Consider the following 144,179-nt stretch of genomic DNA (forward strand, 5'->3'; position numbering starts at 1 on the left):
GTTTGACGATGGGTGTCGTGAGTGCAAAGAAGGCTAACCCACTTACCACATAGACGTGGCAATGATCATGGAGCTAGAAAGATGGAACAGACGCCACTCGCAAGAACTGAACACAAACAAAATCGAGCCTAATTGCTGCACAATGCATAGCTTTTGAGATCTAGCATGAAACATATCCAAACATTTAAATTTTTCCAGGCTACGACCATTGTGACGCAGGTGCTTTCTTCGCGTTTTTACCATGCCCTCGCCCTTTTCTCCATCAGTCATGATTTTCTTTTCGCAATAGTTTATTCACATATAGAATTACTTTGTGGCACAAGTAGCAATTTTTAGCACTTTGCCCTCCTGAGATATTACGCTCCAAAAATGGCATCAAAATCTAAACTTTAACTTTCGGAGCCCCATAACTCTACGGTGTCAGTAGTATCGTAGCTGTGCATATTTCTACAGACTCTTTACATGAAATGGTATTCAGCACAAAACCTATAAAACCCCCACTATATGTCATTCCAAAATACAGCCCGTTTAAAAGTATAATTTTTTCTAGTTTTATGGTGATTTCATGTATTGGTTTGCAACCCTGCATATTTATTTAGACGCAAAAGTTTATATTCTTCGTATCCTTCAGTCTCTTCTCTAAACATACCTTTTTGTTTGCCGTTCGTCTGATTCGTACATCCGCAGGAACTGGAGTTTTCGTAAACGCTTGCAAATACCAAAATTGGCACTCCACCGACAACAAAGATGGCCGCCATTCAGGAACACTTGTACATACGACAATGTGAATGATGTTGACCTTTTCATACACAAGGTTCATCACACTTAGGGAGCCAGTAAAAATTTAGGGGCAGCCCCCCTAGACCCACCTTGGATACGGGCCTGGAAGAGCAGAGACGGGTTTTAGAACAGTTTAGCTAAATAAGAGAGGATGAAGTTGAAAGTGAGGAAAGCTGAACCACAACAACCATTGTTTCCTATGTCAGATCATGAAGGTGATGCGGATTTCATGTGTAGTGATGTGGATGAACCTACAAATATATTCGTTTTTAAAATGTGTTTACATTGAAATGTTCCGTATGTTTTCGTTTAGTATAATCTACTTTTGTACACGTAGTTTCAAGTAAGAGTAAAAACAGTTTTTGGAAAACAATATTACAGATTACAAAGATAATCAATTTCTATAGTACGGGCAATCCCTGTCACTGCGTGTGCTTACGTTTTAAAAGTTTTATATTATTATTATTTTATTTATTTATTTATTTTGCAATTTCAATATATTTGCAAAAGATTCTTTTGGCACTCGCACAAAAAGAATTATGAAACTTTCTTGGTGTGTTTAAGAGATACTTAGGTTATACTGTAGTAAAAATTTCTAAATAAAATACCTTTAAAGTAGAAATCTATGGGCAGTTATTTTGAGTGAGGGAATCCCCGTACCGCGTGTGGTTACGGCAAAAAAAAAAAAAAAAAAACGAAAGAAAAAAGAAAAAGAAAGAAAAAAGAAAAGAAAATAGGCGCGTCTGCTTGAGTGTTACAACTGAAAACAGTTGAAAAATGAAATGAATTCTTTGAGTTTTATGTCCCACGGTTATGCCTGTTAGGCTAAAGGAGACGGTGATGATAAGTAATGAATAAAATGGTGGAATGAAGAAAGTGGAAGGAAACGGGAGATCCCCGAGGAAACCTACGCCCACGGTGTTTGCCCACCACAAAGTTCACTTGGCGGGGACTGGGATCGAACCCGGGACCCCAAGCACGAGAGGTGAACGCTCTACCACTGAGCCACCACTCTTCCCGTAAAACTCATGTTAAACGATTCCAAGTTGTACGGAGACTGAGAACCATCATGTACTGCATCAACGAATGTCTGAATTATTTTAATTTCAGAACGCAATTTAGCAAATAATCTTTTGTTTGTTTTCTGAATACAACACAAAAATTTGTTTCCATGATAATTATTTTATTTATTATTTAATATAAGTTCTACAAGTAGTCAAACCTTCGGGGAATAAATTGTAGATAATCACATTGACTTGTTGTAGCCACGAGAAACCAAAATATTCACATGGGAAAAATATAGTCTTCTGAATGGGGAGCACTTTTTGATAATTTTCTTTCTCTGGCAGATTTTTTTAACAAAAATGAAATAAAATAAAAATAAAAATATGTTTAAAACAAGTCTTAAAAATTACACGTGTTTTAATCAAAATATTTAAAACGTATACAAAATTTGTTTTAAATAATATCAATTGTTTAAAACACGTTTTAATCATTTGTTTTAAACATTTCGTTTTAAACAAAACAATGATTTCCACATTCAAAAATTTGAACAAATTCATTATTCAAATGTCTGACACATCCTAATTAATATTTTTTTTTCAAACAAATAAAGTCATAAAATTGTTTCGACAAATTGTAACTTGCTTTGTTTCTATTGAGACGTGAAATTACAACGGAATCTGGAATTTAATCACATTAGCTCCTCCTCATCTAGAAACGAACCCATGTTACCAAAAGCAAAGTCAAAAACCCAAATAATTTAACCACAATATGGCTTAATAACGAAGAATTATTCTTTATATGACATACACTTTTAAATTATGTAGGTTATCTTGTAGGAGATGGGTGTTTTATCTAAGTAAATGATGCAGTGTTGCAGATAGTGCTGGTAAATGTTTTTTTTTTGGGGGGGGGGGGGACGAGACAAATCGTCGTATGTTTTTGGTACCTAGCTAACCCCTTTACGTATGAATTTTAATACTGTCCATCAACTCTGGTTTTTTTCACCCTCCATTTATTTCCTGCTATACCATACCTTCTAGTAGGTTACTGATGATACAATTCCTTCTCAGTCAATATCCCAACCAGATTCTCTTTCTCTTCTTAATTATATTTAAAATTGTTAATTTTCTTCCTTATTTTTTTAACAATTTCTCATTTGTTTTCCATACGACCTAACTAATCCTCTCCCTTTTTCTCTACATGAACATTTCCTAAACCTCCTTTGGCATTATATTTGTGTATTGCCAATGTTTCAGCCCCATGGAGTACGGTACTCTACACACAATATTTTAAGTCTTTTTCAAGGATCCATTAAATATACTTTTCCTCCTCGAAAGTTTTACTTTCGTCATTACTTTTCTTATTCTATTTCCCTTCCGCACTTCACGTTCTTACTAATAATATTACCCAGCCTGTTTTCCTTGTTTTCCTTCCTTCCTTCCTTTTTCTTCCTTCCTACTGCTTCGTTAAAGCAGAATGAAATACTCAAATTTGCTCCGATCTTGGAGCAGTTAAGTGTCAGTTTGGTTCAGTTTACCTCAAGAAGGTAATCAGTTCCTGTAAATGTTGTTGGCTAAAGAGAGAATGTGACATGCTATTAGGTAAATATTTTTAATAAGAAACTGACCATTCACGTGAGATTAGGGGCAAAACTTCCAACTTCATCTCGCGTTCTCTTTTATTATGAAATAAGTGGACATCGTAGGTGGTAACCTTGAAACAAAAATTCAAAGTTTAATACAAGTCTGTCAGAACGATTTTCACAGAAGCAAACTCATCTAATGAAAATATCCGAATGAATTAGGTGAAAGTGTTACTGAACTAAGCGGTCAGTTTGTGAAGTGAAGCAACTACCTCTACCTGTTAGAAAAAGTAAAGGCCAAGATGTTGTGTAGCCTACATACGTTTTTTTTTCTTGTCAGTATTCTAAACTGATTCGAACGCATCATCACAGCGAACAATCGCAGCATAATAAAATGGTCCAATGTAATGAATAAGACAGGTTCACAGAGAACGGGGTGAATCCTACGTCACATTCTCTCTGCCACTAGCGGCTGATCCATGAAGTCAAGTGTAGTCGGCCACTGGATATATAGTCTGCTGGTTCATCCGTAATCACTCATTCACTTACGCTCTTAGTCTCACGGAGTATCAGTGGATCGGCCGCTTCTATCCCCATCGCGGTGAGTACCTTAGCAACGTTTATTTAACTTCTCATGCATTCGGCGTTCCTTCTCTCGGCTTAATTTTATTCTTGGCTTTCAGATGTTCTTGATAGATGGTGTTGTTTTAAAGATGATAATTAGATAATAGTGCTGGGTGGCCTAATTAACTACTGATTACTAACGTATCTGTCTTTGAGCAAGCTTTTATTTCCAATGGAAGTACGTTGGAAATAAATGGTATACCTAGGTAGTTCGAATCCCAAGTTCAGTTGTATATCTTTACATAGAGGAAGCTATGAAGATACGCTAAAGTGAAAACTGATCACTAGCGTGGCAGAATTTCATTAAGGGGTGAGGTTCAAGCTGTCACGTACATATTGTTTCAAGCTTTTTTTTACATGCATATCTTACGGTAAATGCTTATTTTTTTTTAAAAAAAAATAATAATATACGGGTATTTTTGAAGAGGATGTTAAAACCCAGACACCCCCTTTACGTACGTCACTGGAACCAATTACATAATGTATAGCTTCAGTGCTTTAAAGTGGAACTCAACTGCAGTCTCGAGTTCGATTCAGGTCCTAAACTCTGGTATATAAAAAGTGCAATTGGAGCTAATGTAATCACTACATATTACTTAACTAACAAAAAGGAAAAAAAAATGATTCGTTGTAGTAGCCCTTTATGAGCTGTAATACATTTTTTTCTTTTAAGTTTAAAACAGTATTTCATATCCCATATGATCTTCAGTAAGCAAGTTTCACTTCGTTGCACATGGTCCTTAATTCGATTTACGGTCTACTTTTTCAGCATTAAAGCTATATGGCTGGAGCTAAGGTCATAGGTATAGTCTCATCAAGAGAGTAAATGAGCGCCCTCGTGGCTAAGCGGTTAGCGTACGTGCCTTTGGCGTGGGAGACTCGGGTTCGATTCCCGGCGGGAGCTCATGTGGTTCGGATTCCACGTTAATCTGTAGGTCTACGTCTCATATAGTCTCGCTGCTGAACGAGACGCTAAACTAAAATCAACTCAACTCAAGAGAGTAAATTTACCGTTTAACGCTTCGAAATTCTTAGTCATGGTGTTTCACTGGTAAAGCGCTCACCTCTGGTGCGAAGGGTTCCTGGTTCAACTCTAGATCGAGTTTGCAGTAGACAACATCGTGTCCCTAGCTTTTTCTCAGGATTCTCCCTTTTCTTCCACATTCTCATTCCGCCAATTATTCCACAATTCTGCATTTTGATTAATCATGCGTCTCGTTAAGCCTGAAGGGCATAGTGGAGAGGCGTAAAATTAGAAATTTCATTTCATCTCGAAATTCTACGAAAGTCCTACTACACAGAGCACAATTTTAAACACCTATAAGGGCTTTTTGCTTCTCTCCAATTAAACATGTGTATATTTACAGCTTAACGTGGGATCCGATCCATACATGTTCCCCAAGGGGAACGATCGTGACCATCTCAGGTAAAGGAAGAGGTCATTAACCATTTATTCTCGGCCAAGTTCGTTAATGTAATCAATCCGTTATCATCTTAACGAGTAACGGCGACTTACACTTAAACCGTTAGTATAAACGAGAGGATTTTTTAAATTCTCTTTTCTTTTTTTCTTTGCAATAGTTATTAGAGCAATTATTTTTACCGAGTTTATTAACGGTGACAATCCGTTAATACCGAATAAGGAGTAACGGTGACTTACGCCCGTGTGTTACTCCACAGGATAATCGTTGAACAAAAGCACTTTTCAAAATTAGGCCGATTTTTTTCAAAAGATAGCTAGAGTTCGGCTAATATCATGGCCGAGCTTGTTAATGAAGTCAAACCCTTAATATCTTCGGGATTAACGGTGACTTTAATGGTAGACATGCATATCCCATTTCTACTATTGTAACAAAGGTAGTGAAAGTTATAGATATCGCCGACAGATGGCATGAAGCTTTCTCCAACAGTTGACATCTATTGGGCGAAACTGAAACTTGTAGCGATTGATGCTTTTTACTGTTTACTACGATGTATTTATTTATTAAAATCGTGTAAGTGCAAATTATAATATTAGTACTTTCGTTCGTTACTCCAAACTATAACTTTTGAGCTAAAGTAAATTTGGAATTTTGCTTTTTACAATAGATAGCTACAGCTGCATTTTCTAGACTGAGTTCGTTATTGAAGTCCAGCCGTTAACATCTTCACCGGCAATGGTGACTTAAACTATGTCTGTCCATATCCCGTTTTGTACTATTGAAACAGAAGTATACAATTGTAGAATGCTAGAGTTATATGCCGAACAGAAACATGGCAGCAAACATTCTCAAGCGGTTGACGTCTACCGGATGAAATTGAAACTTCTAAGCGTTATCCCCTTTACTATCTTTAACAGAATTTATTACTATTATGCCTATTATTATTATTATTATTATTATTATTATTATTATTATTATTATTATTATTATTATTATTATTATTATTATATTACAGCCGAGATAGTGAAGACGGTAAAGCAAAAGCAACTACCCGTAAATTGGGAGGTTCAGATTCAATCCCGGTTGGAGCCGGAAAGTTTTTCGCGTTATACGTTCCTTCCCTTGTGGAGCCGCGGTTTCTCAGTGGTAGAGCGCTCACCTCTGGTATGTGTTGTCCCTGGTTCGATCCCAGCTGGCGCCAAGTGCACTTTCTGGTGGAAAAACACGATGTGTCTGGTTTTTCTTTCCGGGGTTCTCCCGTTTCTTCGCACTTTTCTTCATTTCACCATTTCATTCATTTCTTATCATCACCGTCTCTTTTAGTCTACACGGCATATCTGTGGGACGTAAAACTCAGTTTTCATTTTCCTCCTTCCATTGTGGCTCAGTGGTAAATTCATCGTCTTTCATATGAGGCAGTGTATGAAATAAGCGGAGAACGGTGCTGCCTATATCATTGGCATGGATGCTGAGGTCATGAAAGTTTGGTGTCTTTACCTGCATATCATCCATTGAATTTTTATGGTATGTTCCGAAGGGGATAAACTTCACTTTTTCTTCTTCCTCGTATTGTTATTATCATTGAGTGATTCCTTTATTGATTTGGAAAAATGAAATGAAATCTTTCATAGGGATGGGCACGAGTCGAGCTAAAATTCAACTCGACTCGAAACTCAAAGCGAATTCGAGTCAAGTCAAATGTAATTTTCTCGAGTCGAGTTCCGAGCCGAGTCCCTGTTTTGAGGTCGAATTTCGAGTCGAGTCGAGTTTGAAAAATGGCTCGCTCGTTTTTACTCGTTTTGAAAAAATTGTCTGATTAGACTGTAAAGCGAAAGCTATGAGAATTGTAAGCAGTAATGTACTATATTTTTAGTGTTGCTCACGAGGTGAGACACTGCACGCATCTCGCCTCGTCTCGACCAAATACAAACCACCTATCTTTTATGTTTATACACGGTGTTATAATAATAATAATAATAATAATAATAATAATAATAATAATAATAATAATAATAATAATAATAATAATAATAATAATAATAATAATAATATAGTATCATTGATAATAATTATATTGTCTATGTAGAACACTTGAAGAAAGTACTTGAAACTACACACAGCATTTGGCTCCATTTGGCTCGTTTTGGCTCGAGTCAAATTCTAGTCAAGTTGCAGGAAATTTTTGGAGTCGAGTTCTCGAGTCGAGCTCAAAGATGTCTGTTTCGAGTCGAGTCGAGCTTCAATGAAAACTCGCTCTAACTCGCTCGTGCCCGTTCCTAATCTTTGAGTTTAACGTCCCACGATTACGTTCTTTAGGCTAAGGGAGACGATATCAAAGCAACTGAATAATGATGGAAGGATTGGTGGAATGACAATATGGGAGGAAACTTAACTACCTCGAGAAAATTCACGAACACGATGTTATCCACCACAAACTTACTTAGTCAGGGATCGAACCAGGGACCTCATACACAAGAGGTAAGTATTCTACCACTGAGCTACCGAAGATTACTGATTTGGAGTTTAGTTTCCATTTCAGCACAGAAGGTATTTGTGACGCGAACCTATAGTTCAAAAATGGAAAAAATGAAAATGAAATCTTTGAGTTTTACGTCCCACGATTATACCGGTTAGGCTAAAGGAGACAGTGATTATGAGAGATGAGTGAAATGAAGAAAGTGGGAGGAAACGGGAGAACCCCGAGAAAACCCACGAGCACGGTGTTTGTCCACCCCAAAGTTCACTTGGCGGGGGCTGGGATCGAACCCGGGACCCCAAGCACCAGAGGTGAACGCTCTACCACTGAGCCACCGCGCCCCCCAGTTCAAAAATGGGATCCAAACCACATGGCATCCCAACGGAAATCAAAACTGGGTCTATCACGCCGAAGGCTATTACGCTAGTTATATAGTTACGAGGAAGTTATCATTATTATTGGGCTGTCTGGATCATGTTATCACCTTCAGTGCAGACTCGCAGAATCTCAGGTTTGAATAGGGTTGCCAAACTGGCCGGTTTTTCACCGACCTGGCTGGAAATATTGCTGTTATTTTGATTAAAGCCGGTGACCGGTACAAACTTCTTACCAGCAGCTTTATGACCGTTTTTTTTTTTTTCTTTTCAAATTTGTATCTAGTTCGAAGCAATTTCACCTAGTTCAAAATATACATTTAAAAACTAACTTTCATTCTGTAAATCCAAAAATGTCACCTTTCTCCATCTATCAACGGTTAATATATTTTGTTCATCTGTTTAGATAATTTTAAAGAGATGACAGGAATTGTCTGAGGGAAAATTTGACATTTACTTGTAAGGAAATTTTATAAATTTATTGAGAGTGAAAAAGGACTTCTCAAAGCAATTTAGAATAAATTTCATTTTCCGAATCCAAAATTGTCACGTAAAGATTAATATAATTTTGTTCACCTCTTTCCATATATATATTTTTTAAAAAGTAGCAGTTACTGGTAAATAATAAAATCATCAATGCCGATTTCAGTTTCTCATTTATAGCACAATGTATCTATTAAGCTTATTAGTGAATGTACTGAGGATATGAAGGTGCTAACGATGTACAGGTCCTAATGCACTTTTGTTTCCTACAGTACATTTCCTTCCCATTGATGAGTACGAACAGAGACACTTCACACTTCAGAGACACGAACAGAGACACTTCAGAGACCTATATCATAGGGAATTTTGAGGGGGGTGCCGTTTTTTTTTTTTTTTAATTTTCCAGAGTTAGCAACCCTAGGTTTGACTTTCGGTAAAAAGTGCTTCAAATTTGAACGCACCGCACTATGTCCATTCGAAGTTTATGTTAAGCTGTATGTTCACGTCTCATACAGCATCGGTGCTCAGAAGGACGGTCAACTTCAATCCTACCAAAATCACTATCATGGAGAACAGGCTTGTTAGACCAATTCCAGAAAATGATGTTTCGATGTTTCGGATTTGATTCCAGGTACTGGTCACGTAAATCATTTTACAGCATGACGTGGATGCCCATAGTTTAGTAGTTAGCATTGTCGGGTTTGTTCTGAGAAAGACGGATTAGATTCCTCAGCGCGAACACATGTAATTCGGATGCATTTATTAAAACTTAGGTCCATGTCTCGTGTAATCTCGGTATTGAAAAAAGGAACGTTAAAATTCAAACAAATGTTTAGCAAAATTAAATTTTCGTTAGTCTCTTTTTCTTTTTCCTTTATTCTTTAGGGGATAGGAAATAATAATAATAATAATAATAATAATAATAATAATAATAATAATAATAATAATAATAATAATAATAATAATAATAATAATAATAATAATAATAATAATAATAATAATAATAATAATAATAATAATAATAATAATAATAATAAGCCGCTTAAAATGGTGTTTTGAAAGAAAGCACGTCGTATAGACTGTCTCTATTAGTTTTGACAGAGCCATATATTAAAAACGTTCAAATTCGCTTATTTACTACTTCACTCACTACTTGATTCCGTCAGTACCAAATCTTGGAAACTATTGTATGTACAACCTTGAAATTTTCTATAAATATTGTCCTTTCAACCTAGTTCGTAGATAAAACGGACTTCTGTGGAATGCGACCCCTATAAGGAAAAGATGAATTAAAAGCGTTTTTTTTTTTCTGTTCACCAAATCTCTAAAACTACTAGGTACACAATATTCATTGGATCAAACGATACAATATAATTCATTTTAAAAAATCTTGCTCGCCATATATCTGGAGAACTACATACAGTGTAGCCAAACTCAAACTATAATTTAACTCAGTATCATCTGCTTATTCCGTATAAAATACGAAAACTCGATTGAGCGACCATTCAAAAATTTTGTAGTCCCTGATCGAAGATTCAATATATTTCATTGAATCAAAAACTTTTTTTGTACGCCTTACAGTGTTGCCACAGTCCTAGCTCTCGAGTAGGCTGAAAAATGATACCAAATTGAAACAAAAAGGACTGAATTTATTATGTTATACCAGTGTAATATATGGCTCTATAACACGAAACTAAAAGAAGTAAAGTTCTAGAACAATCCTCCTCCTTCCAAGAGTCCAAATCAAAAAAGGGATCTTTTTAAAAATTACTTTTTTAAAAAACATCCAAATAGGAGGATCCCAAATAAGCGTGGAAGTAGATGAAACTTTTCTCGTACGTAGGAAGTATAACAGAGGCCGCAAATTAAAAGGGAAAACAGTTATCTTCTTTAATATGTATTGTAAGGAAACTAAACGCGCCTATATTTCAAAGTGACTAATAAACCAAAACGGTATTTATGGCCATATATGAAAGATCCGGCATAGTTCGAATTACGAGATTTCCACACAAATCCGTAGTGTTATGTTGTATAACGTTACAGAATGAAAGTTCAACAGCATTGTTTTAGGAGTCCAACACACAGTATGAATAACGTGAAATGTAGGAAAAGTCTTACTGACACTTTTGAAAATGTGACAAGTATTTGTTAAATGGTGCTGAATTGGGTATAATTGTACAAAGAGTGGCAATACTGGCGCCTGGTAGTTGGAGAATTATATACAATGCAGCCAAACCCAAAGTATCACTTAAGAGGCCTCATCCCGGCGAAATTAAAATACCGCTAATTTTACAGTAATTATGTGATATCTTCAAATAGATAAAAGATAATCGAAATGTGAAACAAGAGCACCCTAGACAATTTTATTTTGCGTGAGGTAACGTTATCGCAAGTCTCCTAGTGGTTTTCCGTTTTCAGCCGTTTAGAAACGCGAAAACAAATGTCGATTTTCAAACTCGTTCGAAACTGAAAGCAGATAAGTGAGTCGTGATAACGGTATCTCATGTAAAATGATATTGTCTAGGGCGCTCTTTTTCCACATTTTGATTATCTTTTATCTATTTGAAGATATCACATAATTACTGTAAAATTAGCGGTATTTTAATTTCGCCGTGATGAAGCCTCTTAACTTAGTATGATGTGCTTATTCCGTAGAAAATACGAAAACTCGATTTAGGGCCGTTCAAAAATTTTGTGGCCGCTGATCCAAAAACTAATTCTTGGCCAAGATCGCAATCTTTTGATCCATTTTTGAATCATTCCTATAATTCTTATTTTATTCTTTTTTTTTTTTTTTAATTTTCAAAACATCCTAGGCCATACACAAGACGGAATTTTAAGAGAAGTGACCCCCCCAAATGAAAAAAGCTTGATTTCTTCGTTCTGGAGATCTCCAAACTTCTTAGGCATAGATCCATGAAATGTTGTCTAAATATGCTCCACATAGATATCTATGCTGCCAATAACATGGAGTTGTAACATGCTGAGCGTTTACATAACTCCAGTGAGATCGAATGTACATCAACAAGGATTCTGAAACAAGGAAAATAATGTTTATAATTTCACCAATGATGGCATGATTCATCCATTATTTTCAACGTTTATATTAGATTATATGATTAATCCAATATTTTTAAAGTATTCATCAGATGATGACATGATAAATCCATTAGTATCAACATATATATTAGATAATGACACTATAATCCATTATTTTCAACATATCTGTTAGATTATGACATGATAATACTTTCCTTAAATGTTCGTGCACTGGTAATAATCTATATTTATGATTATGTATGCTCAAGGGTAAGAGTTAATAATGATTGGGAATGAATTGCAGTAAAAACGCTCAGTTTTTAATATTAATCTTAACTATTTTCTTTTGTTGATAATAATAAAACAAATGATATTGTGTATAAAATAATATGATATGATACAGCTATAAATCCAATACAAGTATCAGATGATGACATGATAATCCGTTATTTTCAAGATATCTATTAGATGACAATTCAATATTTTTAACGTACCCATTAGGTGATGACATAAGTAATGCATTATTGTCAACGTATCTATTAGATGATGAAATTATTAATCCACTATTTTCAACGTATCTTATTAGCTAATGACATAATAATCCATTATTTTAACTTACTTATCAGACGATGATCTGATTAATCCATTATTTTCAAGATGTCTATAAGTAATGACCTAAATAATCCATTAGTTTCAAGGTAGACCTATCTATTAGATGATAAAATTAATGCATTATTTTCAACGTACCTTAGGTGATGACATAATTCATTCATTTTTTTCAATATACCTGAGATGATGACATTTTTAATCCATTATTTACAACGTATATAATAAACAAGATGACACAATTAGTTTATTATTTTAATATATCTATCAGATGATAACAGAATTCGTCCGTTATTTTTAACATATCTATGAGATGATGACATAACTAGTCCATTATCGTCCTTCATTTGATCTTTCTTTAAACAGAAAAAGAAAAATTATTACAAGGACAGTATATGTCATGCGAAATGTACATAACCCAACAAAAGTCGCACGGAGGTAAAGCTTCACTTATTTAATATGCATTTGAAATATATTTGCATGAACACTCTTGATTTCCGAGTTGTGGTCCATTCAATTTCAGGTTTGAATTTAGAGTAGGGCTGCATATCGTACGCGATCTACACAGCTAATCCGATCTCGTTCAAAGATAACCTGAAAATGTTTTTCGATTTAGTGTGCATCGAAATATTTTGCTGTGATATCTTTGGTTCCTAAGTTATAGATTATAAGTTCGAGTTCGGATTTAGTAAACTTAAAAATAAAATAAAATAAAATAAAATAAAAAAAACTGGTATTAAGAACAAAAATCAAGAGCAAATGCAAGAAACAAATCTATTAAACTTTAACTAAGTGCAGTAGCCTATATACTTATAATAAAACTTGGCTAAAATTAATGAAAAAAACTACTTTTTTAATGGACAAACTCAGTGTCATATTAGTGTTACATACAGGTGTTTCAAAATAACACCGACAATGTTTGGGAGGTGATTCCTGACACCAAGGTAAGACAAGAAGTATAGACCAACCTGGGTGCACAAATGCTTCCTTTCGGACTTATAGGCTGCCGAAAACATGAAAAAATAAACTTTAAAGGTCCGTAGCTTCAAAACTATGGGACTTACCACAGTCGGATCAAGACTTCACTTAGGAACTAATATGTGTTCTATCTAAAAATCAATGTTTCAGAATCCTAAGGTACTCACGCAATAATTTTTATAGAGGGGGTTTGGGTACGTGCATATAATTTGAAGTACTCACTAACTATCTCAAAAAAAATATTGCGGAAGTACCGCAGGATTCTGAAATATAGATATTTGGATAGGGCACATACTAGTTCCTATGTGAAGTCTTGACCCGACTACGGTAGGTCCCATAGTATTGGAGCTATGGATCTTTAAAGTTCATTTTTTTTTTCACGTTTCCGGCAGCCTATAACTTCGAAAGGGAGCATTTGTGCACGCAGGTTAGTCTATGCCGGTACTTTTCGTCTCATCTTGGTGTCAGGAATCACCCACCAAACGTTGTCGGTGTTGCTTTCAAACACCCTGTATATTTTACTTCGAATTCGTTCTATTTCTTTGCAAACAGTGTCATTAATCTTTAGGACAAAAGACGTTGCACGTAGCTATATGAAGACACTCGCACCCCTTCTGAGCTCGAGATATAGTTTCGATTTCCAGTAAGTGCACACGTAGCTCGGATCCCATGTTAAACCATAGCTTCATGTATTCTACATTCTGAGAAAACAATTATACTACAAACCAATCATTCTTTTAATTTTTATTTAGTTTTTATGAAAGTATTAGCTTAATCAAGTAAATGCATTAAAGATCTTAAAGATAGCAAGAAAGCAAGACTGGAACAAATCATTCTACAAATTTGATCTGGATAACCATTGGAGGCGATGTTTGCTCCTTTTACACAAAGCACTACTATTATGTAAATTTCGAGTAGATTTAATTTTATAGTTTCTAACACCATATATTTGCAGAGCCATGACGAATCTCGTTCTCTGGTACTTGACTACTGTGATTTTGTGGGGCCAAAGGCGAGCTTTTGTTCATAGAGGTACAAGCAATGCCTATACTGAACATGTACTCTATTTGAGAAGCTAATAAATTCAAAATCATTGAACATCGGTAATCGTTTATTTCTGGAAAGTACACTGAATGATGTTTTAAACTAATGTGTTTTGAACAAAACATCAACAAAATTGAGTTTCCATTATTGATACAAGGCACCAACCTGATGTGAAGCGTATCTTGCGCTGCTATTACCTGACCAGGATAGCAATGCAGTTTTGGGAGGATGGCGCTGCTGTTGTGTTTACATCAGTTTCTTGGCAAGCGCTGTGAGACAAAGGAACACTCTGCAGTGTTTCCAACGGATTTTAAAAGTTGCAGTTTAGATGTTATACATAGCCTAATCTCTTTCCGCTTAAAAAAGAACGCCGTAAGTTATGTGATTGTAGTGAACCATTCCTGCAATAATGCAGATGTATTGTGAATAGTAATAAATGAATGGAAACTACCAATTTAAGAACAACACGCACAATTGACAATTCATTGAGCTTTTACCGTGTATTAAAAAAATTGTATAAAAATTGACTACGTTTTATTCGATGTCATTATAAAACAGGAGCAACCTGTAAAACGCTGCTCTCGTTAGTTTGTTCGCAAGTTAACATGGAGTTATATTTTTTGTTGTTGATGTTTTTTGCTTGTTACTTAAGATGTTCTGCAAATAACTTCAATAACTTTTGAAACTACTTGTCTTAACTTGAGCCAAGGGCGGATACAGGCTGAATGTTTGGGGGGTGGTCGTTCGAAGTCAAATCAAGGTAAGAGTGTATTGCAAATAAAAGTAAAACAACTTTAGAAAAGGAGAAGTAGCTATTGTCTGCAATTCCTAGAACAGAAATGGCCACCTGCGATTTCGAAGGTGGACATTTTTTTGAGCAAGAACGCCAATGTAAGTAAATTCTTGCAATTTATTATTTGACTTCTGCAACGTAAAACAAGAAAAAAAAGTAAGGCCTACCTATTTTAGGTTTTATTTATAATACAAAGGTGAAAATTCTTAGATTTTATTTTTAAAATAGAAAAGTATCCTATTGTGGGGGGCAATCGCCCCGATCGACCGCCCTGGGTCTGCCCCTGACTTGAGCATATGCGTGAAGTGGTTTATTACGAACAGGAAAAAAAAAAAAAAAGAACTGTGATAGATTGATTACAAGTAATCCTGCTAGAAACACTGCTGCTTGCAATTTAGTTCCAAAACTGGCCGCCCGCACTCGTTCGCTGGTCAGGTAATACCAGTGTTTCGCCATTCAACAACAACAACAACAAAAAGTATTTTTTCGACCACACCATCTATAGGACTCACTGAGAAAGGTTGGTACACCACTGTTGGACAACACGCTCCCTAGATCTCTTCACACGCCCCTCCCGAAGCTATACCTTCTTCAAATTGATATCTTTGATGCTCCAGGTTGTCAAACTTCCGTAGCAACACCATGGCGTAATCGGAAAAATGTCGTGCATTCTTCGTTGAGGCAAGAATAGCGGGTAGCAACGCATTTCATATCACCTTCGTGCCTTGTATTAATAATGGAGGGTATCACTTTAGTGATGTTCTGTTCAAAGCACGTTAATTTAATATATTTTCCAAAAACTTAAAAAAAAAATCAATTATCGCATGTTCTTCGATTTTGAATTTATTAGTTTCCCAAATAGGGGTGATCTTTCTACTTCATTCTTTATAATAGCTATATTAATCATTGATCGATTGTTTGCCCTCTTCGAAGTACCCCGTATGGGTTGAAAATTATCCGTATTCTCATTTCCAGAACTTGCATATATATGAACCATTAACCTACTTCACACATTTACATGCATTTTAAAACTAAGAAATAGTATTCTTTAACTAAATATGAAAGAAAATGTATCATTTACAGGGGTAAAAGTGTGGGGGAACGCGGGGTGACGCCGCCTCCACCTCGCAAAAATATGTAAGGCGTCCGCTACCTACCGTCTCCCCAAATTTTCAGATTCACTTTTACCCCTGATCATTTAGGCCTATATATAGTAGAGATGCAAGGGCTCGGAAAAAAACCGGCTTTTTTGGAAAAAAACTCGGTTTTTTCTGCTTTGCTTTTTTGCTTGGGAAATTTTGGGCTTTTTTCAAAATACTGCTTTAAATTGATAAAACAGACTTTGTATCGCTTCTCTATAACACAAAAAATCATTTAATTAGTGGTTGATGCTGATAATAATATAAAACATCGAAAATAAACTATGAATTTCGAAAAAATATTTCAAACAATTTTTCTTCAACATATTTACATTGTGAATTCCACAGGATTAACCAATGTATATAATAAGAATTTTTTAACCTCCTATATACAAAAGTAAGCAGAGATGGCAAGAACCGTGGTTGTTTTTGAAAATGCCAAAAACCCGTTTTTTGGGGGATGTTTAAACCAGGCTTTTTTGGTTTAAACCAGGCTTTTTTGACTTAGATTTTTTGCTTTATGTTTTTATATTACATATTCACAGAAATAAGTTTGTTTCGCCATGATGTTATTATGCAACAACGGGGTTATGCTGGAAGAACTCCCATAAGCTTAAAGAAGTGCGGTCAGTAAATTTCTTAAGTTGAGAATCTCCCGCCCTAGACATTGGGAAAATCCCGTCATTACTTGAAATGTAAGACAATAACGGGAAAATCATGTTATTGCTTTGCATGTAAAATTTAAAGGTCAACGTACCATAATCAGTACGCTAAAACTGAGGTATTAAATTACAAATTTAGTACCGGTACGTAGATATCATTGAAAGTCCAATCCAAGCTAATGTTGGAAGCTACGTAGGCAATCGATAAATTTTGCCAATTTCTATCAATATATTTAAGCAATATTGGCTTCTTTATAAAACAACACGCATTTAGGCATGCAGAAATATACAATTTGGTTTGTTTCGTATATTTAGGTTTAACATCCTTACGAAATACCGAGGTTATCAAGGAGACTTTCGCTTAAACTGACATCCGAACCGCTACTTGGGTTACGCATGAAAGAAGGTTTGTGGTTCGACCGAGAATTGAACATGGGACACCTTGATTAAAAGGTAAAAGGGAAATAAAACTATTGCAGGTGGTTTGATATCTGGAAACGTCACCATGAAGTTCACACGATTCGCATTTTTCATTCTTTTTATTTTTGTGGTTTAAACCAGTTATTAAAAAAAAAGTTGGTGTAAACCAGCCAACCCTAAAAGTAAACACTTCTTTTTAAAGAATACACAAATAACTAGCAAAATAGTATGTAGTATTTTTACTTCAAAATATTCCATACCCTCTTTTTGAAACAAAATAAAATTAAAATAAAACATAAGAGAAATACTTAGATTTATATGATACACTTAAAGGCTGCACATCTAGAGCTTTTGGTTCTGTATATTCTTGAAATTCTACAGTTAAGTTTTATAGAACCACCATCACAGTTTACCCAATCCTCAAGTTTTCTGAATTTTTAACAAGAGGGATTCAACATATCATTACGGAACTCCCCCCCCCCTTCCCCAAAAAAAGACTACGGAATATATTTAAGTTAAGCTAAATATAACTGCACAACAAACATGACTGAGTGATTAGCTTTTGCGCTTCTATCGGGAAGTCCGGGATTCAACCAGCATTCGACCATTCTGACAAAGCTTTTCTTCATTCCATCTGTGAATGTAGAAATAGTGCGTGTACTGTGAGTTGGGCGACTTCCTTTTTTATTGTTTTTTAATCGTTATTATTACTAATTACCAGCAGTGACGGTTTTGCGAAGGTTAGGGGGGCGGTCTTTCGGACTGAAGCCCGTTCCCCAAAGTTACGGAATGTCTGCAACAAACGAAATATCTATTATTTATGCCTTTACTCATAAACTTTAAGCTGCCGTCAAATAAAAATTACGAATGTTTAAAAGAACTAAACATTAGTAAGAAACCCTTCCCAAAATACTTTTCTAAATCCGCCACTGATTCTCAGTATAAAATGATTTTTAAAGTTGTATCCGGAAGATTATTGCTAAACATATAAACGAAACGAAATATTAGTTATGCCTGTACTCATAAACTTCAAGCACTTCCCAAATAAAATTAGGACTTTTTAGGAAACGAAACAATCAGAAAAAACCCTCCTAAAGTACTTTTCTAAATCCGCTACTGATTATTTGTATAAATTGGTATTCAAGGTTGTGTAGGGAAAATTATTGCTAAATCACTTCACAGCTACAGTATAACAGAAATGTGGAAGTACGGTTTGACGGATGTATTGAAAAACGTATGCTTTGACGGATAAATAGAAAAACGGGCAAGTTTAACTTTTGCGCTAGAAGCTAGAGTACTAAAAGCTCTTAGAAATGAAACACGGATGACAAACTAGAGAAGAAAAAGATATCGATAACTCAAAAGTTAAAATAAAGTTAAATAGCCTCTAAAATTACCCTCAAGTACTATATTCTTCATGTTAACTTTAATTCGTAAAACATGTGCTCCATCCATCTTGATGGTGAATTTCAGAGCGAAATATCACATTCAGGTCATGGAATTCTTATCTAACTATAGAATATACTATGAGAAAGCTATTTAGATAGAAAAATCATGAAGTTGAAAAAAGCCAAAATTTCCAAAATTCTCGTTTTTTTCCCAAAAAAGCCGGCTTTTTATGTGAAAAAAACCATCGATTCAAAAAAGCCGGCTTTTTTGCATCTCTAATATATAGTGTACGATTATAGTATATGTCAATTTGATTATGCAGCACTGCTTAGATATAAGTAAAGAAGACAGTTTCTCCAAGTATGCTGCCCTACCTGCTGGTTCAGTAGAAGAAGGCGGACACGATTCTCTCCGAGAGACCCCTGAAATATGAACGCATTACGGTGGTTCAGATTCAACTTTAAACTGTAGGTCCGCGCCTCATATAGCCTCCCTGGTGAAAGGGGCGTTAAAATCCAATCCAATATCCTTCAGTTTAACATCCCACGATTATGTCCTAGGCTAAGGGAAGTAAATGATGACAGAAGAATCAGTGAAATGAGAGTGTGGGAGGAAACGGGAGTACCCCGACAAAAAAACAGCACATAAAATCTAAATTAAGAACTAACCAAGTCACATATGCTATATCTTGTAGTTACGTAAATAGCCTCTGGAAGTAGAGAAGAATGTATATGACGTTTGAACGTTTACTCTTGCCTCTGTGTGTCTGGTTTAGAAACCTTGAGGGAATACCTTTGAATGTTTCAAGCTTGTAGCTTTATCTTTCATGCTTCAGCGAAGGGCAGAATGATTTTCGCCCTATTTACTAAGAAATGTAGGTAGAGTAGATAAGAAGTATTAGCCTTCTTTTTGCTCTCGGTTTTTCAGTTGTTAAATTCAGAAGATTCATGTACAGAAGTACAAGGTCGTAATCAGAAAGAAAAAAATCTGAAGTCGTTATTGTTTGCACCAAAAATGATACTCATTTTGGATTCAACTTCGTTTTCTATACCAAAGGTGTATTTCTCCTGTGCCACGCCTTGGTATCACTGGTTGAGATCGTACTAGAATGGATCAGATTTCACTATAAACTGTAATTTTCGTTTTATATAGTCTTGCTGTTGATGAAGGATGCAAGTACAAATGAATGAATCACCCAAAGAATTTCTGGTGTTCGCCTAGAGTGAAAAGGATACGAAAGTCGAGAAGAGAAGTACCTTTAAAAAAAATCGAGACGAGACGGGAAATCTCGTTTCAAAAATGAGATGAGATGAGAAATTTCTCGAGTCTTGTAGGTAACAATAATTCACCGAAGTCTTAGATCTCGAACAATATTTTAGTATTAAGAGTCTATTTTTGTAATTTATTAAAAATTTACGATTTTGCTGTTGCTTGTTTATTCATAAGTAAAAGGAGATAATAAACTGCAACTTACCACAATCATAGATAATGTTATTCCACAACAGAAAGCGTGAACCTGAAGAATTTTCAGTGTTGCCATCCATAGATATTACAGTGTTGCCAGAATAACAATACCCCTAAAATCTAAGTTAAGGCAGCGACTAGAAGAACGAACTCAACTGCATTTGATTACGTATCATATTGTTTTGGTTTGCTGTGAACTACTTTTTAAATAGCATTATTATTTAATTTTAATAACTGTATGTTATAACTATTTTGTTTATTACAAACCAAATTACAACTATTATTTAAAAAGTAGTTCACAGCAAACCAAAACAACATGATACATAACCAAATGCAGTTGAGTTCGTTCTTCTAGTCGCTGCTTTAACTTAGATTTTAGAGGAATTGTTATTCTGGTAAATGGTAAATTTTGTATTATTTTTAGTAAGGCAGGCTCTTAAGTCAAGGTGGCTCGGTCCTAGAGCGCTTATCTCTAGTGCGTAGGGTTCCTAGTTCGATTCCCGGCCAAAAAAGTTTGTGGTTGACAACATTGTGTCCGTTAATTTTTGCGGTGTACTCCCGTTTCCTCCCACCTTCTCATTCCACAATTTTTTCTATCATCATTCACTTGCGTTAATCATCGTCTCCCTTAGCTGAAAGGACATAATCATGAGATGTTAAACTAAAAAGAGAAGAGAAAGACTCTTTTAGTGTTACATGGTTCATTTTAGGCTATAAAAATTATAAAGTGATAAAGTGATTATTTAAGAATATTTATCAACGTTTACAGATATGCATATCATTACGTAATACACTCCAATTATAAAAATGGTTTAAATGTTTGACCTCTCATGTCGCGGAACGATTCTCATAACTTCTAGATGAAGCTAAGAAGAAATTAGAGCACACAGAGAAAAATCCGTTCTCCAGACAGCGGTATATTGTACAGATATACGGTATCCTCTTGCTTACTATAGAAATCAGTACGGAGTATACGTTATCCGTATGCTACATAGGCATTGCCCTTAGATGTTACATCATGCCGTTGCAGGATGTCTGACATCTAACAGTTTTCCGTATATCACATGCATATACTTATGTTATCTTCGTCAGCTATATGTTATATACGTCCATTTGTATGTGAGATTCTGACCGCCTACATTGTTTCATACGGAAAGTACGTATATATGGAACACTTATACAGAAAGTATTATAAAACATGCGTTTTCAGTTATACGTCTGCTGTACGTTAAGTCCAAACACTACAGGAATTACACATGTAACCTATCTTTTTAAGTACGCCACCTACATTTTTCTTCTAAGTGCATAAATTTTGTACATACATTTACAAAATGAGGCAAGAACTTTTTCGAGAATCGAGACGAGACGAGATGACAAGAGAAAATCGTCTCGTAGGCAACGCCGTTTAAAATCGAACGTTTTACATTTCTAATGTTCAAAGGATAAACGGATTCTTTCCACTGGCGTCTTTCAAACTTCAACAGCTCCTAAGCTTCTACTTCCTGTTTGTTCTAAATAATCTTTTTCAGAGCAATACTTTGACAATAAATGTATTACTAAGGTCTTCAACTATCATAGGATTTAATTTATAGCAAGAAATACGTAAATATTAAGTACGATTATTTTACCTGGGGCACGTGCCGTGGTCTTATAATTCAGCTTTCTCGAAACATAGATAAGAAGGTGGGGAACGGCCTTAGTGTGAGGACTACTTTTGCATGGTGGTGGTGGGCACTCACCAGCTGCACTAGATTTAAACCTAAGTTGTTATTTGCAGCTAGGGTTATTAGGTTTATATCCCAAATCATTTAGCAACGCTGTCGTTATTTGTATAATTGTACCAGAACTACGAAACATGCTTCGTTATCATTGCGATGTCTTTCCGACATCACAGGTCCTTCTCACGCACATTTTTCTTAGTATTACCGAGTAGTGAAACTGTCAGGAAAATAGTTTAACTATCGGACGAACCACACCTAAAAACATCGTGGTTATGCATACATAAATGGGCCCAGTGTAGAAGCATTTGCCAGCAAAAGAGCTCCGTTCGTGGTTTTCCAGCGAAAGTGTGCCTGATATACTTTGTGGAATTCATAGACGGACAGGCCAGGAAAACCTAATATCTGAACGTGACATGGCCCAGAGATTAAATCTGGCGTAATTCACTATCAACCACAATCTCCGCAGGTTCACAACCTCCTATAGCACCACGTTGTTGAATATAAGCCAAATTGTATGGCAAGAACTTGGTGGAATTTAGAACAGAAGACAGTTCTCGGATTCCATTATTTCTATGTACATCTACTCTACGCGTAATGGTAACGTTTGGGACACTACATACCGTAACACTTCTTGCAAGGCATGCATCGAGTTTTGCCGTCAAAGCCGAGAAAGTTTCTCTCAAGGAACCATGATTTTCAGTGGATAGATTACAATCGGAAGTTGCACGTACGTAAGGTGAACAAAAAAGTCAAGGTGATTGCATCCCACACCTAGGAATCCGTCATGATTCCATTCTATGCCTCGATTTTATTGCGGCAACAAGAACTAGTTGCGGATCCACATGGAAAAAACCTCTTACCACATCTCCAGATCATCACTCTGGTTTTATCATGATAGGAGCAGAAAAGGCGAGTCTGTGTTATTGCCTTCCATTATATTCCTATGAAAATTTCTGATCCCAACCCAATGGATTCTTGTATGTTCAGACTGTAAAAAATGGTGTCTACAACGTACCAGTACTAGCTTGGGGAAATCACGCAGGAAGGAATGTTATCGAATTCCTTAGGTTTACAATTAGGAATTAGATTTCTGGACTTTCGGCATTTCTGACTATGTTTGCCCGTCACGTGTGAGGAATGACGTCTCTCGGCGATCACATTATTCGAGGAAAGGGAAGGAAGAATAAAAAGGATTGGAACAGGAAGGAAGGAACCTAGGACCTGTATGTTAGGTACCATTCCGGAATTTTCCTGGTATAAATGAGGAAAACTCAGGAAAACCTCATTCAGGATGGCTGCTATGGAAAAAATTCACACTTTTTCAATCGAGTCTATCACCGGGAATCGACCACTCGCAGCAAAGATGAAAGCGTTAGCGACTAAGCTACAATAGGCCACTGCTATGCAATATCTATCCTGCAATGCAGTTTGTTCTAATGAAAATTTCGATGTCGGGCAATAGTCCATAATGCTGGGATCCGATAGAACTCAAGAGGAGTGGCGACACAGTTTTTCATACAGTAAGTACAGTCTGAATTTCAGTAGGATATAAACCGAACAACCTTCTAAAATAGGTCCCATTCCTCATAGCTTCGGTGTTGTATAAAGCCTGAAAACTCTATCTATCTCTCTCTCTCTCTCTCTCTCTCTCTCTCTCTCTCTCTCTCTCTCTCTCTCTCTCTCTCTCACACACACACACACACACAAACACACACATACACACAAACTATTATTTTAAAACATGAACACGTAAACCTGTGTAGATTTTGTGAAATTCAACATAACACTTTCTTTATAGGCTAATACTTCAATAATTGTACAATCAATCTTTTTATAAATTTCAATATTGCTTTCCTTTTTCTTTGATAAAATCCAAAGTCTTTTATCAAATCCTTGCCAAGACAAATTGGAGCTTCGTTCCACGATTATCAATCTTTGCTTCACTGCACGTGTTCAGCTGTTCACATGGTAGCTCAATCTTTCTATCGAAGCTAGAGTTACTAGGAATAGCAGTATTTTATATTTGAAGTATTTCGCGCTTCAATAAATACAACATCCAATTTTCAACCGAACAAAGTTTAAAAATCGAATTTATACTTACTCATTAAGAGGCCTAATCAAATCGAAATTAAAATACCGCTAATTTTACAGTAATTATGTGATATCTTGAAATAGATAAAAGATAATCGAAATGTGGAACAAGAGCGCCCTAGACAATATTATTTTGCATGAGGTATCGTTATCACGACTCACCTAGTAGCTTCCTGTTTGCAGCCATTTAGAAACGCAAAAATAAAATGGCGATTTTCTAAATGGCTGGAAATCGAAAGCAGATTGTAAATATCGAACCATGGTGTGTACTTATGACTGTCGAGATATCGATATCCTTCTATCGTTAAAATATTTCATGTTGGGAGCAGTGAAATCACAGCTAATGATGCTATTCTTTATTTCTACCAGTAGAATGGTTCACAACTTCAGTTCAATTCAGTACACTCCACAAAATTTCTTCCGGAGGGGGAGAGATTTCAATGCGCACTACTAAAATATTGCTCTTATAGAGCACGACCGGAAATTTGCTCCGAGGGAAAATTTCGTAGCTTCAGGGGGAAAATTTCGCCTGGGTCACCTACTGAAATCATGGCTCAACGAACTGCTAACAAGTTGATTTCACAAATTTTCCGTTTCTTATGTTTTTGAATGAAGTGTTAAATGCTTGTTTTTTGAAAATGCACTCTGAGCGGGCAAGACAATCATTCATTCCGCGCTTGTTTGTTCATTCGGATGGTCGTTCGGCGCCCTCTTGCTATCAGCGTCCGCGGCAACAACTCCAGTAGCTACGATTCTGGAGAAAACTAAATACATGGAAGTTCCCTCGAATCGTAATACTGCAAACTATGGATGGTCATAATATCAAATAATTCTTTCAATAAAGTAAATATTTTCAAATATCTAGGATCAATAATAACATATCAAAATTATATGCACAAACAAATTAAATGTCGACTAATAGCAGGGAATTCGTACTATTAGTCAGTTCAAAATCATTTGTCGAATTCTGTCGAGGAATTTGAAGCTTAAAATACATAAAACGATAATTATGCCTGTTGTTCTCTATAGTTTCGAAACATGGTCGCTTACTCTGAGGAAAGAACGTAGACTAAAGCATTTGAGAACAAGATCCTGAGACGGACCCAAGAAGAACGGGAATGGGGAATGGCGGAAACTTCATAACGAGGAACTACATAATTTATACCGTTTAACAAAGATTGTGAGGGTCATTAAGTGTAGGAGGCTATGGCGGGCAGTTCATGTAGCCAGGATGGAAGAAAGTAGGAACACTTTCAAAGTCTTAAGTGGACTCCAATCAGAAATCGACCATTAGGAAGACCTAGGTGCAGATGGGAGGACAATATTAAGATGGATCTCGCAGAAATGAGAAAAGAAAGTAGAAACTGGATCCAGTTGGTTAAGGACAGAAGTCAATGAATAGATTTTGTGAACACATTGAACCTCAGTGTTTTATTGGCCACAGTTAATTAGTTTGTATATTTTCCCTATTATAATTTATATTATTACTAGTAAAAGATCAAATAGTCATGTCACAATGTCATGAACAATCAATAGAGTATCTCGTTGGTCAAAAAAGTTGGGAACCATTGCCCTGACGCATAGAATTTGAGGCAAGAGAACCGAAAGAAATACCGAAATACAGTGAAACGTGTCAATAACAGCCACCGATCTCTCATAAGTATTTGTCCATAATTAAAGAGATGTCTGTTACAGATTGTGTTGTACAGCGAACAAGAAATTTTTCGTATTGCCCCGATTCTCATTTTAAAGACGAGATGAGGATTCAATTTTTTAAATTCAAGACAAAACTGGACCAGAAACATCACAATTCTCGTCCAATTTATGACAAGAATCGACATTAAATGAAAAATTTCCCGAGTCCCACTGGACAACACTAGCTCACCCAATCCTTAGTTCTCAAACACTCTTTCCATATATATGATTCATATATAAAAATATGGATTGACAAAGTGATTTAAATGCAATAAAAAAGCACGTTTAAAGATACACAAGTCATGACACGATACACTCAAACTATAAATGTGGTTTAAATGTAGATCTTATAATTTAATACACCATACGATACTCATTTTTCCTTATATAATTTAACATTTCTGATTACATAATGCATTCTGAATATTTAATTTTCTTTTGTAATTAGATTAGATCAGAAACAGTCCAAGTCTGAAAATAAATGTTTTAGGAATAATCTATTTATAGAATACAACACTATTTAGTTACTAAGCTGTTTATGTGATACTCAGTTACCTTTTAGTAAGGAAATTATTTCCATATTAAATAATAAGCCAGCCAACTTTCTGCATGAATTAATTTTAAATAGAACACTTTACATCTAATATCTATTTCATTAATTGTTTATCATTATTTCTGTTTTATCATTATATCTACTATAAAAAGTCAATATCCTTGCATTTTATATAATTATATTCTGACAATCTGCCTTATTAAAATTAGTTACTAGTAGCTTTGTGCAATGAATGACTTTTATTTTCGTCTGAATGTAAACGTTAATTTAGGAATCTTCAACATCAATTACTATATATCATTTCAATTTCCTATTACTAACTACAAAATTTTACTAAAATTACTTACCCCATGCCGTAAGCGTCGGTGGACCACCGATGGGCAACTATCGACCTCTCACCAAAAATTAGAAGTCCCGTAGGGACGATCCGCGGTGGCCCCACTTACGTTTTGAAAATTATAACACCAGCGGCAGAAACGTGACGAAACACCATTCACCTACAAAATTATTAACCCCCAAAACAGGACTAGCTCGGGAGAGTAGTGCTCCCGGAAGTATGAACGAAATACAGGGTTCTGATTGGTTGGCGTTATCCATGTCTTGACACGTAGGATTCATATAACAGAAATCAAACGCTTGCTGCTGTCGGCTCTCATGGCCGAACGTGCTAACGCTACGTCCTAAGGGAAATAGCTTTTGGCGTGGGTTCAAACCGGGTCCAAGGAAAGCCTTTTCTTACTTTTTTTTAAATTTTCATAACACTTTTTCATTAAAATAAGATGAAAATAATACTCAAAAAAGTAATTTACTTACTTTTGTGCAGATAAGTAGTAGTAGTAGTAGTAGTAGTAGTAGTAGTAGTAGTAGTAGTAGTAGTAGTAAGAGTAGGAGGAGTAGGAGGAGTATTAGTAGTAGTAGTAGTAGTAAGAGAAGGAGGAGTAAGAACGGGTTGGAAGCCCCGCAGGGCTCGTTTTGTTCCACCTAGACCCCCATTATATAAATTTTGTGACCAACTTAAAACAACTGGCTAGGATAGCGCATAAAACAGCTGGCTAGAGTAACGCGCGAAAGAACAAACGTACGTCCGGGAGCATTACTCTCTCGAGCGGGTCGTCTTAAAACATGTTAAATCGTTTATATGCGTGATTTGTTTACATTGAGTCTAAAAACACTATTAGAAAAAAGAAAAAAATACCCCGGGGTGACCGGGAACCATCAACCTTATGATTACTAGGCGCGTGTTCTTTCGTCTGTTTTTTAAAATCACTTTTATTTACATTATTTACATTATAACAATTACAATTGACAGTCATAATTACATTCTTAGTAAAGAACATGTAAAATAAAATAAAAACTTGACAATTATAAAGATTGACCATAGAAGAGATAATTCACATAATTAGCAAATAGTATTTTCTTTCTTGCTGGGGGCAATTTACCATATCCTAAATACAACTTCGACACGGAGCCGATGCGGAAAAACTTGGCTTATAGAGAGATAAATCGTTGAGATTTATAAGAGACTTTTTAAGCATGTATATTCGACGATAACTGTTTAGGATCAGATAAAATGCGTTCGCCATATAATTTTATAACAAAATGATGCACATCTATTTACTTTATTTCATAATTCTCCCATATTCACATTCTAATGATTGGCGACAGTTGCCATCTGAATTCATACAAACACACTCATCTCAAGATTTTTTCCCATCATAATGTAGAAACAGAGGTTACCCTTGACTCCCGGAGCTCACTTTAGGAACAATTCATCACGAAAACATAATATAATAACCTCATGTATATGACTAGCTATAGTTCGTGTTGGACTTTTCGCGATTCTCCGCGACGAATCGAAGGAGCGCGAACCAAAATGAAGTCCTCGCTGCTACGCGGAGGTAACTTCAACACCTCGACTCTAGATATCTGTTTCGACTCGACGAAACCCTGCCGCTAGTGGCGTACTACGGCACCCTACTACTAGATGTTGGCGACGTTTACGGCATGAGATACAGAAATCAATCATATAAATTTAATGAACGAGACGAGAAAAAAGCTTTTAAGAATCGCAACAAAACGAGACTTCTAAAAAATTTACAGGACGAAATTCTTGTGTCGTTTCGCCAGCAGCACTAATTATAAAGGTGTCCATTAAAGTGATTTACTATACTTATGGGTATAATAATATGAGCATTTCAAGTTAAAATATCAGTCAGTGAATAGGATCACAAGAAATTTAATGATAAGCAATTTTATCAATAATTTACCATTGCAATGTTTCTGATCGTTAACAAGGAGATGCTCAACGTAATTATCGGCAAACCAGAAGAAGAAGAAGAAGAAGAAGAAGAAATACTGTTCTGCCAGCATCCACCTTTACAGCAATTCATTAATGTGCACGTAGCAAGTAATTTTACTCGTTACTAACTTTAAAATTTGCAATCACGATTTCCATACTTTAGAACAGTGGTTCTCAAACGATATGTCGCGACACACTCGTTGAGTTGAGTTGAGTTCGAGTGTAACGTCCCGTTCAGCAGCGAGGCTATATGAGACGTGGACCTACTGATTAACGTGGAATCCGAACTACATGAGCTCCGGCCGGGGATCGAACCCGGGTCTCCCACGCGACACACTCGTCTGTCACGCAGTTACCTAAGATGTGTCGCGACATTTTAAAATTTAAAAATCATGAAGAATCCAGTAGTAATTAGTTAAAATTGAGACAGATTGTACCTGTTAATATCTTCAGCGGAAGCAATGCTCAGTGTTATATAGAGTCATTATACAAATTAATAGGTTTTACTATTATAATAGATTTCACTATTATTATTATTATTATTATTATTATTATTATTATTATTATTATTATTATTATTTATAATAAACGCATAAAACAAGTATAGTGAACGTTCAGAACATTGCGACAAAGTGTGTCATCAGTCAAAAAAGGTTGAGAACCACTGCTTTAGAACATGCACATATTTACATCATATCCGCGCGTAAAGAATATCTGATTCTCACTTCCCGCACTAAAAAAGAGAGATTTAGACAACATTTGGAGAGAAATAAAGCCATTGTATTTGGTACAAATTCTGCAAGATAAGTTGCCTAGGAGATGTCTGGTTGGGGACTAATATGCTTTCCGCGTGGGAGGTAATTGCTTTGTTGATGACCTCTGCGTGAGATGAATCATAATACTGTTTTTTTCTGATCTCTGGTCTCAAGATCCACCAGACACACGCACAAATAATAACAATAATAATATGTTGTATTGTCTTTATGAACAAAAGGCACTAACCGTATATATATTTTTTTCTTTACTAAATCTCATTATCATTACTGAGCAAGTAATACCATAAATTACCACCCACTCTTATTGCTTTTGTGTTTAAGGTACCTAATGACCTTTCGTTAGCATGAAAAGTATTATTTCTACTCCTGCTAGAAATTAGATGACAGCTACTTGGAAGGAACAGTTTTTGGTTATTGGCTACTTGTCTTGGTCAAATGTACGCTGGGTCCACTCACAACCAGATTTCAAGGTTAGACGAAATTCAGACAAATGGCAGCTTACCTTTATAACAGCTAGACATGGAAGAAATAATGCGAATAGTATATAGATGAACAATAAGGAAGATTATACACACATATACAATATGTTTCTTATCTATCTATCTATCTATCTATCTATCTATCTATCTATATATATATATATATATATATATATATATATATATATATATATATATATATATATGTCATATATCTATCTATATATCTGTAAAAAATCTGTTATTTAAGGATGTATTGTTTTACACATACAATACTTAGATCTAAATAAATAGTGTATTTAACGAAAATTATTATTATTATTATTATTATTATTATTATTATTAGAAAGGAACGGGTTTGAGCACCATAAAAGTTTCGTTTTTTCTCGATTTTCTCGGAAACTAAGCATAAATATTTACTATCAAGTACAGCAGCGCAAATCTGGCTTCAACATTGGGGGGTCGGGTAAGAACGTCTTTTTTTTTTTTTTTTTTTTTTTAAAGCGATGTTCTAAATAGTTATGAAGTCGAGAAACAATGCTGTAGAAGTTCAGGAGAGCAGAATTGTCTTCAACATTGGGAGGCGGGCAGATTTCAAACTTATTCTAGGAGAACATAAATTTAATCTTTGTGGCAATCGGACACAAATCATCATATTTCTCCCCCAAAACACATTTCAAATCGGATTATTGGGGGCAGACAGCCCCACCCAGTTCCAAGATTAGAAAGGATATGTCCCCCTCGTCTCCACCCGGGATATGCACCAGTGATCAAGTATGCCATTTTGTCCTGCTTGATATCATATGTTGTTGTCATGTTTGTATCATAAAGAGAATCGAATAACGAGCGCAACTTTTGAAATGTCTGATATTTTTGTTCTAGTAAGTTGGAAGCACTGAATTTACATGATTTTCATCTGCTGTCTTTGTAGTCACGGAGAGTCGAATATAGTATGATCGTCATTTGAGTTTGCGAACAGTCTCTGCAAAACAATTACATTTGTAATAAGCTTTCACTGTCGCAATACGCTCTTTTTTCATGAAGCGCTCCATTCCTACCCGTACAAAAAACTGATGACGATTATGCTATTCAGCACTCCTGATCACGGTCGCCTCTTCCATATGTGAAACAGGGGCGGATCCAGGACGGACTTCGGGGAGCGCGGGGTTGTAGTACTGCTACTTAGAGCTACTTTTAAGAGCTCCAAACTATGGGATGGGTTTTATTTATATATAAAATAAAAGAATTCCTCGTCTGGGGGGCAATCGCCCCGATCGCCACCTCTTGAATCCGCCCATGATGTGAAAACGTGTATTTGCACGGGGCAGCAAAATCTGTCATAACTATATTATATAAAATAAATAAATAAATATTTCTTGTTGGAAACAGACTTCATGATGATGGTAGTTAAAGTTACTAAGGTGACCTTCTATTTAAATAGTACATTCACAAATCATGTTTAGGTCGCATTAGTTTAAGGTCATATGCATAGTGCTAAATCAGATGGTCAAATGAACATGAATTGCTTGATTGTTGTCAAATACAAGAACTCAATTCTCGAACAATAGGGAACACTTGTTTAATTTAGTTAGTTATCACAATTTTGATATGAAAAGTAGTCTTGTCTTTGCCACAAACAAGTTCCATACCATTGAAGGTGGAAACTTTTTTTTTTTTAATGTTTAGTGTAACAAATGTAGAAGGAAGATAAATAAACAAAGATAAAAGAAATTTCATATTAAAGAAAACATAAGATTTCATGTAAGATAAAAGAAAAGATTTCAGTGTAGTTTACCTGAAATTGAAAAGTGATATATTGATTTTGAAGCGCGATATTGAATTCCATAAAAAAGGACTACCATTTTTCCTCTGCAGGTGTGTTTGCTTTATATTTCAGTAACATAATAGATTATTACTTAAAGAAAAGAAACAGACACAACGAGATTGTAGTGTTTAGGCCTTTCCGAGTGCGAGTGTTCTTTCCCTCCTCTGTTATTCGTAGCATAATTAAAATCGTGGCTTTTAAGATTTGTTCTTGCTGGGGAAAGGAGGACAAATAATGTCATTGCGCGGGGCGCCAAATTACCCTAAGGTTGGCCCTGTCCGTGAATGCTAACCATAAAGACAACAAAAAAAGGTAATGTAACCAGCGGCGTGCCGTCAAGGGGACTAGGGGACTAGGCTAGTCCCCTGGAATTTTAATTAAAGTATTTGTGATAAATATATACCAAAGAAAACGAAAACATTTCTCTATTTTTGTAAAATAACACTATTTTAATTGTTCTGACACAACTATAGTCAGCGCCCGTGTGCTGGGTGCGATAGCGAAGTGGAGATCGGAAACGCTCGGGTTTTAATCGGCTTTTTTCGGGGAAGGGAACAGGGTCCAGCCAGCTAGTCCTCATATTATGTTGTCTAAGCTCTAAGCACGGGCGTTCTGTAGTAAGCGAATTTAATGCTCGTTTGCTTTTTACAGTTAATAGTTTGAACGCTATTAAATTTACAGTATTAATCTTGACACTTTAAGAAATCTAGTGAAGTGTGAACTTTTTAGATTATCAATATATTTTGAAAATGACTCAAAGAATAAAGTATGGAAGGGGACTCGTTTGAGAAACCGAGTGCCTTGCAGCAAAGCGATGGCGCAAGCAGTGATATTGCTTCAATTGGTATGGGAGACAGTAAGGGTGAGGATCGGCTGTTTCAGTCTTGTATTCTGGACCATTGGATTCCTTAATTTTCAAGAAATGCAACAAATAATAACCAGTGGTAGAACAACTCCAAGCATTTCCATTTAGACAAAAATGAAAGATTATATACATAATATCAATACGGATTATTTTGCTTCTTCAAAATAGCTAACTGCATGTAAGACAAGAAACAAACTGTATTGCTGGCCTTGTATTCTGTTCCACATAGAAAAGGACGTGTGGAATAATGATGACTTTTGTGACATGAACAATTTTCACAAACCCAAGTTCCGCCAAGAAAAATGTTATTCACACATGTCCACAATAACTAAATTGAAAACTTTCAGGAAACTAGAATTGATTTTTAATTGAGCAAGTAATGCAGAAGTTGATTCAAACCGAGAACTAATGAACCGATTGATTTATTCCTCTTGTTTTATGGCTAAATAAGAGCTATAACAAAAAGGAAGATTCTGTCAATTAGGGAAATTATATTGAAGTAATTCAGTTACTTTCTAAGTACGACACTAAATGGACTTGCAGGGGCGCCTGAAGAAAATTTTCTAGGGAGGGGCCCATTTTCATGGTTGCTATGTTGCATCTGGTATTTGTGGTATTTAATATACGTGGTTTGCTATATTGCGTATACATTTTCGTGAGCCAGAGGAAGGTCCGGGCCCCACCCTGCCCTCTCGTTCGGGCGCCCATGTTGACTTGTCATCTTCACAGCATGGGAGTGTTTAAAGGATCGTCAAACAGAATTCAGAATTATATTATTAAATGTGTTGGGAGTAATTCTGGGATTTTGAAGACTTATAGAAAAGTAGAATTGGATGTCAACGGGAACCTTCTAATAAAAGACGTAAAGTAGATGACTGAACAGATTCAGAAATTAAATATGTGCGTATCTCCAATGACATTATTGATACTGTGATTTCAAGATCTCAGTGAGTTACAATTTCTTGAGTTGGTAGATTTAAAGAATTTTCAGTGCTTGAAATCTCGATTTCCTGATTGCTTGTTTTTGACCCTTCAATCAATTTACGGGAGTTTTTATTTTTAATTTTAACAATTTGCGGAATAGGTTTACAGACTCTTAGATTTTTAAAATAAAACTGTGACTGAAATTATCCAATTCTTGAAAGAAAGAGGCTTGGTAGAAGAAGCGTTTACAGAAACATATAAATTGTGTTATTTGGTGTCAACAATACTACTCAGGACCTCCACTCTACAGCACACATTCTCTTCGAACCTAGTCCCCTGTGAGAAAAGTCACGGCACGCCACTGAATGTAACGTTCAGTGCTGCCAACTTACTCTAACAGAAATGTCGGGCATTTCAAAAGTCGCATTCTTTATGGGACACCCTTTATTATAGTTAAGCAAACATTAAAGCTAATCATAATTGTGGGCTACATCCCGTTAAGAGCCTGCCTTACTAAAAATAAACCAAAATTGACAATTTTTCTTTTGCTTGTTTATTCATAAGTGAAAGGAAATAATGAAGTGCAACTTACCACAATGATAGATAATGTTATTCTACAACAGAAAATATGAACATGAAGAATTTTCACTGTTGCCATCTATAGAAATTACAGTGTTGCCAGAATAAGGCAACGGTTTAACTTAGATTTTAAGTAAATGCATTTCATTATTGTGGTAAGTTGCATTTCATTATCTATTTTCACTTATGAATAAACAAGCAAAAGAAAAATGATAAATTTTGTATTATTTTTAGAAAGACAGGATCTTAACAAACTGTAACTGCAATATTACTAGTCTGACACCACAAACCTAGATGAGGGTAGACTTCAGAACCAGTTTCATATTAATAGACGGCGTGATTATATTACAGCATCAATTTTTGCAGTCATAGAAAAAAAAGTTTTTCTCAAAAACTACGCATGAGGATTTATAACCCACATAGTTTTAATATCTATCGATTGGTATATACGAGGTGTGTTCATACACTGTAGAACCTTATTTTATTTCCCGAATAAATCAATGAAGCGCGGGATACTTTGTTCAGTATAGATGTAGAGGGGACACTCTTGCACAGTCGTGAATTTTTTTCCCGCCCGCCCGCAGAAAGCGTCAGTCCGCTGGCAGCCGACGAACGAGTGAAGATGTGTAGTGAGCGGTCTTTGAATTTCATTTTGTAAAATGGCAGAAACACTTGAGCAACAACGATATTGCATCAAATTTTACCAAAAGCTTAGCGATACTCAAGTGAACACGATTCAATCGGATCGGAACGTTCAATTTTGAAAGAGAATTTGCACGTGAAGAGAGTGTCCGCGAACTTTGTTTCAGGCTTTCATCGCCAAAACACAAAATTTCTGGGTGTTGTCACGCTCCCTACTCACCCGACATGGCTCCGTGTGACTTTTGGTTATTTCCCAAGCTGAAAATGCCACTAAGAGAGACCCAATTTCAGTCAAGAGAAGACATCATGCGGAATGAGACGGCACAGTAACTTATCATTCCTAAACCTGCGTTCCAGAAGCGTTTCTAACAATGGTAGGAGCGCTCGGAGAAGTGTGTGCATTACAAGGAGACTACTTTGAAAGAAATTAGTGTTTCGAATTTCAAAATCAATAAATATAGTTTTGCCAACCAACGGTTCAATACTTTTTGAACACACCTCGTATATATATATATATATATATATATATATATATATATATATATATATATATGTGTGTGTGTGTGTGTGTGTGTGTGTGTGTGTGTGTGTGCGTGTGTGTGTGTGTGTTAAAGTTAAACACCAAACCATTGTAAAAGAATATTAGTTAACGCTATTATAATAAACACATTTTTATTGCTCTGCTGTTGGTATTACAGTCCAGTACATATACAGATACATAATTCTTGCGTAATATTAACCAGTAATTTAATCAAAGATTTGTCTGGTTATCTAAGAGGTCAGCTAACGTAACACTAGAAGGTCAATCACGACTCTTTGATTATTGAAAGAAAAAAATCCATTAGTTTAATTCATTTATGTGTTTTCTTCATTTGTTGATAATATTTTATATTAGTGTATTAAACTTTAATGTTTATTTTCAACTATTACATAATATCAGGGAATTAATTGTAAATGGAAAACTTTCGTCGAAATTAATCGTGCACAGCACACTCTATAAACTGTAGAGCATTTTTTTTTAACGTTCCACAATGGTGAAGGTTAAGAGACACGCTGATGGTAAGATGAATGATAATTATGGAATGAATAAAGTAGGAGGAAACGGGAGAGCTTAGAGAAAACCCACGCAGGTGGTGTTTGTTCACCGCAAAGACCACTTGACGCGAGCTGAAATCGAACAAGGGACCCGACATTCTCTACCACTGAGCCAGTCCGGCCCTACAGGTATAGTTGTTCATAATCATAACTCTCGTTGAAACCAACTAAACCAAATTTGTGGTTATGGTATGAACACAAATACTGTATAATCTGCACGTACGATTTTCTTCTTTAAAAGAATGCAGGCAAGTACGAAAAAGAAACAAACGCTATTGTATACAAAACTTTGGTATCATACAACCAGTGGCGGCGAAACCGGCTTCGGGTGTAATCCCCAATATACAGTCTCTGAGTGTGCTGACGTCACCAAGCTCATAGGTCGTGGCCACCTTATTGTTTACATCGCACATATGTTATGCATTTTTCTTGTGTGTTTGGTATTTTGATTTTTTTCAACAATTATTTTCGACTATTCTACTTCTAAAAAAAAGGACAATTTTTACAATATTCAAATTGCCGGTTTTATATCCATCAAACATTATTCTTCTCATGTGGAGAATGAGTACTTGTACCGGGTGATGCACGAAAAACCGCCCGGCACGCCACGAGCATATACAAAAATACATATAAAGCGTAAAGGTTTGGTTACTTACTTGCTTTATTTACTGAAGTGATCTCGTGATCTTTTGTCTTTTCCAGTAAATGCTGAAAATGACTGCCTTGTGTTTCAATACATTTTTGTGTGCGCACTAACACGTTATTATACGTTTTCCGCAACTCCCGTTTTGAGTGTTTACATGTAATGTTACATGAAACCAGGCTTCATCACTCATAAAATACAGTATGGGGTCCAACATTCCATTATGAACCTCTTCAAGTAATTCACACATTTTTGCTTATCTCCCTCATTCAGTTCTTCGACACATGTCAGTTTCATTCGTAGATCTTTTAAGACACGTTGACAAGACCTACACGAAATAGGCTATTCACTTGTTGCGATAATTTCCGTGTCGACTTCTTTGGACTCGGAATCATTCGTGCTTGAATATCTGCAATCACAGTAGGTGTACGAACAGACGGAGCTCGGTTCTTTTTTTGGTTCCACACTGCATTTGTAGTACGCCACTTCTTCACCAAATACTGTATACTGCTCTTTGCCGGTACGGGAACGCCAGGAAACTTGCTTGCTAATGTGTTCTGCGTTTCCTCGAATGAACGGGTAGACACGTACGCCTCCCTATTGCGATTCTTTCTTGTAGTCAAACTCCATTTAGGGTACCAGGAAGTCTTTTGGGGGCGGGATTTACCCTCCGTGGGTACATTCCTCATGTAGGTGATAAGTATAGTATCCCCCTAGAGCTTTAGATCCCCTATAGCTTTAGAAATCAAGAAGACTAGATTTAAAAAAATAATAAATGTTCAACCTTTAAACGCCCAAGGAGGCAATTGCTGCGTCTCTCCCTAATTAAGCTAAGAAGAGAATTTGGTATCAATGTGTTGCTGAAGAATGAAGCTTTCCGCCAATATGCACTTTATGTATGTGAAAGGAACTATGGCGGAGAGGGGGTTCGTGTTTTTTTTTTTTCATCAGCTTTTTTGAGGGTCATTTTCCCCTTGGAGTAAAGTCATAAAAATTGGTATGTGAAGCAATGAAGCAGTCCACTATATATTAATACCCTGCAAAAATTAACTAACTAACTAACTCTATTGCCTATGGAACCCGGAGGTTCAATGCCGCGTTCACAAAAGCTCTCCACTGACTTCTATCTTTAGCTAACTGCATCCAGTTTCTATTTTGTATTCCAATCTCTGCGAGATCCATCTTAATATTGTCCTCCCATCTGCGCCTAGGTCTTGTTAATGGTCGTTTTCCGATTGAGCTTCCAGTCAAGACTTTGAAAGCGTTTCTACTTTCTTCCATTCTAGCTACATGACCCGCCCACCTAAGCCTCCCACACTTGACGACCCTAACAATCTTGGCTAAACCATATACCGGTAACTTATGAAGTTCCTCGTTATGAAGTTTCCGCCATTCTCCATTCCAGTTCGTCTTGGGTCCGAATATTCGTCTCAGGATCTTGTTCTCAAATACTTTCAGTCTATATTCTTCCCTCAGAGTAAGCAGGGGTGCCCACAAGGGGGGCTATGACGCAAACTGCGTCATTGAAATATTTGGGGGGGGGTAAAAATCTATATAAATATGTTTGGCGGGGGGGTAAAATTAATCGAAAAGATTTTTTTTAATGGAAGAATACCTATGGATAGACAATTGCGGGGGGTGCGTCATGGACATAAGGGGGGGTGGGCACCACTGGAGTAAGTGACCATGTTTCGCAACCATACAGAACAACAGGCATGATTATCGTTTTGTATATTTTAAGCTTCGAATTCCTCGATAGAATTCGCGACGACAAGAGATTTTGAACCGAATAATAACAAGAATTCCCTGCTTTTAGTCTACATTTAATTTCTTCGTGAATATGATTTTCCTCGGTTAATATTGATCCTAGATATTTGAAAGTATCCACTTTATCAAAAGTATTTAAAAAATTTAACGCATCCATAATTTGCTGTATTACGGTCCCGACGCACTTCCATGTATTTAGTTTTCTCTGCATTTACTTCTAAACCCATGTCCCTGCAAGCGTTTAATTAGATCTCTGCATTTCTTTCTATTGTTCTCCTATCATCCCCTATTAAATTTACATTATCAGCATATGCCATAACCTGGTTAATATCGTTCAACTCTAGGCCCTGGTTGCTATCTTTGATTTTCCTTATAGCGTATTCCAGAACAAAGTTAAATAATAATGGCGACAACGCATCTCCTTGTTTCAGGCCATTTTCGACGTGAAAGCTCGTGGACAAAAATTTTCCTACCCGGACTTTACTTTGGGATTCATTTAAACATATCTTAATTAATATAATTAGCTTTCTCGGTATTCCAAGTTCTGTAAGAACGTTGTATAATGTATCTCTCCTAACCGAGTCGTACGCCTTTCTAAAATCAATAAATAGTTGATGTACCGGGGTATTCCCACTTTTTTTTCGAGTATTTGGCGAATTGTAAATACTTGGTCAATAGTTGATCGATTTCGTCTAAATCCGAACTGATAATCTCCAATAATTTCATTTGCGTATGCAAAAATACCCTGCAAAAATACTTGTCTTAATATGAAGGGAGTAGAGGAGGGACCAAGTTGGCCAGCTTTTTAGTCTAATTTTTTTACGTAAGTTACTTTTATTTTCTGGACGGTTCCATATAAGACAAGATATATTTTCACTGAATTGGTCTAGAAACATAATTCTTGTTTCTGTATTTTCTACGGACAATAATAATAATTTTAAAAAAATGGTGTGTGTATAACGTGGTACTGTGGGAGAAGGGGGGCATATCAAATTCAATGAATGTCGAAAATGATACACAGGGCGTTTTTATTGGAAGTTTGTTCTGAATTTTTATCTCGCTTTGCATTGCTTTGAATAGCTACCATTTTTTCTATTATTATCACAAGTGTATTTCTTACACATTAGTTTCATTTTGTCAGCGTAGAGTGGCTGTGAGAATTGCCCGGCCAGGACCCACAAAACTCTATTTTTTCATATTTTTTAAAAGGATTTTTCGTTTCTTCTTCTTCTACGAATAGGGCTGGAATTGCACAAGTGTTACATCGTTGGAATTGGTGTTGATAAGGATCCGCACGATATAAGATTTGAGATTGTCACGTCTCGAAAATGTGCTGTGAAAGTGATGTTTCGACTCTCATCATCACCGTCTCCTTTAGCCTAACCGGCATAACCGTGGGACGTAACACTCAAAGATTTCAAAGATTTTCGAAAAATGTATATTTCTCTATTGGAAGAGCTGTGTCTGGACTCGAATTTTGTCAGGAAAATTCTGTCTCGACTCGTCTCGTGCGCATCCCTAGTGTTCGGTAACCTTACCAACGAGGTATCAGTCATCACCTTGTGATTAGTAAGGAGGGGGGGGGTCGCCAGGGCCTCTAACGTGAGAGTCTACGATTTCGTTAATAGGGATGAGCACGAGACAAGATTTGAGACTGTCTCGTCTCGAAACTGTGCTGTGAAAGTGATGTCTCGACTCGAAAAATGTATATTTATCTATTGAAAGAGCTGTGTCTCGACTCGAGTTTTGTCAGGAAAAATTCTGCCTCGACTCGTCTCGTGCGCATCCCTATTCGTTCAAATCCCTGCCCGGTATATAACGGCTAAAATAGTATCCACGTTTCTTTGGAATCTTCTTTGTTTAAACGTTCTACTACGAATTATAAATCAGCGAGGCCTTGTTGACATGACATAATTTGACCGAAGTATCAGTAATTGCTTTATATTAGATAAGCAAAGAATATATTTATAGTTAATCTCATTCTAATTAATTATTTTTGCTTCTTAATGTGATAAATAGTTGATGTTTACAATATGCGAAATGGCGTGAGGAACACTTTACTTTGAAGGAAACAGATAAAAAGAAATAAGACACTTCCAAGTAAGCAATTTTTGTATAATACTACTGTGTTAGTATAATTTTGCACTCGTGCCAAATTCTTACGTAATAGTATTTTATGTTTTTTTTTTTTTTTAATTTTGTTTTAAGTTCTGCATTATAAGCGATATATAATGCATTTTCCTTGGATGTCAATGAATGCTTTTTACAGTTTATCAAGGTTTTTGTTGAAGTTCAAAGGTCATATTATTTTCTCTCTTTTTTCCCTTTCTTTTCAATGAATGATAAACGATTACGAATACTATTTTCATTCTAATTCTATGTTCTTATTTCACTTGAATCAGTCAAATTGATTAGTGGGTTGACGATGCTTATCAGGGGCTCCGTACCCCCCAATAAAAACTTCTATCTATATTTTCAGAAAAAAAAAACAGTTGAGAATGCTCCTACAGCATTGCCAGAACGACCTTAAAAAGAATGGAGAGATGGACCGGAAAGGATAACAGTGATTGTTCCAACATGTAAAATTAAATCTTTTTTCCCGCACCTTCTGTTCTCGCAAAAATTCGAAAAATATCATTTGTCTATAACTTATGGTCCTGGAGATATGACTCCTTAAATCTCCCGAAATTCGAACTTTTTTGGCCAATATCTGAGAAACGATGGCCAGTTAGCCAGTGGCCACCGGTTACTGTTTGGTACCAAAACGTTCACTATCCTCTTAGGTATTGGTCAACACCAATATCATCTCTCTATAACTTACGGTTCCCGAGATATGGCTCCTTAAATCGACCATTTTTGGTCAATATATCGGGAATGGTAATAGTGACGCGAAAAATTCCACCACTTTCTCAGGTAGTTTTTGATGCTCTATCGAATGGAGAGCTCAAAATTGAAAAAAAAAATCCGCAAATAACAGACAAACAGACAGAGAGAATTCAATAACGAACTTTCTTAAGTTCGTTGATTATATTAGATTGATTGTTTTTGTAAAAGTACAGATGAAGTGAATAGTTCATTTTCAAAACGCCTCTTGTCCGTTTTTGATTCAAAATTCAGATAGTTAATAAACTGAGATTTATTTATTAACTTTCGTTCTTATTTGCTTTCAAAATTTTAAAAGGATTTCTAGTTTAAACTTCACCTGAATTGTGAATTTTAAAAAATGGACAAGAGACGTTTTGAAAATGAACACTTCAAGTGTAAGATCATATTTTCATGTTACATCAATCATTTCCCTGTTAAATAAATGTTGTTTTATTGGGAAAGGGTACAAAGGTATCTTGAGTCACGGATTTTCAACGAACTTAAAAAAATTTCGATACTGAATGCTTCATCTCTGTCTCTCTCTCTCTCTCTCTCTCTCTCTCTCTCTCTTGTGTGTGTGTGTGTGTGTGTGTGTATCTGTGTGTGTGTATCTGCTATTTGCGAATTCTTTAATTTTGAGCTCTCCATTCGACAGAGCATCAAAAAATATTTAAGGGTCTTCACTACAGCGAAATTAAACTACCGCTAATTTTAGAGTTTTTTCTGTAATATTTTCAAAACAAATACAAATATTCGAAAGGCAGAAATGTAGTGAACTAGACAATACGATTTTGCATGTGATACCGTTATCACAACTCATCTATCTGCTTTTGATTTTCAACTGTAGATAGATTTAGCATTTTTTTTGCGGGTTCTGTAAATAGCGGCATACAGAAAGCAGATAGGTGAATTGTGGTAAAGGTATCACATGCAAAATCGTACTGTCTAGTTCACTACAAATGTTTCTGCTTTTCGAACATTTTTATTTGTTTTAAAGATATTACAGAAAAACTCTAAAATTAGCGGTAGTTTAATTTCGCTGTAGTGAAGACCCTTAAGAAAGTGATTGAACTTTGCGCGTCACTCTTACCGCTTCCGAGATATTAGCCAAAAAAGAATTCTGATTTTGGGAGATTTTAGGATCCATACCTCGGGAACCGTAAGTCATTGATCAATATCTAAGAGGATGGTGAACATTTTGGTACTAAATAGTAATCGATGGCTACAGTGTAACTGGCCATTGGTTTAGCCAATGACCAGCGATTATTATTGGTACCAGAATGTTTATTATCCTCTTAAATATTGATCAACACTAAAATTATCTGTCTATGACTTACCGTTCCTAAGATAGGCCAAAGAAGTTCCGACTTCGGGAGATTTAAGGAACCATATCTCGGGAACCGTAAGTCATAAAGAGATGATATTTTGCGAATTTTTCAATTTTGAGCCCTCCATTTCGAGCACTTTTATGATTAATTTTATATTCTTTCAACAGTCGTTTTACATGTTGATTATAAAATTCACCTCATAAATATGTTTGTGATTATTTTTTATTTTTAATTTTTGTTATTGCTTTTACAATTTCAGGACTTTTCTTTGTTTTTAACGGAACACAATATGCATATCGTGAAAAAATATCAATACAATGTAATAGCCTATATATTTCTAATCATTACTATACTTTGCAATTTTTTGGATATCTGCTAAATATATTTGTAATGTTTGTTGTCTCGATAAAACAACATATCGTAGAACGTTTTAAAATAACTTTTAAACAAAACATGTGGGGGGAAAATTAGTACTCAAGGAAATAAATGGATACATATATTACAAACAATGTTTAATAAGTATAATAATAAAGTGCTTTGAACAATTGAACTGAGAAAGAACGTATGTGGCGTACATAAAAACGTAGGTTACATGTGTAAATCCTGCAGTTTTTGGACTTAACGTACAGCAAACGTGTAACTGAAAAATATATTTTATGCGTATTTTCCGTATAAGTGTTCCGAATAAATGGATTTTACGTACGAACGAAAGAACTGTATATAGTTGGTCAGGATCTCACATACAAATACACGTATGTAACATATAGTTGACGTACGTAATATACGGAAAATTGTTAGATGTCAGACATCCTGTAATGGCATGATGTAACATTTAAGGGCAGTGCATATGTACCGTATGGATAACATATGATTCGTACTGATTTCTGTAGTAAACATAAGGATTCTGTATATATATTTGTATAATATACTGCTGTCCGAATGATGGATTTTTCTCAGTGTGGTATAAAGCCTGTAGAAATTAGTAAAATTATATATATATATATTTTCAAGTTCGTTCTGGCAACGCTCTTGGACCATTCTCAACTTTTTTTTTTCTTTCTTGGGGTGAGGTTCAGACCCACTGGACCTCACGTGGGTGCACTCCTGTACAGAACGAAATTTAAACCTATACTTGGAACGCTGAACCCATATCAAGAAATCATTTCTTCCTATCCGTTATTATTTTTCGTGTTACATTTGTCGACAGATAGGCGAACCCACGCTTAGGCATATGGAAATGTAAAAGTCGAAAGCCAGGGAAAAATAAAGGTTACTGTTTACTGTTTCGAACTTAGAACCACACAAGCGTTCTGCTGTTAAATTGTTTCCGACAAGTTCAAATTATTGAAAGAGTTAGATTTGCTCAGCTTTGTATTTCTGGAAAAAAAAAGTTTTCTTCTTACGAACAAACAACTATCTTAAAAATAAAGCAATTGATAATGGGAATTTTCCAACTTTTTCACGGTTCAAGTGCCCTGTCTGTAAGATAAAAGGTAATAACCGAAAACAAACATGAACTATGACCAGATGTCTAACATAAAGAAAAATAATCGTGTTTAACGGATAAAATTGTTAAAATATAAAAGTTATACAGTGCGAACAATTATACCTATACAGAGTACAATAATCGTGTCAATTTCAAACACTAAAGGACTCTTATCAGTGGCGTATTTAGAGGGTGGCTATCGGGCTCAACCCCCTCCCCGAAACAAAATTGTTATATGCACAACTTCATTAAAACTTGTCTACAACCCCCCAAAAAACACAAGTCTTTATTCACGTGTTATGCATAGCCCTCCCCGAAGCCAAATTCTAAATACGCCACTGACTCTTATATACAGGCTGATCCGTTTGCATCCAGAAAGTCGAACTTGTTCCTTAGCTAATATATTCCACTCCATCATCATCGGAGGGTCCGCGGTGGCTAAGTGGTAGAGGGTTCACCTCCGGTGCTTGGGGTCCCCGGTTCGATCCCAATTCGCGTCGTGTGGACTTTCTGGTGGACAAACATCGTGCTCGTGGGTTTCCTCGGGGTTCTCTCGTTTTTAGCCACTTTCTTCATTCCACCATTTCATTCATTTCTCATCATCACCGTCTCCTTTAGACTAACCGGCATAACCGTGAGACGTAAAACTTAAAGATTTCATTTCATTTTTCATTTTTTCCACCATTGTCGAGGAGGACACGGTGGCCCAGTAATACAGTGCTTACCTCTAATGTATGGGATTACTGGTTCAATCCTTGACCAAGAAAGTTTGTAGTGGATAACTCGTGTTTCTTGGTTTTGTCTGGGTTCTTTCGCTTCCTTCCACATCCTCATTCCACCGATTCTTCCATCATCACTCAATTTTCTTAATCATCTGTCTCCCTTACACTAAAGGGCATAATCGTGGGATGTTCAACTTAAAGATTTATTTCCATTTTTACGGCTATCGATCGTATTTAGTGTAATGGCAACTGATATGAACCACTGCACGACATCGCGGTTTCCGCTCTAGCAAACTTGATTGCTACTATGTCAAGTGTATATTTTCTCACTTCTGCTTGCTGATTTTCTAGAGGCCATTGAATAGGTATATGCAAATTCGACTTGATGAAAGGTGCCAAAAAATAGCCCGATCTATTTATATAGACCTAAATAAAGATAAAAGTGACTATGTTTGTGACTTTATACCTCTTAAACCACTCGACCGATGTCGATCAAATTTTCAACATAGATGAGGTTCAGGGCTGGGATGGTTTCTATCATTTCACTTTGACGGTGCAACTTAGGGGAAGGAGAGTTGGAGATATTTAGAAATTATCGAAAATGACTGATATTAGTATCTCATCCATAATTTTCAGGGTCACTGAGATGAACAGTGGGACGCTTCCGACGTCGTTTAAATCTAAATTAAGCCCACAATAGTAATATATTATTTTCATTTATGTAGATTAAGTATATTTTCTGATTTATCATTATATTTTCTTCGTTTGTATTGATTTGACTCAACACAATCCTAAAGATGCAAAAGTCAATTATAATTTCTATGTGTATTGTCTCAAAATAAAACGCTGGTTATTCATCTTCACCAATTTAATGCCCCAGGCAAGAAACACCGTTGTTGGGCAAATACTAAGTATATTAACAGTATAATAAATCAATAGAAAAAGGAAGTATTAAAAATATGTAGTGGTAAAATATACGATAAGAGGTGTTACCACTCCCCACGCCGTAACAAATTTCTAACTGAAGAAACGCAGGTTTTGTATTCCATTGAACAAACTCCATTACGGAATGGGGCCACTGATCATTCTTATCCGTCATAATTGCGATATTTCTGTTTCTAGCGGAGAAAATAACTACTACAACATTGCGTGCTGTCATCTTGTTCTACAAAAAGTTGATGAATCTTGCAACTAATGATATACATTAAAGTACCGATTATTATCCGCGGAGTTGGACGGCGCAGCAATAGCAGATTTTGAACTACATTGGACAATATCTTTTCAACTTCATTTTTACAATTGCGAACTCTCAGTTATTCTGACCATTAGTATACTTTTGGATAAATGGTGGCAAATTGTTGGTTTACAAACAATCACTTTAAATGTTGGGCCAACGTATTTTTCAATATTATTTTTGTTATTACCAATTACCAATCATACCACTTACTAGCCTGCTGGATAAATGATGGCAAATTGTTGGTTGGCCAAAGTTAACGTTAAACTACGTTGTGCCAATGTATTTTTCAACTTCATTTTTGCAATACCTATTCCCAACAATGGTTACCAAATGGTTGAGGATTGCATGGGATGCAGCACTTAAAGATTTGATTTTATTTCTAAGCAGCCTACATCATTAACCCTAGAAATTCCAAGGGGGGGGTGTCCTCGCTTACTCACAAGGTAGTTTTTCTTAAATTCCAACAAAATTTTATCAGCCAGATGCTCTTTTTTTAACTTATTTGTTAGTTACGGCTATTTAGACAATTTGACATAGTGATATAAAAAATGAGTTTATAAAAGCTTAGAAGAGAGGGTAATGGGTCTAAGGAGCCCTCCCATGGGACTACCTTGGACCATTTCATTTAAAGATCATTACAAATTTAATGTGAGTATTTGACTCTTGCCTGGCCAGAATTTCAAATCTAATTTTATCTTCCATGTCCCCTAATTAAATAAACTATGTATCTTTCTACACTACCCAACCAGACAATAGTTTTGTATTATTGTCGGCCGATGTGTGTGTGTTTTTATCACTTCCTTGTCATCTCGACATAAACAAAGATCACTGGTATTTTCCTGCAGAGGAAACGAAATAAATCTTGTTTGTTTCGTGTACGAGAGTACATGAATGCTTATCTGAGATGGCATGGATCAATGAAAAATTGACGCATGACTCACTGACCGTAACCCACGATCCACCGTAACCACCATACACCACGACCCACTCTGAACCACTACACATCATACCCCACTCTGATCCACTACTCACCAAAACCTATTGTCATCAACTTTGGCCCACGATCCACGTCCTCCTCTTCACTAACTAAAAAGTTTACACTTGTAATACCATAAAAGAAGGTTGTGAAATTATCACTAATTGGAGTTTGAATTGCTACGGTCAATCGCTTAAACAGCACTCTGTTACAATAACGGTGAATCTGACCTTCACGATATAAAATTGCAAAGTGTTTGTCATGGGTCATATAACAACGAATTTCAATTTAATTATCACATATAATTATTTCGTTGTTGTATTAGATACTTTTCAGTGGAAAATAGGATGAAATTTGAAAATCTCAAACCAAAATAAAGTAAGCCAACGTAAAGAGGAAAAAACAGTGTAAAATTCGACTGTGTCTCAAAAGCCAAGTAGTACAGTAAGTCCTATTGGTATTATAACAGTTACAAATATCAATATCCAAAAGTGCCTGAAGTTCTTTTTTCACTTAGATATACTCATGTTAGGTAAGTAAATAGAAACAAATGAAAATGGAAGAAAACCGAGGTTTCGAAAGCTAAACGTAGACAAATTCACCAATGTTCTGAAGATGCTGTCTACAATACACTGAGGTGAGTGGATCAGGGTGGATCACGGTAAGCAATGGGTGGCAATGGGTCACATCCTGTTGACCTACGACCCACTGACCCACTCACAAGTCTCGACTCGCGACCAGGTTGGGCATATTTCAATTGAATTAACAATTAACAATTAATCTGTAAATTTAATTGTTAATTGCAATTAACAATTGAAGTAAGTAATGATTAATTGTTAATTGCAGTTGGCCATTAATAAAGGAGAATCAATTGCAATTAATCAATCCATTGAAAGCAATTGCAGTGGAAAGTAATTGCAATTGAATTCAGTCATTCAATTGTAATTGAAATTAATTGGCAATTAATTCAATTGCAATTAATTTCTACAGCAATTACTTTCAATTGATTGATCAATTGCAATTGATTTTCACTGATTAATTTTCAACACTGTAGTTCAGGGAGGGCGTGGGGCAATGAAAACTTTAGCCACGACCAACTGACCCACCACCCATCGTGACCCACGACTCACCGTGGCCCACTCTGACCCACCACCCACCATGAACCACCCTCACCCACTGTGATCCACAGGACCCACCGAAACCCATTGTCATCAACTCTGACCCATGATTCACACCCTTTTCTCTACTGACTAAAGAGTTTAAACTTGTAATAAAACAAGGCTATGAAATTATTACTCATTGGAGTTTGAATTTCTACGATCAATCGCTCAAGCACCGCTCTATTATAATAACGGTGGATCTGATCGTTCTAATATAAATAAAATAGAGTTTGTGTGTCTGTTTGTCTATCTGTGTGCGGCCTGTGGACCAGACGAGTGGACCGAAAATTTTCAAAATTTGGTCACAGGTAGCTTGTTCTAGGCCCCAGATCAAGACGAAGAGTTTTGTTTTCAAATTTCAAACTAGGGGGGGTCTCAGGAGAACGTTTACCGGGACCTGCCTGGGGACCAGACAAGTTGGCCGAGAGTTGCCAAATTTTCGTCACGGATACCTTAGTCCAGCTCCCAGACCAAGGCGAAGCGTTTTTAACAAAATTCGAACCAGGGGATCTCAGGGGGGCGTTTACCGGGACATGTAAAAGTAGTAGAAAATGACCGGTATTAGTGTCGATTTCATAGTTTTCGCGGTCGCTGAGATCAATGGTGAAACTCCGATCGCGTTAACTTCCAAATTTACCCTATTCGGCTGCGATAAGGGGGAAAACTGGGGGGAGGGATACCGAAACGTAAAAGTAATCCAAAATGACAGATATTTGTGTCAAATCCATAGGTTTCGCGGTCGCTGAGATCAATGGTGATACTTTCATTAGAGACGATTTTCAAATTCAGCCACCATTGTATGCGGAGCGGAAGTCACCGGGGATGGAGAATTGCGAATTGTGTAAAAATAATGGAAAATGACCGATATTAGTGTCAAATCCATAGTTTTCGCTGTAGCTGAGATGAATGGTGATACTTCCACAGACGTTGACTTCCAAATACAGCCCTCATCAGCTGCGGGCCTGAGACGTTGTTTTTTTTTTTTTTTTTTTTTTCAAAATTCGAACCAGAGAATCATAAGGGCTTCTACCGGGATATGTAAAACTAGTAGAAAATGGCAGATGTTAGTGTCACGTTCATAGTTTTGGCGGTATCGGCTGGGGGCCAGAGGCGATTTTTTCACAATTCGAATGAAGGGGGTCTCAGAGGGCGTTTACCGGGACATGTAAAAGTAGTAAAAAAATGACCAATATTTGTGTCGAATTCATATTTATCGGGGTTGCTCAGTGACACTCCCAATAGTGTTTACGTTCAAATTCAGCCCCCATCAGCCTTCCCAATGAAAACACATGTACGTTGTCGGATATATATTCACACAAAATATATCCAATTTTAGAAATGTTTCTTAATTGTTCTTTCGTTGTTCAGTTTGTTTACATTGATATTTTATCTGATCCGTGCGAAGAACGGGCATAACAGCCAGTACGAAATGCTAAAGTGTGTTTCTCATGGACAAAATTACATTGAATTCAATCATATAGATATAATTATTATAATAATCATCGATAATTATTTTCTTGTTGAATTATAGATACTTTTCAGTGGAAAAAAGAATAAAATTTGAAAGTCCCAAATCAAGGTAAAGTAGACCAATGTAAATGAAAAAAAAAGGATAAAATTTTCCATATAATTAAGCGTACCGTACAAACTTAAAATTTCCATGTAATTAAGCATACTGCACAAGTTTTATGTCTCTTTTTTTCACAACTTGATTTCCTTGTGCTCTGAACGCTAAACACAAGCTTCAGCAATTATTATAATAGAAAGCAGTGGATATATAATGCGAAGCACTGTATTTTTTGTTTCTCAGTGTTTCTCAGCTTATATGGATTGTTTTCGATTATTTTTCACAAATCAACCCACTACCAATTTTGCATACGTTTTCTGTTTATTTTTAGCTCCATAAATTGATGTCGAGTTTCGTGTCGAGCCGAGTTTGACAAATAGCTCCCTCGTTCAGATCGTTTTAACTCGTTTTGAAATCATGGTGTGATTATAATGGAAAGAGAAAGCCATGAAAAATGTAAGCAGTAATGCGGAATACTTTTAGTGATGCTCACAACAGGGTTGCATTTTGTCCCGTACTTTTAGTGTATCTCGTCTCGTCTCGATAGTGAATCGAGTATAGATTTTTATATAACGAGACAGCGTCAAATGCCGTGAGCACCGGTGTCATTAACTTGTTCCGCCACCAACGAATTTCGAGGTGGTTTCTTTTGCATAGTTTTGTGCCATTTTGTACGCCTATTCTTACTTTTTGTGCGTCACCTCAAGTGGGTCAAAACGAGCCTACAAATATGGCGGAACAAGTTAATGCTGTTCCGCCACCAACGAAATACGAGGTCGTTTCATTCACATCGTTTTGTGCGTGTTTAGTGCTGTTTTGCGTGCCTTTTTCCACGTTTTGTGTGTCATCGGAGGTGGATCAAAATGGGCCACCATGGTGGAACAATAATGACCCATGTTCCGCTACCAATGAATTTCGAGCTGCATTCTTTCGCATCGTTTTGTGCGCCTATTCCCACGTTTTGTGAGTCACCGGAAATTAGTCAAAATGGGCCCACAAATATTTCGGAACAAGTTAATGCTGCTCCGCCACCAACGAATTTCGAGGTCGTTCCCTTCAAATCGCCTAGTGTCTGTTTTGTGCGGTTTTGTGCGCCTATTTCTACGTTTTGTGCGTCACCGGAAGTGGGTGAAAATGATCTTCCAATATGGGACGAAAATGACCAAGAGTTCTGCCACTATCGAATTTCGAGGTCGTTAATTTCACATCCTTTCATACTTATTTGTGCTGTTTTGTGCGCCTATTTCGACGTTTTATGAGTCACTGGAAGAGGGTAAAAATGGGTCTCCAAGCTGGGACGAAAATGACCCACTTTCGCGCCAGTATCGACTTTCGAGGTCATTTCTTTTGCAACGTTTAGTGCCATTTTTGTGTCGTTGTGTGCACATATTTCCACGTTTTGTGCGTCATCGGGAATGGGTCAATGTTATCCTACAAATATGGCGGAACAAGTTAATGCTGTTCAGTCAGGAACAATTTCGAGGTCGTCAAGGTTTCCTTCACATCGTCTTGTGCGTGTTTTCTGCCGTTTTGTAAGCCTATTTCCACGTTTTGTGAATAAATGGTAGTGGGTCAAAATGGGCATTCAATGTGGGAAGAAAAATAATCCACTGTCCCACCAGTATCGAATTTCGAGGTCGCTTCTTTCGCATTGTTTAGTGCATGTTTTGTACTGTTTCTGCGCATTTTTCACTTTTTCAAAAAGTGAAAACGACAGAAACGACCTCGAAATTCGATAATGGCGGAACAGTGAGCCATTTAACTCCCACTTTAAAGGCCCCTTTAACTCACCTTAGGTGATGCACAAGACAAAATGAAATGAAATGAAATTTTTGAGTTTTACGTCCCACGATTATGCCGGTTAGGCTAAAGGAGACGGTGATGATGAGAGATGAATGAAATGGTGGAATGAAGAAAGTGAGAGGAAACGGGAGAATTTCGAGAAAACCCACGCACACGGTGTTTATCCACCACAAAGTTCACTTGGCGGGAGCAGGGTTTGAACCCGATACCCCAAGCACCAGAGGTGAACGCTCTACCACTGAGCCACCGCGGCCCCGATGCACAAGACGAGAAATAGGTGCAGAAAACTTTTTTTAAAAGGCACTAAACGATGCGAAAGAAACGACCTAAAAATTCGATAGTGTCGGAACAGTGGGTCATTTTCGTCACACCTTGGAGGCCCATTTTGACACACTTCTGGTGACGCACAAAACGTCGAAATAGGCGCACAAAAGGATACGCGATGTGAAATTAACGAACTCGAAATTTGATAGTGGCGGAACTCTTGGTCATTTTCGTCCCATCTTGGAATTCCATTTTGACCCACTTCCGGTGACGCACAAAACGTGGAAGTAGACGCACAAAACTTCATAAAATGATGTGAAGTAAACAAACTCGAAATTCGTTGGTGGCGGAACCAATAACTTGTTCCGCTATATTTGTAGGCCCATTTTGACCCACTTCCGGTGACGCACAAAATGTGGGAATAGGCCCACAAAGCGACACAAAACATGCACAAAAGATGCAAAAGAAAGCACCTCGAAATTTGTTGGTGGTAGAACAAGTTAATCACGCCGTGAGCACCAATATAAGTTTATACTGTAGTTCTTACCATTAAGGCTGAGAATTTCACGGTTCAATTTTTTAACCAAAGCAGAAGCCCAACCGGCTCGGCTCGTAGTGATGTCAACATGCTCGGCTCGATTCAACTGGCTTGGTTGGGATGACCCATCGGCTGGGTTCAATTGAGCAGATGGCTTGAGCCGGCTCGGTAGGGACGAGTCATCGATTCGGCTCGATTGGAGCCAATGGCTCGAAGCAGCTCCGTTGAAACGAGTCCATCGGCTGGGTTCGAGTCAGCTCAACTGAGCCGATGGTTGGGGTAAGCAATCAGCTCGGTTCGATTCGGCTCGGGTGAGCCATCGGCTCGAACTGGCTCGGTTGGGAGAGCTGTTGGCTCGGCTCACTTCTCGGTTTGGATTGATAACTGAATGAGCTGTGAGCGAGCCGCTTGAGTCGTTGACAACCATAAACCCAGGTCGAGCAGTGTTGAACATGTTTGCCTGTAGTCCTATAACTTTTAACAATTTTTGGTTCTAGCCCGAATACTTGCTCCTCCTAAACTCAAATCTAGAACCTCGTAACCGATACCATTGCCTCCTGAAGATTTCTTGACGACCGAGATCGACAGTCAACTAATATTTAGTATTCAGATACAAACCGCCAATATTCCATGTTTATACACGGTGTTATAATAATAATTCGCTATAGTAGTAATAGTAGTATCATTGATAATTATATTGTTTATGTAGGATCCTTGAAAAGAGTAGTACTTGGAACTACACAAAGGATTTAGCTGGAATTGGCTCATATTGGCTCGACTCGACTCGAAACTCGATCGGAATTCGAGTCGAGTTGGAGAAAATTGTTCGAGCTGAGTTCTCGAGTCGAGCTCAAAGATGTCTGCTTCGAGTCGAGTTGAGTTTTAAAGAAAACTCGCTAGAACTCACTCGTGCCCATCCCTATTGTATGCATGACGGACATATAGAGTTCTTTCGAGGGTATAAAACCATAAACATAATATATTTTTAAAAATACTGAGTTTCACGACTTTCTTCCCAGGGGGCGAAGGGATGGTAGTTATCCAGCATTTCTTATAAGTACCTTATTAGAAATATGTAAGACAGTAACAAGTGGGCAACACAATATACACACATCTTCTTATCTTCAGTTTTAATTGCTGATTTCAATTGCAATTAACAATTACAATTAACAATTACAAGTTTCAATTGTCAATTACAATTAACAATTAAATGTTTCAATTGCACTCTTTCCGATTGACAATTAACAATTAAAAGTTTCAATTGCCTGGTGACCAATTAACAATTAACAATTGACGAAAATTTAATTGCAAATTTTATGATTGAATTCAATTGCAATTGAAATTAATTGTCAATTACAAATTGAAATCAATTGCAATTAATTTTCAGAGCAATTACTTTCAGTTGATTGATCACAATTTCAATTGATTTTGCCCAACACTGCTCGCGACCCACTCACTCACTCCATCTCTGGACCACACTACCCAACAGGCAATAGTTTTGTAGTATTGGCTAATTGGCAGCCGTTGTGTCTGTTTTTATACACTTTCTTGTCATTTCGACATAAACAAAGATTACTCGTAGCTTCCTGTAGAGGAAACAAAACGAATCTTATTTGTTTCATGTACAAGAGTACATGGATGCGTATAAGATAACAAAATTTAAAATAGCTCCTTTATCTTTAATTATATAGAGAAATTACTAAGAAGCCGTTTGAAGTCAGCCCTGGGATGACCTGTTACCTAAAATAACTTGGAATCCCTAGGGTTAAGCTGATCCAATAACGAAATGAAATGCAAACAAACGCAGATGTAAGAGATAATTTTTATCGTTATTAAGGTAAAAAGGCAGATAGAAAGAGAGAGACGGAGAAAAGACAGTAAATACACTTGGTAACACAAACATGGACCAATGCTTGTTTACATTCGATAGTCAAATTATGACCAAATGCGATAAGTTCTCATAGGTTGGTACCTCTGTTTCGCTAGGCGCGCGTGTACCACATGCCCTTCCGAGTAGCTAGTAAGTTCGTTGTCTGTGATTTTCGTTTCTTTCTAGTATTGTTATAGTGTCCGATGAAAGCACTACTCAGGACAGAAAAGGGAGCCTTAGAATTGCAGAATGCAAGGTGAGAGATATTTCTTTGCACGAGTGCGTTTGATAGTAATAATTAATTATATTTTTGAGCTCCTATTGAAAGGGACAAAACTCGATGTGATTTCTAAGATTCTGAAGTATTTTGGACTTTGTTTGTGTCTTTGAGAGTCATTATCACTATTATCACCGATTTCTGTGTTTACACTGACTGTGCTGTGTTGTAGTGAAGTGATCACGTTTTCTTCAGAAGACACTTTTTGAGATATGCTAACAGACGAAACGTGAAGACACGGCTGACAGTTCTTCATTTTTTAATCATATTTAAAAGTTAAAGGTTATCCACCCGCTTACATAACTACAACATAAATGAGAGTGAAAGAGTTACCAAGGTATACTATTTTTGGTAGTGTGAAGATGATAACATCTCTTTCAATTGTTTATGAATTATCGTGATCAAAACGATAGTTTCAGGATAACGGGTGTATTTTCAACTCTCAATTTTGTTTTCCATGTTTTGAATGAGTATCTCTTGTCAAATGATTATACAGGGCTGTCGTAAATGATCTTCTCGATTTCAAAGTTTCATAAATCATGGTAATTTATTCACAATGACATACAATTGATAATAAATGAAAGAAAAAACTCCATTTAGAAAATGCGTACGTATTATGTTCTACGTCAAAGATGTTTAATAAGAGTGTCTTTTGTAATTCGACACACATCAATCCGGTAGTGTAGTTCTTGTCATATTCTTCCTAACATCTCAGTCAATAGATGCAACTGCTTCTTGAATGGGTAATCGAAATTCAGGTACATTGTTAGGTAATAATACAGATACACTTGGTTTTCAACATAATTCTACAAGAAGCCGCACGGGGTGACATCTGGCCAAGGAACCAGAACCTGACGCTCACGACAAGCTCGTTCTATCCATTGATTTGGTGAACCTTCTGTTGAGTTCTCTCTTGACATCCCGAGTCCTCGTCCTACTGGAAAATAAAATTTTCCATGTCTTCTTCCAGCTGTGCGAAAAAGCCATGTCTACAGTATGTGAAGGTAGGAAAAACTGTTTACAGTGTCTTCGTCGACAAATGTAGGGCTATACACTCTTCATAAGCTTGGATTTTTTCAAAGCCCAGATACTCATATTTTGTTTGTCTACTTTTCCTGAAACGTGGAAGGTAGCGTCACCAGTAAACACAACTGATTCAATGAAACTATTTCTCCATAAGGTTTTGCTCTCACAACACAGAACACAAGTATCTTATCTTGGTAGTAGGTTTAAACGCCTGCAACAATTTAAATCAGTATCGGTAAAATTTGAAAAGTTTTCGAAGAACCTTCCACACTATTGTCTGCTTCAAGTTCAATTCTTTGCTTGCACGAACCGTTGAATTTGTGGGCTTTTGGTGAAAATCGCATACACACGATCAACTGTTTTCTCATCAACTCCTGGTCGGCCTATTGATTTCCTTTTGCAGATACGCCCAACTTTTTTTTTATATTGTCTGCACCACTGCCGAACTGGGTGCCCGAGTGGTGGATGTAACCCGAACTTCGTCCTGAAACCTCGTAGAATACTAAATAGTTCTTACGCAAGGAGTGCTTGGGTGCCTCAGTAATAGTGTGTTTACTTCTGCTGCTTGGGGTCTCTGGTTCGATCTCAAATTGCACTAGTGGTCCCATGTAGCGTAGTCACTAACGCTCTCGCCTTCGGTGCGAGCGGTCCCGGGTTCAATTCCCGGTGAGGGCACTCGGTCAAAAAAGTGTAAAAAGCTTTTTCAGGCCACCCATCCTGAATGAAGTTTTCCTCATTCACACCAGGCAAATGTCGGGATGGTACCTAACATATAGGTCCCAGGCCGCTTCTTTCCTTCCCCAATCCTTTCCTTTCCTTTCCTCGGATAGTGTGGGATGTCATCCCTCATATGTGACGGGTTAACATGGCCATAGATGTGGAAAGCACAGAAATCTAAAATCCTAAACAAATTGCACTAATTGGAACACCTTCTGCGTGGGTTTTCTCGGGGTTCTCCGATTTCGTTTACTCCATCATTTTATGCAATATAAATCATCACTGTTTCCCTGAACCTCAGTGTATAATCGTAGGACATTAAATTAAAAGAAACAAATAAATTTTAAAAAGCCAGTGTGAGCGCAATTCTTAGCTTGAAATAAAAATACAAATTAAGAACTGTTATTTCTCATACTTCAATTATAGAATATATAGGTTATAAATCTAAAGTGCACGTATGTAGTATTAAATGATCTATGGGATGAGAACTTGACATACAAGAGCTTCTCGCCTCATTATCCTATAGATCTCCACCCCCGCTAATTGCGTCATATGTATGCATTTGAGTAATGTGTTGACAAACTCATTATCTCTTCACTCGTTCCTATTCATATTTCAACTTCCTCTTCAATGGTCGTTTGCATTATATTCTTTGACATTTTTAGCTTTTCATCATGGTGTAAGTTATCTTGACTTGTAGATGATCCATATTACAACGTGAGAAAGACAAGCGACACGTATTTTAAAGTATGTTCAACAAGGGGTATAGGTGTACGCTTAACTTGGAGGGATTAAAACAGTCGCTACGCATAACTGCCTTCCGGTTTGTGGTTAATATAAAACTAAAGGAAAGTAGAAAAGATATTTCTAATTAGTTAGGTTCTTACTCTCCTCCTTAGACAAGAAGAGCGATTTTGAATTCGAGATGACACGATAAATTTTACGAGTTTCGTGGGCAGCACTAGTTCACTCAAGGTTTAGATCTCAAAATGAAATGTTTGAGTTTTACGTCTCACGTTTATGCCGTGTGCGCTAAAGGAGACGATGATGATGAGAAATGAATGAAATGGTGGAATGAAGAAAGTAGGAGAAGACCGGAGAAGCCCGAGAAAGCCCCCTCCCCCACACACGATGTTTATCCACCACAAAGTCTACTTGACTCGACCAGGAATCGATCCCACACACCAGAGGTGAACGCTCTAGCACTGAGCAACCGCCGCCCCATCTTAGATTTCAAACGCTATTTCAGTGTTGTATGATTCATAATAAAAAAAGCTATAAATTGATAAAGAGATTATACGAACACAATGACGAGAATTTATCAATGTTTTGATACACAAATTTTTATGCAATATTCTCCAATAATAAATATGGTTAGAAATGTTGTACCCTTTGTGTATCTCTCGTGGTACGGAAGGATTCTGATAACTCCTAGGTAGAATGAAAGAAAAATCAGATCATAATTTTAAATTTACAAAAGGAAACGATAACTTTTCTAGGTGAGATAAGAAAAGACTAGTCAAAAATCTAGAGAATATGAGATGTGAAAACTTTATTTCTTGTTTCATTGGTAACACAATCCCCTCTTCCGTTCAGAAACCAAATATATGACCTGAATTACTCACCTACATCCTCAGATTTCTTCCTCTTTCGAAAATATCCTTCCATCATGATATTAAAAGTATGAAAAATAAATATGACCTTTTGTGTTCTTAATCCAACAGCGAGATCATGAAGAATGGGACCTGCTATTAACGTGGACTCCAAACTACCGCTGTAACTTGAATTCGGTAGACCATGTTCCTTTAGCAGTTACTTCCACGACAGTCCAGACAGTAAGACACACACAAGAGTACTTATAAAGAATTAAATAAGCTTAAATAATTTGTATAAGAAACTTAAGCTTATATATATTGGTATGTTCTTTATGAACAATGGAAGAAGCATTATTCACATCTTCCAAAGTTTTCTTGTTTAAATAAGATTAAATGAAATTTCAAGTTTACATTCCTCGGTTATATTCTGTAGACTAAAGGAGACGAGTGATTAATGAGAGTGAGTAATTATTTAACTATTGGTCGAAAAAGTATTTGGAAGGAAATGGGAAAATCTCGAGAAAACCCACAAACACGATACCGTTTCACCACAAACTCATTTGACCTTAAACCGAATCAGCATCTGCTTTAAGAGTCTTCATCCCGGCGTAATTAAAATACCGCTAATTTTACAGTAATTATGTGATATCTTCAAGTAGATAAAAGATAATCGAAATGTGGAACAAGAGCGCCCTAGACAATATTATTTTACATGAGAAACCGTTGTCACGACTTACTTATCTACTTTCAATTTCGAGCCATTTTGAAAATCGGCATTTATTTTCGCGTTTCTAAACAGCTGAAAACGGAAAGCTGTTAGGTGACTTGTGATAACGGTACCTCACGCAAAATAACATTGTCTAGGGCGCTTTTGTTCCATATTTCAATTATCTTTTATCTATTAGAAGATATCACATAATCACTGTAAAATTAGCGGTATTTTAATTTCGCCGGGATGAAGACTCTTAATACCAAACCAAACGCTGGCATGGCTTATTAGTGGAGTACGTCTGCGGCAGTAACTACAATACGCAGAGGTGAGCGAGCGCTCTATCACAGAGCCAACTATCACCAGGATGGCTTTTGTTGGAGTTGTTACTGCTAACCACAATAATCTTAAAAGCTTAAAATCTTCCATTAAGAGAATATAATCTTTGTATTATTTCCAATTAGCATGGGGTGAAGCCTTCTTACTTCCTGCCTTCCATTTCACATTCTTCCCTTCTAAAATCTTGTGAAAATCTTTAATTTCACATCCTTTCCTTCTAAAGTCTCATATAAATCTTTATTCTCACATCCTTCTATTCTAAAAGTATTTTGAAAATTTTTATCTTCACAGTTTTTCCTTCTAAAAATCTTACGTAAATCTTTAAGTTCACATTCTTTTCTTCTAAAAATCTTATGAAAAACTTTTATTTCGCAGTCTTCCCCTCTAAAATCTTACAAAGAAATATGTTTGAAACTTTAGACATGAACGTGTTCCTTAGAAATCAGTTTTAATTAGAAAACTGATTATGATCAACCTATTTTAGATCTGAGTTACAACAAAAGTCGAGTCAAAAGTGTTTTCTTCTTACCTTGAAAATTTTCTCGTTTCGTATTGTAAATTTATGTACAAATTTATGCCCTGACTTTTTAAAAATTAAGTTCGTCTAGAAGTTACTTGAATTCTTCCGCGGCACAAGAGATCCACGAATGGTGTGGTATATCTATCTCTAAATCAGTGCAATGTCTTGTGTACCTTTAAACTTTGATAAATGCTCATCATTGTGTAAGTATACAATCAAAAGCAAACCACTTGGCGTGACAGTACTCTATGGACCTGAGCAGACCCAACGCGGTCTGTCAGCAACTAAAACATGATCTGAGTGAGTCGCTCTATCTCTAACAAGCATATCAGGAACTTTCAAGACCTAATGGCTGTCACATCTTTTATACACGTGACTCACCTAGTTTGCCTCACGACATTGGCAATTAGGAAGCACCGACCGGGAATCGAACCTGGGATAATGCAGACGTGATCCAACGCTCTAATCACTGGACCACGTACAATGATTTTTGCAATTTATAATTTTTATACTATAAAGCTGTAACATTAAAACAACACAGAAAAATTTTTGATCTATAACAGAAAGTTTAGAAACAGTTGTTAGATTGTTTCATTTCATTTTGTACGTACTATCTGGTCCACTTTCTACATTTTCAACGAACTTTAAAAGTTCTTTACTGGATTCTCCATGTCTGTGTGTGTGTGTCTGTTATTTGCAAATTTTCACTTCCATTCGACAGAGCATCTAAAACTATCTGAAAGAAGTGATGGAAATTTTCGCGTCAATCTTACCGTTCCCGAGATATTGGAAAAATAAAATGAAATCCTTGAGTTTTACGTCCCACGGTTATGACGGTTAGGCTAAAGGAGACGGTGATAATGAGTAATGAATGAAATGGTGGAATGAAGAAAGTGGGAGGAAACGGGAGAACCCCGAGGAAACCCACGCACACGGTGTTTGCCCACCACAAAGTTCACTTGGCGGGGGCTGGGATCGAACCCAGGACCTCAAGCACCAGAGGTGAACGCTCTACCACTGAGCCACCGCGGCCCCTTGGCCAAAAAAGTTCCGATTTCGATAGATTTAAAGGAGCCATATCTAGGGAATTGTAAGTCATAGAGAGATGATATTTTGTGAATTTTTCAATTTTAAAAATTCGCATGTGTTTTCGTAAAACAAAATATCGTAGAACGTTTTAACAAAACTCTTGAACAAAACATGTGGGGGGAAAATTAGTACTCATGGAAATTATAAATGGATAAATATATTACAACAATTGTTTAATGATAAGTATAATAATAAACTACATAGAAACAATTCGTATCAAACCCGAAGAAGCTAATAAGAAAAATTAATTGTTTTTAAGTTCGTTCTGGCAATGCTGTTGGAGCATTCTCAACTGCTTTATATCCTCCATTGTTATCTTCAAAATTCAAAGTGGAAGTGAGGTTAGCAAAGAGTCTTTAGGGTTGGAAAGAATTCGAATTGCTGATTCAGGGAGTGTGAAGATTTGAACTGTTAATCTGAGGAAATTAACCAACAATCATTCAGATATAATGACAATCTAACGCACGCGTTATTACACTTACAAAAATAGAACTGCTTACTTCACGGTTCAGTTTGCAAAATAGAGCGAAACATTTAGTTAACGAATGTTATCTCCGGTCATATCCTCAGACGCATAGATAATACAAGTAGCAACGGAAACTTCAAACAAACCATCCAGAGAGTGCTTTATATTCTATCTCCGTTTGTCAGCAAAAGTTTTTGATTTTTGTTTTGTCTGCGTCTTGTAGGGATGATTAGGATGACTGTGTGTTTTCATCAAGAAGTTGAAACTGTAACAAGGCGTTTGGCTGGAGCATTCTCGGAACGAGTCATTGCCCTATCTTGTCACCCCAGCTTTTCTAGACAACTTTTCTCCTCAGCAAAAGTTATGGTTATTAAATTATAGTCGCAGCACTTGGGCTAGGTCGACCACTGTACTAAAATTGTCACACAACTAAAACAGTAATTGCACTACATAGACATTATTAGTCACAACATTTGTTGCAACCGAAATGATACCGACATTTAAGTCCGAATTTGCGTGGAATAAATGCTAAATTGACAGTCAAGTAAAGGATTTAAAAATAAAATTCGACGCCGGATAATAGTCCACGCGTTATATATTTAAAAAATGTAAGTTAATTCAAAACGAAAAATGTATAAAATAAAACTTAAATTAAATTCGAATGGCAAATGAAATTAGGAGGTCGAAACATGGATATTTATAAGGACGCTATTTTGTCTCGAACTCCTAGTTTACTCTTCCGAGAACTTTAATCCTTGCAGAAATTTTGTTCAGCTCGATGGGATATATCAGTTGATACATATCTTATCTTTAGACAATATAATAATTAGTTCAAAAAATTAAAGCTTAAGGGTTAATTATATTGAGATATTTACAAAGTTAATTTGGGCTCTACCATATTAACCGCAGAGTGTACTATCGTCCTGCTAATGTTACAATATAAAACTTGTTGAGGGTTTATTTCACTGTATGTTTCATTTTAGTAGGTGGTATGGTTTTGTCGTACAACATAAATTTCTAGGTTTACCCAGTTTTTTTTTTCGATTTTCTCGAAAATTATGCATGAGAATTTAGACTTACCTATATTTTTTTTGAAAGCACTCAGATCTTACTAATTGGTGTATTTCGAAATTTTTTAAGGAGATTGATTTATCAAAAACTCCATTATGTTCCTGATTTACCAAAAACTTCTTTATGTTTCTGATTTACCAAAAAAAAACTCTTTTATGTTTCTGATTTACCAAAAACTCCTTTATGTTCCTGATTTGCCAAAAAATACTCATTTATGTTCCTGGTTTACCAAAAACTCCTTTATGTTCCTGATTGACCAAAAATTCTTTTATGTTCCTGATTTACCAAGAACTCCTTACTCTGATTGTCCCTGTAACCACTAGGGACACACAGAACCTCACAGACTGCTTCATGGATAATCATCAATTTTAGCCAGAATGCAGAGTAGGCATGTCAAACTCTCGGCCCTTCACTCATTTTTCTGCACCCCCGCTTCACTCTGAAAAAAATATATATTATATTATTAATTATATCAGATATACATATATTTACTTATTTACAAACTTCTACCAACGTTGAGAAAGTCCAAGCCTATTTATAGATACAATAACATGCTTTCTAAGTGCAATTTCATTCCCATTTAAATTTGGGCTGTCTGCAGAAGGTAACGCCTTTTCTTGGACCATGACTATTCTTTAATTTCTAATTTTATTTGAAGTGAGTAACATGATTTATTTATTTACTGATGTGTTTGACTGGGTACAATATAACATTACAAAATACAAAAATACAGAACAATACAAAATAAAGCAAGAAAAATGCATCTTATAACAAACAATGAAGTTTTGCAGTGCTGAAAATGTTTTTTGACATCATGGTGATAGTTGAGAGAAGAAATCCATTAAAATGGTAAATTTGCTGAGCAGATCTTGGGCGGCTTTCAGCTTTGCCATGAAAGTGCGTAGCGTGTGTATTATATTGACCAGTTTTAAATCCTTCAGAAGTTGAAGAAGTTCTTTAATAGTATGGATGTGTCTTCAGAGGATAAACTATCATCCGGGCAAGTCTTCGATGTTCAAGCTGGGGTAGTGTGTGATACTGTAGGCACAGGTCTTGAAGTGAATGTAGTAGGTCTTGGTATCTTGAAGAGATGCTGAATCTGAGATTGTGCTTGTTGGTGTTGTTTTCCTTTTTGCTTGTAGAATTTGTTGTATTCGCGGACGTCCGGAATAATTAGCAAGATGAGTGCCTTTACAGATGACACAGTTCGCTGGTGTGTCTCTGGTCTTCTTTCCGTATTGATATGTCCAATTAGAGCCGGTGCACTTAACGCATCGAGGCAAAGTTTGACAAGGTGCTTGCGATACCCAAATCTTTGGTATTTGAAGCATTGCAAGTAATGTTTCTTTAGTACTGGTTCTATGCGAACTTTCGTATGCACCAATAAGTCTTCTTTGAAGATTTCGGTAGCTTGTAGAGTCTTCCTCAATGTAATCAAGAATAGTGGGATGAAGACTTTCCCTTTCCCGCCTTTACGATTCTAGGTTCGCATGTTTGAAACGGAGAATATTGGGTAATCCTTCTCGTTGAGTGCTGTTGTGATGTCTTCGATACTGGTATTACTTGGAAGGTGGCGAACAACTGCTTTGATAGTCTCAGTTTTCTTCGTGATTTCGGTGGCATATTGTAGTTTGTTGTAGGAACAAATATTTTAAAGACTTCGCAATTTTCGTGAAGCTCACACTTAATTTTTTTGTATCCTTTCATGAATAGAAAAGTTACTTCTTTCCTGCAATTTTTAGTTATTAGTTGTTATAATTTATAGCTTTGGGCAATCTTAAGTTTTGGTCACGTCTGAGGTAGTCTTCATAACGTATATTTTCTCCTCCTTCCCAAGTTCAGTGTTTAGAGTGGAAGATTTTTTTGCCATTCGTGGCTTTTGAAAGGACAACATAGGCATTTGATGTTGGTATAGGCGGTCGTCTGTGATGGTCTCAGGCTTCGTCTTAATTTCGGTGGTATATTGTAGTTGGTTGTAAGAACAAATGTTTTGTACGACTTTGTAATCTTCCTGAAGCTTATGTAGAATTAACACAACTTCAATGCAATTTAACTCTACGGCTCAGTGGGTCATCACTTACCTCTGGTGTGTGTGGGGTCTCTGGTTCTACTCCCGGTCAAGCTTGTGGTGGATAACATTGAGTCTGTGGATTTTCTTGGGTATTCTCGTTTCCTCCCATATTTTCATTCCACAAATTATTCCGTCATCATTCACTTGCCTTAATCATCCGTGTCCCTTCGCCTAACAGATATAATCGTGGAAAATTAAACTGAAAGATTTCATTTCGTTTCATTTTTCTTTTAACTCTCTTATTCAAGCCGGAAGTAGCATAACTTTGACCTCTATACAGTAGTAACACTAATAGATATCGAGAAGTGGTTTTCTGAAAACAATTAAGAGTCCCAAGAATGTATTATAATTGAACTCTGATCTCTCTACTAAAACCGGGAGGGGTAGCAACCGGAGGGAGGAATAGCAATTAATATTGAAACCAGGGTATATCACTTCCGGTTTCGATATTAATTGAGGAAATATCATGATGTTCGCAGGCCTATATCATAAATATAAAAGCAAAATATTTGCCATGCCAACACTAAAGTTTTGAGTGTTAAATGAAGGTTGAGGGGAAATGCATCGTTGAAAGGAGTCTGGAGGCGGTGTGCAATTTAAATTTGTACTGCCGCCTTTATTTTCTGTCAAGTACATCATAGATTTTGCGTGGGGAGTGCGGAGCAGAAAGGAATGTGGAGAACGGTTAATGGGCAGACGGTGGCAAGGGAATTTCCATTGTTGAGCCGTTGAAAGACTGAACTTCAATTGTCACGTGTACACAGTGACAAATAGAACTGTGACACTACTGTATTTTATTTGTTTATTATTTATTTGTTTTACTGGCAGAATACCCGTTCTTCGCACGGGGATAATACGTTTCATTTTGGATACAAAGAGGTGAATTTGGATTTAAACGGCATCGACCCAGCGACCTCGAAAAACAATAGATTCGACATTAATATAGGTCAATTTCGATCATTATATATATATATATATATATATATATATATATATATATATATATATATATATATATATATATATATATATATATATATATATATGTGTGTGTGTGTGTGTGTGTGTGTGTGTAAGGGTGTTTCAAAACAACACCGACAACGTTTGGGAGGTGACTCCTGACACCAAAATAAGACAAAAAGTATAGACGAACCTGGATGCACAAATGCTTTCTTTCGGAGTTATAGGCTGCCGAAAACATGAAAAAATGAATTTTAAAGGTATATATATCTCCAATACTATGGGACCTGCCATAGTCGGGTCAAGACTTCACTTAAGAACTAATATGTGCCCTATCCAAATATCCAAGTTTCAGAATCCTGCAGTACTTCCGCAACAGTTTTTATAGAGGGAGTTTGGCTACTGGCATATAATTTGAAGTACTCACATACTACCTCTATAAAAATTGTTGCGGAAGTACCGCAGGATTCTGAAACTTGGATATTTGGATAGGGCCTAAGTGAAGTCTTGACCCGACTATGGCAGATCCCATAGTATTGGAGCTATAGACCTTTTAAGTTCATTTTTTCATGTCTTCGGCAGCCTATAACTCCAAAAGGAAGCACTTGTGCACCCAGGTTGGTCTATACTTTTTGTCTTATTTTGGTGTTACGAATCACCTCCCAAACGTTCTCGGTGTTATTTTTGAAACACCCCACTCCCCTTCTCCCAAGTTGCGGATCTAAATTTGTATTTAAACGGCATCGGAAGTGTCACTGTTCGTCTCAGTTACGCCGAAAACTATAAATTCGGCATTAATATCGGTCATTCTCGATCATTTTACATATCTCCACCTCCCCCAAGTTGTGGTGCTGAATTTAGATTTAAACAGGATAGGAAGTGTCACTGTTCATCTCAGCGACCCCGAAAACTATGGATTCGACACTAATAACGGTAATTTTCAATAATTTTAAATATCTCCCCCTGCCTCTCCCCTACGTTGTACCGTAGGACCAAACGTCATATACGTTGAAAATTTGATCAAGATTGGTCGTGTGGTTCAAGAGTTATTAAGTCACAAACCTAGTCATTTTCATTTATATATATAATGATTCTATTATAAACACTAACAATATTGTATAATAATATTATAGTTAATTCAGCCATGAATGAAAGTAAAACCCGGAAGAACGAATTATTTTTTAAAAAAAATATTATTTCGTTAAGATTCTAAATATAGAAGCCGATTTGAGAATCTAATTTGGATAAGAAGTGGTTGGTTTCCTCATAATATATGCGTGTGGGCTATCTGATGATAGCGATGCCTTGACACCGAAGGAACAGTACATGATTTCAGAGCAATTTATCTCAATGAAGAGATTATCAGCCACACGCGCTCTCGATGCTCTTTCCCTAAGAGGGAACAGTTGCTCTTTTGCCTGGCTAAGTGGGCATCAGACACTGAATATCAAGTACGGAAAGGAACCTTGAAGGTCGCCTGCACGCACTCTCTGCCAACAAGGTTCCTGAGAAAGCAATATTGCGGTAGGTTCTATTGCTGAAAGCTTCACGTGGCTAAATAATGGTGTCTAGGTCCTAGACTTTAGGGTTAGCTACTGGCTGATCACTAGATTACGCTTAATTTCTCACTTTGAATGTGATACTATTAACACGGAGACAATTTATAACAGCTATTATCCAAAGAGTTTTTGAAGTCAATGTAAAACATGAGATGTCTATTAAAAAAAAAGAAAGTAAAAGTGATCTTGGACCAGAAGCGGATATAATCAAACCTATTTGCTAATAGAGCATATACAGGGTGAACCAGGAAAATGTAGTCCTGCCGAAATCAACTCACGGTTGGAGCAGGGAAGGCAGAGGAGGTAGGAACGATCACGTGACTCATGAAAGAGAAGTTCTTGCATAAGAATGCACGTCCTCCTTTGTTTCACTTTTTCATCCTTTGTTCCAGCTTTCCATGGCAACCTCATGTGGGCAAGCTTATTTACGTTAATATTCTATTCCAGAGTTCTGGCGTTGCAACATTTTCGTAGCCTACCTTCAATCTAGAAAAGGTTCCCAGAGATGTTGCTCACTGCTGAAATAGGAGAGGAGATAAAGTTTCATGGAAAGAGCTTAATCTTTATAAATTCTCTTACACAGGGAGTCTCAAAAGTCCCCTGACATAGGATAACTGTTATTATCAGAGTTACAACAAAATGTAAGAAGTAAAATCGTCTCCAAATATGATGTTTTCAATCAATATAGAGTGAAGGAATTTTTTTAAATCGGATGAACCGTTTGGGCTGTACGCTTTCTATGTCCTCAATGTTAAATGAAACTGCAATGCTGCCATTTATCGGGAGGTAGATAAACTTTGTAAGAGTATGGTGAATAGGGGCATATTTGAAATGTGAGCTGGCGATCGACACGTTATCGTAAGGGACAGTAACTTCATTCACTTATGTTGTGGGACCAGGTAAATGGCAACGTTGCATTTTCATTTAGCATTGGGTGCATAAAGAGCGTATAGCCCAAGCGGCTTGTCCGATTAAAAAAAAAAATCATTCACTTCAGATTGAAAACATCATATTTGGAGACAGTTTTCCCTCTTACATTTTGTTGTAACTCAGATAATAACAGAGTTACCCTATGTCAGGGGACTTTTGAGACAGCCTTTATAAGGCATGATATTTACGGTCACCATTTGCTACCTAATATTTTACTTTGGCTATAGATATTTAGCTATTACTTTGTTTGCCAAATGATGACCAAACTCTAATTTGGCTATACACATAGCTTTTAGCTACTTTTCTCTGAACTATTACAAAATCAGGAAAACAAAACAAAATAAAAATACTTGGGGCATTATACCATTATACAGTAGCATTTCATTGCATTGTATTCCAGTTTAGCGTCTCCAGTTTCGCAGCGAGGCTGAGATGTGAACCTACAGCTTAACGTAGAATCGGAAGGATATGTGCTCCCGACAGGAATTGAGCCCGGGCTTCCCGTGCCGAAGACGTGTACACATTATACAGAAGGATACACAGAATTCCGTCGAGGTGAGAAGATTCAATTTCCGAAGTTCATATCATGTCAGATGTTTGTGTGAATATATTTATTTTCCATATCATGCATAAGGGAAGTTTAAATTCAGAAAGAAATCCCTTTCCGTACTCCACTGTTAGTATAACATTTGTGCTACTTCTGAAACTGGTTAGATTGAAAGTGTATCTGAAGAACAAAATCACTCAGCGATAAATTTTTCATAGGAACTTGATTCGGTCGTTACTCACATTAGAGGCAAACAAGTTTGACGTAAAAGAGGATATATGGGATGGGCTCTGTACTTTTAATAACGTACTAAACCATTATTGGCTAGCAGAGTATAGCCAGTATCAGTGTAGGAATTAGAAATCAAGGAATGCATGGAAGGTATTTTAGTGCTTTTCATCAATCACGGACCAAAACGCACTTCAAATATTTTAAGTATGAATGGTACGGGTAAATATATATATATATATATATATATATATATATATATATATATATATATATATATATATATATATATATATATATATATATATATATATATATATATATATATATATATAATAAATAAAAAAATAAAAGATGATTTCAGATTATCATGATGAACATTACAGTATATATTTTAAATTAGTTAACTAAAGTTTACAAAAAAATTCTTACTTTATTGTTAAATTGTGTTAGCTATAAATTTGGCTGTTACTCGAGCTTAGCCATTTTTAGCTAGATTTTGTGTCTCATTTAGCTACTTTCTGAAGGTTCCTGTTGGCAATAGTGCTTGTAATTCTTATCGAAGAAAGCGTACGCGCCTTTGGCATAGGAGACCCGGGTTCGATTCCCGGTAAGAGCTCATGTGGTTCGGATTTCACGTTAATCAGTAGGTCCACGTCTCATATGGCCTCGATGCTGAACGGGACGTTAAACCCAAAATCAACTCAACTCTTATCGAAGAAAATCTGATAGTCAGGTAGTGTTTATGTAAAAGGCATTTCTCTGATTTTATACCTTAGTTCTGTAAAGTTTCCGGAGTTTGTGTTCTCTGTCTCTCGTTTTTTTTTTTTTTTTTTTTTTAAACTAACTCCAAAACAGTATACTCATTTGAAATGGAAATGAAATCTTTAAGTTTTACGTCCCGTGGATATGCTTAGGCTAAAGAAGACGGTGATGAGAAATGAAGGAAATAGTAGAATAAAGAAAGCGGGAGAAAACGGGAGAACCCCGAGAAAGCCCACGCACACGGTGTTTGTCCACCACAAAGTTCACTTGGAGCGAGCTGGGATCGAACCAACGACCCCATGCACCAGCCGTTTGAAATGGATACTAATTATCGGAGAAGGCACTATCTAAACCTAATATACCTGGTATACATACAGTGGCTCACAAAATTGATCATACACCCTACTAATTTCTAAATAATACGACATAAATTCATTACTCATTATAAACACTATATTTTTGCACTTATTTACGCGTAACTGTATTGTAAGAGACCCATTTGTATGAATATCATCTTCTTATCATTTCTTGTCTACAACTGTTGATAAGTTTTCCAGATCCACGTAGATAAGAGTTACAAAATAAGTTTTGTTCGTGTTGAGGGAGGGGGTGGAGATGAACACAGCTGAAGGAATGAGACATTCAACTAATAGGTTATCCCAGCTCCTAGTTGTTTGATGTAAGACCAACAAGATTGACGCACAGTACAATACCACTACACATCAGTGACGCAGTAAACGTAAATTAACTATTTAGAAGGCGATAGACCCCAAATCTTTAAGAACTATAGCAGACATGTAGCCAGGATTTCGTGAAGGGGGGGGGGAGGGTCCGTAACATGAAATACTGTTATCATCACACCAAGAGCTCGATCATTCTAAACTATTTTACTGGAACATATATTGGTTCGTTTAGCCAGGATTTCGAGAAAGGGGGGTGGGGTCCGTGACATGAAATACTGTGATCATCACACCAGGACCTCGATCATTCTAAACTATTTTACTGGAACATATATTGGTTCGTTTAGCCAGGATTTCGAGAAAGGGGGGTGGGGTCCGTGACATGAAATACTGTGATCATCACACCAGGACCTCGATCATTCTAAACTATTTTACTGGAACATATATTGGTTCGTTTAGCCAGGATTTCGTGAAAGGGGGGTGGGGTCCGTGACATGAAATACTGTGATCATCACACCAGGACCTCGATCATTCTAAACTATTTTACTGGAACATATATTGGTTCGTTTAGCCAGGATTTAGTAACGGAATGGGTGGGGGGTGATATGAAATTCTGAAGGCTCAGGAGCTTGATCAATGCAAACTACTTTACTATCAACATGTATTGGTTTGTTAGGACAATAAAATGAGGATATATTGGTAAGTGTTTTACCTAGGTAATAACAAACTATGAAATCTCGAATAATAAAAGAATAAAAAACATATTGAAAAAGATTTTACAATATTTACGTTCCTTTCTTTGTTCATTCAAATATAACAATTTTCCTTTCATTATGATCTCAACTATTATGAAAAGTACATATTCACTGTTATAAAAACTACATACTCAATGTCTTGTAAAATATTTTACAATATCTGCGTTCCTTTTTCTGTTGAATCAATGCTAATAGAACTCCTTTCCCATATAAATTTCTGTTTTTATTATTCCGTCAACTACTGTCGGTTCCAAATGACAGGTTAAAGAAGCACTAGAAAATTGTTTTTGAAATAACATGTTTCATTCTGCAAGGATGCGATGACGAAAAATTATGATAAAAAAAATGTCCACGCTGTTACTCAACGGCACTATGCTTTCGGAAGCTTGAAATCTCCCTGACTAGTTCAGAAATTCTGAGAATTCTGTAACTTTTTTAGAAATTTCAAATTCCCTTACTCTTCCAGGATATCTCGCTCATCTCGCCACCTTGTATTGCAAGTAATACAAATCTCCTCATAAGAAAGAGTAACCAAAAGCTTCCTATAGTTTTTTTTTTAAACCCTGATCCTTCTTTTCCCCATTTCATTTTGTTTCATCCTTCCTTAATTTTTTTTTTATTTCTGGTCTCGAAAGGGGGTCCGGACCCCCCGGACTCGCCCTTCCTTGGCTACGTGCCTGACTATAGCAAAAATAATTGGAAGAACATTTTCAATCATCCAGCCAAGTTTAAGTTCTAGGGGGAAGGTAGTAAATAAATTTGGTCAAAGAAGAAACCGTGTAATAATTTTAAAAATCAGAAACTATCCTCGCCAGAATGTACCAAAACTGACAAAAAAAAGTGACATCATTCATTGGGAGACCTCTTTGCACAGAAACAGTGAGAAGAAACTTACGGAAAGCTGGTTGCAATGGCTGAGTTGCTAGGAAGAAGCCCTGGATTAACAAGGTGAAACAATTCAAAATTTTTCAACTTGCTCTGGAACACAAGCAATGGAACACGAGACTTCTGGAATAGATTCATTTTTAGTAACGAGAGTAAATTTACCCTATATAGATTCGAAGGACTAAAACTTATTTGGCGAGATCCGAATACATACTTTAAGAAGGAGCACATTAGGTGCCTTCCATTTCAATTCAGGCAGAGCATGTACCATCACCATCTCAGATATTGTTGAAACTTTTTTTATAGCAATTAGACATGTTTTTAAGAGACCCATATTTTTTTGTTTTGTCGAAAAAAATTTTCCCGCCAAGTAATGGGCCATCAAAGACGGGGAGTACAATTTATGAATTGTAGAAGACATGGAAAATGGTCAATTTCGGAGCCTCACCATTCGCCTATGGAGACAGGTAGAGTTATAATTCTTGTTGTGGTATGTACATAGGGATATAAATAAACTATATTTTATTGTAGTTTGGTTTGCGCATGCGTATCTTTTTGTACATAAATTAACAAATGAACGTCAATTTATCTGAAAATTCGAAGTTTGCGAATTTTTTTCGAGCACTTTCGGTTCGAATTTTAAAATTCTGTTTTCGCGGTTGGTAAGACCTAGCTACCCGCTTTCCGAAAAAAATTTTGTATCGCTTCTGTGTGCAACCGTTTTGTCGCAAAAAAATCGAGAAATTGTAAAATTTTCAAAAATCGCCATTTTTGGGCGCCATTTTCTCGAAAACGCCATTTTTTAAAATTCTGAAATTTTGTCAGATGGTTCAACTTTACATGAACAATAAACACACCAAATACCATTCTCGACCAATGCTTCATGAATTAACTGCAGCCTTTTAAAGTTAGCGAAGTTTCGTTAACTTTGATGTCACAGTTAGCAACACTGGGAACAATAAAAGTGCAATGATTTAATGATGTTTCTGATTCACATTCATTAAATGAAGAATAAAAGGTTTTCTTGACTGTTTTGTTCATTATTTTGATCAAGAAGGCTCTTTGAAATAGTAAAATGAGCCTCCCCCTACTCCTCCGTTTTCTTAAACCGAAATAATCTGAGGTGGAAATTACGATTACGAAACACATAAATTTTAAGTTTACTTGAAATGGCCATCCAATAAATCCTGATGATCTACACAAAGCCTGAACTATTACCTCAGTGATGATTTGGAATGCTCCAAACAAAGTCTCAATTAAGTGCGGTGTCATTAGTGATCGAAAAAGGACAACAAGTTTAAAAAATCGAAACGTTTTCTTACGCGTTCCAAAGAAATTTACTGACTTTTTAAACAGAACAATCCCAACATAAGAATGGGTCACTCGGAATTTTACAGTATTCGACTAAAGTGGCTCAGTCCGCAACCTGCGAGGGAAGTGTATGTGTGTGTGAGTATTGTGCAAATTTTAAGTTAGCTGCTACTGCGTTGCTACAAATCAAAGGTGCAGTCTGTATTGAAGCTGTCATGAGTGACCTATTTCCTTCAGTAGTATGATCCTAGAAAATGACAACTGTCTTCTTCAAGAATGTGGTGAATGTCCTGGAGTGGAGGGAATAAGTGTGAAGTCTTTAATTGTTGATCCTGATGAAAATGAAAGTGTTAGGTATGCCATATGGGAAAACAATAATCTCGTTAAAAAAAAACTATGCCACTTTCTGTTTTCGTATCGTACATTGCTGGTTTAACTGTAATTCATGACTACATCAAGAAAATCCAAAGAGAATTAATTGCTACCGAAAAGCACCTTATAAAATTTCAAGATACAAATTCTATTTTACTTCATGTGGACTTCGCTGAAAACTGGACTGTTATTCTGCAAAGTGAAATTCAGAGTTATCACCGGAATATGAATCAACTGACAGTTTTGTTGTAATAAACGACGATAAAACACACGATTCGGCTCATGTACTCATAGCCATAGACAAGATTCTAAAAATACTCGAAGAAAAACGAAAATATATTTTATAGAAAAAGGTTTGAATACGAGAAAATAAGTGTCTACAATTTCCCAAACCGTGTCAGTGATTTCTGATGGTGCTGCATCCCACTTTAAAAATCGCTTTCAGATGTTCGAGATGCAGACAGGTCCGATAAAGCAGTGGTTTTGCAGTGAAACCGGCCATGCAAGGGTCTCTGCGACGTTATTGAGGGGGGGGGAGGTGTAAAGAATGTGGCAACGCGGCATAATCTTAGGCAAATACAGATACTCAGTGTTAAAACCGCAGAAGAAAAAAAATGAAATGAAATCTTTGTTTCACGTCCAACACTTATCCCGGTTAGGCTAAAGGAGACGGTGATTATGAGAAATGAATGAAATGGTGGAATGCAGAAAGTGGGAGGAAACGGGATAACCCCGAGAAAACCCACGAGCACAGTGTTTGTCCACCACAAATCCCACACGGCGCGATCTGGGATCGAACCAGGGACCCCAAGCACCGGAGGTGAACGCTCTACCACTGAGCCACCGCGCCCCCACTAAAACCGCAGAAGAATTCGTGAGTATAGTGCAAGTACAAACTCCGGGTATTACTCTCGTTCTGTTGCCTGGAACTGAATTCGACGACTTCCGGAAGAAAAAAAGGGAAAGTATGCGACCGGTAACTGGTATTCAACGAAGTCATCTTTGGCTTTCGGTAAATGGCGAAGTTTTTATGGCAGTAACGGGTCACCATGAACTAACTTCATGCTTCCCCCAAAATCGAACTTCTGCAATTCAAAGTGTAGATTTAAGAAATTTGCAAAAAGGAACTTTTGTAACATCATATATGTATGATAACCAGTGGTGTGTAGCAGAAATATTATGAATAAATCATGAATTACGTGAAGTTGAAGTGCTGTTATGCTTCCACATGGACCTTCAGCATTTGTGACTATCGACAATGTGCTACGCAGGGGCGGATCCAGAACGGACTTCTGGAAGGGGGGGGCGTAATACTGCTACTTAGAGCTACTTTTAAGAGCTCCAAACTCTGAGATCGGTTATATTTATATATAAAATAAAAAAGTTTCTTCCCCCTAGATCCACTCCTGGACGAGTTGTGAGTGAGCCAACACCTATTGGAGCACCTTCACGGTTACATGCTATTAGCGAAGAAAACACAAACCAAGCAAATGATTGGTCCACGTAAAAAATTAAAAAAATAAGTGAAATTTTGTTTCCGAAGACCATTTTAACGCGTCTTGAAATTTGTGCGTTTCGTAATCGTAATTTCCACCTCAGATTATTTCGGTTTAAGAAAACGGAGGAGTAGGGGGAGGCTCATTTTACTATTTCAAAGAGCCTTCTTGATCAAAATAATGAACAAAACAGTCAAGAAAACCTTTTATTCTTCATTTAATGAATGTGAATCAGAAACATCATTAAATCATTGCACTTTTATTGTTCCCAGTGTTGCTAACTGTGACATCAAAGTTAACGAAACTTCGCTAACTTTAAAAGGCAGCAGTTAATTCACGAAGCATTGGTCGAGAATGGTATTTGGTGTGTTTATTATTCATGTAAAGTTGAACCATCTGACAAAATTTCAGAATTTTAAAAAATAGTGTTTTCGAGAAAATGGCGCCCAAAAATGGCGATTTTTGAAAATTTTACAATTTCTCGATTTTTTTGCGACAAAACGGTTGCACACAGAAGCGATACAAATTTTTTTTCGGAAAGCGGGTAGCTAGGTCTTACCAACCGCGAAAACAGAATTTTAAAATTCGAACCGGAAGTGCTCGAAAAAAATTCGCAAACTTCGAATTTTCAGATAAATTGACGTTCATTTGTTAATTTATGTACAAAAAGATACGCATGCGCAAACCAAACTATAATAAAATATAGTGTATTTATATCCCTATGTACATACCACAACAAGAATTATAACTCTACCTGTCTCCATAGGCGAATGGTGAGGCTCCGAAGTTGACCATTTTCCATGTCTTCCACAATTCATAAATTGTACTCCCCGTCTTTGATGGCCCATTACATGGCGGGAAAATTTTTTTCGACAAAACAAAAAAATATGGGTCTCTTAAAAACATGTCTAGTTGCTATAAAAAAAAGTTTCAACAATATCTGAGATGGTGATGGTACAATTTTATATTTTTTTGCCTGAGTTGAAATGGAAGGCACCATTAGGTCCACAGTGAAACATAGAGGATCCTGGGCAATGCATTGGGGTTGCATGGCGGCTTCTGGCGTAGGGAACTTAGACTTTATTGAGGGAACAATGGACAAATCTGCATAGCTATTAAACGTATTAAAAACAAACCTGAAATCAAGTTCAAAACACTTAGGACAGACAATTCTACAGATTTCAGCAGGAAAATGACTCCAAGCATATGGCTTACACTGTGTAGTCATGACTATTGAGAAACACACCAAAAGATCCTTGACACAACTTCTCAATCACCAGACCCCAATCCGTAGAGAAGTTTTGCTAAGAATTGGAGAAGGACGTGCAGCAACTCCAACTTAACAACCCAACAAAACTAGTGCAATGCCAACCAGAATAACTGACTCAATACAAAAAAAAAAAAATCACGACTCGCTACTAAACTTTAACATTATGTAAATGAATAAGATGCAAAATTAATTTATGTCTTAAAGTCGCGTATGACATTGTTTCCAAATAAAAAGTATAATTTTGTTTAAAGGAATGAGATAAATCTATTTTGTTCATAAGAAGTCTTCAAAAAATATATTTGTTTCATGTAATATATGTAAAAGAGGTTATTTGTATTTATTTAAAATACACGACAGGACGCACCGACGGGAGTACAGCGGGTCCAGATCCCCTCCCGAAATTTCATAGCTCGACTAACATTTGTAGACGTTCTTACCAGAACTATACTTGTTTAACAGAGATATGATTGATCTAGGCAAAAGATTTGATTTTACGCCTCATCTGTACTCTTTCTTTTCTTAAAAAAAGAATCTTAGTTTTATAATTTGTTTTCTTAAAATATACGTAAGTGGCATCATTAACAATTAGAATACTTATTGTCTTTTCGAGTGCAGAATAAGATAGGTTCAATAATATTACAGAGACGCATATTGACCCTCCCTCAATACTTTGAATTCCTCCCAGCAAATATTTGTGGATGCACGCTTATATATATATATATATATATATATATATATATATATATATATATATATATATATATATATATATATATATATATATATATATATATATATATATATATATGAGGGAGAGAGAGATACAGTATACGTATATAGACCTAATTCAGGGTAAGCGCCCGAAAGGAATTTTCTAGGGGAGCAAAGAAAATCTTAAGAAATTTAATACGTGAGCCAGGATCTTGCATCGTTTGGCCTAATCCTCGTTTCGCCTAACCAATTATCTGACACTTTTATGACAGATAAAAGATAAGCTTTATTCCCGCCATTTTAGGCGAAATAAGGATACTCGTTTGGCCTAATCCTCGTTTTGCCTAAAATGGTGGACTATAGAAAAAATCGCGGAGATAAAACTGGAGGGAAATTTTTCGAAAAAAAAATCCCTACTATGTGAAGAACTGAGAAATACAAATTAGTTCTCCCATAACTAATTTGTAATAGGACTATTTGCTTTCGGAAAAGTATTTCGATAATTGTACCAGATTTCATTCCAGTTTCAACGCATTTTTGTAACTGTTAATGCATTACAAGGGATCCTATTGTGATTCTATTGTAATTACAATTCGTATGAAATTTGTAGCTATTTCGAGCTACATCTGACAAAAGATCCGTAAATTTGCTCATAACTTAACAATGGACAACTGTGATCGAAATGAGTGATTTGTGACAAATCGCTCTGCTGACAAATTGCTCTTTGGATAATTCCACAATTCAAACATCTCAATGTGTTACTGACAAAGAAAGAAGAAAAATATATTTCATTTCTTATTATTACTTTTGAAATTACAACTTTTGAGTTGAATTTCCACTCGTTTCACACACTACCGGGAATGTCCATAGCATAAGTCTCTGAGATGTACAATGAGACTGAAATCCGGGCTTCTCGGTGGTTGTTTCAGCAGGAAGAAGTTGAATGCTCCTCCAAACAGATGGTGGCCAACCGGGATCTGTTACGAGGGTGGTTGTCCTGCTGGTACACTCCATTTCCACTCGTATGACAGACATAAAGTTATAGTTGACTCTGGTGATCTTCGTACTTCGATACAACACGGGTGAATAGTAGGTACCAAAGGTCCAAAACATTACTTACAGAAAAACACTCTATAAATCAACATGGTCTCCGTTATTTTGTACAATTCCAACCTGACATGATTTCGTTGGGCTGGCACCAAATTATAGATCACTATCGGCGTGATGAGATTGAAAACGAGACTCATCGCACCAGGTTTGCTGGTTTAAACCAGCTGTTAAAAATAAATAAATAAATAAATAAAACTAGTTTAAAGCAAAACACGAAAAATGTTCGTAAAAGTGTAAGTGTTCGTAAAATCTTGATGAACACACACTTATGGGTTATTTCACGTTTCACTGGGTTATACGTTTCACTCCCGTATATTATTCGTATTATATTCAGACCTAAATTTCCCATTCATTACTCAAAAAGATTATACTACAAAAGCAACTTTTGTATTTTTTTATAAGTTTATGAATGCTTCTTTTGTGATTTTTTAATAGTTTGTTATTATTGTTATGCAATTTCAATCAAAGAAAAATTCTAAATATTGTTTCGTTCTAATAATGTTTACTATTGATAAAATACATCGAAATGCTGTAGCTTTGGGGGGAGGAGGGTTCATACAAATCCCACGAGAGCCATTTATTGAAATCAGAAGTATCTTTGGTATTTATTTATGTATAAATAGGTCAGAGCCAAAGTGGACTCAAATAATTTGTATCTTTATTCACTTTTCTTACTGATATGCAAATTAAGTCTATTTCTTCTTCTTCTCGTTGTATTTCTTTAACTTGGACTAATATAAGTCGTAATGAACTAACTTGGACTAAATTAGTTCTTCTGTACTCTGCAGCATTTTGAAATTGTCCATATGTAATTCTGTATAATGGTTTCACTTGTGCAACTGGTTATCTTTTTGTCCTTCTGAAATGATTCTTGACAGTTACATTAACAAGTACCTAAAGATCAGCACAACGTATTTTTACCAGGAGTCGTTCATGAGTGAGTCGGCAGACATATCGCATTTGTGGTCAAATAGTCCCGGTTTCAAGTTCAAATGGAGGACAATTTCTCTCGGATGTAAGGCGAGAAGCGGTTTGATTCCGCTTTAAGCTTATGTGACCTCTTCCAGCATAACCCGGTTGTTGCACAATAACCCAAGATGAAACAAACTTATTTCTCTATATATGTGATATAAATACATACAGCAAATTATTTAAACCTTAGTTGGAAAGCTATTATTTCCAAACAGTATTCAGTAGAAAAAGCCATTTTAACTAGTTGAAAATTGAGATTGAAATATGTGCCAATTACCAAAACTTGTTAAATCCATCATGACAACAGATGCAAAACCAGTTAAATTCCTCCTCCATATTCAGTTTCATAAACTGTTAAATCCCAAATCTGCAAATAACCTCATGAGAAAAGCAGAATCAAACCCGGTTAATTCCATATTTCAAACAATTTGAGGTTTCGTACTGTATAGGATTATCTGAATTTAGTTTAGTATATGAGTTTATGAGTTCAGATTAAACTATATGAGTTTGGTAATCTGAATATTTATTGCAACTCTTCGTAAATCGTAAATCATTCGAAATTTTATTTGGCAGGATTTGAAGTGTGCGCTTTCATTTTTTTTTTAATTTTTGGACTGAAAATTGAAAAAAAAATGAAAATGAAATATTTAGTTTTAAGTCTCACGGTTATGCCGGTTAGGCTAAAGGAGACGGTGATGATGAGAAATGAATGAAATGGTGGAATGAAGAAAGTGGGAGGAAACGGAAGAACCCCGAGAAAACCCACGAGCACGGTGTTTGTCCACCACAAAGTCCACACGGCGCGAGCTGGGATCGAACCAGGAACCTCAAGCACCGGAAGTAAACGCTCTACTACTGAATCACCGCGCACCCTGGACTGAAAATGAAGACACTATATGTCTTAACCTAACTGTTCGTGAAACTTTTCTGTGCTTATATTCTTTTCTCTAATAATTACTAGACAAATGCACGCAAAATCGAAAGAAAACGATACTCTAGGCAGCGATGATCATAATTTTGTTATCAGACAACCCCAAAATTGTCTAGAAAACGTACAAGACACATGAAAAACTAGAAACGAAATGTAGCCTAAAAGACAAGGTGAGTGGACTATCCTATGCTTAAAAGTCGTTTGTTTTGTATTTCAGGGTAACTCTTTACTTTGAACAGAACATTGTTGGATTAGGTTCTTCTCTAAGCAGTCTCTTCAGCTTCAGCAGAACCTCTTTCTTAAAATGTCTCGTGTCAATTATCATTCAAAATTTTAACATGCTTCTGGTACAACATGTTTTTTAAAAAATTACCACTTATTTACCATTTCTGATTTTCTTTCTGCCGCTGTTTTGCTCAAACTCAACATTTGCACATTTTGTTTTGCTATATTTCAAATTCATATATTGGGATAATTGGCAAATTAATATTCACCCTATGTTAGTCCATAAAAAGTTACAAACTCTTCCAAAATATAGTCATTCAGTTTAGAAATGTATACAGATAGGTATAATTAACTCCGCTTGTAGTTACGAAGGGTTTGACGATTGAAAGCAGCTAAAAGCTCACGTTTTACAAAGAGGTTTTTGAGGAATAGAAAACCGAGAAAATGGTGATGCACCAGAGGACGACGACGATATGGATTTCCATTTCGTAGATGATGATGGAGAGGAGGTTACATAACTCAATTTTTTGCACATTTGAGTCCATTGTTTTCAATTTAGAACAAAATTAATGTAGCATTTATGTATCCATATTCATTTGTACCAATCTTGTGCAATGTATAGTTGATAATACATTCCCCCCCTTCTCCAATATTTTAGTAGGTATATGATAATACTGATTTCTGACTCTGGCTCCCTTTCTTTTTGATAGGTTTTGTATCTTGAGCCTCAACAAAAATGGCCGCTAGTCCAGATGCAAAAGCTGTTATTTCCATTTACATACGCAAAACCTGTTAAATCCAAACTATTTTCTTCAATAACGCAATTCACAGACTAATGTGATTATACAGCTTTCCACAGACCAACACTCACATTATTCTTAATTGTTTAATATTCTCTAGTTTCTAATGTTATTTTACAATTATGACGTGTTTAAACAGTTTTTATCGATTTGTCACAAATTTTAAAATGTGAATTTAACAGGTTTTGCTATTCGCTTACTTATATATATTCGTATATATCCATGGTCCTAGTAAATACATAAACAAGTTTTGGTAATCCTAACTCCTCGAAAATAGTTAATATAATATTAATCTATATATTTTGCATTTCTTAATTCTTTATATACTAGGGAATTTTCTCTTATATAATTTCCCTGTGTTGAATTTGCACGGTTTTTTCTTATTGTCCGCCATTTTAGGCGTAACGAGGATTAGGCCAAACGAGGATCCTTACTTCGCCTAAAATGGCGGACACAAATCTTATCATTTATCTGTCATAAAAGTGTCAGATAATTGGTTAGGCGAAACGAGGATTAGGCCAAACGTGGCGACACGGTGAGCCAGAAGGCCGCCCCCTGTCCTCCTTCGGGTACCCAAGAATTCAGGGGAGCACTTAAATGACGCACCTGCCTCAAAATTCACAAATTGCGAACAATATCGGATAGTTGCTAACCGTACCTAAAATGTTATGATCATTAAAGCATATATTATGGTATATTACACTTATCTTGGTCCGGTCCATTGCGCTCTACAACAGGCTGCATCAGTGTTCTCCATTGTTTCCAGTTAGAACATGCTCTCTTTATTTTGCAAGTTCTCTAACGCCCTTGCTTACAAAAGACAATCAAACTTGAAGTTTGTAAACAAGGGAGAAGGAGAGCCTAAGGGATCAGATAACAAACAAAAGATTCAAGAAAAGCTTACCTCCAATGATAAACAGCTGCAAGAATAAAACCACAATACCTTTCTTTCTTTCCTGCTCATTTTATCAATGCAAACAAAAGAGTGTGCTAAAAAATAGTGGCCAGTTATTGTGGTACCGACATACTGTGCTTCTTCTTCGCATTTCAGTTTAGCTAAGTACGTGAAGAAACTGTGTTGGACGGTGAATTCGCAAGGTAATTACTAATTTTATTTATTATTGCGATAAATAGACGTTATTCATAATCATCTTTATTATTATTATTATTATTATTATTATTATTATTATTATTATTATTATTATTATTATTATTATTATTATTATTACGGGCATACGGGTGCTTTTAATTGCACTAAAGACGTGTATATGTGTGTGTGCATATAGTATTTTATTTATCAGTCCGGATTTAAATCAAATTTTATTGCAAGGAGCCTATTGTTTAAGGCAGTCGTTCTCAACCGGTGTGTCACGCATTACCATAAGATGTGCAGTGGCTGATCTAATCCTGGACCAGGGGGCCTAGACCCCTCAGTTTTTTCAGTGACAAAAATAATTGAAGCTATTATGTATGTATTTTTGAAAGTTTACACTAAACTCATGATATATCTATCATAGTCTGGGCTCTGTCTGGCCCCGCCACTTTTTACCATCTAGATCCACCACTGAAGATGTGTCCCAGAATTTTAAAATTTAAAAAGCATTTAATAATCAGTTAAATTCAGTTTTGATACAGACAGTGCCAGTCAACGCCTCCAGCAGGAGTAACAATGCTCACTACTTTATAGAAATTTCTTGGAGATGTAAAAAATATGGCTTTTTTTAGAATGGAAGTTTTTTTCTCAAAAAACCGACTTTTTGAAAAAAAACGGAAATTTAAATTTTTAAACTTTTTATGACATTCTTGTTCAAATACTACTTTTGTTTCACTATAGTGGATTCTACTATTAAGGAAGTGCGTTTACAGCATCTATACTTGGAACTCCTATTGGTTTTCAAACAACTAACACAACCATTATTACTATTAATACTACCATTACCTCTATCAGTTACATCCATTATTATTATCAACATTACCATTTATTTGTAACGCTTACACAACCACTGTTACTATCATTACTATTAACTAAACTATAATGTACCAAACCTAAAAGAAAATAACACAAAACATTAGCGATTATAGGCGCATACCTTATTATTAATATCTTTTGGACCTCCAAGCTGCTGAAAAATTGCTCGGTTTGAAGAAATTTTGTGGAAACATTGAAAAGGTAATATTTAAGATCATCCGAATACAAATTTTAGCCATCATGACTTGTATTGACATTCTGGGCCTTATGCAGAATCGTTTTAACGTATGCTTAGCGTCATACTAAAGACCTGACTACTGAAGGAAACATATGTTAGTCGAACTCTTTAGTATGGCACTAATTACGCGTCAAAACGACTCTGCATAAGGCCCTCTGTTTTTATCATCTGATCATAAAGCTTATATTACAATCATTCAACATGCAAATTACTGTGGTATAGTGCAATTATAATATTGGATTATTTTGAAGAAATTTGGTGTATTGGCTTTCTCAAAAAAAGGAATTCATAATTTCACAGTTATTATCACCCTTCCTATAAAATATTGATACTATCACAGATTTTTAAGATAGATATCATGGTACAGTTCATCTCCATCGAAACTAGTTTTAGGTTCTTTCATTCCCACCTCTGTTAAGTCAAGTTATTAAATAAACACAATGTCGATGGAAATGCAATAATGCAAGCGCAACAAAGAAAACAATTGAAAGACAACTTTTTGTTACAACAAAAATATAATCCTTCTATAAATGACTAACTTGTATAAGTTAAGAGGGGAGCCACGATGGCTCAGTGGTAGAGCGTTCACCTCTGGTGCGTGGGATCCCGGGTTCGATCCCAGCTCCCGCCAAGTGAACTTTGAGGAGGACAAACACCTCGGGGTCCTCAGGGTTCTCCTGTTTCCTCCCACTTTATTAATTCCATCATTTCATTCATTTATCATCATCACCGTCTCCTTTAGCCTAGCCGGCATAATCGTGGGACGTAAAATTAAAATGTGTCATTTGTATAAGATATAAATAGCACAGACAATAGATAATATATTAAACCCGTAGATTTAATTCGTTTGAGTTATAACTTGTTCACTGTTCTTAAACTCAGCTGCCTTATGATTCTATACATAAAAGTCTGCGTGTAAAAGAATAAGTTATTCCTTTGTAAAAAGGGCCGCGGTGGCTCAGTGGTAGAGCGTTCACCTCTGGTGCATGGGGTCCCAGGTTCAAACACTGCTCTCGCCAAGTGAACTTTGTGGTGGACAAACACCGTGTGCGTGGGTTTTCTCGGGGTTCTCCCGTTTCCTCCCACTTTCTTCATTCCACCATTTCATTCATTTCTCATAATCACCGTCTCCTTTAGCCTTACCGGCATAACCGTGGGACGTAAAGCTCGAAGATTTCATTTCATTTTTCATTTGTAAAAATGGCGAAGTAAAATATTAATTAACTTTGAAAATCGATAAATCGAATCGGGACAATATACGTCCCGACGAGTGTCCGATCGGACGCGGGACAAATAAGTCAGAATCGGTACAGTCCCGACACAATCGGCACGCATTACCATAAGATGTGCAGTGGCTGATCTAATCCTGGACCAGGATCTAATCTTCGACAGAATCGGGACGGTTGGCAACCCTGCTTGGGACCTACATGTTAGGTATCACCCCGGCATTTGCCTGGTATGAATAAGGAAAATGCAGGAAAACCTCATTCAGGATGGCTTACCTGAAAAAGCGTTTTACACTATTTCGACCGAGTACCCCCACCGGGAATCGAACCCGGGACCGCTCGCGCGCTTAGCGACTCAGATCTTGGAAAGGTATATGCTTTTCGGGAAAATATAATAATAAAATTCAAACAGTAATACTTCCCGCTTTTTAATCTGTTATTTAGTACTGTAAAAGTGTCCTGTTTTTTCGGTAAAATTACAGTTACCCTAGACTAGACCGTAATTATAAGATTAAGTACAAATAATTGGCAGGAAGTGAAGAGAAATTTCCCCAGAAGCTACCAGAAATCAGCAAATGGGAAAAAGAGTAGTAGAGAGATGCGTGGCCTGAATTTTTATTATCAAATAACTCTGACACTCAAAGACCATTAAGAACGGTCATCATGTTACATCATCTCATATCTCATGCTTCGTTGACCTGTCTGAACTTGTAGCGGTAACATTTGAAAAAAAAAAATCTTCTTTTGTTTAAGATATTCATATGTCGAGACGCTATCATGCACACCCAGTTAGTTACACTTATCTTCCACAGGTTCCTTACAATTATAAATTTTATCTTCAACAGGATCCTTGTAATAATCATAAATTCATTAGGAATTCGTTTACGGAAAATATTTAGAAAGTGTTTTGCGAGTATATATAGGCCTATACCAGTAATTGCTTCTCTCTACGCCCATCCTTTTTGAAGAATTTTCTAAAAGTCTGGGCCACATGTCCATTAATTTATAATAATTTTACATACCAAGTTTGGCGCAGGGGCGGATCCAGGGGGGGAGGGTTGCGATTGCCCGCCCCAGAAGAGAAAACTTTCTTATTTTATATATAAATAACACCCATCCCAGAGTTTGGAGCTCTTAAAAGTAGCTCTAAGTAGCAGTATTACAACCCACAAACCCTCTCCCCAGAAGTCCGTCCTGGATCAGCCCCTGGTGGGGGCACGGTGGCTCAGTGGTGAAACGCTTACCTTTGGTACTTGGGATCCTTTGTTCGATATCCGGCCAAGTAGGTTTTTAGTGGTCAACATCGTGTCCGTGGGTTTTCTTCGGCCATTCCTCTTTCCTCCCATATCCTCATTCCACCAATTTTTCCATTATCATTCACTTGCCTTAATCATCGTCTCCCTTAACCTAAAGGGCATAACCGTGGGACATTAAACTCAAATATTTCATTTCATTATTTATATACCAAGTTTCACTTTCCTGATGGACTCGTGAGATTCTCTATTTTGATACACCTTAAAAGAATCTATTCCTCTCTTAGAAAACGAATTTTGTTTAAAGTAACATGAGAAAACTCTGTTTCGATCGAAGTGAAACGATGTTCTAAAATTCGTGGCGGGCTACGGTGTGTTAGTAGTGAGAACGCTCATCTCTGTGCTTGAGGTCCTTTGTTCAAATCTCGCTCGTGCCAATTCGGGATTGTGGTGGACAAACACAGTATGTGTGAGTTTCCTCGGCGTTTCTACACTTTCTTTATTCCACCATTTTGTCCATTCTCACCATCATCGTCTACCTTAGCCTCGGAGCATTATTGTGGGACGTTAAACTAAACAACAACAACAAAAAAAGTTTCACTTCTACACCAAGGAAGAAGTTTGGCTCGTATAGCGTGATTTTTTTAAAAGTTAATATTGAAATTACCATATCCGGTTTTAGTAGGTACGAAAGTGGAAATGGAATATATTTTTTTGAGTGCGGTAAACAACTTCTCTGTATCTTTACTATTTTTACTCTATACACTGAGAAAAAAAATGTAGGTGGCGTACTTAAAAAGATAGGTTACATGCGTAATTCCTGTAGTTTTTGGACTTAACGTACAGCAGACGTATAACTGAAAACGCATGTTTTATAATACTTACTGTATAAGTGTTCCATCTATACGTACTTTCCATATGAAACAATGTAGTCGGTGAGGATCTCACATACAAATGGACGTATATAACATGTAGCTGACGAAGGTAACATAAGTATATGCATGAATATAAAATGGCAGAACTTTTGCCTACGTAACTGTTACCAGACGATTCACAGGCTTACAACAATATTACAGAAAACATAGAACAGATTACAGAAAACATAGACAGATTACAGAAAACATAGAACATTATTCATTACTTGGCATAAGTGCCAAAGATATTTCGCAAAGCTTTGCTCATATTAAACGATAAATACCAATGCAAATTGTCTCAGGTAGTAACAAGTTATTTCTGATATGCTCGGAAGGCGATGTGCTTGGTGCTGAGTTAACACACAAGTAACACGCTAAAGTGGTAGTCATTTTGTGTTATTTCAACACCTCATTTTTTACAGTGTATCTTAAATAGCTTACACTAAAAATACAAATCGCTGAGCAAAACAACTTCCGCCTTATGCAGAGTCCTTTTGATGCATGATTAACGTCCTGCTAAAGGCCTGGCTACTGCAGGAAACATATGTTAGTCAAACTCTTTAGTATGACACTAATCACACGTCAAAATGACTCTGCATAAGGCCTCTTTTATTTAAAAATAATAAATGTGTAACAGTTTCGCCAACTAACTGAACATTGGCTAAATCAAACACTGTAACCAATGAAGTTAGATATTGTAGTTGAGATTACAGTGTCTGATGAAGCTATGTTTAGTTAGTTGGCGAAAAAGAGGCCTTATGCAGAGTCATTTTGACGTGTGATTAGTGTCATACTAAAGAGTTTGACTAACATATGTTTCCTGCAGTAGTCAGGCCTTTAGCAGGACGCTAATCATGCATCAAAAGGACTCTGCATAAGGCGGAAGTTGTTTTGCTCAGCGATTTGTATTTTTAGTGCAAGTTGAATAAGCGGTTAAGATTAAAGATGGAGCAATTCTTTGACCGGTAAATTCATTACAAGAAAAAAAAAAGCTTCTTGCTATGCCTTATTGTTTTTGTTCTAAATCAATATTGAAATCGAAAGTTCTAGTGGATTTCTTTCTCTTCCGGTTTTTAGTAGAGAATTAAGAGGCCTCATCCCAGCGAAATTAAAATACCGCTAATTTTACCGTAATTATGTGATATCTTCAAATAGATAAAAATATAATTGAAATGTGGAACAAGAGTGCCCTAGACAATATTATTTTACGTGAGGTACCGTTATCACAAGTCATCTAGTGGCTTTCTGTTTTCAGCCGTTTAGAAACGCGAAAATAAATGCCGATTTTCAAAATGGCTCCAAATCGAAAGCAGATAATTAAGTGAGTCGTGATAACGGTATCTCATGTAAAATAATATTGACTAGGGCGCTCTTGTTCCACATTTCAATTATCTTCTATCTATTTGAAGATATCACATAATTACTGTAAAATTAGCGGTATTTTAATTTCACCGGGATGAGGCATTCCAGGGCCACTTAATCGATTGCAGAAGACTTTCTTGCTGTCTGTATCTATTATCGCTATAATTGTTATTTCCGTTTGAAAATATAAACTATGTGATTGGAAACTGCAGACGAAACCACACCGCTAATTAAAATCGTTCGCTCCATATTACAAGTTATCATATCAGGTAATCACTCTTATTTTAACAGTTTAATCAAAATCGTATTGAGAGTTAAAGTAGTAGCAAGCACGTGTCAAAATTTAACAGAACTTGGGTAACTTAAAGTCATTGTATTGAATTAACGTTTCTATATATACCGGTATATTTTACTATGTAGTTTAACATGGAGTTTATTAAGCGAGAAGCTTGTTGTATTGCGTTTCATTTGATTCGATTCATTATAGATAACGAGAATTTTCCTTATTCTATAAGAGTCTATTTGTGTTCTTTATTTCAATAATAATGAGCTAACCCTACGACTTCCAAAGAGGTGAAGCGCTCTAATCTACAAGGTAGTTTTTGTTTTTAAAAAATCCAACAAAATGTTATCAGCCAGGTTTTCTTTTTTAAAAAAATGTTTCGGATAATTACATAATTTGCCATAGCGATGAAAAAAAAAAACTACTTCACAAGTTAGAAGTTGCTAAAAACTAGGTTAGTGGATGAGAGAAGCCTTCTTCCCTTAGGATTACCTGGAACCATTTCATTTGATAATCATAACGAATGTAGTAAGTAGTTTAAATACAACACTACTATCTAGATCAGAACATCAAATATAATTTTATCTCTCATGTCTCTGATTTAAATAAAGTATGTCTCTGATTTAAATAAAGTACGTCTCTGATTTAAATAAAGTATGTCTCTGATTTAAATAAAGTACGTCTCTGATTTAAATAAAGTACGTCTCTGATTTAAATAAAGTACGTCTCTGATTTAAATAAAGTATGCCTCTGATTTAAATAAAGTATGCCTCTGATTTAAATAAAGTATGTCTCTGATTTAAATAAAGTATGTCTCTGATTTAAATAAAGTATGTCTCCGATTTAAATAAAGTATGTCATATTGCCCATTCCGGGTAACAGGCTTTTACTATTGGAGGCAGCTGAGGATGTTCTTTTTATCATTATTTTTCTTTATGGGTAAGTAGTTATTGCGTAGCTTTTTGCAGAGAAAACGAAGTAAATCTTATGTGTTTTACGCACAGGAGTATATGTACGCTCATGGGCTAAAAATTTTATATAACTCCTTTATCTTTAATTATATAAAACTATTACTAAGTGGGTTCGAAGCACCTTCCTCCTTCGTATGACCTATAATCTTAAATAACTTGGTATTACTAGGGCCACTCACAAAATTACCGATTTTCTTTTAAAATTTGTGATATATATATATATATATATATATATATATATATATATATATATATATATATATATATATATATATATATATATATATGTTTTATTGACGACTTGTGATCAAATAAGCAACAAGAAATTTACTATTTTTGGAAATAATTCAAATTAAACCTAAAAGCCTGACAATTTCTTTTGTAAAATTAGAAAGAGAAATTCATTTAGAAAACTGAAAAGTACTCGCTTGGTTTTCATAATTGTGGTATCTATCATAAAGACTTACTTAGTAATAAATAAAAGTTATCTAAGACATTATTTGTCATTATGCCAATAACTTTGTGGAAAAAAAAGCTAAATAGCATTTTGACCTGCAACCTCATTAATATTATCAACAATTTCCTGCATTAAGATACTAAACGTAATTCATTAAAATGTTGCTTTAAAAAATCCGCCCACTCAAAGTATCATGTTTCAAGTTTGCGTATTAAAATAAGAATATTTTCTTAAAAGAAGAGCATATGCTGAACAACATAGCTTTCTTGCCGCCTTTCTTGTTTTTGTTGGTGTATTCACATTAAGGCCATCATTGATAAATACAGAGCATATCGTCATACGGCTTAAACATCAAGTTGTAGATTGCCTACTTGCAGAAAATGGGTTTCTAAGAACGTAAGAGAGATAAATTTAGCATTCATGTAACAAAACCGTAATGTAAAATACTGGGGGTGATCAGAAAGCAAGATTACAAACCTGCAGTGAATCGAGTATACAGTATGGCGCTAAATTCATTGTGCAAAAGCAGAGGAGTGATTCCTGACATTAAAACAAACAAAAAAGTTCCAATAAACATAGGGCGAAAACCCCATCGTTTACGTGTTATAGGCTGCCAAAAACATGAAAAAAGATTAATTTTAAAGGTTCACAGCTCCGAAACTATGGGACCTACCGTAGTCGGGTCAAGACTTCACTTAGAAACTAATATGTGCGCTATCCAAAAATCCATGTTTCAGAATCCTAAGGTACTCACGAAGCAAGTTTTATGGAAAGAGTTTGGCTACCGCCATGTAATTTGGAGTACTTTCCAACTACTCTGTAAAAATAGTTGCGAAAGTATAGCAGAATTCTGAAACTTGGATATTTCGATAGGGCACAAACTAGTTCCTAAGTGAAGTCTTGGTCCGTCTACGGTAGGTCCCATAGTTTTGGAGCTGTGGACCTTTAAAATTCAGTTTTTAATATTTTCGGCAGCCTATAACAGTGTTGGGTAAGTTACTTGTAAAAATGTAACGCGTTACAAGTTACTTTACTTTCTCTTAAAATGTAACGCGTTAGTAACGCGTTACTTGCCCCCAAAAAGTAACTGTTACTTTACTTCGAAAGTAACGCGTTACTAAAACGTTACTTTTAGGTCCGAAACTTTAAAAATGTGCAAACAAATTATGACTTCAATTTTCCGTAGTCTACTACTATTACTATCGCTATTATTATTATTATTATTATTAATAATAATAATAATAATAATAATAATAATAATAATAATAATAATAATAATAATAATAATAATAATATTGCACGTTCTGAATCGCTTTATGTAAATGCAAGGACAAATTTTTACTTGATATATGAACATTTTCATATAATGTAACATTGATAAAATGCCATACTGCGTTACTCGTAGGGTTGGACACGAGCGAGTTCGAGCGAGTTTTCTTTGACACTCGATTCGACTAGAAAGAGATCTTTGAGCTCGGCCCGAAAACTCGACTCGAAAAATTTCTTCCAACTCGATTCGAATTGGGAATAGTTCCGAGTACATTCTTCAAGTATATTACATAGACAGTATAATTACTATGAATGACACAACTACTACTACAACTTATATTATTATTATTATTATTATTATTATTATTATTATTATTATTATTATTATTATTATTAATTATAACAACACTGTATATAAAAAGAAAGATAGCGGTTTGTATTTGAATATTAAAAAAGTAGTTGATTGCCAACCTCAGTAGTCGTGAAATCTAGGAGTCAAGGACATTGTTCACGAGCTTCTGAATTTGGGTTGAGGGTCTAGGTTGAGTATTCGGGCTCGAGCCAGACACTGTTAAAAGTTATAGGGCACTGGCCAAATATCTTTAAAACTGCTCGGCCTGGGTTTAGAATTGTCAACGACTCGAGCAACTCGGCTCACAGCTCATTCACTATCGACCCGAACCGAAAAGTGAGCCGAGCCAACAGCTCACCCAACCGACTCGGCTAGAGCCCTAGGCTTAGTTGAGCTGAACCGAGCAAATGTCTCATCCCTACCAAGCCAGCTCGAGCCGATGGTTCACCCCCAAGTGAGCCGGCTCGAGCCATCTTCTCAGTTGAGACGAGACGAGCTGAGCTTGTTATAAAAAAATCTCTTGTGGTCTCGTTATTGAGATGAGACGAGATACGAGCAGTGTCCCCTCTCGTGAGCAACACTAAAAGTATTCCATGGCTTTCGTTCTCCAGTGTAATCAGGCCATGATTTCAAGACGACTTAAAACGAACGAGCCATTTATCAAACTCGACTGGACTAGAAACTCGACGCGAAAAACTGAATCGGCTCGGAACTCGACTCGCGGATATTAACCTTGACTTGACTCGAAACTCGACTTGAATTTGAGTCAAGTCGAGTTTTAGCTTGACTCGTGTTCATCCCTATGCGTTAGAAAAAATGATTGCTTATTATTACTCTGCTAAACTAATTATATAATAATAACAATGTTGTTATGTAAAATTAAAAATGAAGAATACAGAGAAACATTACACTACTCTATAATCAACGGGAATCTAGGATAAGCAAACTGATCTGAAAGAACTCCAATATTACATCCATCAACAAACTATTTTCTAGGAATAAAGTAGGCCTGCTCATCAAAACACAGTTTATTAAGACTACAATATTAACCCCTTACTGTAAATCGTTAATTATGGTACCCTAGTTGTTGATAAATATTTTCCGCCGGGGCACTTCAGACACTTTACTTTTAAATTCTGTCCACCATCATCCTCAACTCTTAAGAAAAAAGTATTCTTTCAAATGTTCGAATGGTAAAATATTTTCGTTCTCCATCTTTATAAAAACAACACCAATCAAAGTAAAATAGACTACCGGTATCATTGCACTCACAGTTCACTCACTGAATGTATTGATTTGGAGCTGTCAAAATCTACGACAAAATCTTCCAGGTGCTTGCAATCAGTACACGTAATTTCCCTAAGGCTGTCCTCATCTTCAAAAAACAGCAAGTGGCACTACGAACTTATCTACATTTCTCTGTGTGTCTGTGACTGTCGGTCACTGGCATACGCAATTCATACTCGATTGTTTCATTCTGAGAAATTCACTTACAGGAGAGAAACATTTCTTTCCGAAAAAAAAAAAAAAATACATATATTGTAGTTACTCATCCGAAATGTAACGCGAAAAAAGTAACGCAAACTAGGTACGTTACTTAAAAATTTGTAACGCGTTACCGTTACAGTTACTTTGAAAAAAATGTAACGCGTTACTAGGAAACGTTACTTAAAAAGTAACGCGTTACAAGTAACGCGTTACGTTACTCCCCAACACTGGCCTATAACTCTGAAAGGAAGCATTTGGGCACCCAGGTTGGTCTATCCTTCTTTTCTTATCTTGGTGTCAGGAATCACCTCTCAAACGTTGTCGGTGTTGTTTCAAAACACCTTACTGTCTAACTTTTTCTAATAATGTATGTGGACAGCCATGTGAAAAAGTCATGGCTTCCATCTTAAGATAAAAAGCGTGGATAATATTATACATGTTCTTCTGAAAACGGAAATTCTAATCACGTATTACCCAAATCCTTAGTACGGCACTAATGACACCTAAAATTGTTTTTGAATATGGCCAATAGAGTTTTAGAAAACAATAACTGAGGTACACGTACTGAAGACCATTAACTTTCTTTACTGAGCATTACTTTTCAAAAGTATTGTCAGAACAGTTTATATTTGACGGCGTAAAAGAAACAAACCTTCCATGAAACAAATTTACAAGACACTAGTAAACGGTGATCAAATGAGAAGGTGAGACAAATCAGTTAGAAATATTTGCTGTGAACATCAAAGGCAGTGATTTCATTGTTGCTGGTGTCAGTGCAGTAGCGTACGCAGGAATTTATTTCGGGAGGGGTCCAAACTCAATATGAAGGTATTTTATATTAAAATTTCCAAAATTGCTCCTAAAATTAGGCTAAATTATACAAAAGTCGAAATTTCGGGGACGGTCCGGACCCCCGGGGACCTACCCCCTGTGTCAGTGTATATCTTGCTGGAAAAAGAAATTTCGGTTGTAAGATGCGCCAAGCCATCAACAGGTTTTTCGGCAACGTTCGATATAGGAGTATTGAAGTATTTCTTGAGTGATTGAAACAAATGGAAATCGCAAAGTGATACTTCTAGACTAGAAGTCATGCATTTTACAGCGACGTTGGTGCATAAAAGAATTTGTTTCCTAGGCCTGTTATATACTATGAGATAAGTCTTAGGAAATATCTTAGAATTTACCTGAGGAAAACTGTTACGACATATCTCGTAGGAAATCCTACCCTTTTGAGCCATACGCGCAACAATCGAAAAAAAAAAAAAAAAGTTGTCCAATTAAATAGCACTAGGTGTCAAAAGTTGTGTATTGACTAGTATAACATTAGTGTTTTTTTTAATATTTTTTGTACTCCATCTTCATTTCCCACAAGATCCTTAAATATAAGCACTACTGACTCATCTTCGAACTTAAAGGAGCTGGTTGCATTCATCATGAAAATGTATGCTCCGACTTGGTTATGTAACCCTACTATCAAGGATGCTCCTGTGAACTTATATCGTACTATATAGCCTTTTCACGGTACTTAAACAATGAACTGAAGTTTATTGTAGATAGGACAATTCAACGCAATGCTTTCTTCGCACATCCGGAGAATTTACTGGTATCTATGCTCGCCGATGATCGAAAGCATATTCAAGAACTAGCTATGCGTAGAATCCTTGACACAAGGTCAAGAGCTAAACCAAACACCTCCTGTACTCATGTTCAGTATTCCAGCAATACGCGTTAGTGCTCAGGATTACATTGGCCTAATCATTTGGCAGGGACGCGAAGTAACCGCTCCACCCCTGTCGAGCCATTTGTCGGAGGAGGATCTACAGAAATGTGTAACAGAAGATTCATCTGTCCTTCCGCCTGTTTCCACTTGGTATGTCATACCCAAGCAGTCGAGAGGTGCGTTAAAACTGTTACCAAAGCTTCGTCTGAAGCGTGTGGTGTCTTAGCTCCAAATGGATTTATCAGAGCAAGACATTTGGCTAGGTCAATTATTTTCACATTCGAAACAAAATCTGAATATAAACCAACGAGTTAAAGAGATAATTTCCAAAGGTAGGGTGGATGGGGTGGGAGGATGAGCGGAACTCTACATGCAGCCACCTCCTCATGGTGAGTTCTCGGAACCAGCAAAGAGTTGCATATCAAAAATAATTTCAATGTAAAATTGTTATATTTACATAATGTATCTTAATATTATGCTCAATGTATTTTTAGATAGTACTGTGAAACTGCATTCTAAAACTTGTTAGAAGTAACGAAGATAAAGGAAAAATATTTTTAAAAATCTTACTAGCCACATCTAGTAAGATATTATTTGACAGTTCTTGGAAATTGTCAGTCTTCAATGAATTTTGAGATTTACCGTATAAATTCCAAAACTTTAAGGCCCCTGCAGGTAATAAGATAAAGCACGAAGATTATATTAAAACCATGGGTGTTATGGTAATGAACAGAACTCTTTCCCAAGCTAGTGTGAAGTGATTTGGCGGATTTTAAAACATTTTTAACATTTTAAGTGAAATTTCGAAATTTACCGTAAAAACTGCACAATTTCAGGCTCTTGCAGAGAATGAAGATGCAAATTAATTTTAAAATCGTGAATGGTGTAGTCAATCTAGTAATTATGCAACTTTTCTCACCTAGTTCGATTTCATTGGGCAGCTTGAAAAAATTCAATATTTTCAAAAATTCAAATTTTCATAAAAATTGCAAAATTTTAAGGTTGTTGCAGGGAATGAAAACGAAGTACAAAAATTATGAAAAAAGTCACGAATGTTACTAGTCAATACACAACTTTTGACACAGTGCTATTTTGTTGGGCAACTTTTGATAATCAACCCCAATTTTGCTCCATCCTATTCCACGTGTGTATCTTTGGTCTGTGCTAAAGTTTCTGACATCTGTTTCTTCCATGGCCGAAAAACTTACTTCAATCGCTTGAAAATTAACGATTGGCAGATCTTCACAATTGGTTAAACTTTTTCTATAGTTTCCGAGAATTTTTGAGAACCATCTAAATGATCTAGAAAATACCTTAGAATATACCATAGAAACTGCCAAATTTCAGGCCCATGTGGGGAATGAAGATGCAAATTATTTTAACAATCATGAATGGTGTAGTCAACCTAGTCATTATGTAACTTTTGTCACCTAGTTCGATTTCATTGGGTAGCTTGAAAAAGAATTCAGTAGGCTACTTTCAAAAAAATCTAATTTTCATAAAAATTACAAATATTTAAGGCTCTTGCAGGAAATGATGATGGCGTACAAAAATTATATATATATATAACACAAATGTTATACTAGTCAATACTCCATTTTTGATACCTAGTGCTATTTAATTGGACAACTTTGATTCTTTTGGATCCACCCTAGTGCACATCCTACTGATATTGATACCGGACGCTATATTGTTAAACAGCACACCTCTAAACAACGCATAAAAATCAGAATATAAATTAGCAAAACATACCGCATCAGTGTCTGCACCACTCTTCATTTTATCGAGTACGTTTGCTCTTTCACCCACATTCGCCTGGTGGGGAGAAAACAAATTTGTTTTCACTTTATCTCACCTGATGTCGCTCAAATCGAAATCTTACGAATTCTCATTCCGAAATAGAGCATTCTCTAAAACAAGAGAAGTCTCCATAAGATCGTTCAGAACATAGGAAATGACATGAGATCTGATGCCGTACACGTTGAGATTTTGACTCTAGGAAAAATCGTTAGAGATTTCCTAGGCTCTATCCTATAGTGTATAGTAGCGTTTCCCAACCGGTTGCCGCGAATGGACCGCTGGTGTGCCGCTAAGAAATCGAAACAAAATTATTAATTCTATAGCAACCACATTGCAAGACATAGGAAAAAAGTATTTTTTGTATTTCACATTACTATAAATTTCTACCATGGAAAAAAATTACTGTAATTGTAATATATTATGCTACATCTATTATTGTGTAGCAGACAGTATTTCGGCTCGTACACATTTCCACGGTTAGCTGCTATGTTATGCTTAAATTGAGAGTCATACTAACACCGAGATATGGAGCACTTGTACGGTACGCGTCAAATGAACGTTCGTAGAACACTCATTCGCACGTGAATGACAGAACAACACTTTGTTCAACAGCTGTGTTTTGACTTCGACGCATCGCAAGCTGTGTGATTGCAATAATATGCACTGGTTTTGGTTAAAACAGCAAAGTTAAAAGTACAAGACATTTGTTTGTTCGTTCGTTATTTAGTGATCTTCGTTCTTAGTGAAAGGTTGGATACAGTTTTCGAAAAAGAAAGCGTATTGTTAAAAATCTGAGTCCTATATTTAATTGCAACTGTTTTCTATTATAAAATTAGAATAAAAAATAAGCATAATGAATTAGCATACTGGAAAACCAGTGATCGAGCTTTCATCTCTGTGAGAAGAAGATCAGTAATCACAGAAAAAAATTACCATGGTGTTTTATATTTGCAAATAATAATAATATCTATAAGTGTGCCGCGAGAATTCAACTTACACCCGGAGTGTGCCCCAAGTTGAAAAGGTTGGGAAACGCTGGTGTATAGCAAGCCTTACTGACACACAGTCCTCTTCAAAGGGCAGCCATCAGTTGATGAGTGTCGATCGATGTAGTGTCGAAGAAACCGTATCACAACACCTTGTTCACTATCAAATGAGTATTCTAATCAAAATGCTTCTTCATGAATTTAACAAACAAGTCAAAGTGTCACACCTGCAGAGTCAACGCAACTGATACCGTACTATATCGCGCTTCCTAGTTCCTAGTTGCGTTATGTCACACACATATGTTCTCTTGAGTTTGTATAGGTTGTAAATAATTTCTTAGTGCTTCGACTACTTTATATCTGCCAGAATGTGCTTTGTATGAGTTCATCGTTTTCTTGTTTGACAAGCCCTTGTATTACAGATCACCTACAAAATTTAGTACTAAAAGTGGGCATATTGTTGATTCCTGAGAAACTATAAGGGCCTGTCCCGTTTGCCATAAGCACCAGACTGTGTCACGTGATCAACAAGGTGACCAGAAATTTTACTTGCAAAAACGGGACGCATACGAATCGACGAGGGGGGAAGTAAATATCTGACTTTCAGATTGCATTTTGGGACTAAGTAGTCTTTTCCATTTACAAAACACAGAAGTAAGAGAGATAACACATTGTTTATATTTTAAGTACTACCCAACCATGCTTTTAACTACTTAAACACTCAGAATTCCCATTCAATTCCCACTTAAACCACAGAACACTGAATTCCTACTTGAACATTCAGAAATTCAATACACGATTGAACCTTCCCAATGAGTGTTGGTACGGAAAAGTGTAGAATTTCCATTCACCATTTATATTTTGAATAATAATTACGGGACACCTAGGGTCATTTTTGCTTAAAAACGGGACATTTAGGCGTTCCGTTTGAGAATCAGAAAAAAAACGGGACAACGGTTGAAAAAAGAGACTGTCCCGGCTAAAACGGGACGTCTGGTCACCTTGGCCTGATCAAGTCTAAAGTCACGTTGCGTACTAAACCGAGTCTGGAGATTTCAGATGAAGATGTGAGATATTTGAAGCACGTAATTTCCGCCTGGGGCACCCTGAGAAATTCGAAGAAAATGTGTATACTTTATGATTATTATTGATTTTTGTCAAACAACTTCACATTTGACAATGTTCAATCCATATTTACCTTACGTGCTGTACATCATTGTTAACCTCTTCGTTATGTCTTTGCAATAAGCCATCTCCTTATTATAGTTTTTGAGATATGTGGACGAATTCATTTTTTCACTGATTTTCCATTGACATTAACATTAATTCTTTTTACTATGTTCAATCCATTTTAGGCCAATTTGCTTTTCCAATATAGAATCTACATAGTCTCTTCTACATTTAAGCTGAATTCTCAAAGACTGTTCACGTCGTTGCAACCGGATAGGCTCTTTACATTGATGAGCCAATAGAATGCTGTAAAGTATAAAGATAATTTTATGTCTTTTTTTTTTAACTATTTAATTTTATTAATGTTGTGTCTTCTTCTCCCGTAGATGCTGACACGACTGCTTCTTTTGTCTCTATGCGTCTTACATACCCTGTCCCAATCAGATTTCTTCCGTTTGATCGAGAAGCGAGATAGAGTGAGATACTGCGGCAAAGAACTGGCGGATGCTCTCAGTCTACTGTGTAACGGAGTTTATGCAGGGCCATTCAAAAAATCAGTATCATCAGGTAAGCAGCTGTCCAGCTTTATCGTCGCACTACAATATATATATATATAAAATGTAATGATGTTCTTTGCTGTAATACTTTAAGAAAGTGCGAAACCAACCCTTGCGTCACAAGGGAAGTTGTACACACAACTTTTTATTTAACATATTTATATTCAGTGGCGTATGAAGAGGAGTTTCGAGTTTAATAATCGTAATTTCTTATATGATATAAGTAGTACACCAACGCATATATTATGCAGGGTGTTATAAAAATCTCTCACAAGATTTCAGGAATAGTTTCCTCACATGAAAATAAGAAAAAAAAGTTCATATGGAACTGTGGTCGGAAGTGCATAGTTTCGTATTTATAGGGTCCCGAAAACGCAAATAATAATAATAATAATAATAATAACTTTAAAGGTCCATACTTTCACTACTATCTCTTTCCGGATCCTGGCTTTTTGGGCTATTTTTTAGACTTTCAGTCAAGCAGCTACTGCATCGTCACTATTTATCCTAGGATCATGGTTCATACCTAATTCTCTTTAGAATAGAGCTGGCTTTCAAATGGTGTCACTTGCATGCCCATACCATATACCAGGAGAGGGAAAATTGATGTCGAAGGGAAAATTTTGAGGGACATTTTTTTTGTCCAACTTTGCCCCCCTTCCTTCCTGTGTGAACGTAGAGACCTCCAAAAAATCTGATAAATAGTACTTGGTAAACTAAATGTGTGTACCAAATTTCAAGTTTCTATCTTGAATAGTAAGGGCGGGAGAAATTTTATCAAGAATCCCCACAATGCCTCAAATTATCGCAAAACACCCTGATCTCAGGGGAAAAAAATTCCTGAGACATCCCTAATTACCTTAGGGTCATGTTTCGCCCATCATTCTCTTCAGAATAGAACTGCCTTTCAGACGGCATGACTCACGTGTCTCCATCATGTATCTAAGGCGGGAAAATAACGAAAAACGGAATTTTTGGGTTAAAAATATCCCTTTTTTCAACTTTTAGCCCCTCTGGATCCCCCCCCCTGTTTTAACGCAGAAATCTGAAAAAATCTGGTAAATACTACTCGGTGGACTGAATGTTTGTGCACAATTTCAATCTTCTGCGTGCAAAAATAAGCCCGCCAAAAAATCATGAACATAGGCTTTATAAGAGAAAATATATTTTAAAATTATGACGTCATCACCTCCTATGTCTGGACGCAGGAAGGTGTGAAACCATACGTAATGCCTTCTACAATGCCTCTGGACTTGAAAAACAAAAAAAAAAAAAATCCGGACGAAAAAGCTCAAATAGAAGAGTTATAACGCAATGTACCATGAAACACCCGTATGGTACTAATTGTACCATAGGATCCCCAAAAGGCTATAGGACCGATCGTAGCCGGTTCAAGACGTCATTGAGGAACTCGTGTCTCAAGTATCCAAATATCCATCTATCAGGATCTCCGGTACTTGTACAATCATTTTTATAGAAAGGCTGTTTGGGAGTACTTGATCACTCTCCACCTACCTTACTAAAGATTACTGTGCAAATACTGGAGCATTCTTAAACATGGATATTTGGATAGTTTACATAAAAGTCTTAACCCGACTTTAATAGGTCCCATAGTAGTGAAGCTATGAACTTTTAAAATCAACTTGTTTCACGTTTTCGACCCTATAACTCCGAAACTATCCATCTTTGAGCACAAGTCCATATGAACTTTTTTTCTTATTTTGATGTGAGAAAACTGTTTTCAAAGTATTGTGAGAGATTTTTGTAACACCCTGTATAGGGGACATAACTTCAACAAACATTGTGGCTAGTGGTATCTTCATTCAGCCTTGTAACTAGTGGGTGGCTTAATCCCCTGAACCACCTTCACCCACTCCTGAAACTTTCAGTTGTTTTTTTAGCAAGGGCGCCCATGTTGTGGTTTCCAAGGGGGGGCAAGTATAAGCGATGTTTCAAAAATAGTTTAAATTTTGCTGTAACTAATGTAAAAATTCTATAGTAAGACTATTCATGGCTTTGGATTGATTATTTTAACAAAAGAGACACTGACCAAAGCTTAAAACCCACTTTATTTTAAATTATAATTTCTAACGTTTGGATATCTACCATATCCTTCTTGAGACACTATCGAAAATAAATGAAAATACATACATATATATATAAATATCGTTATGACAAACTTTAAACTCTTGAACCGTCATATATATAGTCATTGTTATGAAAAAGTTTAAATTCTTTTAACAGACCTATATATAGTCATTGTTGTACTTTTTTATTTTTATTTGATTTATTTATTTTTTTCTCTTTTCTCCTATTTGCTGAGGCCTTCAGCCAATCCCATAAGTCTTCGTGTTCACTTTCCAATTAATCACGTTCCTTCATTTTTGGTTCTTATAAGGGCCTTTTTTTAATTTTCTTTTTCTCTCTGCTATTCAATCTTCCTTGCCATAATTCATTAATAGGTAAGCCCCCTGTCCAGTTCATCAGTTTATCTCTTCCTACGTTCTTTATCCAATCTGCTTCTTTGCACTTTCTTATTATCATTCTTTTCTCCATCTCCAATACTTCCGTCTTATCGCAATTAATTCCGTGATTCATCTCCTTAACATGTTTGTATACGGCAATGGCTATATGTAAGTCTGTATTGTCATTTATTTTCGATAGTGTCTGAAGAACGATATGCTAGATATCCGAAACAATTACAAATTATAATTTAAAATAAAGTGGGTTTTAAGCTTTGGTCAGTCTCTCTTTTGTTAAAGTAAAAATTCTATTGGATTTTCGATATTCTGAAATACAATTTCCTCTAGGGCCTTGCCACCCCTGTTGCGCGCCCTTGTTTTTTAGTATGTACAGTCATTGTCAAAAGTCTAATTTTTCAGAATTTTCCAAATAAAATACATTGCGTCCATATATGTTTATTGGACTCGTTTAAGAAAATAAACATTGTTCATATAAGGGTACGAAAATTCCTGGTCTTGTTGACATTGCGACAAATTTATTGAGGAAAGCTACTTGGCAATAAACATATAACTAATGAAGAGACAACTAATGTCACGAGTTGTTTGATAATGCATGGTTTCAACGACACCTAGTGGTGTGTGTATGAACCCTTGTCAGTAATTGCCTTTTTATTTCAACGAACAATTGTGTATGCATTATGCAATCGTGTTGTAATATGAGCAAAACTAGATGCAAGTCTATGAAATTCGATTTTACTGTTTTTATTTACATGAACCAGTTGAATGGTGTGAAGAACATGCAAATACTATAAAATGTGGAAGAGAAACTGTTAACCAAGAGTCGAGGCATGTGTTCAAGTGGTTATTTTAAGAGAAGAAAGTCAATCTCTGCGAAAAAATCACTAAGTGATCTGGCGGAGCAGTGCGTCGGACTCTTGGGATCTATGGTCTTAGGGGTAGGATTGCAGTAAAGAAATACTCCTTGAAGCACGAGATATTACAAAAAGATACTCCTGGACCGAAAAATAAAATAAAATAAAATAAACACTTGAACAATGCAAAGAAGACGCTTATATCACGAACAAGTAAAATAGTCGTCAGAGTTACCGAATCTGTTATGTATCGAGCTCTTGTAAGGCTAGTTTTAGACAAAAGCATTTATCGTAGCATTTCTCGTAGCAAAAATCGTATCATCGATATCCTACCGTGTTAAGTAGCAAATGCTATAGCATTTCCCATGCCATGGCATATCCTGTCATTTCTTGTCGATAGAACCTGCTCTATTTCGTAGCATTTTCCCCAGCATTTCTGCTCCGATTGCAGCGCCGTTGTGTGTTAAAAGGAAGCGAAAGATTTTGTGTCAAATATCCATGCTCTTTGTTTTGTATGGGAAATTGAATTGTAGTAAAGAAAAATGAGTTGGAGTAGGGATACTATTATTATGTTGATTAAAAAAATATTAGGAACATCCTTGTTTGTACAAAGTTAAAAGCGTGCAGTTTCACTATACGGATCCACACAGAAATTCATTAAAAAAAAAAAAAAAACTTTCTTGTTTCATTTATTGCACCTTCAGCAATCATTTCTGAGGTGTGCTCTTGCATTCTCCGGTGCAGGTTCACTGTAACAGGTGGCAACGTGTAGTTTTACTATACGGATCCATAGTATAAGTAGTAGTAGGAGAAGGAGGAGGAGAAGGAGGAGGAGAAGGAGGAGGAGGAGTAAGTAGTAGTAGTAGTAGTAGTAGTAGAAGTAGTAGTAAGAGTAATAGTAGTAGAAGTAAGTAGGAGTAGGAGTAGGAGGAGTAAGTAGTAGTAAGAGTAGAAGTAAGAGTACTTAGTAATAGTAACAGTAGCAGTAGGTGTAGTAATAGTAAGAGTAGTAGTAGTAATAGTAGTAGGAATAGGAGTAGGAACGGGTAATAATAGTAGTTGGAATAGTAGTAGTAGTAGTAGTAGCAGCAGCAGCAGCAGCAGTAGTGGGAACGGGTTAGAAGCCCCGAAATGGTTGGTTGGGTTCTGTTCTCGATACAAAATGGGGAAATTACAGACTTAGCAAAAATTTATGGCAGCTTATTGAAGATTACGTGCATTTCAGGTTCGACTTTAATTTCTATATTTCCGCGTAAATATGCATTTCAGATGTAAGTGCACACCATATTTCCATTACTTATACAGTACTCTATTAAAATATTAGAAATTTCTTCTGTAAATTTTAAAAACTATGGATATGTATAGTATAACTGCAGCGTTAAAAGTCCTTTGTATCATAATAAGCATATGCGAAAAAGGGCTTTAGAAGAAATAGTGACTGAAATATCTGTTTTTAATTTTGGAGCCATAATTGCGCTCTTCTCCAGTGATTTGTTTGCTACGTCACGACAAAATTCTTATCAAAATGCTACCGTGTAAAAGCACAATATACTTTTGATGCCATAGAATATTATACGAGATTTTTGGCAGCACATCTGCTACGATAAATGCTTCCGTCTAAAACTAGCCTAAGATGAACTTGACAACACAGTCCGTAAATAGATGCTAACGAATACTGAAAGCCTTTGGAAGACACTTCAGAGCTACTAGAGTCGTACAGCTTCGCAAAAGTTGTATAAATTAATCAAATAAAAGCCTAAAATTTATAAAGCTCTTGTCAAGGCTAAGGGGTGGCATTTCATTGAATGCATACATACTCAAATATGTCTCACTGTCTGTGGAAACAAGACCACACCATGAGCAATAATGTGTATTTTGCAAAACAAATCCAACAAATTAGGTTTTGTATGTATACATGTCTTTCTCTCTCTCTCTCTCGCTTTCTTTCTTTCTTTTTCTTTTTTTCTTTTTTTGGAAATTCTGAAAAAATCAGTAGTGTGCTTAGACTTTTGACAATGACTGTATGTATGAATGTAAGATGAAAAAAAATCATACCCTCCTAAATGGTCTCGCCTCCCTGTCTTAGTACTCTGATTACGGGTTTGCCTTCTGTTACCAGAGTGTGTGAGAACAGATCCTATTGTTTGGCTACCCTGAAGTCGGAATTGACTCCAATGTTATTTATTTATTTTGGGTGGGAGTTCGTAAGAAACACACACACAAAATGCCACAATGCTAAAGAACAATTATTACGAGAATAGATTTAGCGTCTGAGGAAAAGGTTCTGTCTTTGATTTGATCCCTCTACAGCAACGAAGCAACGAGAAATAGATGTACTACTTCCAATTTGGTAGAGGAGAGGGTGCAAATGTGGAAACCCAGTTTGTATTTAATTAGTAAAAAAAAGCAGTGAATCGTTAATTTAACCTGGCAAATTGCCTCAAAATGCCTTAGAATATTAGACATGTGGGACCATAATTCGCAAGTGCAAAAACCATGTACGTAAAAAATAAAACAATATTTGGCACATGTACTAGCATATTTCGATTTTTTAAAAAAAAACTGAGGGTAATGTGGAAACACCCTAAAAATACGGTAAATCAATGTGTAAACACATAAAGTTGTTGGAACAGTATATTTTTAATCACATAAATCATTATCTGTAGATGAAACAAAAACAACAAATGATTTTAAGTAATTACAAAGTTACAAAAACTGAAAGTTACAAAGTAAACAAAGTTCGATTCAAGGCTTTGTTGTCCACAGACAAAGATGTTATGTAGGTAAGCTCTATTAGCAGAAATCACAAATATAAATATCTGCTTCCATACCGGCACACTCAGAGTGACTCCATTCCACACATAATTGGCATTGAATCCATAGTTCACTACGCATATCTTTCGAAAATGGATTCCCACAAAATATGCACAGGGCGTCTTTTTCAGTGAGCTCTTCTACTGCAACTGGAAGATCGAGGTCGGACTCTCCTGAAGATAGACCGACAGATTTGTTGGACTCGTCAGTATCCGACTCCTTATTGAACTGCAGTTCTTTCTTTTAATTGGAGGAGGAACTTTGGGCATTTTCTTAGTTTTCTTACCGGCTGCAGGCGGCTTCTGTTTAGGTGTAGTCGCACTCTTAGATAAGGATTCTTCGAGCTGTTATACTTGTATGATTCAAATGTGTGTGATCTTCAATAAATTATTTACTAATAATAAAAGAATGCAATTTCTGTTAGGTTGAGGGAAATGTGGAAACGTTTCCACATTTTCCCCATCCACATGTTTCCAAGTTACCCGCACTGTAGCCAAACTGGATTGTACGAGTTAATTTAAAAGCACGTTTGCTTGTGATTGATAGAAATCCACCAACATCTTCCAAATAACTCCCTTTCACAATACTCTGATATGTATTACACTACATTTATGATACGTTAGAGTCAATAATACTAAACACTTATCTCCAAAAACTTCACGAAAATGTGTAAACACAATCGAAGCACCACCATTAACTACACTGATCAACTACTTCATAACGTTGTGCCGTGGACCAATGGGGACGAGGGTGATTGTTTATGGCAATTGCCGCTAAGGTAAAGCTCTCTGCAGTCAACATACGTTACGTTTCCACATTACCCTCACGTTTCCACATTTGCACCCCCTCCCATACTGAATACAAATAGTTTGAAAATTACCATAGTCTTCCACTGTAACTTACTTGTTTCTTTTTCAGAAATAAATATTTCTCCCATCCCTCAATAATTCAAACTTTGAATACATTTTGATATTAGTCTACATTACTTTATAACTAATGGATTTCCTACATACTACACAAAATTAGTAATTGAAGAAGAAAGCAGTGGCGGATCCAGGGGGCAATCGCCCCACCCCCCAGAAGAAGAAACTTTTTACTTTATATATATAAATAAAACCCTCCCAGAGTTTGTGACTGTTAAAAGTAGTTTTAAGTAGCAGTACGACAATCCACCGCCCCCCCCCCCAGAAGTCGGTCCTGGATCCGCTCCTGGATTATGCATTAAGATGACGTTACATTTTATAGGAAATAGAGTAAGATTTTGATGTATTAAGCTCCAACACTCACATTTAAACCATATTCATAATTGGAATACGTGTATTATGTATCTTTAAACGTTGATAAATCCTCTTTCATTTACAATCACTTCATACTTTTTATAGTATGGATCATGTAACACTAAAAACTATACAAATAAAAATGAATGTAACAGTGTTTGCTCCTAGATTGTTGAACCAATTTTGGTTATTTTTGGTAGATGAGTGCACCCTGGTCTAAATTATGATTTTTAAGTGTTTAGTATGTTTTCGGCAAGTTGGGAAAGAAGGGATAGCATGCAAAAGTAATCCATAGCTTTCGGGATCGCTGAAATAAATAGTGAAACTCGACATGCCAATTAAGCTCAAATTCATCCCCCATGAGTATCCTAAGAGGAAAAAGGTCTCAAATACTTCCTATAAACCCATTTTCCCCGTGTTAAGAATGGATATTTCAGTACATAATATTTCAAATCTAAATCTTGAGTGAACTAGTACTTCCAATGATACCTGTAAAAATTTTGAGCTCGCCTCGGAAACGAGATGAGAATTGTAATGGTCTCTCTTCGTCTCGATTTTTTTAAAATGTATTTTTCGTATCGCGGGAAACAGTACTGCCGCATTCTACAAATCAAAATTAGTCTATATTCTAAACTAGTGATGAGTTTGCAGAATTCTTTTCTAGTGATGCAAAATCTCTTGTAACTGCTAGCACACCATATTTCGTATCTGTTTTCTCTATTTTCTGTCATATTACACTTCCCCATGACAGGCTAAAATTCATAACTCGTTCACTACAGAGGCCTCACTCTTCCTTCCTTTTGGGCTAGGGCTTGCTCAAAAATCTGAGTCGTAAATCAGTATTGATGTTTATTATATACTAGCGTCAATTACAGTAAGAAAAGTTTAATTTAAGAAAAATTAAATTTAAGAAAAATTCGCTTGGTTAAAATAAGAAAAATTTAGTAATATGTTCCATTAGTCAATCACTTTTTATTTTACTGAAATGTTCTCTGATGGACGATGTTTTTTGTCTTGCCGGTTATTTTCGATCAGTCATATATATATGTCCCATCCCATTCCCCCAAGTTGCGGGGCTGATTTTGGATTTAAACGCGATTGTAAGTGTCACTATTGAACTCAGTGACACCGAAAACTATGGATTCGACATTAACATTAGTCATTTTCGATCATTTTTAAATATCTACCCCTCCCCTAAGTTTCACCGTCAAATTGAAATGATAAAAGCTATCCCAGGCCCGAACCTGATCTATGTTGAAAATTTGATCGAGATCGGTCGAGTGGTTCAAGAGTTATTAAGTCATAAACATAGTTTCAATTTTATATATATCTATAGATTACTAATAGAAATACTTATATGCTACGTGTTTTTACTTACTTGCTTAATTTTTCTCTTTTCAGAAGTAGATAATTCTGCGAATTATTGGCCATCCAGCGAGGAATATCCATTCAAATCTCGTTCCAGTGCGACGGCCCTGCTTCCCAGCGTCTCCCGACGGGAATCTCCAGGAGGAGTATATTACGAATGTTGCGTCAAAAGTTGCACCGTCAACGAAATGTACAGTTACTGTGGGAAACGATAAACAAGGACAACACTCTTATGGACTTTTTGTTTCACATGATGTGTTCATTTTTAAGAAGAAAGAAAAGAATGACGTTTTATTTGTTGTTTGTTTGTTTGTTTTCAAAGTGTCAGTGTGATTTGCTCCCTGCCGTTCTTTCACAACTGTTCTAAGACTTCAGGATGCATTACATTTCAAGTTTTCAGTGATACTGAAAGTATTGGACAACTAAACTCGCTGTAATTTATTTATTTCTCTTCATAAGGTGGCCTTGAAAAAATAAAAGAGACGCATGCTACATAAATAAGGAGTTGTGTATGTTTTAAAATTTCCCTTCAATCGAAAGTAAGTAAATATAATAAAAACATTAAGGAAAACCACAAAATACTAGTGGAGGTTGAAATTGGATTTAAACGGCATTGGAACGTCACTGTTCATTTCAGCGACCTTGAAACCTATGGATTCGGCACTAATATCGGTCATTTTCGATTATTTTAAAATATAACTCCGTCCCTCTCCCTGAAGTTGCACCCTCAAAGTGAAATGGTAAAAGCAATCCCAGGGCTGTACCTCATCTATGTTGAATCCCTATCCATTTGACCGAGATCGATCAGGTGGTTCAAGAGTTATTAAGTTTTATTTATTTTTATAAATCTCCCACTACTCCTCCGCCCCTAAGTTCTACCGTCAAAGTAAAATGATAAAAGCCATGTACACAACCACTTATATATCTTTTCCTGATTGAAACAAGTTTTCTTTTCGAGAAGCTACCACTATCATGGTTTAGGGTGGGTTCGTTTTTAATAATAAAAGAAACCTCAGCAATTACATTGTTTGTAGGCAAAAGCTTTCAAATTTATCTTTTAACTTTTATTGTATTATTGAGCGACAGCACTTATTTCAATGTTAGTGATGAAACCGAGTTTTGTTCGACGTGTTTAATGCTCCTTCCATTATTCTTAGATTGTAATGTCCATTGGTTCGTTCAATGTATTTCACTTTATATGAACATGTCAAAATATACAGTACGTACACTCACGGAGTTACCTTATTCCCCTTAATGAGCACCTTAATAAGATGGTAATATCGGGTTACTTTCAGTAGGGTGGTGACACTTGAGCGAGTTTTTTTATCTACTGCGCATGCGCAAACTGTTCCGGTTGCTGTTCCAGTTCCTGTTTCAGATCCGATTCGTTTCGACCATTGTTCCGGTTCATGTTCAGTATTTGTTCCGGTTCCCCGGAGCAGACTACGCGCAACGAGTATAGCCTTTTAAGACTATGAACACCACACAGGAACACGTATGCACAGAAAGATTACAGTTCGAATTACACCAAACTAGGGATAGTACCGAGACCGAGACCGAGACGGACTTTTATATACCGAGACGAACTTTTATATACCGAGACGAACTTTTACATACCGAGACGAGACCGAGACAGACCTCTATAAATCGAGACAAGATCTTGGTCAGTCTCGAAAGTCTTGGTCTCGTCTCGAATATTGATAGCTATTTTGCCTTTACTCCAAATTTGTTTCGTTGCTGTGTGAGATAATATGGGTTGACTGATGTACAGTGGCGTATTTAGGAGGTAGTTATCGGGCTCAAGCCCTTCCCGAAATAAATTTGTGATATTTTTTTCGCATTGCACGTACAACATAAATGTTTCTTACCCGTTCCTCAAGCCTCTCTCGAAACAAAATCCACTGCTGTTGCATATAATCTTCTCTCTCTCTCTCTGTATATATATATATGCTGAAATTTTGTACCATGTTGTGTGAAATATTGAAGGGAAAATTCTTCTAGATACTCTGCAATACCACTAGACAAACATGCAGTGTTGCCAACGCAAAATAAAGTTGTATTTTCTCAAATTGCACTATGTAAGGTATTACCTATTTCTAATTTAGATATTAAATAAAAACACAATACCACATACATTATTCAGTGTAACAAAGGACAATACGGTATTACTAACATTAACATTTTGGAGATCTCTAATAACTCAAATGACATAGACGGTGCAATGGACATCATTTATATCTTAGCGTCAAATACTATGATCGTGGTATAATGTATTTCGAATGAATGAAGAATCTAAGTTACCAGAAATGGAAAATTTAAGTTTTTCTAAAGATTTTACTTCGAAAACGTGCTGACATATCACGTATCATCACGTAGATGCTTCCAAAAAACTTAAGTGATTAGGGTTGCCAGATTTTGTAAACGAAAAACCGGGGCACCAATGTCAAGCTATAGCTAAGGTCAGAGTTCCTACTCAACCGTTTATTAGGTCAGGATCAATTAATTGTCTTTTCCAAGGTACTACTTACAATTTTCCAGTTCATTCTATACACAGTTAACACAAATGAAGGCTCACAAGAGATGTATAAAAAATGTGAAAAGGTAACATAAGAAGAGCTGTATCGCGTCCCTTATTCCGAATTCCGATTTATTGGTTTCCTAAACATGTCCTAAATATTGCACCAATTATAACACACCCTTCTATTTGTGATTGAATAGATACATTTTCTTTATTACGTCATCACCTGAGTCAGAAACACTACCCTAAAAGAAATACAAATTTAGCATTTAGCAAGAAAAATACTACATTAATGTAACATTTATAGTCATTTCTTCCTCGTTTTTTAAAAGACCATTCCACTGAATATTTCTCCTGAAAAGAACACTTGCGCTTAGGCATGATGAAAGCACTTTATGCGTCAGACGCCAACAGTGTGAAACAAGAACGTTCACTTCATCTACACCACGGTTGCCAACCATACGACAATTTAAGCCTTCATACGATATACGATAATGGCCTTACGATAATAGGTGAATACAGTGGTGCCCACCCCTCTCATGTCCATGACGCACCCCACCCCCGTCAATTGTCTATCCGTAGGTGTTCTTCCATGAAAAAAAAATCTTTTTGATTAATTTTTACAACCCCTCAAACATATTTATATAGATTTTAAACCCCCCATTTATTTCAATGACGCAGTTTGCGTCATAGCCCCCCCTTGTGGGCACCCCTTGTGAATATACGATAATTTTAGAATGCACACTTTTTTTTTCAGTTTTTGAATGTGCAAATGAATTATAGGTTTGCATTAAAGACTTATAAAACACATACACTGAGGTATTTAACAGTCATTCTCGCTAAAATAAGTCAATAACGAGAATGACTGTTAAAATAAATCAATAAATAATTCTCACTTAAAAATGTAATAAACTTCGAGTCCGCTGGGTGGAACACAATGATGGGAAAAGATAATTCTGTTGCAAGTAAGCTACGTAAGGACTTTCCTGGCAATTTTGTACCGATTTGGAGTTCGAAACTGAAGATTACTAGGTAAGTTTATTATATTTTATTGTTATTATTAGCAGTATTACAGTTGTTGCTACAACTATCACGTTGATAATGGATATACGATATATATATATATATTTTTTTTGTAATATAAAATACGATAACTTTAAAGATGAAAATCGATAATTTTGTTCTGCGAGGTTGGCAACAGTGATCTACACCGACAATTTAATTCATTTCGCCTCACTTGCAAATTAGGTATGGTAACTATATCCACGCTGGATTGTAAAATTGTACCGTGTGTTTAAAAAATTGGACGAAATAGTCAGTTTAAATGCGGTTAACATGCAGCGACTGAACCGATTGTAGTATAAAATAACTAGTAGTTAAAGCTAATTACCAGGAAAAAAGACCTTCTTTCCTATTGAAAATGATATTCAAGAAATTATTGCCATAACTTAGGCTCGCTCTTGAATAATTTTTCAAATAATTTTTCCCCTATAGAAAACCAAACCACTTGCCGTATCAAACCATTTTCGAGCCTAAGCCTACTCCAGCGCCATCTGCTAGCAACCGGCTGAACTAGGTTAAGCCTGGCGCTGAGCACGTGGTCCTAACAGGTGCATCAGGAGCTTTCTAGATCTAGTGGCCATTACGTCTCGTTTTCTAGTGTCTTCCCAGTTTACCTCACGACGCTGGTGGACGCCGAAAATTGGGAAGCACGGCCGGAAATCGAACCCGGGACCGCCACGCGGACATGAATCCAAAGCTTTAACCACTAGACTAGTTTTGCTGTCTAATTTTCTTCTACAGGAATTGAATTCTGTAGCTCAATGTGCAGTTAAATATAATGGAAAATTCTCCACCTAACTTCCCAGTGTGTTCGTATCGCTTGGTGAGGGAAGCCTAAGGAAAGGGTACAAAGTGTTACTGTCACAGTGTAAATCAATTCGAACATGTGTAGGAAGTCTTTCAACTGTTAGCATACCTGTTCTGTTGTCAATGTTGCTTATTCCGTTGTTTATGAACCAACACAACAATTGATAGAGCAGCAATTAAACCTGGTCGTTCATGTTAGTTTTTAGGGTTTGGGTAGCATTTCTGTTATGCTGTTGTTAAATATGGCTTCTTCAATTGTGGCTTCATAATACTCTACAATTTCGGATTTTAGTAGCATCTAATGGTGTTACACGATTTATTTTTATTCTTATTTACATCCATTTACTGAATAATCTTGAACTATATTTTAAGCTGTTTTATTTTGGAAATGTTCCTGGAGAGTAAGCCTGTGAAACTACAGACAACTATGAAGTGTTACATTTCTAATTCAAATAAAGAATTACAAAATAGAAAATAAACAGAGAAGTATCAATTGTCAAGTGGTATAGGGTACGTTCCAGATGGAGAGCACACAAGAAAGGGTCAGCAAATTCGACTTCCGTAATACTTTCGAAACTACATGCATACTTAGAGGGATTCTCGTGAATGTATAGTTATGTCAACCTGGGTTGCTCTTGATTTAAAATTGAATAGAATTTGACTAGGTAGAGCACTCTGAGCTCCCCAGATCGATCTAATTAGCATTAAGCAACTCTATATTTACTCGCATTTATGTAAGAGGTAATTTGGGGATTCTCCACCACTGGTTGTATTGATTGAGGGCCAACCAGAGCCCTATTAAAATGATAACAAAAATGTCTACTTAAAACGTATGTATTTAACAGAACTACTAATCATTTGTGTGTGAAGCGTTGTTGTTTGTGTAATGAGGACTTAAGAAAGTGTGGTTTAGTGTGTAAATCATAAATAATGAATTGGATTAGCACAGAATCTGGTTGTGACACATACCTGTTGTTGGTGATGATATTCGAATGATCGTATCCCAGTAACAGCAGTCGGTTGTATTTCGACGTTGATACTTCTTAGACGATTCTCTTAGTAATAAAGTTAACAATGCTTAATCTCGATGAAAAACTGAATGACTGATCTTTGAATGCTACTCTTCCAAGTACTGATCTTTAAATCCTCCCATTGAATAAAATAACACGTTTTTATACAACTCAAACTGCTGACGTTCCGGTAATACGGTTTCAGCACTCGGGCCGATTTTCATCCACGTGCGTCTCAGATCTGAAAAGCTCTTATTCAACCAAATTCTCATAACCTCAATTCAATCATGATGACACGAAACAATGTCACTTTTCTTGATGTCCTCATTGTCCGAAGAAAAGTGTGAGTGTTAACAAATTTATTACATAACATTACAAACTCTTGTTGTTACACTAGAATGCATACAATCTGAAATATAAACATAGTGTTTTTTCTGCACATATCTCTTTAAAAACAAACAAGGGTAAATTAGGTTTCCTAAAACTCAAGACAATATTACAAATTAAACCAAATAAATTAATAAATTAGCTATGGTCTTGACAGTTAGGAACAGTGGCAGTAGTAATGGCCCCACCCTGTCTCACTTTGGACTTTGACCCCAACCTTTATGATGTCATAGGTCAAAGGTCAATGACCTTGGCCCGGGGTCAATGACCGAGGGCTACATAGGACCACCCCCTCAAAATTTCGGCAGGGGTACCATGGCCCACTCCCTAAACTTTGGCAGAGGTACCTAGGACCACCCCCCTTAAATTTTGGAAATTGCCAAATCTAAAAATTTGATATGGTAGACTAGGACCACAGTATGTACCTCTATCAGTATTGGGTGTCTATGTCGTTCCCTTTCATGGGTAAAAAATTGCCAAAATTCAAATTTCGGGGTGTTTTGACCTTATTTATTCCCTTTGATGAGGTATTATTGCCCTATATAATTATATGGGCGTATACAGGGGTCCATTACCTTTCATAAGACATGGGAATATTAATGCACCCCTTGAAAATTTGGAAGGGGTACCTTGGCCTACCCCTTAAATTTTGGAAATTGACCAATTTAAACATTGGGTATTATAGCACAGGACCCTAATATGTATGATAAATTTGGGTGGTCCACCTCATTCCCTTCTAGGGGTACAAAATTGCCAAAAATATAAACGTAAGCAATACGTTATACCACGTGTTTGGTTTTCGGCCTAATTTATCTGCTTGGATGAGGTCCTATTACCTTATATAGTTATATGTTCATGTATAGGGGTCTATTACCTATCACAAGACATAGGTACGTTTGTTCACCCCTTTAAATTTTTGGGAGGGGTACCTTGGCCCACCCCTTTAATTTTAGAAATTGCCCAATTTAAACATTTGGTATTATAGTATAGGACCCTAATACAGATCACTATAAATTTGGGTGGTTCACCTTGTTCCCTTTTAGGGGTACAAAATTGCCAAATTTTAGTACAACCACGTGTTTGGTTTTTTGGCCCAATTTATCCCCCTTTGTTGAGGTTCTATTACCTTATATGGTTATATGGTCATGTATAGGTGTCCATTCCCTTTCGTAAGACATGGGTATATTGATGCACCCCCGGGAAAGGAACCTTGGCCCACCCCTTAAATTGTAGAAATTGCCAAATTTAAACATTTGGTATCATAGTATTGGACCCTAATATATATCACTATAAATTTGGGTGGACCATCTCGTTCCCTTTTAGGGGTGCAAAAAATTGCCAAAATATAAACGTAAGCAATACGTTGTACCACGTGTTTGGTTTTTGGTCCATTTTATCCCCTTTGATGAGATCCTATGATTACAGGGGTCCATTTCCTATCATAAGACATGGGTATATTGTTGCAACCTTCTTAAAATTTGGCAAGGAGTCCACTGAAATTGTCCAATTTAAGCATAGTACAGGACCTCAATATGTTTCGGTGGTCCTACTGCCAAATTTTTTTTTCGTACAACCACATGTTCGGTTATTGACTCAATTTATCCTATTTGATAAGGTATGGACGGGTATTCCCTTTCAATTTGGTAGGACCCTTCGGGTGTAGTACGGTCACGTGATCGATGATTTTGTTTTGATGCGCGACGAGGTCCCTGGTTAATGTTCTCTAGGAATTAGGTGGAAACTTTGATAGGAAAGATTCATGGCATTTAAATTTTTTTCAAATTTCAAACATAAAAATCAAAACAAAATTGAAACGAAAACTTTTAAACGAAAATCTTGAAACTAAAAAATTTTCAAAACAAAAATTTGAAACGAAAAATTTTCAAAAATTTTCAAACAAAAAGATTCGAACTAAAAGTTTTCAAACAAAAATTTTGAAACGAAAAATTTTCAAACAAAAATTTTGAAACAAAAATTTTTTTCCAAACTAAAGAATTTTGAAAACAAAAAAGTTTGAAGCAATATTTTTTGGAACGAAAAAATTTTCAAACAAAATTTGAAACAAAAATTTTGAAACAAAAAATTTTCAAACAAAATTTTTGAAACAAATTTCAAACGAAAAATTTTCAATTAGAATTTAAATCAAACAGTGATCAACTTTCACGGTTAAATGTTAAACTTTATCCGGTTTTTAACTATTCGATTAACAAATAAACGGTTTTCAACTATTCAATAAACAGATGAACGGATTTTCCGTTTCTCGCCAACATTTACCAGTGAGTGCAAGAATTTACAAACTAAAACAAAAAAATTTTGTACTCGCTTTAAATACGCATCATTTTTGAAACAAGGTGTTAGTGTTCATCATGGATACACAGTGGAAACATCCATTTACCTGTATTCTCGCAGGACCTAGTGGGTGTGGAAAAACGTATTTTGTGAAGCGATTACTGTCACATCTCCCAACCATGATCAATGCAGAATTTCGTAAGATATACTGGTATTATGCAGAATGGCAAGACGTGTATGCAACAATGCCGGTTCCAGTAGAATTTCACGAAGGACTTCCACGAATGAAAGATTTTCAGCCTCAAGATGGACCACATTTGATTATTATTGATGACCATATGCGGAAGTGAATAGTGATATTGTTGATATGTTCACAAAAGGATCGCATCATCGAAATATTAGTGTGATTTTTATAACACAAAATGTATTTCATCAAAGTAAAGCAAATAGAACTATGAGTTTAAATTGCTCGTATTTGGTGTTGTTTAAAAATCCACGTGACAAATTTCAAATCAAGCATATGAGTTATCAAATCATGCCTGAGCATCCACTGTTTCTACAAGAAAGTTATGCAGACGCAACAAGAAATCCACATGGCTATTTACTGATAGATCTTAAACAAGATACACCCGATGAAATGCGGTTTCGTACAAATATTTTTCCCGACGATTTGTATCATTATGTTTCCTACCAACAAAACATGCTGAAATTATTGTGCATGTGAAAAGAATGACTTAGTCTGTCACGATGTCTCCTACAGTGAAACACGCTGATCTGCTACGTGCTCTGCACAAAGCTAAACCAAGATTGCGTAAAGCTATTATTGCCAATGCAGGCGCTTCATTAATTCATAGTATTTGTGAATGTTGTTATAATGTCTTAAAAGGCAATGTTCCACTGACAAGTGCGCAGAAGTCAAGATTAAAGCGTTACAAGAATACGCTCCGCTATCTCGTAGACAATACAAAATCATTGGATAAAAAGAAGAAACATTTAGCCGTACAACATGGAGGATTCTTACCTGCTTTACTTGCACCTATTGTAGGAAGTGTGTTATCCAGTATTTTGTTTAAACAATAAACATCATGGAACATAGCAAGAAGATGGTTATAGTGCCACCAGAAATGCTTCAACGAATGCATGCATCATCATCCCGTGTGAGTGAAAATCGAGAATCTAATCTCGATCGTGAAATGCAATCTATATTAAATACATCGTATCCATGTGATGAAGAAAAATGGAATCAGTACAATAGAATATTACAGAAATATCTTTATGTGATACGAAAACAAGAAGAACCAATACCACTTACAATTACATCAATGAAACCTGATGGTGACGTCCCGAATGTTGACGATAGCACGAAACAAGAAATTTTAGCCGCAATACCACAAATGTATCGTAAGAAAGCCGAACTACTATTCCGTCGTTTAAAACAAGATGACGCAATTACGTGGGATCATAAAGGAACAGTGTACATCAACGATAATAAACTACATGGATTCAATATTGTAGATTAATGTGCGATGTGACTCGATCGAGGAAACATTCTAATCCTCAAGGCTGGGAATTGTTTTGCAACTACCTTGCATCGTCAAACACACCTCAAGAATTGATTGGTAATCCACGAAGATTAAACTATATTATCAAGAATAATAGTACAACAGCATCTGAAGGATCTGCACCACCAAAACCGACACCTGAATTATTTTCTTCCGGAGAAGAAGAAGAAGATGATGATGATGTTTTAGAAGTCCGACCAAAAAGAAAACGTATCATTCCACAATGGTCAACGTACAAACCATGAACAAAAAGTTGAAATCCATTTATTACAATCCAGCACATCCTGCATCATTTTCTACTGCAAAGAAATTATGGCAAGCCACAGGAAAATCTATACCTCTAGCCAAAATAAAACTTTAGTTAAACAAACAACCTACCTACACGTTACATCGTCCTGTACGTCGTCGTTTCCGTAGAGATTTTTATCTTGTCAACAATATTGATGATCAATGGGAATGTGATTTAATTGATTTACAATCACTTCAAAACTATAATGACAATTACCGCTATATTCTTACAGTGATTGATGTGTTTAGTCGGTACGGATGGGCTGTACCACTAAAATCAAAAAGTGCCGAGGATATAGTGAATGCATTTGAAATGATTTTCCAGGACAGAAAACCAATTGTGCTACGTAGTGATCAAGGAACTGAATTTACCAACAAGACAGTACAAAAGTTTCTCAGGAAACACAACGTGCAACATGTTACAACAAAGGATCCAGATATTAAAGCCAGCATCGCAGAAAGATTTAATCAGACATTGAAACATCGTATGTGGAAATACTTTACCAAATATCAAACATACAATTACATCAAAGTATTGCCTTTACTTGTAAAAGCATACAATGAAAGTCAGCATTCCAGTATTAAAATGGCGCCTGCAAACGTTTCTCAGGACAATTTACTGGAGGTGTGGCATAACTTATATGACAAAAAGCTACAACGTTCAAAACAAGATACGGATTTATCTGTTGGTGATACTGTTCGTATAAGTAAAACAAAACGTATCTTTGACAAGGGTTACCTCGATAACTGGACTTGGGAAATATTTAGAGTAAAAGCCATTGTACCAAGAAACCCACCAGTGTATCGACTAGAGGATTTAAATCATCAACTCATCGATGGTGTTTTCTACAGAGAAGAATTACAACCAGTACCGCTCCCTTCGACGTTCCTCATCGATAAAATATTACGTACAAGAACAAAAGGTCGCAGATAGGAGTATCTCGTCCAGTGGAAAGGATATCCTTCCTCATTCAATTCGTGGATCCCTGCAACTTTATTGAAGAAGAAGAAGAAGAAGAATGGAACCTGATCAAGATTTTTACGTTACACTTCCCAGTAATAGTTCCATGGATTATTTTCCAGAAAATACATTGACTTCATATATTACAAAATTACAACGACGTGTAGAGTTTCGCCAGAAATGGGATGTGGCAATTGTAGAGATTCATTATCCACATTTTTTACTGAACATTAACAGTGAAAACAATAAAATATATTACAAATCATCAAGTAATAATGATCAAAAATCGTGGAAGTTTGTAACGATCCCTGTACGCTATTATAACAATATACGGGATCTTATTTATGCAATTAATATACATCATAAAGAAACCAATTTATTTATATCCCATGATGCAACTAATAATATATGCCTCATAAGACATCCCAATAAGGAAATCCATACTTCTGTACAATTCTCACCAAGTGTTAGTCTAATGCTTGGATTTGAACCGAAAAGTGATTTAAAAGATATGGAAAAGGGACAATATACACCGGATGTACGATTAGGTTTACCATCACAAATGTACGTCTACTGTGACATTATTGAATCGGTCATTGTTGGAGATACAATGGTACCCTTGCTACGAATTGTCAACATGGATCCTGTGAATCATACTTTTGGAAGTCATGCAGTACAAATCTTTAATCCTGCACATTATGTTCAGGTGGAAAAAATGAATTTTGAGCAAATACAAATCGATATAAGGGATAGCACAGGTCATCGTATGCCATTCACCTTTCGAGCGGTGTGTACAAAACTAGATTTCCGTCGTCGTCGTCATGACTGATCCGTATTTGCAATACTACCAAAAACAAGCGTTATCCGGTATCGGCAACGTCTATGTGGGAAGTCCCTATCAAGCAGGACATGGCATTGGAAGTTTCCTCGGTGGCTTATTTCGTTCAGTGTTACCACTTGTGAAGCAAGGAGCTAAAACCGTGGGAAAAGAATTATTAAAATCAGGTGCCAATATGATTAATGATGTTGTGATCTCGAATCAACAGCTGGAAGAATCGTTTCATCAACGGATGCAAGAGGCAAAAACAAATTTACAAGAAAAAGCTAAAAATAAGTTGAAAACTATGCTGGGAAGTGGATATCATAAACGAAAATGGGATGACTGCTCTCAGTTTGAGGTTGACCTTCCAACGATCAACAACACCATCAATTCTACGAAGAGACGTAAATTATCACATAAGAAGAAGAAGATATCATTGGCATCGTCACCAGATATTTTTGATTAATTCAACGATGGCTTTCTTACATCATCAATCCTGTGAATGTGTAAAAAGTGAATTGGATATTTTTTCAACGTTACCCACGCAAACCAGTGTTCTGGACAATCGTATTATAGGCTACAAACCAATTAGTTCAATAGCTGAAAATTCACCAATAGAATTTGTAGTGAGTGTAACAGTGATGAATATATTGATTTGCCACAAACCTTATTATACATCCAAGCACAAATTGTGAAACCAGATGGTTCCTCCTTCACCGAATCGGATAAAGCAATTGCACCTGTCAACGATTTTCTAAATGCTATGTTTAGTGAAGTACAAATCTACTTGAACAATAAACTGATTTCATTTCCGTCACATAATCATCCATATCGTTCGTACATGGAAAAACTGCTCAATTATAGTGATGGAGCTAAAAATACACATTTACAAACAGCAATGTGATTTCAAGATACGGCTGGTCATATGAACGCAACCACCAGGGAGAACAGAATTTCAACAACGCTATGAACTGACAAAACAAAGTATGAAATTCGATATGATTGGACATCTTCATTGTGACATTTTTAATCAAGATAAATTTTTAATTCATGGAGTAGAATTACGAGTGAAACTTATTCCTGCAAAACCAAACTTTTGTCTCATGGCCAGTGAAAGTGGTGTCAATGCAAAAATCGATATTCTAGATGCATCGTTGCAGGTGAAAAAAGTCAGCATCAGCCCTAGTGTCAAATTGGCACACAATACAATTTTACAATCTACACCGGCAAAGTATCCTCTGACAAGGGTTCAAATGAAATCATTTACCATCCCGAAGGATATACAATCCAAAACTATTGATAACCTATTTATGGGAACATTGCCAAATCGTATTATTGTAGGATTTACATCGAATGAAGCATCCAGTGGAACTATTACCAGCAATCCATTTGAATTTCAACATCTAAACATTAATTTCTTTACATTGTACGTGGATGGAAAAGCTGTACCTTCAAAACCATTGCAACCCAACTTTGAAGAAAATCTCTACATTTCATCGTACCACGCATTGTTCTCAGGTTCTGGCATACATTTTACCAATACTGGAAATACAATGTCAAGAGCCGACTACAAGAATGGATATACACTGTTTGTATTTGACCTAACTCCCGATTCTTCTGCTGGAGATTGTCACTATTGGAATTTACGACATGGAGCCATCCGATTGGAAGTTCATTTCCAAGAGAAATTAGCAGCACCTGCAAACTGTATTGTGTATGGGGAGTTTTCCTCACTCCTAGAGATCGACCACCAGCGCAACATTATCCTGGACTTTTAAATTACAAGGTACGTATACGTTATGTATCATTTCCATTCACGATGTTGAATACATTACAATTAGCTAGTGCTTTAAACGGTAGTCCATTATTCAGAAATCATTTTACCGGGGTATTTGCAAGCGATGAGTTGCCCTCACGGATTTCTGTTCCTCTGGCAATCATTGTAAATACAGATCCATCTACAAAACTAGGAACCCATTGGATTGCAATTTATATTGATAATCGCGGTGTTGGAGAATATTTTGACAGCTATGGCCTTCCTCTTTATGTACCACAACATGTTGCATTCTTAAAACTTCATTGTATGTACTATAAATATAATAATAGCCAAATGCAAAGTCTTGGTTCATCCGTATGTGGCTATTATGCTTATTTTTATTTGTGCTGTAAAGCCCAAGGAAAACCTCTGCCTGAAATTCAATACTTGTTCACAACAGTACCCACGGTTAATGATCGTAGACTGCTGCAATATACCTTCCAGGTAATTTTATCACATTTATCATTGAAAGTGTATTTGTTTAATCATCATCTATTTCTATACTAATCATCTTTTTCCTCGTTCTTTTTTACAGAATTCACAATACGAAGCTTTGCAAACGGGTGCTATGCTACAAAACATGGAAACAAATCATCGCAATCAAGAAGAGGAGGCGGTCTAATGAAGAAATCCAGCTCAATATACAAACATTGTCAATAAGAAAGAAAAAGAAGAAACCAGAAAAATGAATAAAATACAATTTATGCTTATCTATGTGTTTTTATTGTTCATTCCATCAATATAATACATACAAGGTTATCAGATTCTCCTAAAGAACTGTGCAATATAAGACGAGAACCCTGAGCAAAGTTTCCACCTAATTCCTAGAGAACATTGACCAGGGACCTCGTCGCGCATCAAAACAAAATCATCGATCACGTGACCGTACTACACCCGAAGGGTCCTACCAAATTGAAAGGGGATACCCGTCCATACCTTATCAAATAGGATAAATTGAGTCAATAACCGAACATGTGGTTGTACGAAAAAAAAATTTGGCAATAGGACCACCGAAACATATTGAGGTCCTATACTATGCTTAAATTGGACAATTTCAGTGGACTCCTTGCCAAATTTTAAGAAGGTTGCAACAATATACCCATGTCTTATGATAGGAAATGGACCCCTGTAATCATAGGATCTCATCAAAGGGGATAAAATGGACCAAAAACCAAACACGTGGTACAACGTATTGCTTACGTTTATATTTTGGCAATTTTTTGCACCCCTAAAAGGGAACGAGATGGTCCACCCAAATTTATAGTGATATATATTAGGGTCCAATACTATGATACCAAATGTTTAAATTTGGCAATTTCTACAATTTGAGGGGTGGGCCAAGGTGCCCTTCCCGGGGGTGCATCAATATACCCATGTCTTACGAAAGGGAATGGACACCTATACATGACCATATAACCATATAAGGTAATAGAACCTCATCAAAGGGTGATAAATTGAGCCAAAAAACCAAACACGTGGTTGTACTAAAATTTGGCAATTTTGTACCCCTAAAAGGGAACAAGGTGAACCACCCAAATTTATAGTGATCTGTATTAGGGTCCTATACTATAATACCAAATGTTTAAATTGGGCAATTTCTAAAATTAAAGGGGTGGGCCAAGGTACCCCTCCCAAAAATTTAAAGGGGTGAACAAACGTACCTATGTCTTATGATAGGTAATAGACCCCTATACATGAACATATAACTATATAAGGTAATAGGACCTCATCCAAGCAGATAAATTAGGCCGAAAACCAAACACGTGGTATAACGTATTGCTTACGTTTATATTTTTGGCAATTTTGTACCCCTAGAAGGGAATGAGGTGGACCACCCAAATTTATCATAATACATATTAGGGTCCTGTACTATAATATCCAATGTTTAAATTGGCCAATTTCCAAAATTTAAGGGGTGGGCCAAGGTACCCCTTCCAAATTTTCAAGGGGTGCATTAATATTCCCATGTCTTATGAAAGGTAATGGACCCCTGTATACGCCCATATAACTATATAGGGTAATAATACCTCATCAAAGGGAATAAATAAGGTCAAAACCCCCCGAAATTTGAATTTTGGCAATTTTTTACCCATGAAAGGGAACGACATAGACACCCAATACTGATAGAGGTACATACTGTGGTCCTAGTCTACCATATCAAATTTTTAGATTTGGCAATTTCCAAAATTTAAGGGGGGTGGTCCTAGGTACCCCTGCCAAAATTTAGGGTCGGGCCATGGTACCCCTGCCAAAATTTAGAGGGGTGGTCCTATGTACCCCTCAGTCATTGACCCCGGGCCAAGGTCATTGACCTTTGACCTATGACGTCATAAAGGTTGGGGTCAAAGTCCAAAGTGAGACAGGGTGGGGCCATTACTACTGTGGCGAAGCGTACGTAATCCAACAAGTAGGGTAGGTCCCATAAACTAATAAGACAAATAACATTTAATGTATCATAAACTGTTTCAAATTATAGTCAGAATTCTTTTTTCCTTAATGAGTTAAACAAAAAAAATACTAAATCTATGTTCAATGAGACGATGCCTTCCTTCGACCACTCAGAATCATCACCAAACATCAGACAAATAAAACAGTCATTTTGTTGTTGCAACCAATGAGTCATTTATATTGTGTACAAAAGTTTCTTACCTTGATATCAACTTCCTCCGCAATGCTTAGTTTCAATATTGGTTTACGTTCTTTAATAACGCACTTATTTTCGAGTGAAAATTGAGAAAACGGATTTCGCAAAAGAAAAACCAATAAATCCACACTTTCTGTCCACTCAGGCATTCTGACGACACTACACGCAGGAATATTCCTGAATTATTTAAAAGTAGCTATGCTGCCATTGCTTATTAAAATCTTACAATCAGGTAATACTAGAAATCCTATCTTAAAAATACACCAATCACATTTATTTTCTGTAAGTTGGCCGCCTGTCAAAGTTGGCCACTTTTCAATGGAACTGACGGTTTCACTGTACACCCTTACTGTTACCTATCAAATTTATTTCATAAGCCTTTGTTACTTGCACCTCCCATCCCGGCGAAATTAAAGTACCGCTAATTTTACAGTAATTATGTGATATCTTCAAATAGATAAAAGATAATTGAAATATGGAACAAGAGCATCCCATACAATATTATTTTGCGTGAGGTACCGTTACCACAAGTCACCTAGCAGCTTTCCGTTTTCAGCTGTTTAGAAACGTGAAAATAAATGCCGATTTTCAAAATGGCTCGAAATCGAAAGCAGATAAGTGAGTCGTGATAACGGTTTCTCATGTAAAATAATATTGTCTAGGGCGCTCTTGTTCAACATTTCGATTATCTTTTATTTATTTGAAGATATCACATAATTACTGTAAAATTAGCGAGCGGTATTTTAATTTCGCCGGGATGAAGACTCTTAAAGTAAATAAAATACTGCATTCAATTAATGCATCACGTGATAATGCCTTCACTTGAAATGTTAGTGTTCAGAATAAACTTCATTTCAATCAACGCAAGATAATTAATATTGTATTCCATGCAGTGGCATATTTAAGGGGTAGCTTCCGGGCTTAAGCATTTACCGAAATTTTATCACATCTCTTTATCGTTTTATATAGCCTATATTGCAGAATTTTCACATTTTCAGTAATAAAGTTAGTAAACTCCCCGAAAGAAGCGAAACCCCCGCAGACAGAAAACCGTAAATACCCCACTGATTCTATGAAATAGAAAACTCAACTAAAATTACACACAAATATTATTATTTTATCCTGTACTCTAACGTTTCGTAAATTTATACATATGTTTAATGTATCAGACTTATATTCTACGGGCTATTATGGAGTAGGCCCGATGTACGAAAAACACAATAACTCTAATTAGTTCCTGAGAGTGTATACCTAGATAAACTAAACAAGTTATCACTAATAGAAATACATAATTCTACACAGAAACTTCTTACTCCGTGTTAAGGAAATCATTTTATAACATATTAGCATTGAAAGATGACTTCAAAGCTAAAGCTAAACTCAGGGAGGCGAGCCTTCGTACTTTCCCAACAATGCGTGCTATCCCCAACGATAATAGCTTCCCTTTTTGAGCAGCAAAACCCGTAAACCAGTCTAGCGAGGTGTTGAAACTCAGACGGAAGGGACCCCGAGTATTTCCAACTTACTATTTTGTTACCGAGAAAACGTTGAGTTGAGTTGATTTTGAATTTAACGTCCTTTCAGCAGCGAAGCTATATGAGACGTGGACCTACTGATTAACGTGAAATCCGAACCACATAAGCTCCCGCCGGGAATCGAACCCGGGTCTCCCACGCCAAAGTCACGTATCCTAACTTCTTAGCAACGAAGGAGCTCACCGAAAGAAAACGAAATGTTGAAGTATTGACTTTATTTTTATAAGAAACCAAAGATAAAGAAAATATACAGTAGAAAACATGGTAGGCCAGGCCTCAAAGCCTCATAATACGTTTCGACACTGGTTAGGAAACGCTTTTCCTGCATATAGCAGAGTTCGATTCGCGGTATGAAGACGTTGGATTTAGGTTCTACGTTAAACAGTAGATTACGCTTTGTTGCTAAAAAAAATGTTCGAATGAATTATCTATTGCTTTAGAATAGACTGCATGCTTGAATTTGGATGCTTTATGAAACTCTTATCGTCACACTATTTCACTCGTTAATATATAGTATACAGATACAAGGGAGAACATTCACCATTACTAAGTTCATTTTTATTATGGTTTCAAATTGCGCTGTTAATAAATGTGTGAAAGGGTATGTTAACCAAGCATGTAATGGGAGTATATGAAAGTTTAGTGATTACCAACCTAATGTGCAGGACTGGATTAACTCATCTGGTGGCCCAGGGCTAGAAAAAGATATGTGGCCCCCACTGACTTAATATATTTGTGTGAGAATACAATAGGGAAGGGAATACGTTTAATATTTTTGGTCATATTTTGTTATGATGATCATTGTGTCTTCATGATTCTTTTTAGATAGCCAATTGAGATTTTAATCAGAGTGGAGGACCATGTCCACCTGGACGCCAAAGGGCTATTGCCCCCTAAGCCTCTACCTTAATCCAGCCCGGCTAATATGATCTTTCGTCCTGCAAATACACACCTAAAATTATCAAGCGACCAGTGGCGTCGGAGGTATTTTTCAGCTGGGGGGGGGGGACAAACTGCTGTCTTGAAAATAGACACGGGAATGTAACATAGATAAGATAATACGAATATATGTTCGTCATGTAACAATAAGTTGATTTGGTTGGATAATAATAATAGGTCTAATAATAAAAATACTACTACTACTACTACTACTACTACTACTACTAATAATAATAATAATAATAATAATAATAATAATAATAATAATAATAAATGAAGCTGTAAACAGTTTCGTGAGAGTGAAATTTCCATCTGTTAGAGGCATCTTAGTTTACATCTTTAGATTAATTAATCTAGTGTCAGTTTTGTGCTGGATTTGGTCTGATGCAGAATTTTTCAAGCACTGAAATCACAATTAAAAACATATAAAATTGTAAAAATTGTACTGCTTAGAATAGTTGTAAGTACAATTTTTACCATTTTATATACCGGTACATATTTTTAACTGTATTGGAAATGACCACGCGACCACTATTAAAGAATCTTAAAGCTACTTAAATCACTTGGAAACGAGGAAATTAAAATTATATTTTTAAAAATCCAGTTCTGGTCTTGCAGTACACTGTAATATTAGAAATTCCTATTTAGAACTACAAACTTTTTAGTACTTTGTAGTAGAAAGTAACTTGAACATTATAAAACACGCTACGTATTCAAGTAAACAATAAAAACATATTTTTTTTCTACTTACGTGCCAGAAATGGAAAAATTTAATTTTCACTAAAGACTTCATGAAATTTATATAGAAAATTCAATTACATTAATTATCCATAGTTACTTGTGTTGTTTTACTACACTTACTTCAGTATATACAGTTTGTTATTACATTCACCTCTCCTTCTATCCTAATGTCATTATATTCACTTCACTTCACACTCATAAAGTACTACACAATTAATGACTAATTCAAATTTTTATTGAATTTTATGTGCTATTTTGTAATATAAAGAATTGGTTTTATAACGCTTAAATTTATTTCTTTTCAAAATTGACCAAAATTTGCTTTCCTTTCGCTTGTCTTTGATACGAATTCTCTTGCAATTATGTTTAAATCTCTCATTAAAATCTGGTCGTTATGCACATACAACAGCAGATGAGACAATCTTTTCTACGTCATGGAAGTCCTCAAATATATCTTCAGACGACGCAAAGAGCTGAATGATCTTTTGCAAGATGCTGAAGAAGCTGGCAAAGTGAGAACGAGAGTCTCCAGACGAACAATTTGGTCGAGAAGGCTGCGAACATATGCTGGTGGTCGTCACCGAAGTAGGTGGAAGCAGTGTGCGCTGACGCATAATCTATCCAGGTTAAAATCCGACGCATAAATTCCCAATTCCTGTCTCAAATAATCTCTTGAGAGATGCTCACAACCAGTGTCGTATTTACGATTTTGTTTCGGGAGGAGCTTTGCCTGAAAATGTGAAAATTCTGCAAAATATTTCATATACTTGACTATAGTAAGTAAGATTTCGGGGGGCTTAAGCCCCCTTCCTAAATACACCACTGCAGCATCTTCACAAAGCATCTTCTCGAGTTATAGGAGTTGTTTGAGGGCCTGGATGATTGAAACGACGCTGTACTTCATTCAACAAATAGTCAATGATTTCGATGTACTTTTTCGAAGAACTGATACGGGTTCTAGGGTAGCTGCTATAGAAGGATTATCAGTCTGCTCCAAGCTAATTGGTGTTCTCTTTATTCTTGATGAAGTGGCAATTTTAAGTTTAGTCTGTCTGTGTTTTCCTTTGCTTCCTTATAGATGTTTTCAAATGCACTGTTCGTACGTAGGTTTCTCATAGTATCCTCTAGAATCGCTGTGGCTTTTTTTACCTCTAGAAGCAGAAGCTTCAGAATTTTGAAGCATTTTCGCTAGTTGTTCGCAAGGTACAAAAGCACATATACAGACTATCAGAAAAAAAAATATAATTCCGAATTTGTTCATTCTTTTCAAATACCCTTTTAGTATTACATTTTGACATCATCTGGACCACTTGTATTACTGATGATTTCTTTTCCACGTGATTTGAATTCGTTTGTAGTAGATTGAAATCTGATTAGAGATTTTCATCTAACACAGCAGCGAGTAGGACAATGAGGCAGCAGATGTTTAGGATGACTTTCGTTGTTAGTTTTACAGGATTCAAGAACGATGTCGGCATTTGTTGTCTCTCGTTTTGCAGAATCCAGGTTGATGATACAAACGTCTTTCACTATGGCCGGTACGTCACACAAAGATTAGCATTTTCGTGCTACTTCCTGAAATGCATGATTACTGCAATGAATGTATACAGTTTACGGATGTTGAGTCAAAATTATGTTCTGCGCACCATTCACTCGTCCTGACATATTAGTTGCACCATCTTAACTAGGGATGCGCACGAGACAAGATTAAAACAACAATTTTTAAAGAATTTACAGTGTTTTGAGAATGTAGACCAACGGAAATAAAGAGAATTTTCAATTAGTTTTCCTGTCTACAAGAGAAAGATGAATCTGGAATAGAGAATTTTTTCACATTACCGTAGAAAGCAAAATTTAGTTCATATAATCACTGTTCTGTGATGTTTTAACAGTCTGAAAGTGAGGGGGCAAAACGAGTATCTTGCCCGCTCTAAAAGTTTTAGGGGGGGCAACTGCCCCCGGTTCCGGAGCCCCTGCAAGTGACTAGTGTACATGGGACGAGTGTAAGTTTTAGCTATATTGAAAAACTGCGAGTCTACCTAACAAGATTGAATTATTTGCAGTGGCGAAGGGTGATAGTTTCAAGAAGGTAGGCTCAATGTTCTACTACTTCTACTACTGCTACTACTACTACTACTACTACTACTACTACTACTACTACTAATAATAATAATAATAATAATAATAATAATAATAATAATAATAAAACAGATTAGACGTAAATATTTTACTAGAGAAATACAAGAAAACAAATTCACATAAATTTAACGTAATTGTAGTCCATCAAAAGCACTTATTCGATCCGGATCTCAATTTTCATATTGAAATTCACGTATGTGACTCATAGCTTATCTTAATTCGCCGTGATGCAGTTTGTTTTAATTGGGCGTGATCGGGTGGGGAAGGTGGATTATCACATTCTTTGTGCTTTACAAGAAACATATGGGGCCTTATTCTGAGTCATTCTGACGCGCGATTAGTGCCATACTAAAGAGCTCCGCTGTTTTCTGCAGTAGTCAGGCCTTTAGTATGACGCAAATCATTCCTCAAAACTACTCTACATAAGGCCCATGTTGTTTAGTCTATAACTGTAGCAAAGCCTGCTTGTAAAATTTCGTCTTTAATTATATTCTTCAAAACACATGACAAACATTGAATCAAGTCATTTTGTGTGTCAATTAATTCCCCTTCAAAAGCAGAATCATACTTAAATGTTTTTTTCATACGTTGCTCTTTATATGTCAACAATCCCAAATATTTTTCTACCAATGCATACAGAACTCTCTTGCCCTCTATTTGTTCTATTTTCAATACAGGCGTTAGTCTTCGTTCCTTATTAACACAATAATTTTCAAAAGACCACTGATACAGAAGATTCTTTAATAGGAATTATATTATGTTCACATTCTCCACTTATTGACGTTTTCTCTCATTCACTTTTGCGAATGTAAGAAAAAATGTCACTCACAATATCTCGAAGACGCACACACTCTACTCAATTCTAATGAACTCAACGAGTCTGATTTCGTACAGGCTTGCGCCAACGTAACGGAATAAAGAGGCATTAGTTTGCGATAATAGGCGTAGCACCTTTAGAATAGCTTGCTCCAGCTTTTGCGTTTCGTTAGAGTCCGCAAAATTAAACAAAGTTGGTACGTAATGGGGCCCTACATTCTCTTGCTCTTCATTTGTTTGACATATCGAATCGAAATCGAAGGTCTCGAGAGAAACGCTTTATGTAGAAACGAAAGTCGATAAGCGCTGAGGCCGGTCTCTTTCGCAGGTTATTACCAGCACGTTTTCTCGCGGGATTTACTGAGTCAGTGGCGTAGCACACTTTTGCGGGCCCCCCCGCAAAGTGTAGAGAAGGGGCCCTAGTCGTAAAGCCGATAGAAGTAAGGTTGAAGTTCTACTTCTTTAAATCTTTATTCATCGCAAGATTTCGGGGCCCTCTATACCTCGGGGCCCCCCCGCACTGCGGGGGTTGCGGGGGCAGCTGCTACGCCACTGCTGAGTAGCTTGGCGGTAGTTCTACTACTGCCTGAGACACTGCTCGGTGAGCCTCCTAGCAGTGGTGCTAACCACGATTTCTTTATCAAACAACATTTTTTTTTCAACTTAGAAAACTATCATACATTCTGTGCAAAGGAAATGGATTAATTATAAGTTAATTATAATTTCTGAAAGTAAATCGGTAGGCCGGGCCTCAGGGCCTCTTACGACCCTTCGCCACTGATTATTTGTTCACTGTGTGTTACCGAACGATTGAGAAATTTAAATTACAAAGATGGTAAGCAGTGTTTGCATCATCAATTATTTTCTTCTGGAATAACGTGGATTCATAGTTCTGAGTAAAATAGAATTATTTCGTTAAGATATGTATTACATATTCTATTGTGCTATATAAGTAGAATTGATTTAATGCATTGAAAGTGAAAAGTAACAGAAGCCCGCAACAGCGAGGGCTAAATGCGTAACTGCTGATGGTTAATGTCCCTCAATAGAGCTCTCCACCTTACACTGGCCTTAATTCCACAACAAATTGAAAAGTTGTCTCAAAATGAGAACGATTAGAATAATACATTTAACAATAGTAGATGGCAGCACCTATGTAGGATGTGTATTCTAAAGAGACTTTTCAGCGGGTGTAAAATATTTGGTCAGTAAGTGACGGAAGTAGTTTGCGGTTAAAATTTCATTCCCAACTGTTTCAAAAAATATTAGATTTTTGCTATTGTTTTATTAACAAAAATTGGGTTCTAACAACAGTCCTTGTTAAGTAAATTTATATCTGCTATATATTTATTCTTAAGGAATGCTACCTGGCACTAGGTAAAATAATACTAAATTACCTTCTTTTTTTTGGAGCAGCACTTATGGGTTTCTTATGCCCGTGCTGTATAATTGTCTTAAATGATACGATCAATTCATGACTGGTGAGTCGTGGTGCGGAAGGCCAAGAACGTGGTCGCGAGATTATTTTGAAAGTATAATTTATTCATGTAAACTATGTAAAAGGTAGATTTCTTTAGCTAGATAATTTTTCTACTAGTATGTTGCAAGTAATTGCGTGAATGATTTGAGTTCTTAATGGGAAGTAGATAGATTAAATACGTAGTTGCTGCAGTGTGTAGCGCCTGAGAACGGAGGCGGAAGGGAGCAAGGTGGCCGGTCGGCATAGCAAGTTACCTCGATCCAAATGAAAGCTCTGTAGACCGGAAGGCAACACAAGAATTTTATTTAATGAAATATAATGTTAATAAGAATCCTGTAGTTTTGAACAAAAATGACCTTTGTTGTTTGAACAAGATAGACTTCATTTTGCTCGCATAATTTAATACTTCTTGTGAGGTTCAATCTGACACAATTAAAAGTATGTAGGCCTACTCGTAGAAGGAAACAAGTTATTTAAAACTAACGAAAATACAAATTCAGTTTCAAAGTTATATGGTTTGAACAAAAAAGAAGGTTTCAAGTACCAGATACGACAAACAAGAGTCCTAGGCCTACTGTTAAGAGAATTATACGTAGATTTAAACAAGAAATGGGATAATAGTTCCACCGAAACGCCAAGCAAACCAATTTCCGACATGAGTCTGCTGTCTGTGCGTTTGGTGAGAAGTGAGGTGTGTATATGTTTAACAGGGAGAGACAGAGAGAGAAAGAAAGAGAGTAGGCCTATATAAATGTATGTAAGTTAACAACAGGGGCAGATACAGGACGGACTTCTGGGGGGTGGGCGGTGGGTTAGAATACTGCTACTTACAGCTACTTTTAAGAGGTCCAAACTCAGAGATGGGTTTTATTTGTATATATATATTCGACCCCCTGGATCCGCAACTGGTTAACAATTAATTACGTTTGGAAATTAGGTGACGTTGTATGTAGTGCATAACGCCATAAGAACCCAAACAGCACACCGACGTCGAAAAGGCGTGGTTTTTTTGGTGTAAAACACCGTAAAATACACCGAACATGACGTGATTCACACGTCTTTTCCCACGTGGAAATGTCCGGGAATATGACGTCTTTTACACGTCATAGAATATGACGTGATTTCTATGACGTCTTTTACACGTCGGGGGGGGGGGGCGTTCTCGAAATGAGACAGCGAGAAGCAAAGGGGTGTAAGTAACATTTGCAATAAAGTATGGATGTCTCAAAAATGGATTCTGCACAGCTAAATATACAAACTGGATGGTGAAGCTCATCGCAGTCCAATAGAATGTCTACCTGTAAATGCTCTACGCCGAATTTCATTATGCAGAATGTAAATGCTCTACGCCGAACTTTGTTATTTTGCTGTGCAGAATCCATTTTTGAGACATCCATACTTTAGCGCAAATATCACTTACACCCCTTTGCTTCTCGCTGTCTCAAATGTGAAAACCATTAGGAATTGATGTGGATCCGCAGTTTTGACATTAGGAATCTCAATCCATGTACTACCTCGATTATTCGCCACACTTTTCAGGCTATTTCTCACCCCCTATTCAACCGATTTGCCCCAAAGGTAGGTGTTAGGCTACTAGGACTACCTAGTTTTGCCCCTGTAAATTTCAAATAGATCAGTTGAATAGTGGTTGAAACAAATAACCCGGAAACTGTGTCGGATAATCGAGATACATGAATTGAGATTCCTAATGTCCACACTGGATACAGTGCCGGTCTGGCTAGGTCGGCTGCTCGGGGGCCCGGACGCATAGGAAAATAAATATTTAAAACTTAAAAAAGTAACTTAATTATCAGATGTTTAGAACACAAAAACAGAATTAACAACTGATAATTTTCAAACACAACAACATAGTTTAATGTAATGCTTGAAAACCAGTTAAAAAACAACCAGTGCCAGATTTACACATAACAAGCTGTAGCTTAAGGCGCCAGTCTTGTAGGGGCCCCCAAAATGTTAAAAAAGTAAATTGGATATAATGACATTTTATTCCTATCTAACTTTAATTTTCAGTTCACAGTTCATACGGTATCTTCTCTAATAACATTACCTAGATACAGTACCGAAAACTATTTATCTGTTATACTATTTCCCTTCGGACTTTATAGTTGCCGCACTTTCCTTTGTGACAGTTTTCATAGATTTATTGTTCCTTTCTTTTCGTATTTTTCACAGGTTTTCCTAAAATTCTCTAACATTAACATTGTATCAATTCCTGACAAAAACGAGGGAAGTTTATTAAACATTTTTTTAAATTCCAAGATATTTTCCTATGTGTGTTCTCTGCATGTATAAATTCCTTAAAACAGTCATTTAATCACTAGAAAAAAGATTGAAGCGGTAGCTTAGTCTATTATTGGATGTTTACAGTGGGGTGAGGTCAGAGATAGCTTGTCACCCTCGTTTCAGTGTTAAGCCCCACCCTTTTTTGCTTCTTATTTTAGCAACAGTGAACAATGAATCATCTCAAGTCAGGTGCATGTGGATGCAAACCAGCGAACAGTGATTGTTTGTAGGTGAAGCGGAGTCAGAGGTCACGCGATAGTATTTCGGAAGCACAAATAAGAAGTGATGTATAGCAAAATGTATTCGTGTATGTTCAGGCTTGTTTTGTAAACGAAACTGTTAGTGATTCGTATTTCGTAATTTGAGTGCAGATTTTAGTGACAAGTCTGAAGAACCAGAAGAGAAAGAAGTGTGTAAATTTGTGAGAATTACAAGTAATGATGGTGATGGTGATTCAGATGAAAGTGTGACATCTGAAGAAGAATCTGAAGATAAAAAGAAAAAGTCTAAAACTCAATGTGGTACTGAAAGGAAATGTTTCAGATGTCTCTCATGTGCATTTCCCATTCTCTATGAACTATCGTCACAGTCTGGATTATTTAGTAATTTATATACTGTGTTTAAATATATAATGACCATTCCATCCACTCAGGTGACTTGTGAACGAGTTTTTTCGAAATTGAAATTGAAACAGACTTAGATATTCTTTAAGCGAGAACTTACTATCTCATTTAATGTGGTGAATGTTGAGAGGGACTTATTTAAATATAAATTTGGACAAAAATAAAGTCATTGATGAAATTGCGGTGACAAGCGAAGTTTTGAAAAGAAAATTAATGTATTGATATGTTCCTGATACTTTGTAATTCCTGTGTGTGTCTGAGCCATTTTCAATTTTACAATTATGTGCTTTATGATATTGTAATCATTTATTAGTAGTAATCAATAATTTGCCTGTTTTTATTAATATAAATCTAGAATAAGCTTCACTTTGTTAGTGCATACCAATATTTTCGTCTTTTTACAGTTATGTGGTCATATAAATGTTGTAATACACGTTAAATATTTGTCAGTAGTTCTCATAGAATAAAAAAAAATGTTTATAACTATACGGGTTTCGCATAATTTTGCCATATCAACATATTTCTCTTTATTTCACTCATAGCCTCATTACATCATATAGTAGAATGCTGAACTGACGCCGAAACCTATATCATGATTTATATCTACGTTATATTGCTTAAGTATGTTTTACCTTGTCATTTATCGTAACATCGATAGATTTAAAATACTTCAGAAACTTTTTTTTCATAAACAAACCTTTAATCATTGTTGTAAGTACCGAAGATACGCCGTGAAAAGTTTCTCGATCAGGGGGCCCACAAGCAACTTTAGCCGAGGGCCCGTGATTGCTCCAGACCGGCACTGACTGGATACACATCAATTTATGATGATTTGGACATATGGAACTGAATAATAATAATAATAATAATAATAATAATAATAATAATAATAATAATAATAATAATAATAATAATAATAATAATATCAATCTACTCTAAAACACACACAGCTTATAACACATTTATAAAAAACATGATCAAAAAGTAAAAAATCATACTTTTTCTTTCTTTTTAACTGTGCTTTTTTTTTTTTTTTTTTTTTTTTTGACAGTGCTGAACTGATCTCTGGCCGCAACACTTTTCTTGGGTAAAAAAAAGTCGACGAATAAAAACTGGACAACGGTTATTATGAGTAAAAACAATAATAAAAATAAATGTATCCTTGTGGCTGCTGCTTGATTTTTCACCATCACTATACATACAATTGTGTTGTAATTTGCATAATAATTTACAAGTTCCTATACCAGATAAGTAAGAACACTGGGTTATTGTAATAAATAACTGATCAGGATAGACCCTAGGAACCCTAAGATCTTGCCACAGCGAAATGCATCACCACCCTCTCTCGAAAGCACACATTGGGGAACGTCAAAATATTGTGGTCTATTTGATTGGTCTGTACCAAGATTTTGGAGATTTCGCTTCTCCGAAGGTTCGCATTGTCTATGGGTTGGGGATTTGCATATCCAATTGACCACCTCTAGTCTTGTTGATTTCTATTTTTTTTTTCTTTTTTTAGTATTTGGATAGTAGCCAATTGAAGAGTATATATTTGCCTCTTAATGTGTGGTATATTTACCTACACATTAAGAAGCGAATATACAATAGCTGTCAAGGAATAATTATATACGTAGTGCTACAGGAAAGAAACGGCAGCGCTTGCTCCACGAGAGGATAAATTTAAAGCCATACATTAAAGAGAAAACCGAGACGCGTTGGAAAAAAAATAAAATTAAAACCCTCGAATGTAAGACTCACCCTTGTCGAAAAAAAAAAAAAAAACCTACATGACTTTTAAGAATGAGAAAAGATGAAACATGGCAAAAACAAAGAATGAAATGGAAAAATAAAGAATTATTGTACTTACAGTACTAAGAAGAATCCACTCATTTCGGCACTGGAATTTATTCATGTGCATTTACTGGTACCTTTTTCTTAATGAAATTACCGTACAACACGTGCTTCAATAAATTTTATAGCTATCCATTATTATGCTAGTAAGCACACACATACACACACAAACATAAACACCCACATCCACATCCACACACACTCACACTCACAAACACACAAGCACAATGGGTTTTATTGACAGTGCAAAATTTAGGACTAAACTTTTATAACTCCAATTTAAGACACCTTTACTTTGGGGGTGAAAAATCGAAAAAGAAAGTACATCTTAAAATTAATTAATATCTGAGGGATGAAAGCGAAAACACACAACCATTAATTTCAATTCTATATTTATTAGTTATGTGTAGAATGTGCACATTTTTGTCGTATAAAATATTATTGATACTATTTGTAATGCAAGAAGAAATACTGATTGTCCATATTATTTGTAATACAAACAAGAAATAGGCCTATTACTATATAATTAGTTTAGCAGAAATATTAATAAGCAATCGTTTTTCCTAACGCATAGGGATGAGCACGAGTCAAGCTAAAACTCGACTCGACTCGAATTCAAGTCAAGTTTCGAGTCAAGTCAAGGGTAATATCCTCGACTCGAGTTTCGAGCAGATTCAGTTTTTCACTTCGAGTTTCGAGTCCAGTTGAGTTTGATACATGGCTCGTTCGTTTTAAGTCTTGAAATCATGGCCTGATTACACTGGAAAACGAAAGCCATGAGAAATGTAAGCTAAGCAGTAATATGGAATGCTTTTATTGTTGCTCACGAGAGGGGACACTATTCGCATCTCGTCTCGTCTCAATAGCGAGACCACAAGATATTTTTTATAACAAGCTCAGCTCGGCTCGGCTCAACTGAGAATATGGCTCGAGCCGGCTCACTTGGGGTGAACCATCGGCTCGAGCTGGCTTGGTAGGGATGAGCCATTTGCTCGGTTCGGCTCAACTGAGCCGAGGGCTGTAGCCGAGTCGGTTGGGTGAGCTGTTGACTCGGCTCACTTCTCGGTTCGGGTCGATAGTGAATGAGCTGTGAGCCGAGCTGCTCGAGTCCTTGACAATTCTAAACCCGGGCCGAGCAGTTTTGAAGATATTTGGCTAGTGACCTATAACTTTTAACATTGTTTGGCTCGAGCCCGAATACTCAACCTAGACCCTAAACCCAAATTCAGAAGCTCGTGAACAATGTCCTTGACTCCTAGACTTCACGACTACCGAGGATGGCAATCAATTAGTATTTTAGTATTCAAATACAAACCGCCTACCTTCATTTTTATATACAGTGTTGTTATAATAATAATAATAATAATAATAATAATAATAATAATAATAATAATAATAATAATAATAATAATAATAATAATAATAATAATAATAATAATAATAATAGTTGTAGTAATGTCATTGATAATAATTATACTGTCTATGTAATATACTTTAAGAATGTACTCGAAACTACACACCGGATTTGGCTCGAGTCGACTCGAAACTTGACCCCAATTCGAGTTGAGTTGGAGGAAATTTTTCGAGTCAAGTTCTCGGGTCGAGCTCAAAGATGTCTGTTTCTAGTCGAATCGAGTGTCAAAGAAAACTCACTCGTGTCCATCCTTACGAGTAACGCAGTATGGCGTTTTATCAATGTTACATTATATGAAAATGTTCATATATCAAGTAAACATTTGTCCTTGCATTTACATAAAGCGCTTCAGAACGTGCAATAATAATAATAATAATAATAATAATAATAATAATAATAATAATAATAATAATAATAATAATAATAATAATAGCGGTAGTAATAGTAGTACGGAAAATTAAAGTTACGGTATTTTTTTTCCACATTTTTAAAGTTTCGGACCTAAAAGTAATGCGTTACTTTCGAAGTAAAGTAACAGTTACTTTTTTGGGGCAAGTAATGCGTTACTAACGCATTACATTTTAAGAGAAAGTAAAGTAATTTGTAACGTGCACATTTTTACAAGTAACTTACCCAACACTGCCCTGTATGTGTGTATGTGTGTGTGTGTGTGTGTGTGTGTGTGTGTGCAAGAGTATGTTGTTGGTGTGTTTGTCAATGTACGTAGGTGTCTGTAATTAGTTTATTTCTTTAGAAACCACTGCTGCAATTTGATTTCCCGGCACAAGAATAGAAGGAACACACTTTTAATTTTGTTTTATTTCTTATTTTCCAATACATATGGCATCAACGTTGTCATTTGTTAGTTATCCTTTTATCATTTTCTTATTTAAAATGGGACAATATTTTCTTTCTCTGCTTTTTCAGGTGGTTTATTTCTATCAGCGAGAAACAAACCAGGGAATCTGTTCGAAAGAAAATTTGAAATCTGTCCTCCAAAGATTAGAGAACAAAGACATGTCTATTTTTGCGGCGTGAAAGGCTTATCAGACCACTGGCGTATATGGCATGTAAAATTTGGAGGAGGGCATCAAAGAAAGTGATTTAAATGGTAGTGCGTAGCCCAATCTGTTTATCTTCGATTTCATTTGTTACTTTTCTGCTTACCTTCACGGACTCCCTGAGGTACAGCCGCGTAACAACATTTCGAATATAGGAGGGGGCAAGTCTTTTTGTTGCGCCCCTCTCTCAACAGCGCCCCCCCCATCCAGTAATCTTTACAGTATTACTGCAATTTTTTTTGCATGTGTGTGGGGAAAATAGTTGTAAGTTCAAAAAAAAAAAAACTATAGCCTACATTTGAAAAATTAAAATATTAGACTTGCTTGAAATAAAGACAACTTCTTCACACTCCCAAAGTATTCATTCAACACAAGAGTTGCACATTAGTAAAAGTAGTATACCTCATTTGATTTGCGTCGGGATACGTATGAAGTACAGTTTACTATTAATTAATCACTAAATAGTACGACATGATTGTTCCGTATACGTTCGGCACTAAAACCACATTCTCACTCTCCAGAACTCAGAGGCTGAAGACATATCACAACGACATTTTTTTTTCTAAAGTGATCAACAGGTTCTCACAATACACCTACACGCACAATTTTCTTAATTTACTTTCACGTCACATTAATCTTCAAATGTTTCAGTACATAGATTGAACTGCAGTTTGTATTGATATACCGGACTAGAGATGCAAAATAGCCGGATTCTTTTAGACGTACTTTATTTTCATTAAAAAAAACGGCTTTAAGAAAGAAAACGGAAATTTTCGCTCTTTTGACACAACCAGGATCTCATAAGTCCTACGTTGGTTGCCTAACTATCATATAAAGTTCTTGAAATTTATACATCTTTAAATGTGTTGTTCGGGTTGCTTAAAGTCAACTGGCAGACAAGAAAAAAGTATCACCGCCATTCCAGAAACACTATTGTTTCAGATACTCTTCAATACCTAATATTAGAACCGAAAAGGCTTTATATTTTTCTTCAGAATACAATATTTTTTTAAAGTTAGAACTTAATGGGAAAAGAAAGATGGAACACAATGTTGTTTCTTCGCTAAATATGAAATATTAAAAGAAAAAAATCCCAAGCCAAAAAAGCATGGAAAATATATTCGTTAAAAAAATTTTTTTCGAGACCTTATTAAACCACTATTCAGAGAATTAGTCCCAGAAGCGACAGTCCTATTAGCGACAGGAACTGTTAACTGTCCTATGAGCGACCGATTCATTTACATTGAGATGATGGAAGATGATATGATTCCATCTCGTAAAATATGTTTGCCTCTGGCGTTATTAGCGCCCGAACAACCTTGGTATGAAATATGTACGTGCCAGTGATACTGATCGTCAAATATATTTTTCCTCTACTGTGAGTGCAAATAAAACTTATTTTAATTTTGAGTTAGTTTTGACATAAAACATATCAAATAACTTAACGAGACAACAGGGATATTTCCATGAAAAGTATATTCCTAAAGGTAAAACAATCCAAAAGGTACACAAACTCTTTAAACTACCGCCCCCCCTATTGTAAGCTACTAAAACGTAAACTAATTGCTTAATTTGCCTTCCTCTCTTCTTTTGGCTTATACATAAAAGCTTGTCGTGAAGCAATCTGAAATAATCCCTTATAACTAGACGAACTGTTAAGCCCTGCGAGAGATTTGTAACTTGTGTAATAATTTCTTCGATTACACCGCGTTTTTAGATTTCTTTGATATCCTCAAATGGTGAACACCTTTTTTCCATGGGCACCCGATGGGAAGGCAGGGGTCGCCCCCCTGGCTCACAAAAATGTATACTCACAAAAATGTGTACGTAATATAGCAAACCATGTATATTAAATACCAGATATACCAGACGTGATACAGCAACCATGGAGATGCACCTCCCTAGAAAATTTTCTTCGGGCGCCCATACCTCTTTCTGATTTCTTTCTTATGCCCTAAACATATTCAATCTAAACTTATGCTCCATATCATTTTAACATGAAATTTTTAATTATATTAGAATCATAGACAAAGGCTCTAAGTATTTAGTTAGTTTTCCCCTTGATAGAGTCAATGTATTCATATAAATTAATTGAAAAATATAATATTAGGAAAAACGTATAAAAGATGGTTAATATAATGAGAACATTCTCACGTATTAAATTCAGGTAGAGCGAAATGTTTCATAGTACATTTTGTTAGGTTCTAAATTACATTAGCACGAAAGAAGTTAAAGAAGAGAGAACCTTGTCTTCTTCCATTATCTTAGTATGAACGAATCGGTGACTCATAGGGCAGTTAACAGATCGAATCGGTCGCACATAGGATAGTTAACAGTTCCTGTCGCTTATAGGACTGTCGCAAATGGGAAGACACCCTATTCAGAACAGTTATTATTCCCACCACTAACTTTTCACAAGAACTTTTTTTTTGTCGTTAAACATTATTCCAAGAACTGTACAAACAATTCGTTCGAACTAGAAAATCCTATAGATACATTAACCCTTTTGAGATTTCCACTTTTTTAGGTAAATTTTAGACTTTCAGTCAAGCAGCTATTGCGTCGAATTATTTATCGTAGAATCATGGTTCATATCCCGTTTTATTCAGAATGAAACAGTGTTTTCCTAATTTGTAAATTTCCCTAATATGTACCTAAGGCAATAAAATTCCTGTCCAAATTGCGAAAAAAGGATTTTTTAAAAATAGTCTCCATTTCCTGCGAATTCCTTCCCTCCGGTACACAAAATGGGCACGCAAATGTTACAAAAAAACCTTTGCTTCATTCCAAACAAAACGAGGTATGAACCATGATACTGGAGTAAATAGTCTTGGGGCTAAAAATTTTCCTAATATCTACTATTGTTATTCAACAAACTCTAGTGTCAAGACTCTTTATCGTAGGATCATAGTTTGTAACTCTTTGTATTTGTAATGAAGGAATGTTTCCAACCGTACCATTCAAATTTCCCATTATGTACCAGAAGTGAAAAAAATCCTGCTCAAATCGGGATAAAGAGATTTTTCTCAGGAAAAAATAATCTTTTTGAGAATTTCTTCCCCCAGATACATGCTAGCGCCACGGCAGTGGTACAGTTCAAAACGTTACTTCATTACAAACAAAATGAGGTACGAACCATGGTCCTACAATGAACACTCTAGACGCTAGAGCTTATTGAATAACAATACATTAGTAACTATTACTCAAAAATGGGGAGGGAAATTTAGTAAATCAGCTCTAGCACCAAGACTATTTATTGTAGGATAACGGTTTGTACCTTTTTGTTTGTAATGAACCAGCGTTTTAAATCATATCACTTGCATGTCCCTATCATGTACCTGAGGGGAGAAATCCCCGCCCAAAATGTATAAAGAAAAGTGGGAAATTCAAATTTTCAAAAAATAATTTTCTCGGAATCTTATCTCCTCAGGTACATGACAGCGAAATGGTAGTGGTACCGTTGGAAACGTTGCATCATTAAGAACAAAATGAGGTGCAGACCATGATCCTACGACAAATAGGGATGCCCTGTAGCTACTTTACTAAACACGTTGACTTAAAATGTGCTATAGGGGAAAAATTCAGATTTTTTTAAAAATCACTATTTACCCTACGATCATGGTTTGTACCTTGTTTTGTTCGGAATGGTGGTAGGTTTTAAACGTTACCACTCACATGTCCCTAAGGGGAGGAATTCCCAAAAAAGAAAGATCTGAAAAATCCCTTTTTTTTCAATTTGGGCGTGATATTGCCGCTTCTGATACACAATAGGGAATTTTGAGTTGTACAGTTTGAAACATTTCTTTATTACGAACACAACTAGGTATTGACCATGACCCTAGGATTAATAGCGGTGTTAGCATTTTTTTTTTTTTTTTTTAAGAAAAAGAGCTCTAAAATTTATCCTTTTCTTTCTTACTTCGTCCACGTTAGTAACGTCACTGCCCCCAGGCATCGCAATCGTGACTTCAAAATGCCCATGAAACACATTCTTTGATGCTTCCCTGCTTGAATGAATGCAAAGAAGCCCTTCTTTTTCTTATGAGTGATCGATTATTCTTGATTGTTGTACTTCTGATATTTATTTTTCTTCAGAATGCAGTAATTAAGTCTTTTTTCTTCTTATAATGGGGAACAAAGGTGGAAAGTACTTTCTTCATTAAAGTTGAAATATTAAAAAAAAATTAAATTTGACAGGCATAATAGCGGTGGAAAAAACTTTTTTAAAAGCCGTTTTTTGAGCCCTTGCGTACGTAACATCTAACTTTTAATACATTTAACAGGAGTGGAAAAATATAGTTTCAATTTGATTAAATGTTCAATGTAAAAAATAACGAGCCACTGTGATCCTATAGCTCATTTTAACACAAAAATGCACACTTCAAAGAGCAGAATTCACACTTTTCCGAAGATAGTTGCACTGTAGGAGCTATTTGTGAATTATCTACACAATTCCTTCACGTCCAGTGAGTCAAGCAAGTCTGGGTATGCATTAAGAACTGCAAAATGGCTCAGTCTTGCCTGGGTCATTGTGGACCTCAGATAAGTCTGAGACGCCGCAACATTGAGAAACTTCTCTCGGCTGTTGCAGATGTCGCCGGGATGACAAACAGGAGACGAAGGACTTTCAACACTTCAGAAAACAACTCTCTTGTTTCTTTACAGAGTTTCTTGAAGTTCTCAAGCATGTCTCTCAGAGATTTTGAAGTGGGAATAGTGGTGAGTAATTGTTGCATCTCTAGTTGTAGTCGGTCCGAATTGACATGGTATTCTTTTAAAATGTCACTGATGTGAGAAAAGTTAGATTCCAGAATTATATCCTCTATTGCACGATACTTCTTCAGTTCAGGATGATGGAAAAAAATGAAATGAAATCTTTGAGTTTTACGTCCCACGGTTTTGCCGGTTAGGCTAAAGGAGACTGTGATGATGAGAAATAAATAAAATGGTGGAATGAAGAAAGTGGGAGGAAACGGGAGAACCCCGAGAAAATCCACGCACACGGTGTTTGTCCACCACGAAGTTTACTTGGCGGGGCTGGGATCGAACCCGGGACCCCGTTTTAGTTTATCATAAATAGTGATGTGAGGTGGAAAATTTTCCGCTACATTTTCCGGAAAATTTTCCGTTGTAAAAAAAATATTAGTAGTCAAGTAACAATTCCTCAGTAATCATAAAATTGATTGAATTCATGTATAGAAATGTGAAAAAGTGAAAGAACGTTTAAAGAAACTAAACATTTTCATGGCTCAGACAATTTTCAGGACTATGTAGGAAGAATTGAAACAATTTTCCATGAATCGAAATATATTCTGTCTTCTATGGAAAAATTGAAGAACATCCAGAACATGAGTCGGAAAATTTTCATCATTTGGAAGCAAAAAATAAGACAACTTTTTGTGAATCAGAAAATTTTATTGCTTTGTAGAAACAAGTGAAAGGAATTTTCATAGAACGGAAAATTTTCATTTCGATGTAGAAACAAGTGGAAAAAACTTTTCATAAGCCGGACAGTTTTGGATATTATGTATAGCGATGTTAGGTGGAAAATTTTTCCACTATATTTAACTGCACATTGAGCTACAAAATTGAATTTCTGTAGAGGAAAGTTAGTCAGCAACAAATTATAATTTTGCAATTAGCTTTCGCGAACCGGAAAATTTTGTAATATTTCAAGTTGTGAAATAAAAATTAACATACTGTTTCTCTCACTTCCTTTCTCCCTCTGGAACCTCCTTCGTTGCTAAGCGGTAAGCTTACGCACCTTTGGCATGGCAGACCTGGCTTCGATTCCCGGCGGGAGCTCATGTAGATCGGATTCCACTTTAAACAGTTGGTGCCGTCTCATATAGCCTCGCTGCTGAAAGG

At 36.2% G+C, this 144,179-nt stretch overlaps 1 protein-coding gene and 1 long non-coding RNA gene across 6 annotated transcripts; one reads left to right on the forward strand and one right to left on the reverse strand.

Moving 5' to 3' along the window:
- The first annotated feature begins 3,812 nt into the window (after positions 1–3,812).
- LOC145670391 (LIRP-like) lies at positions 3,813–107,745 on the forward strand. Of its 4 annotated transcripts, XM_081739013.1 has the most exons (4): positions 54,176–54,305; positions 67,779–67,933; positions 98,281–98,461; positions 107,278–107,745. In XM_081739013.1, the coding sequence occupies exons 2-4, from the start codon at positions 67,847–67,849 to the stop codon at positions 107,457–107,459; spliced, it is 450 nt and encodes a 149-aa protein (XP_081595139.1). In that variant the 5' UTR covers positions 54,176–54,305; positions 67,779–67,846; the 3' UTR covers positions 107,460–107,745. The 4 variants fall into 4 exon arrangements, with proteins under 4 accessions (XP_081595141.1, XP_081595140.1, XP_081595139.1 ...); XM_081739015.1 differs by lacking the exons at positions 54,176–54,305; positions 67,779–67,933 and adding an exon at positions 3,813–3,968; XM_081739014.1 differs by lacking the exon at positions 67,779–67,933 and having other exon boundaries at positions 54,148–54,305.
- Positions 11,403–107,388, reverse strand: LOC145670393 (uncharacterized). 2 transcript variants are annotated; one of them, XR_014128295.1, is made up of 3 exons: positions 107,255–107,388; positions 61,868–62,297; positions 11,403–11,778 (listed from the first exon to the last, which is right to left on the reverse strand). It is a non-coding gene; the product is annotated as an uncharacterized LOC145670393 (long non-coding RNA). The 2 variants fall into 2 exon arrangements; XR_014128296.1 differs by lacking the exon at positions 11,403–11,778 and adding an exon at positions 12,127–12,984.
- Positions 107,746–144,179: the final 36,434 nt, after the last annotated feature.

Source organism: Thermobia domestica, chromosome 14, assembly GCF_964235325.1.
Source record: "Thermobia domestica chromosome 14, izTheDome1.hap1.1, whole genome shotgun sequence".
Lineage (NCBI taxonomy): Eukaryota > Metazoa > Arthropoda > Insecta > Zygentoma > Lepismatidae > Thermobia > Thermobia domestica.

Bases quoted from the DNA above. Each gene is read 5' to 3' on its own strand.
- LOC145670391 (XM_081739013.1), top strand. From the start codon at position 67,847: ATGTGCTCCCGACAGGAATTGAGCCCGGGCTTCCCGTGCCGAAGACGT. The intron at 67,934-98,280 runs GTGAGAAGATTC...CTTCTCCCGTAG, and splicing joins ATACACAGAATTCCGTCGAG to ATGCTGACACGACTGCTTCT. The intron at 98,462-107,277 runs GTAAGCAGCTGT...TTCTCTTTTCAG, and splicing joins CAAAAAATCAGTATCATCAG to AAGTAGATAATTCTGCGAAT.